Source organism: Sapajus apella, unplaced genomic scaffold (assembly GCF_009761245.1).
Source record: "Sapajus apella isolate SASKATOON/1434 unplaced genomic scaffold, GSC_monkey_1.0 scaffold21, whole genome shotgun sequence".
Lineage (NCBI taxonomy): Eukaryota > Metazoa > Chordata > Mammalia > Primates > Cebidae > Sapajus > Sapajus apella.
The window spans coordinates 29,196,640-29,340,818 of NW_022436961.1; the positions used below are offsets into that span (position 1 = coordinate 29,196,640).

The 144,179-nt window shown below is 41.0% G+C and overlaps 1 protein-coding gene and 1 non-coding gene across 5 annotated transcripts; both read right to left on the reverse strand.

Moving 5' to 3' along the window:
- Nucleotides 1–15,407: 15,407 nt before the first annotated feature.
- On the reverse strand, nt 15,408–120,701 carry ADRA1A (adrenoceptor alpha 1A). 4 transcript variants are annotated; one of them, XM_032288586.1, is made up of 4 exons: nt 120,301–120,696; nt 117,161–118,718; nt 29,494–29,879; nt 15,408–16,211 (listed from the first exon to the last, which is right to left on the reverse strand). In XM_032288586.1, exons 2-4 carry the CDS (start codon nt 118,041–118,043, stop codon nt 16,191–16,193), a joined length of 1,290 nt encoding a protein of 429 aa, XP_032144477.1. In that variant the 5' UTR covers nt 118,044–118,718; nt 120,301–120,696; the 3' UTR covers nt 15,408–16,190. The 4 variants fall into 4 exon arrangements, with proteins under 4 accessions (XP_032144477.1, XP_032144478.1, XP_032144476.1 ...); XM_032288587.1 differs by having other exon boundaries at nt 15,408–24,806; XM_032288585.1 differs by lacking the exon at nt 15,408–16,211 and having other exon boundaries at nt 27,409–29,879; nt 120,301–120,498; nt 120,570–120,694.
- On the reverse strand, nt 51,081–51,187 carry LOC116558543. The gene has a single exon (XR_004272050.1). It is a non-coding gene; the product is annotated as a U6 spliceosomal RNA (small nuclear RNA).
- Nucleotides 120,702–144,179: the final 23,478 nt, after the last annotated feature.

Below are 144,179 nucleotides of genomic sequence, written 5' to 3' on the forward strand. Positions count from 1 at the left end.
GTTGTAGAAAGCCCATGCAGTTTACTTCAGCCTGCCTCCAGTCCTGGCTAAAGGAGAGTTCATTTTTCATGATGGACAGGCCAGGTTGCAGGGAAGGAGGTGAGGTAAGAATGGAAACTAGGTCTTTGCTGTCTCTCAGCCCCAGCAGAGGCATGAGTGCCATGGCAGTGGGTGTCCTAAAGCATTCTATGGTCCTGGGTCTTTGTCAGAGACAGTCCAGGGTAAGTGTGATATTAAGAAGACTGGAATGTGGGAGATGGTTATCTCCAAAATTCTTAAGTACCTGACTGCCTTCAGAAGTACTCTACTGAACAGCACTAGCACCTGGGCAGTCACTGAGTGGACAGTACTGTCTGCCTGCCTTTCAGGGCATCTCATCACCCAGTCATTCCAGAAGCTTGCAGGGTGTAGCTCAGGTATCCACTGTGATGGACTTGGTGGCCTCCTGATCTTCTGGTCCCACAAACTTCTCTCCAGTGAAGTCTCCCCTATCTCTCACCCCTGCCTCACCTTTTGACACAGCGATCTAGCTCTTCATTCTGACCCTGAAGACCCTGGTCAAAGCAGGCATGGACAGCCAGGGTGACCTAAGAATGCTTGACTCTTGATGATATTATGGCCAGTTATGGGATCTGTTGTAGTGGAAAGAGGTGTGAATGGTGCTGTGAAGTCCACTCAGACTCCCAGACTGCTCTGTCATGGAGTGAGGGAAAGGGTGGTGGTGAAGCCAGCTCCAGGCCACATGCAGGTATGCAGTGTCCTCCCTGCACTGACTCCCTCGTTGCCTGCATTCCTCTCATGCAGGAGGACATCCTCTGGACTCTGACCCCTTTGACAGCTTGGACTTACTCTCTTTTTTCATCCTTACCTTCAGATTCGGGTTTGTTTCTATAACCTCTTTGCCTTGATGTCTGAAGCCTTCCTTGGGGGCAGTGGTGGTAGATGTCCCTTGACTGGGGATCCACACATGAATGTATCTCCTGTTCTTGAACCTGCCCTTCCACATCCTTGCCTAGCCCTGGCTCCACCCCTATCCTGGTCCCCTTGCCCAGGAGGAAAGACTCAGGGCAAAGATACAAATTCCTCTAAATTAAGTTGTGAATCTGGTGGGTCATGGTGGCTCACACCTATAATTTCAGCCCTTTGGGAGGCTGGGTAGATCACCTGAGGTCAGGAGTTCGAGACCAGCTGGGTCAACATGGTGAAACCCCATTTCTACTAAAAAAATACAAAAATTAGTTGGGCGTGGTGGTGGGCACCTATAATCCCAGCTACTTGGGAGGCTAAGGTAGGAGAATCACTTGAACCTGGGAGGCGGAGGTTGCAGTGAGCTGAGGCTGTGCCACTGCACTCCAGCCTGGATGACATAGCGAGGTTCTGTCTCAAAAAAAAAATTATGAATCTAATGCAATTTTAATCAAAATCCTGGTGATTTTTTTTTCTTGGAACATGGCAAGCTAATACTACCTTACTAAAATTGATCTAGTAGATGAAGTGGTTAAGACTAGTCAAAAGTTTTTCAAGACAAAAGCAAATATTATGGGAACTTGTACTGGAAAGTCAAAGTATCCTAGGAAGCTATGGTTTTTTGCTCATAAAATGGAGGAAAAGATGCTTCCTTGCAGGATTTTTTGAAAAGATAAGGCATAATGTGTAAAGTCCGTGGGAACTGATAAGTGGCAGTGGAGATTATTTTATTCTTGATGTAGCTTAGATAAATGTGTGGGGTTGGGGGCACAGTGAAAGCAGCACCTGCCTTCTCATGTCTCCTACTGAACCAGGAAGGGCTTCTGGATGGGAAAGAGGAAGTGTCTGGTATGGGACCCAGATGAGAAGGAAAAAATTCTAAGCACCCCCAGCTGACTGAATGGACCCCCTCTTGGCCGAGAGGACCCCAGAGAAACCTTGGAAGTTTCATTCCCAGCCATGACATGATGGGAGGTTGAACATGCCTCATTGTCCCCCAACCCTCGCTAAGGGCCATTAGGCTTTCTTCCCTAAGGGCTGAACAGAAACCAGACCTTTCAAAAGACTGCGCCACTGAGTTTAGCCAACACCTGGTGCTGCTCCTGCCTTTGGCAGTCTTGACAAAACAACCCCTGATTCTCTCCTGATGAGAGATCATAGACCACGGGGTAGTTCTGTCCAGTTTAGGGAGGAAGTGCAGTGAGGGTTTTCATGTCCTCTGCTTCACCTTTGACATCAGAGGTCCTAAAACTACTCTTGTGTCATGCTAAGGCTGCATTTTTTGAACGTGGTTCCCCAGGGAAGCATGAAGCTTACTTGCACATGAACATGCTTCTTCTCTCATAAATATTCATGCTTCCTCCTGTAGCTTATTGAATATGTATGTTTGGCTGCCTAATATAGCATGAATCTGTCTTATGGATGTTTGTGGGGTTACAGGGGTGAGCACAGTAAAACACCCTTGAAGTTCCTGTTTCTGGTTTCTGATTGTAAGCTATGATTCCCAGCTCATATGTTGCAATATTTTATGAGAATCAAAGCTCTCCTTTCTAAATTATGAACCTTGCCATTCTTCCACTGGCACAGAGCACATCAAAGGTCTAGAGCAGCAGCTAGAATTGTGCTGCTGATCAAGGACATGTGTGTTTGAGGGCCTAAATCTGTCAGGAACTCACTGATACGTATTGTATTACAGAGTGGATTCCCTAGTGGTTTGACCGTGGGCAAGTTACTTAACCTCTTTAGACCTCTGTTCTCTAATATGGAAAATGTGAATTAATAGCTACCACCTATAATATTGCTGGAAGCAGCAAATGGTTGTGTATGTAAAGCATTTAGCAATCTGCTTTGGTTTTTTGTTGAACTCTCTGGACAATACCTGGGTGCTCTATAATTTAAGTCAATTTTAACGCTACCAGGATTTAGTGTAGACCCTGCAAGGCTGCCCCCCATTTCAGATGCCAATTGCAAGTGGTGGGTCCTCCCCAGGTCACCTACAACTTCTGTCTGACTTGGCTACAAATTGGGGGTTTGTACAACACCCTCCTTAGATCGGATAATTTGCTATAATGGCTCCTAGAACTCAGGGAAACACTTGCCTTATGTTTATCTGTTTATTATAAAGGATACACCTCAGGAACAGCCGAACAGAAGGGAGGCACAGGGTGGATTTGGGCCAATGTGCATGGAGCTTGATTATCTCTCTGGTTAAGGCACAGTCCTAGCACCTGGATGTGTTCACCAGGCTGAGAGCTCATCCTGTCTTGTCGTTCAGGTGCTTTCAATAGAGCTTAGTCTCCAGCACCCTCTCCTTTTTTGGAGGTTGACTGGTGGGGCTGAATGTTTCCATCCTCTGCTACTTGGTCTTTCTGGCGACCAGCCACACCCTGAGGCTCTCTAGGGGTCCCACCTTAAGTCACCTCATTAGCATGAACTCAGGTGTGACCGAAGACACTCTTCTCACTCTAGAAATTTCAAAGGTTTGAGGGACTCTGTGCCAGGAACCAGGAACAAAGACCAAATATATTTCTTGTTATCTCAGAGTGTATTGCCTGGCACACAGGGAGTACTGCATGAGTGGCGGCAGTGGTTATTTTGGACGCAGATAGTTGGTTTTGCTGCACTTTGCAGGAAAAGGGTGACTGAACCAGGAAACTGAGGGCTCTTGTGGTCCAGATCTAAAGTAAGAGCTCCAGGTTGAATGAGGAAAGAGGTAAGAACAAGGCGGGAGATTCATAACCTGCAGATACCCAGGGAGATGGGAATGATTCTCTTAATATTTCCAAGTGCACTAGTAGTCACCCACATGGCCTTCAGTCTGTTCTGGAAGCAATCTCAGAACAATATGGGCAGGAAATTTTGGGCCTAGAATATCTGGGGCATGATCTATTAGGATGGGGTGGTGGTGGTTCTTTGGCTTTGAAATTCCTTGCCATATCCAAGGTGAGGCTCCTGAATGTCAAGGTAGCGTGCAGGGCCTTTGCTTGCCTGAGCTGAGGACTCTATTGCTTGTCTGGACAGCTTCTGACTGTAGCAAACTAGAAAAGGATACTTGTCCATCAGAGTCGTTTTTCTTCATTTTCTGTAGAGTCTTTCTCATGTGATTGCAGTCCAAAGCCATGCCTGGGGACCTTGTGCCTGAAGCATGAGGATCTTGTCTTTCTGGCTTTGTCCTCATGTTCTCTTTAGGTTTACAGCGGGAGGCACACTGTGATGATGAGAGGATAACTGTTCTAAAACTGGATGTGAATTCTTTTCAAACCTCGAAGTTCCCCACCATCTGCACAGGACTGAGCTTGGAGAGGAGAGTTCTTTTCTTCCCTTAGGAAATCCTTATCATAGAGTGGCAGGATCCCCACTGCCCTTCATGTGGGTAGCAAGCAGTGATAAAATCAGTGTCTCTTCAATCACCAGCTAATAGGGAGCAAGGGGATTAACTGGTACTCATTTTGTAAGTCATTAAAAAATATGTTACCATGATGAACTCTGGGAGGAAATTTTATGGAAGCAATATTTACTCTTTGGAGAATTTCAACTCTGAGTCTTAAAGGAGATTCCCAAGCATCAAGGCTGGAAGTAGCTGCAAAAGGAATAATAACTTTCAATATTGGTGTCCATGTTTTACTGGGGCTGGGTCTCTCATTGGCTTCCTCATCAGAATGTAAAAACATCAGATTGTCTCAGCTCTCTAATGGTGTCACAAAATTAGGGACTACTTAATGTTGCTGAGCACAGGAGACTGACAGTGCTTGCTTTGGGAACTGGAGCGTGGTATAGTGGCCAAAACCCTATGTTCAGGGATGCCCTTAGTATAGACATTCTGCCATGCTTCTAAAACTCTGTGCTTCCACGTGTGTTTATTGTGGCCCTGTTCACAATAGCAAAGACCTGGAACCAACCTAACTGCCCATCAATGATAGACTGGATAAAGAAAATGTGGCACATATACACCATGGAATACTATGCAGCCATAAAACAGGATGAGTTCATGTCCTTTGCAGGGACATAGATGAAGCTGAAAACCATTATTCTCAGCAAACTAACACAAGAACAGAAAACCAAACACCGCATGTTCTCACTCATAAGTGGGAGTTGAACAGTGAGAACACATGGACATAGGGAAGGGAACAGTACACACCTGGCCTGTTGGGGGATGGGGACCAGGGGGAGGAATAGCATTAGGAGAAATACCTAATGGATGATGATAGCATTAGGAGAAATACGTAATGGGTGATGGATGCAGCAAACCACCATGGCACATGAATATCTGGGTAACAAACCTGCATGTTCTGCAAATATACCCCAGAACTTAAAATATACATCTATATCTATATATCTCTATCTATCTATCTATCTCTGTGTGCTTTGATTTCAGAATGTTAGAACATTATCAGAAGTGGGTAGTTAATATGCTTTTGGAGAAAAACCATATTAAACATTTTACTAGAAGCTTTATTATACAAAGCAGAGAATTTGAAAAGCCATGCTATAATTTAGGACGGCATTTGAATATTTTGCATCGTAGCAAGTTTCTCTTCTTCGCAAGAAGTGAGTTTATTGAGGGGAGAGAAGAAATGTTATGCAGGTCCTGGACAGCTGGAAACTGAGCAGGTGCTTAATTGCGCTATGCCTCAGTTTCTTCATCTGTAAAACATACTCTGGACTTTAAAAGTTGGCTGTGAAGAGTCAGTTAGACAGTGTATATAAAGTGCCTATTACAAGGAGGTGTTTGAAGCCACCTAATGCATGCCCTGGTTGCTGACCCTTTGCTCAGCTCTTGGTTCCACCTTTCATAGCTTCCTGAACCTTAGGACATCTCCTGGTTTAGACCATTTGCAGGTATCCAATCTCTCCACTTTGCTTTATTGCTGGCTCTTTGTCCTGTTCTGAATTTTGCTTCCTACCCAACTTTGGGTTCCACCATTGCCCTGACCTTTCCTAGCTCCCTGTGTGCTCCTTGTTAGGGGGAGTGGGTCCTGCCCACTGCTCAACTTTTCTTCCACTCATCCCATGAAGGAGTGAGTAGCTTAGTCTGCTGGTGAATCTGGACAAAATAAACTGGTAGGCTCAGCTCTGAGACTCCTTTTATCGTTTTGGGAAGAGCTGCCTCCAGGGAGCAGCAGTTTCTTTGAGCTTTTCCAGGCTGTGTCAGCCTTGGGCAGACTCCTCCATACCCCACCTGGTATGGGTACCCTGGTTTTGCACTGCCTGTAGGGCAGCCCCTCACAAAGCTCATTTGTCCACAGATACCAGCTGTGTCCTTCAACTTGACTCTTTAACGGGACTAAAACTGAGAGTCTAGTGTCTAGTGGGGCAAATTGGTTAAGAAATTGGTCTCTGGAGTTCAAGTACCTTGGTTCAAATCCAAGCTCTGACACTCACTAGGAGTGAAAATTTTTTCTGTGAACATTTTGCAAATCCCTAAACTCCACTGAGCCTCAGTTTTCCTTCTGTATAAAAACAGGAAACAATAGAATCTACTTTATGGTTCTGTTGGGAGCATTACAATTGTTAGTGTATGTACAACATTTGGAGCAATGACCCCCCTGGTAGGCCACAGCTGAGTGTTGGCTAACTGTACATAACAGTGTATTCAGAGCTTGCCCAGGGAAGGTGGAGAAGGGCATCACTTGGGCACTTCAGAGACCCATTCCTAGGTCCTCCTCTTCTACTGGTACCTTCAAGAATGGCTTCAGAGCCAGCGCCCTCCTGACCACCCCCCAGCACCTGCCTTGGTCATGCTTCCCATGTACGTCCACTTAATCCATGTGTGTTACTTCTCTAGGCTTCAGATAGATTATTATCTCTGCTGGAGGAGAAGAGAGCAAAATGAAATTGGAGTATTTGCCTCCTCCTCTCATCAGTTACCATCATCCCATCCCCTGAGACCATGAGCTGCCTCCTACTCATTTATGTTATTAATTCGAAGAGTGCTAGGATTCCCCCTCTGCTTTTTTCCCCAGCTTTCAAAAACTTTTGCCTGCTCTGGATTTCAACCTTCAGGGAATCGTTCTTGCAGATATGAACCACTGGTTGGTAATAATCTTTGGTCATTGATTTTCCATTGTTTCTTAGTAGGCTTCTTTAAATGCTGTGCTCTTTTGAGAGCACCCCATCCTTTTACCCCTTCAATAGCCATTTACCAGCTGATCCCTGTTCTCATTTGGGAAACCTTTATTGGCCAGTGGCTATGGGCTGGGTGTCTATGGGACAGTAAGATAACTGCCCCAAAAGGATTTGTAGTCCAGTGGTGCTTAAATCGTGCTCCACAATGCTCTGTGTTCCCTCTAGAGGCCCCTCAGAAGTCACCATGGAGAGAGTGTGTGTGTGTGTGTTGGGGGTTGGTTCTGAGTGGGTGAAGTCTTACCCTACTCCCAGTATCAGTTCAGAACTGCTTTGTTTTCCTTTCTTTTGCATATTGAGCTTCTGAGTAAGATTTCATCCAAAGAAAGGATTGTACTGTTAAAAAAAAAAAAGGTGAAAAACCATTGACCTAATTTTTTCCACTAAATTTATTCGACATGGCTTTTTATAGTGGTTTGACCCTCCCAGCTTGTGTTTGGCCAACAGAATGACAGAGGTATCTGGCCAATGTCTTGGCACCAGTCACCTACAGTTCAACCAGAGAGGACCTCTGAAGCTGTTCCTTCAGCAAGTGACACTCACCTTTTGTATTGGAGAAAGATGTTTTGTGGTCAAGTTTGGTATTATTTGCAATAGTAAGTAAATAAAGAATTTGTTGGGGGGAGATACCACACATAAATTGACTCTGAAGGCAGTCTCAAAAGAGTTTCAAAAATATTTCAGGCAGTGACAACACTATTGAAATACACTTACGGCCCCTAAAAATACTAAAAGCTCTAAAATAAGCTCTCAAAGTTGTTTTGTAGGACCCATAATATCAAACTCTAACTTTCCAAAGGACAGAGGACTGGGCTTTGCTTTAACTTTGTGGCATGTTAGTTATGGCAAAAACCCAGGGAACTAAGACAATCAGGGGCTGATGGCTCAATCACTGATCTATAGAGATGTGTCTAATATAACCACCAGTCAACATCTGGCTCATTCTGTTTTTATAAAAATATTTAAGCAATTCACATGTTTGCATGATCATAGAGCATTTCTGGAAGATATTCTAGCATGTTAGCTTCTTAGAGGAAGCCTTATGTTTTTATTGTTTGTTCACTAATGTGGTCAAATGTGATGCCTGGCATGTAATACATTTTTAATAGCTATGCGTTGAATGAGTGAACTCACAAGAAAGTGGTAAGGGTGGTTACCTCTAAGTAGGACTAGAGATGGTTGAAACTATTATTTTTCAATTTATATCCACCTGTGGCATTTATATGAAGAGGGCAGGAAGACTGTCTGCTTTTCTCTTTGTATTTGCTCCTTTACTCACAGAGAGGAAGAAATTTCTGCCTTTGCTTTCACTGCTATCCTTTGTCCTTATGACTCCTCAATGGCCCACCCAAACCAAAAAAGGAATGCACAATCTGGCTGGTTGTTCTTGGACGACATGTTCTTAGTGGGGAAGATTCCACTCTTCCTCACTCATTTCCCATCTCCATTGCTTTATGACCAGGACCTTCCTTCGAGAAGAAGACCTGGTTATGACTGTACTCTCATTTTCAGCTTTTCCATTAGTGTCTGGTTCGTGGAGCTAGAGGCATGTAAGTGTTGAAATTTGTTCTTGTCTTAGTTTATTTGGGCTACTGTAACAAAATAACACGAATAAGTGGCTTATACACAGCAGAAATTTATTTCTCACAGCTCTGGAGGCTGGGAAGTTCGAAAGCAAGGCACTGGCAGATTTGGTGTCTGGTAAAGGCCCATTTTCTGGTTCAAAGGTAGACATGTCCTCACTGGAACCTTACGCAGCAGAAGGGACAAGAAAGCTATCTGGGCTGGAGTCGTCGTCCCCTCCTCCCTCCTCTCTCCTCCCTCCTCCCTCCTCCCTCCTCCCTCCTCCCTCCTGGACAGAATCTTGCTCTGTTGCCCAGGCTGGAGTGCAGTAGCATGATCTTGGCTCGCTGCAATCTTTGCTTCCTGGGTTCAAGCGATTCTCCTGACTCAGTCTTCCAAGTAGCTGGGATCACAGACATGCGCCACCATGCCCAACTAATTTTTGTATTTTTAGTAGATGTGGGGTTTTGCCATGTTGCCCAGGCTGGCCTCAAGCTTCTGAGCTCAGGTGATTCATTGGCCTTGGCCTCTGAAGGTGCTGGGATTACAGGCATGAGGGATTACAGGCTGGGATTACAGACCACACCCAGCTGGGTCTCTTCCTATAAGGACAAAAATCTTATTGATGAAGGCTTTGCCCTCATGATCTAATTACTTCCCAAAGGCCCCACCTCCAAACAGTTTTACAATGGGAATGATGTTTTAGCATATGGATTTTGGAGGGACACATAGCATTCCTCAAACCTGGACATTTTAGATGGAAGCAAGTTGGGTATAGGAAACCCTGAGTGAGACAGAGCAGCCCAGCAGAGATGCTTTAATTTTGGGAACACAAGCTCTCCTGGTGATTAATAAAAACTGTAAGTTTTCTCATTTGGCTCTTGTCCTCCTATATACAGCTTTTGCAAATGAGGGCTGCAGTGTTGTATGTGATAGCGTTCAGAAACCCAGAGCCCATCCCAACCTCATGACACTGTAGTGCTATGGTAAACTTGTTTAGTTTACCATGTGCAGATATAATTTTGAAATGAGTGTATGGATCACAACGTAATAACATGTGAGGAGTGAGTACAAATGAAGTATTTTTTCCTCCACCTGCACAACAGAATAAAATAGTTGTTTTTTACACATTCTGTTGAAGGCGATTTGTATTGATAAACAGGAGCATTAATAATAATAATTGGCTGGCAGAATGATTTGGCATTAAGAGGCCTTTTGTCTAAGAAAACTGGTTCATAGAATCATTAAATACTTTTATTAAAGTTGAAAAGTAAAGAAACAGAGTTACCCCAAAACTGTGGAGTCTGAAGCAGAGACTGAACAAATTCAGCATGGCTGAGTGTAAGGAGTAAGTGCTATGTAATACCCCAAAAAGGATTGTAATGTTGCCACACATACCTCAGAAAAGTTGCCCCACTAGGGACTCCATGTGGATGGACACTTTTGCTGTTCTGAGATGTCTGTGATTTGTGCTAATAGGCATCGGTATTGTGTTAACAATAACAGCAATTGCAACAACAGCTAAGACGCACTGGATGTTTATTATGAGCTACACAGACATTCTTTACATGTATCAGTCCAACGTGGAATGTTATCCCATATTACAGATGAGGAAATGAATACTCAGGTAGGCGTAGGTCACATACTGCTAAGGGGAAGGGGGTGGGATCAGTGGTGTGCTGAAGTTGGCTTGTACAGGTTTCTGAGAACTGACTGTGCACGTCTCTTCCCAATAGTGTGTTCAACAACACCATGTTGCTAGCTTGATTTTGGCCATTGTGGGAGACTTTACATACCCAAAATTGACAAAATGCCACAGATTGTGTGGTAATATTACTGCATGATCTGTGGCATTTTATCAATTTTATATATAATATAAAAATATACATAAAATGTATATTATATATTCTATATATATAATATATATTATATATATATATTTTATATATATATATATATATATATATATTTTTTTTTTTTCCCCTGAGAAGTCACTGACAAACATTCTAACAAATCACTAGGTAGAATTCAAACCCAGGAGATTTGACTGGACAGCATTTTGGCAAAGATGGATGCTTCCAGGCCAAAGTATTGATAATAGTATTAACAAATTTCTTACTGTGTGAACCACTTTTATTTGGCTATTTTATTACTTGCAACCAAATGTGCCGTGATTTATTTTTAGCACTTTCTCATAGAATTGTTATGAGGGTTGAATGAGATGATGCATTTGGACCAGTCAGGGCAGGGCTTTACACGGTAAAGGTTAGCACTGCCATGAAGGAACACATAGCAGAGATATGGCCCTAACATCATTGGTCATCTATTTCTAGATACTTCTCTACTTTCGCAGAAGCCAATGAGTGGCAAAGTATGTTATCTGTACTTCATCTCTCTTCCACAGTCTGCAGCCCAGGGTAAAAGATAGATGAGTTAAAAAGAGAAGTCATCAGAATAATGCAGTTGTGTTAGTCTACAAACCAGTGATGCCACTTCCAAGCTCCACGAAAACAAAGCCTGAACAATTGCAAACTTATATGTACCTTAGGATGCCTCTTTGGGAGTAAGGTCAGAGTCATAATGATGGAGCCTGAATTGTGACCAAAAAGGCATCTGTAGAACATGACACCATTTGGCAAAACCCAAATCAAATTTTAAGAGATACGGCACTATTGAAGTGGTGTCATTGGTCTGGGGTAATAAGTGAGGTTCATGGTCTCATGCCAAGGAAATTGAAGATGTGGGCACGCAGGGAGTAGGTTTTAGAGTAGAAGTTTAATAGGAGAAAGAAAGGAGAGAGCTTCTTTGTGCAGAGGAAGGGGACTGAGTGGGCTTCCCAGGTTTGGGGCCAGAGTTGGTTGGTTTTATAGATGAGCTTGAGGAGGTGGTGTCTCATTTACATAGGGCATAGTGGATTGGTTAGACCAAGTGTGCTATTTACATAGTGCCGGAGGAGGGTCGCCATCCTACCCTAATCTTTTATTATGCAAATGAGGTCTTTACCTGGCCCGCACCAAGTTACCAGCCCAAGTGGCAACAAAGAAAAGGGAAGGGAAAACCACCTGGAATGTACCTGACTTCCAGGTAGCCCTTTTTTATTGGTACAGCTGCTGGCATTTACCTATGCAAGCTTCCAGCTTGCTTATCTATGCCTGCAGCTTGATTTTTCAGGCTGCTTTTTGTTAGAAAAGAAATGATTTTGGGCTGCTTGTTATTAAAAAGAAATTCCACCAAGAGCCCTTTTACTTTTAATAATTGCCTAATTTCTTTTTCTTTCCACTCCACTCCACTCCACTCCATTCCCCTCCCCTCCCCTCCCCTCGCAGCTGTGTGGTCCCTGATCTTCTCTAACCATTGCCCTCATAACCTATTGCCGTGGCTTTGGGTTACTTTGTATGTCCTGCCCTGAACACATCGAACATTTTCATGTGTCAGACTTACAATAGCACCTTCCCCTGCTACCTGCCTCTACACCTGAAGATCCAGGTGTATTCTGGTCCTTGTCCGTATCTTGAATGCAGCCCCTGTACACCCTATGTCCTATCTACCATATTTATTATTATTTGTTGCAATATACTTTCTATTTTATTTTTTTAAAGTGAAGATTATATATATATATTTTAAATGATATTCTTTTTGTTTTTTTGAGATGGAGTCTGGCTCTGTTGCACAGACTGGAGTACAGTGGCACAATCTTGATCTCGGCTCACTGCAACCTCTGTCTCCCTCATTCAAGTGATTCTCCTGCCTCAGCCTTCCAAGTAGCTGGGACTATGGGTGCCTGCCACCATGCCTGGCTAATGTTTTGTATTTTTTTGTAGACATGAGATTTCACCATGTTAGCCAGGATGGTCTCGATCTGCTGATCTTGTGATCTGCCCACCTCGGCCTCCCAAAGTGCTGGGATTACAGATGTGAGCCATTGCAACCAGCCTAAAATGAGATTCTTGAAGAAAATAATAGTGTTATCTCTGGAAGGCAAACTTAAAGTCACCTTATATTTTGCTCTTCCTATACTTATTTTCTACATTTTCTATAATACCTGAGTGATTTCTATAACCAAAAAAAAAAAAAAACGGCTACTTACAAAAGGTTAAATGAAGACAAATCTTAAATCTTAATCTCTATTCATCCAAGAAGCAAAGGACACTTGGCAAACTATTACGATCTACCCTATTTAGTGGGCTGGAGACACCAACTTTCTTTGCCTGCATTACCCACTCCATTTCTCAAGAGACATTAACAACACACCATGATTGAAGAACTAGGATGTTATGTGTTTAAAGAAAGAGGTTTAAAATATTTTATTAGAGAACACATATCAATATTGAACAACACTTAAATAGATGGCATCCATATTTATAAGGACAATATAAATTCTTATAATTTGTACAGTCACTTTCAACAAATAAATTTATCAGTGGGCATGATCCATGAAGTATATTTTTTCAATAATTTATTCATCTGCTTAGTACTATGTACATTCATTTTCTTTGAAAAGAAACGTAAAACCAACATGATTGTTTACCACATCACATCATAAACAGATAGACCTGTAAAAATGGCGTGTAGAAAATTCAGAAACACTTAAACAGCACATTCCAAGCATATTGAGTCCATTTAAGAGAAATTAAATGCTTTGAAGCCATTGTAGTCAGCCTGGGTGTCGTGTATATGCATTGATACAAAATGTTGCCACAAATTCAAGTATAACGATTCACACACATAAATATATTATGCTGACATAGAGAATGCTCCCTTGAATAGTATAGAGTGCATACCAAACTCTGCGCACGATTCAAATTAACTTTTTTTATTTTTGTAAAATGGAAGAAAAGGTAATGACATTGCCAACTTAGTCGACCAAATACCAAACCTGGAGAAGGTGGACATGGTTCACAAATGCTGCACAATTAGAATTGCACCTTACAGGGATCGTATTGGTCACAACAGTTGCTAAAGGTTACAGAAAAACTGTAGCAGCTAAAATCAGCCAGTCAGCCCACATTTGCTTCTCTGGCAACATGTAAATGCTGTGTGTGTATTTTGAACAAACGTAACAAGGAGATGAGCAGAAATGCTGCAGCAAGCCAGGAAATGTCATTGGGTTCATGGTTAAATGGTGTCAGCTTTATTTACTAAAGTATAATTTTAATTTCACAGGCAAAATGAACCTCCAATTTTTTTGTCCTTAGCCCCAGCAAGTCAAGTCCTTCTAAACTGCTAGTTGATTGAAAAAGGACAGCTTCAAGTCTGTCCCTTTTGCTTCCATTTCCCCACCACCTTTGCTCCATTTGTAACACAAGTAGACACTCTTTCTTTCTTTTTTTATTTTTGAGATGGAGTCTTGCTCTGTTGCCAGGCTGGAGTGCAGTGGCCGGATCTCAGCTCACTGCTACCTCTGACTCCCGGGTTTAATCGATTCTCCTGCCTCACCCTCCTGAGTGGCTGTGACTACAGGTGTGCGCCACCACGCTCAGCTAATTTTTTATTTTTAGTAGAGCCAGGGTTTCACCATGTTGGCCAGGGTGGTCTCAGTCTCTTGACCTCACGATCTGCCTGCCTAGGCCTCCCAAAGCGCTGGGATTACAGGCGTGAGCCACTGCACCTGGCCCCGACACTCTTTCATAAGCTTCAATGTAGTATGAGATGTGACCCTTCGATGATGTGAAAGCCAGCCTTTGGGGATATTATAGTAATTCAGTTATTTTCTCCATGTTTTTTTTTTTTGTTGTTGTTGTCGTTAGAAAAACTTGTTTTTTAAAAACATGCTGCATAACATCTTGCTAAAAACAATTCCTCAATTAGTAGTAACACTGAATTGCCTTACATATGATTTGCTTGTTAAGACATCCAAAGCATTTGGTTATTCTTAAGAATTAGGTACCTCCATTCTGGAGCAAATATTTATTTGTGTGAAGAGAAAAATAGACCTTCTCCTTTTTTTTTTTTTTTTTTAGCCTTTTTTGTCTGTTTAGCCATCCCATTGTAATGCTGCACTAAGCCTTGAGAACAAAGAGAATCGGAGGAAAAAAAGGCTTTGTGATTTTCAGCCAAGCCAAACACAGTCACTGTCAGGAGAGCCCTGGACTCACCACTGTTTCAGTGATTCTCTCTTGGCTTAAAAAAAGAGTGAGAAGAAGAGCAGTTGTGTGGTTTGCCTGGGGGGACTTGGGGAATGGGGGTTTGTACAGCCAGGTGGCCACCATGATAAGCAAGATTGCCTTCCCTGTGCCCCGAGCTGTGGGAGGAGACAGCACCCCCAGCACATACCCGAGGTTCACCAGCCCCTGGGCCTTTGCACAGATTCCTTCCTTCCTTGCCTGGAACAACTGCTTCTGTTCCCCACCCCACTGTGTCCTCTAGGATTCACCATAGAGATCACCACTTTTGAGAATCCTAACTCTGCAGCCTGTTGGGGCCCTTCACCAAGCTCACACGGCCCTGTATCAATCTGGTAGGTTCTCGGAGGGCAAGGACTCTGTCTCTGCCCTTGTTATTCTCCACTTTCTGGACTTGGCCCTGGAGCACAGTCAGCCCTCACTGAATGTTATAGCGTGAATAAAGAAATGAGAGAGCAGAGAGGGCAATAGCGGCTCTCTTTGAATGAAGGGGATTTTGTTTTGCAGCATGAGTTACATGTCTATGAATGTTCTAGAATTTGAGGGACACTAATTTTTACAAGTGAAAAGTGCCTAACTTCTTTTTCTTTTAAAAATATTTTATTCTGAAAAATTTCAAACCTGCACGGACACGGAAGAACTGTGTGTGGCCTTGTCTGCCATTCTTACTTTGTCTATCACCATGGCTTACCCACTTTTGGCAAGAAGATGTTAAAGCAAATTGTAAACATACTTCGATATGTACCTACCAGTTAAGGACAATGCCATTATCATATCTGACAAAATTTAAAGTAACTACCTAATTATCTAACATCAAATAGGACCCAGCCTATGCTTAATCTTCTCCAGTTACTTCAAAAATGACTTTTTACACTTAGTTTCAATAAAGATCTAAACCAACAAAGCTTATACATTATACTTGATGAATATATCTCTTAAGAATATTTGAACCCACAAATTTCCCTTTTTTAAAATGCCATTTACTTATTGAAGAAACCTGGGTGTCTTACGGAATTTCCAACACCCTACATGTGGCTGATGATTCTTAATGAACTTTTAAGAATGAAATGGGGGACGGAGGTTGTACTAAACTGATTTGCAAACAATCAAGCTATTTGTCCCCAAAGGCTCTTTTCTTCTTTCTCTTATCATTTATAATCATCCCTAATCATTAATTCATAATCATAATAATCATTAAGTTGCTGCTTTTCTTGCATGAGCAACAGTAATATGTTGGATTTGTGTCTTAGTCAGATGGATGCTTGATAAAGAAGTAAATCCATGTGTCAGGCAAGGCTCCTGGCTCCTGGGTTCCTGGGGTGGATTCCAAAGACAGTGGGTAGCAGGACAAGTGGTGGGTTTCATGCTCCCCTTCCTTGGGCGGTAAGGACAACAGTTGTGGACAGGAAGCTGGCTTCATGTCATGGGTGTGTGTCCCTTTAAAACACAAGGTTGACTAACCTTTAATTAATCATGCATTTTTAATATCCTAGGCATCATGCATCAACATGATTACAATTTTATCTTTCTGTAGAGTAAGAATTCTTACACCAAACTTAATGTATCCATTTTCACGAGTTCAGGCTTTGGTAGAGTGAGTTCTTAAATTGAGAACCCCTCTAATTTCCTCCTTAGCCAGACTGATTACATTCTGCTCCCTGTGAGATGATGCTTTTGGTCTTCTTTCTCCAAACATTGACAGAACTGAACACTCTTCTTTTTAATTTGGGCCAACACCAATCCGTTTATCCTTGAAGCTGCTTCTCAAAATCCAGAAGACTGAAATAGCCATAGACTGTTTATATAAGGCAGAGTTGGGCCAAGAACCTCATCCCTGAAAGTGACTTTTTTTTTTTTTTTGAGATTCGGAGTCATGAGAGACCATTTGGCAGGGAGATGGCAGCAAGTCCCTGCCAAATTCAGCCTCCAAGCATGGCTGACTGCTCCATCAGCCTGTGTCATGGTGAGCTGAGCTTGCAGTGTGGACTTCCCTGTGAAGACACCTGCCTAGGAGGCTCCTGGAGACCACTTAAAGGGCGCCCTAGAAATGTCTAGACTCAACTAGCAGAACCTGAAATTAGCACTGAGATTGTGACCTGAAGTTTCCATGAGACAGATTTCAATTTGCAGTGAAATCAAAATGGCCTCTGTTCACGTTTGGGTATTTGCTGTTTATCTTGGTAAACATTTACTTCCAACAGTTGCCCAAGCCAAGAGGTGCTCAGCCCTATTTTCTTAGATGACTTTACATCTAAGCTTTGCTTCAAATGCTGTACTGTCTTCCAGTGATCACAACTACTTCTTTTTTCCATAACATCAGTTATATAAACACACACACACAGGCAGACACACACACATTTTCTACAATGATGGCATTTTATGTAGTGTCTTTCATAGGACAATTATGATAATTTAAAATACCTCCTATTGCAAAGCAAGTAGCCAATGTGAGGAAGATGACAAACACCAGCCTTGGATACTCTTGTTCTGGGTTGTCTACGATTCAGAGAGCTCGGTGGAAATCTTCAATGTAGTGCAGTTTGCCTGATTTTTAAAAGCTAAGACAGATTTTCCAAGTGGGGCTATTTCCAACCCAAAGAAAACAGTGTAGTGTGTGGAATTACTGGGCATTGGGATTTGGTGCCTAGCACCTTCAATGTAGGAATGACAGGACCCAAGCTGTGGTGCAGCAGGTGCTTTGGGACCCGCTTTCTAATGACAGAGAAATGAATGTCTTCAGGTGGGGATGACCAACTCCTGGAAATGAAAACCTGAAGTGAGATAAAGAGCAAAGGAAAGTGAAGGACTTGTTTTCCCTTTTCCTGCACGTGGCACTTTCAGTGCTTGAAGGTACTTTACCCGTGATCTAATTTATAGTTGCGTCTTATTTAGCTAGCATTTGAGAGGGGAAATGAGGATGGAAAAAGAGTGTTAGCATTTATTGGGGGCCTACTATGATTTCATAGCTTTGTCAGCTCATAAGCGTTTCATGTACACAATTTTATCTGCTAATCCCATTTCACAGGTGAGGAAAATGGCTCAAGAGAGGCAACGTGCCTTGTTTAGGGCTACTTAAATAGGTACAGAGATGGAGACTGCAATTAAGCCCAGGTGTGTGGCTTTCAGTCCATCATCCGTCTCTGAACTGCATTTTCCAGGTCCTTCCAGTGCCCTTCCTAGCATGGGTCTTGGGGTGGCGTTGGGAAGGTCACGTTTAGCAAGCTAAGAGGTGAGCACAGGGGCACACCAGGAGAACACACAAGAGTGCGCAACTCTTTACAGCCTTTCTCTTTTTTCAAAACTCCCTGTAGACTTGACTCTCTTTACTCTTCTCATACCCATATTGTTGTATTGATTCTCTGGGAAAATATTTCTTTTGTAATGTGACTACGAAATCTCATACCTTGCCAAAAAGCTCGGCATGTAGTAGATACTCCAAAGGTATGATTTTTTCCTCTTTAAACTTTAGCTCTGCAAAAATCATCATGGATGCATTGTAGGGAGCAAAATGATTTTGCTGTCAGCATTGTTGGGATAAGTTTCTGTGTTAATACTGGAGAGTGAATTGCTTGTGACTTGTTACACCCAGAGATAAAAATAGTTTGTTTTCCCTCACATCTGATGAAGAAAGCATGTGTTTTTGATTCGGCTTTAAATGCTGAGGCAGAATTTCTGTTGCACAAATGTCAGCTCGCACTTATTGAAGTTTAGGTATCAGGCTTGTATGTGATGTTCAGAAGAGGAAGATGGGGCCAGGCAAGCTGCTGGAAATGAAGATGAGAGCAAGGAAGGGACCTCAGTTTTTACTCAATTACGTCCTAATAAAAGCTTGACTCTTTTTTTTTTAAGTATGTAGAAAACTAGCAATAAATTGTTATTGAAGTATTTGTAATGCCTGCTTTGATCTTAAAAAATAATTCACAGGTGTTCTTTTTAATAGCTTTTTACTTGTCAGATTGAATTTCAGCATTCTTATTTGTAGATTTAAACTGCTTATTCAGCATCCCATTCATCAAGTTTCCCTCCTTCTCTGCTCTTTACGACCACTGTCACCTCTGTCATGACTCCAGGACTGGGGGAGGCACTCTGGGGCATGAAGTACTCTGCCTGATGCTCAGCTTTTGAGTAATGGGCCACAGCCCTCCCATCGCTTGAGACTTCAATTAGCCTGTCTTTTCATTATGAAAGATAAGGCTGCATTTAACAACAGGAATGAAGACAAGGGAGGGGAAGAAATGCAATTTTTAAGGATAAATCAGTAAGACATTGCTATACTTATTTGAAACTGGTTTTGGATGGCTTTTGGCTTGAATAGACTGAATACTTTTGTAGGGCTTGCCTTTTGTTGTGATTTTCCCCTGTTGTTTCCAGACTGGACCGAAGCTGGTGCCTCACGTGACTCTAGACAGCCAGGGTGTTCTGATGTGATTGATATTGTGGAACCAGAAACGCTTCCAACCTGAGAGTCCCCAGGGAGGGAAGAGGGAGATAGGAGGCCACAGTGGCATTGTCTCTTGCCCAGCAAACACAACAGCAGATGCCATGCAGTTAGAACAGTCTTGATTCTTCCAAATGAGGATAAATGCGCGTCGTTTCTCAGGAACCAGGGCAGAAAAGAATATATCACTGTGTGGCTGTCAGGGAAACACTATGAGGGCAATACAAGGGGCCTGGGTTGGGTGATGAAGTGGAAATGGCATGGGATTTTTCAAGAGGCACGAGGTGGGCAGGCCAGGATGCCCTGAGACCAGGCAGAGTGGGCAGCTGCGCAGCAGGACCATCTCATTGCGCTTATGAGGGCTTAGGCTTTTAGAGTGGAAGGTGGTCTTCATTAAGACAGCTTTTAGCAGGGCCTGGCCGTCTATGTCCTCATATTGAATCCAAACAGTGCAGCTTCCTTTCCTCTTTTGTCTTTCTTAGGCTATAAGAAGAGTAGAGGAAAAACTACCTGAGGCTGTTTGGCACCCATTTTTCAAGCCAATACTGATACAGGGCAGACAGCACTGACATACCCTTAACCCACCTATCACTGGCATGGAGACCCCAGGGTGATCATAGGGCCCTCATGTGGTCCTTAATGCCCCAGTTCTCAAGACTGGGCTCTGCTGTGCTTCTTATCCCATCTTGTTCTGTCTCACCCTCCCCTTGGAGTCTAGGATCTGTCTCAATTAAGGATGAGGCTCTGCTTTCTTGGGTAAAGATGGTCTCTGGGTGAGCATATGCCCATCTGACTTACGATGTCTGGGATTCTGCACTGCTGACCTGGGGTTCCTCACTGCTGTGCTCTGCACATCTAACTGGGATCTTACTGTCCCTAAGAATCATCAGGGTCATCAGCCTGAGCCTTTCTGGGTGGATTGTCTGATGTTTCCAGGTCCCTGGGGACTGGCTTCCCAGTGGGTGTCTGTAACTAGTGGTTGGGTCTGATTACTTGCTCTGCTGTGCACCCCTCTCTCCATGCCTGCTTTGGGGCTGGAGTACTGCCATGGGCATGCTAAGTGACAAAACATTGCTGCCATCCAGGAGTTCTCCTCTAGTTGAGAAGACAGAACTTATATAAGTACTGTGTATACAAGGTATGCTTTAAAATACTTTAAATAGTTATAGTCTTTTAAAAACAACAGAAAGATTACAATAGAGTACAGAATTAACTGCCAAATATGTTCTATAGACAATTGCTATAAGAACTTGGAGAGAAATTGGGATGATCAAAAAGGGCCGAATTTAAACTTCTGATCTGGGAAAAGAATTATGGGTACATTTTGTATGGGCAGAAATGAAAGAGTGAGGAGGGAGTCCTTACGGGCTCAAATGAGTCTCCCACAGGTTCCTATGTTGAAGTCCCAACCCCCAGGACCTCAGAATCTGACTGTATTCAGCGATAGTGCCTTTAAAGGCATGGTGTGGTTAAATGAGGTGATGAGGGTGGACCCTAATCCAATAAAACAGGTGTCTTTATAAGAAATTAGGACAGAGAAATGTACAGAGAATAAACCACATGAAGACACAGGGAGAAGGTAACTATCTACAAGTTAAAGAGAGATGCCTCAGAAGACACAACCAGCCAACGCCTTGATCTTCGACTCTCCAGTCTCCATAATGGTGTGATAATAAATTTCTGTTGTTGAAGCCACCCCATTTGTTTGTTATGATTGGCCTAGGACACTAATATGGGTGGCGGGATACAAACGCATGGAGCTGTGCTGTATCTGCAAAAGCAGGAGCATACTGGTTGGTAGAAGATCCTTTATTAAACTGGAAAAGTTCCTGGGACAAGAATATGATGAGTTGGCAGAAGGACTCCGTGAACAAGTTCCAGTAGCAGATGGGCTGCTGGGGACAGGGACAAAGAGCAGAGTATCAGAAGAGAAAGAACACCCTTTGCCTGGCTGACAGTTCTGCTCAGGGTATACATTCCGATGGGTTAAGCGTTGCTCAATGCCAACATAAAACCAGGTTTACTTTATGGGATTAATCAAAGGCCTTGAAGGCCCTCAAGCATTCTTAAGAGGGGAAGTCAACAGGGAAGGAACAAGAAGGGCAAGAGACAGAAGATGCAGAAGAAGAGAAAGAGAAGCTGACTTTGCTGGGTTCAGTAGAGACTTTTGAACCATTAGAGATTGGTAAGAGGTGCACCCCTTGTGGGGCTGATAGAAATACTGCAACCACTCACTCTGACCACCAGCTCTTTTCTAAAATGTGGCTGCACGTTGTTTATACCTTTCACTTGGAAGTAATTGTATACGAGCAGAAAGGCAGCACTGCAAGCAGAGGATAAAAGTCCGTGGGGGCCTTCAAAATGTCCTCACTCTCCTGGCACCATCTCCTGCCCTGAGCTCTCTGGATGCTGTGGGCCTGCAGCTCACAGAGTCAGGCTGACCTGGGAAGGGGATGGAGTTGCTGAGGGCAGCCCCATCTTGTCACCCAGAGCATGGATTCCGTGGGAAATGGCACCCTCTGGAGCAAGGACACCCACCCCAGCCTTTTTCATTGTTTATAAGTTTAGCAAGAAGGGGAGGGTGGAATTATGGAGAGGACAGCATCAGGAAAGGAGGTGGGAAAGATGAAAGGGCTCAGGATCAAGACCAACAGGAAGGGAAGGTAGGGGAGGCTGCCATGTAGCATCATCCCAAGGTAATAGAGGTGTGATTACTGAGTGGCCTCAGTATTTCCAGGTTCTTCCATGTCAGTTCTGCACCCACCACCATCCATGCCCCACCCGAGAGCCCTGCCGTGGAGTCTCCTCTGTCAACACTGTGGACGCTGTGCCCTTGGCTGCAGGAACGGCACTTTATTTCTGATCAGGAGAGTCTTTCTCTTCCTCATTGCCCATCAGGCCTGGAGAGAGGAAGGAACAAGAAGTCCCTCCAACAAAGTGTGTCAGCTCAGGGAAACATGAATCTGGTATCCCCAGGGGAGGGCTGAATATGCTTCCCCATAGTAATATCATTTCTATTCCAGTTAGGCAAAGAAAAAGGAAAAATAAAAGAAGAGGAGGAGGAGGAGGAAGAGGAAAAGGAGGAGAGAACAATTCTGAATCCTATCTGTCTTTTGAAAATGCCCACTGTACCAAGCATACTCTCTGAACCCCATGACTCTTCTTGGTGAGCTCCAGGCAGGCCCTCAAATGCCCTGGTGTGGGGTGCCATGTCTAGGAGGTCTTCCCAAGGAGCCAAGTGTGACCCAGAGATTCTTTGGGGGGTCCTCTGGGGCCCTCCACTTGGGCAGGTTCCAAGGGTCTGGGAGAATTTCAGGTTGGCCTTGGTCAAGGGTGTGTATTTATTGTTGCTACTCTTAGGGTCAGCCAGATTGTGCTATGGGGATTTCCCAGATGGGGCAAGGAGCTGAACAATGTTGAGGCCCCCCTGGGCTCCAGTGGACCTCCCTGCTCTACAGAGGACAGCAGTGGGGTGACAGGTGCTCACCTCTTACTCTGATGCCTGCTTGGAAGGTCAAATGATACATGGGATGGGCCCACTCTGAATATGGACTTGTCACTTTATGCAATCATTCATGCAGATTGGGAACATGAATTTAGCTAAGTGGAGATGTGTCAATGGCATATTAAAAAATATTTGTATTTTGAACACCGAATCCCGTTGTTTAGCATCATCTGTGCTATACTGTCAGCTAGTAACAACACAGATCATGATGGCAAACTACGGCCCATGAGCTCGCTCTGGTCTGCAGTCTGGTTTTTTGTTTGTTTTGCTTTGTTTGAGAGAAGAAGGGTTTAGTTTTACATTTTGGAGGGTTGTCTCCCTCCCTGCCAAAAGTCAAAACAAATAAGAATGTGTGATAGAGTCTGTATGACCCCGCAATGCCTAAAATATTTACTATCTAGTCACATATAGAAAAAGTTTGTAAACTCCTAATGTACATTAAATAGATTTTTTTTCTTTTTGGCTCATCTGGGAACATCCTACCCCTCCCCCATTTATAACAATGCCTCTTGGAAAAATGCATTTTTGACTTTGTGACAGATGAACATGGACTCCATCCAGCTTGTAGGCTGGGGACTCTCTGAGCCTCTCTGTTTTTTTATGCCAAGTGCAGGGTGGGATGCAGCAGAAGTTGTTTGCTGCTGGCAATGACTAGTGTGTATGCAATGACCCACAGGCTGACCGGAAAAAGAATTATTCCCCAAACTCCCTTTGGGACCTCTGCGTTCCTGAGGACAGTAAGGTGACAATTACTGCCTTCCTTGTCATGCTGTGGAGCAAACCAAGAGTCTCCTGCCCTGCCTAGTTCCTTGGCTCTGCTGCTGCCCTCTAGGAATAAAGAACAGAATCACAGGTGCGTGTCTTTCAGGCAATCACAGAAGTAAAGACAAATATGCCCTTGGCTCCTGGAACAGTGTGGTGCTGCCCAGCCATGGCAGAGATACGACAGGAGAGAAGCTGTCAATAGAGCTGAAATTATAGGTCAGGGACAAATGAGTGAGATGTGAAAGTCAGAGTGTCAGGAAACACAGGGGACCTGGGAAACACTGAGGTGCCATGGAAAAAGGAGTCGGAGGCTGGATTTGGGGATATTGCAAGAAATCCTTAAATCTCCCACCTCCTCTTTTCTTTATATGCTAAAGTGTAGGCAATAATCTGTTTCTTCTCTTTCTACTGCACAGGGATGACTTAAGATAAGCAAAATTACTTTGACAAATATAAAGTGCTATATAAATGGACAGAAATAGTAAACTTAAGTTGGGATTTTTTGTCTTAGCTTTCTCTCTACTGCATTTGAATGCACCTATGGAATCCAGGCTTTTGAAGAAGCCAGTGCCTTCATTTTTTTTTTTTAACTCCAAATACAGTGTACATTTGCTCTTAGATTTTCTGCCTAATTAAGCCTGTAGTTTTCATAGTTTAGCAATAATCATTTCCAGCTTATAATGTGGCTTCACTGAATATGATATGGTGAGAAAGTAAAGTAATAACTCCTGAGCCACACGGAAAGGAAAGGCAATTATTTTGTCTTTTGAAATGAAAAAGCCACAAGCTTTAGGGCAGTTCCTTGCTTATCAATTGCAGCAAGGCATGACTCAACCAACCTGCTTTGAGGCAATGTCTATGGTAAATCTTCCTGCTGCTAAACCCCTCCATCCACAAACTCCACAACCTTCTTTTAGGTGAGAGAGCCAGTAACCCATGTTGCAGCAGCAAAGTAGAAATGACATTTTCCTGCATAGAGCAGATAAGGCCATTCTCAGCCCCTCTTCCACGACATTTGGGTCTGGGCAGCATGAACAAGCTAAGGCTGATGGGAGCAGCAGCAAGGGACTGGTGTCCGCTACTGAAATCCTAACTTGCTTTTGTCAGCCTAGCCCCGCAATGGTCATCTCCACTCACTCAGCTCCCAGGGACTCTGGAGGGCCGGGAGGCCATGGCTGCCATTGCTTTCTGAAGATGGTGGGCACCACAGCAGCCTGGCTCTGCCCAGCTCCCCAGCACAGTCTGCAGACACGGAGCAGGTGCAAACAGGGTTCCAACTGGGCTCCACTGGAGCTGTACGCAGGTGGTTTCATGGTTAAAAGTCCTAGTAGTGTAAAAAAAAAATCAGAGTAACTGGTGAGCATACCTCTGATGTCTCCATATTTGCCTCCTCTGCTTTCTTTTTATCTGTTTTCTTCTTGGAGAGTTTACCTCCCATCTGCTTGGGCACCCTGTGCTGATGAGCAGCGCTCTTTCCTTAATTAAGTCAACAAGTATTCATACACAGAGGCAGCATCTTTTATGGCCAAAGGACCTGAGAAGATCAGTTCCAGAAGCGATTGAGAAAGTTTGTCAAGCTCTTATTAAGTAACCGTGATCAAAGAGTGAACAATTACCTGCCCAAGCAAATAGTTCCTAAAATGTTCTCACTCCCAGGTCTTAACCATGAAACCTACTGGGCCAGAAGGTTGGGATATCCAGTTTTCACTTGTGAAAAGAAATTAGGAACAAGCAATGTCACCCGATACATAGCCATAGCTTCCAACTGGTGCCTCATTTTTCAAAGATTGCCTAGGTCTTCAGCTTCCTGGCGGTCAGCATTCTGAACCCTTTCCCCATGGTGACATCATATAATTCACATGCTTGATATGCTCCCTGCAATTCCTGGTGAAATATCTATAATACCTTCCCCTCTGTCCAACTTAAAAAAAAAAAACGGTTGGAATACAGGTGAGTGAGAGCAAGTGATGTTGTATTTGTTTTCATTTATTTTTTTAAAAGGGATGTTCTTCCCAAAAAGTGTTTCTGTGAACTGTGGTTGGTCATCAGTAACTTCAACGCAACACCCAATATGTGTCCTATCTGCAATGGGATTGTACTGTTCTTGGCCAATGTGGCCTCTTCTGCATTCTCTTACATGCCCATCTTCCCCTAACATGCCATAGTATGTCCAAGCAAGGACTTCATCACATTCCAGGCCATTAACTCCTAAAAATGTGATGGAGTCTGGTGGTTAGAAGTGTAGACACCAAACCCTTCCATGGATGCCCTGCTCTTGGGTTTGCCTGGGCTGGAGATTTGGCTGCATGTTTGCCATGGTTAATTTGGAGGCAAATCCCAAGGAAAGAAAACATTAAAAAGTTTGGCTGTGCCTTGGCATCCTCAGCACACCCAATCCAAATGGGAAAAGTCTTACCCCCATTCTTTTGGAGAAGGGGAGCTATGGAAAATGTACAGGTTCAGAATAGGGAGATGCAGGTTTCAATCATGGTTCTCCCTTGGCCTTGGGCAAGTCCTTAACCTCTCATGATAAACAGATTTTTATCTGCATAACAGGAGTAGCAGAGTTTCCAGGGAGTTTAGAGGCAATGGGTACAAAATTTCCTGCAGATTCCTGGCACACAGTAAGACCTAACAGAAAAATCTTAAGAGAATATTTATTTATCCAAACACTACCGTCTACCATGGAATATTTATTTTTGAATATTTTGTAGAGTTTTAGATTTGCTATATGATTATAAGCAGAAGCCCTCTTGGAGGAGACATGAGAGAGGAAAAGGAAAGATAACTGATGAGTAAAATGCTTTTCTGAAGTCCATGACATAATCTGGGGAAATTTTTGAATAATGAGATTCAGGGTCTCTCTTAATGCATGCAGTTTGAGTTGCAGAATAAGCTCAAATTTCCCCTATCCCATAATGTCACATTGATTTTTGTGATGTTTAGACAATCCCAAAGCAACTACTTTTTATAACACGTTAGAGAAGACATCATTACTCTGGGTAAATTCCTCCAACCCCAAATAGAAGCAGTAAACATGTGAATATAAATATGAAAATTATTTTCTGTACGGCAACAATTTTAGATATTTTTTTGGCATGCTTAAAGGTACAGAGATTTAGGAGAAATGAGCAAAAAGTAATTCAACTCATATATTGTTTACTCATATATTGTTTTGGGAGACATTATCAATTTCTTGTAAAATTGGTATATCATGCTATGGGAAAGGAAAAATATGTTAAAAGTTTACCTCCCTGGAGAGAGGGGACTGGAGAAGAGTGTAGCAAACAATTATTTACCGATGGTTTTACACGGATACAATTGTTATGGTTTTATTCTGATGACCAAAAGATTCTCTAGTTGTTTATTTTGATTAGATGTGGCATTAGTGCCAGATTTCCTGTGTTTCTAAGCTTTCCCATATCTGAAATTTAAAAGTATCTGTAAAGATGTTTAAAGATCATTTCAAACATGGAACCATAATTTATTGAAGAAAAATGATAACCAGTCTTCCCATGGGGATGTTCTTCCTGGAAGGGGGAGTGGGGCAAGTGATTTTCTTATTCAGATCCTGGGCTAAGCTCTTCTAAACAATGAAACTGATCTTTCCTATCAAGGCAGAAGAGGAGCGAGGGTTTGCATATTCACGTTCTTCTTAGACACTTGCCTCTATAATAGGATATTCACATCTGGCAGAGCTCTTATGGGACATGCAGAGAGAACAGAAGACTCTAAAAATCTGGCCAACATCTCAGTGCCAGAATCCAAGTTCTGAACACAAGGCCGAATATGTATCTGGCCAGTAAGAAGACACTCTTCAGAAAAAGACTGAAAAAACAATCACAGCCCGGGTCTAAACACAACCTATAACAAAACCCAAATCCACATGCAAACATAGCATCTATTGCAATATGAAAAGAGACTTGTTTTTTTAGAAGGATTTAAGGAAATTATCATTTTGTTGCAAGGGAAGAAGAAAAAGATGTCAAGGCGACTACTCTTGGTGTGAAGGTTACAGCTGCTTTGATTTTCTTAGAGGAAATTACCTTAATAGAGGAAAGAGGCCAGGCAAATGGTCTTTCGTTTTAGATTACTGATTCTCGAGAATTATCCCAAAAACATAAATCCGATTTAAAATTCTTATTGTGGAAAGACGGCCATATTTTAATTTTTACATATAGTTACCATCTTCATCATTAGTAATCTATAGCTTGTGCAGCCCTAATCCAAAATTCTGAAATCCGAAAGGCTCTAAGATCCGAGATTGTTTGAGCACCAACATGATGTACAGGTGGGAAATTCCACACCTGGTCTCCTGTCTATGGGTTGTAGTCAAAAATAGTCAATTTAAAAAATATTGTATAAAATTACCCTCAGGCTATGTGTACGAGGCGGGTATGAAACATAAGTGAATTCTGTGTTTAGACTTGGGTCCTATATCTGAGATATTTGATTATGTATATGCAGATCCTTCAAAATTTGAAAAAAATCTGTAATCTGAAACACTTCTGGTTCCAGGAATTTAGGAAAGGAGACATGCAAGTTGTGTACTGAGTTATGGTTTACCAAAATCTGGTATACATAGAGCAAAATACAGCATGTTCCCCAAGTTCTTGCAGAAAAGTAGGAATAGATTAAGTTGAATTGACTACTGGATCTTTTTCCTGAACAAATGGGCTTCTATCAAAAAATGTTTGCAAACTCCTGCTTTAGACAGTTCTTTTGTGATCCATCAGTATCTGTCTAAAGCTAAGCATTAGTATTTTTCAAAGTTCGGGGAGAACGTGCTTGGATTATAAGGCTCATTCCAACATGCCACGGGCGAAGCTCATTCATTATGCAATAGTGAAGCAGATGAGAAGTAATGAGAGGCAATCTTTTGCCTTTCAAAATATTATAAGCTCTGGATTTTCATAACAGAGTTCTGGAATAGGTAAGTGATTGGCCAAGAAAGGCTTTTCTAAGCCATGTTGAAATGACTGTGCAGTAAGTGAACAGCCTCTATCTTTGCAAGAAATTAACAGCCCTCCAAGCTCTTGGTCTTTAAAGATATAACGGAGGAAGCCTATCATCATCTGATCTTGGAACAGTTTACTGGATTTTTCTCTCTAGTAGTTAAATGGAAAGAACGATGCTCTTGTCTACTGTCTTCTCTTGGAAAAAGCCATACTGCCCTGATTCATTCTTTCAACCCTCTCCTGACCCAAGGATACAGAATGCTACATTCTAAGATATCATGAGTGTCCCTCACTCTCATTGGGAAATGAGGGGCAGCATCCATTCAAAGTGTAGCCAAAGGTAAACCTCACTGTCAAGTTTCCCTCAAGCTGAGAAACTGGATGTATTAGAAAGGGTGGAGTTTCAGGACTTGCTCTAAAAATAATGTGTCTGGATCTTGGCCACCATCTTATGCTCTTCCTCTCTAGGCCCTCTCCCCATAAATGTCAAATGTGGCTGTCAGTAGGTTCAGCCTGAAAATAAAATCCCCTCACTTCCATCAAGAAATAGCTCCAAACTTAGAGTGTGTGCTCAAAATATTCATGATGAAATCATAATCCTATATTTATAGTCTTTTGGATTGTGCATGAAATTCTGTTTCCCATGGTGGTTTTTGTTGAAGCGGGCGCAGAGTGAACGAGAAAGCATTAGCTGCAGGGAAATGCTGTTCAGTATGGTTCTGAACTGGTTGGTTGTGAGACACTCTCCCTCTTCCCTGCACCCTACCCGCTGCCTGATGAGGTGCGTCTACCCCCACCCCATTCCCAGAAGGTCCCCTCTTTGATTGGTCCTGTCTTGTCCTCCAGGAAGAGCTGGCCTTCCAAGAAGGAAGTGGAGTGGGTACCTAAGATTATTCCCCTGTCCTCTGCATCTTTCCTGTCCTAGACTTCCTCCCCGTTTTCACTGAGGGAGATGGTGTGGACCTTAATGGTTGGGACTTGATGGTTCTTGTCAAGGCTGGGGGTTGAGGGCCCTACACAGCAGCAGACCTGCAAAAAGTTTTTACTTCTCACCCGGGCTGTGGTGCAGGAGGATTGGTCTTTGGACACTGTAATCCTGGCAGATCCTCGGGGCATGGAAGAGAAAAATTTCCATTCACAAACGCCATCCGTCTTGGAGATCCTGTAGAAGGTCTCTCCTGATCCCACGGGGATGCGCACCATGTCCTTGTGCTGCCCTTCCAGGGCCTGGCTGGGGGGGTGCAGGGTGTAGCCCAGGGCGTGTTTGGAAGACTGCCTTCTGCGGAGACACTGGATTCTCAAGACGTTCTGAAAGGCCTTTTTGAACTCTTGGCTGGAGCATGGGTATATGATGGGGTTGATGCAGCTGTTTAGATATCCGAGCCAAAATACTATTTTAAAAACGGTTTCAGAGGGCTTGAAATCAGGGAAGAAAGACCCTGGAAGAAAACACACAGATTCATACATATTATTTGCAAGTCAGAAGGCCACTTGGCTAGAAAAACAATCAAACAAACATCTTCATAGTGTTTTTAAAATATTTAAAATGATCCCAAACCCATTGGAGTTTCTCACATTTGACTGACTGGCTCCCAAGAATGTCAACCTTTTGCGGTGTCTTCAAAGACCATTCCTACTTGGTCCATGTGTGTTATCAATTACTGGAGCAGGCCAGGTGCATAGGGCTGCATTGGCTCTCAGTGACCAATGGCTACTGTGAAGTTTTACCAAATGAAAATGTGAAATTCAGACTGAGTCCAATATGCAAAGTGTTTTGCCTAAATTGAAAAGTAAGTTGGAATCCATGCAAATAATCTGTATTAAAATTCAGTTACCTGGACATGTCCTTTATTCTCTGATCCAGTGTTGTATAAAACATACAACTTTAGTGTTGATGAATTCCTTCCCTCCTGAATATCAGAATTACGGATTTTGATGAGAGTCTCAACTTTACACAATATTGGCCTTGCCACCGTTGGACCAGTGATTCTCAATCACTTTTCCTAGATGATGCCTTTGATGTCACCCTGAGATCCCCTTGTTAGTATCTCCTGATGACTCCCAAATGAGTGTCATTTGCTTCACATTCAGGGACCTAACCAGCTTTCTAATATGATTGCTTGTTATTATTTTTCTCTAGCCAGACTCATTACACTTTTTCTCTAGGCCATTGGTCACATTTTTTGTCCTCTCAAGTTGGGCCACTGTGTCCCTGATGCCCTTTTCCACCTTCTCTGTCTACCCAAACCCTACTTGTTGACATGCACCACAGGAACCAGGCCTCAGGACCCTTCATGTCCTGCACAGAGACTGCCATGGGGCTTTTGGCAGCAGAAGAACAAAACTGTGAAGTCTTAAAGGAGGGATTATGTTCTCCAATTACTGAATTTACAAATTTTAAAAATGTTTATTAGCCTTTTCCCAGCTGCCGCCAAGATGCTCTGCCCTTCTGAGCTGAGGTTGCATTGGCGTGAGGCCCTCAGTGCATCCAGCACTAGCACTGCTCCTGGCAGCCCAGCCTTGCTCTTGTCCACACCATGGACTGTGTCTCAGAGCTCGCCTGCACTGACTCAGCCCTCGTTCTGCATAACTCTGAGGCGATCATCATAGAAGATAAGGTTAATATTCTTACTAAAGCAGCTGGGGTAAATGATGATGGTTTTTGGCCTGGCTTGTCTTCCAAGGCCCTGGCCATTGTCAAGATCGGGAGCCTCCTCTGCAGTGGCGGTGCGGGAGAGGAGGACTTGCTCCAGCAGCTGGTGGTGCACCTGCAGGAGGTCCTGCCCCTCCATCACTGCTGCCCAGGCCAAGGAGAAGAAAGTGGAAGCAAAGATAGAAGAATCTGAAGAGTCTGATGATAACATGGGTTTTGTTTGTTTGTTTTTGGGTAATGCTATTTTAGAACATGTTCAATAAAAAGCTGAACTCTTAAAAATGCTTATTAAAGAGATTGTCACAAACCTCATTGCTATAATACTGATAAGAGTGATGGATAAAGGGTATGGGACTCCCAATCGAATGTTCTTTATTCTCAGATTCTCAGATTGCCACAGGCTTTTGCTAAAGGAGCTTTATGAATTAGGCAATCTCAAATGTCCCTCTTCACTCCTTTCAGAGAAATTGCAAAATAACATCTTGATTTTCCTTCCACCTCCTTTCTTTTCTTTCTTCACTCCCAAGCTCCTTTTCCTTCTCCATGGGCTTTTAGTCACAGCTTTGTGTACAGTTGGCAGAGTGGCTTTGGAGAAGTCCTGTGATCCCTTTGGGCGTCCAGTTTTCTTATCTGAAAAAGGAGTAGGTTGAATGGAGGATTCCTAATGGCCCTGAACAGTTTTTGGTGGTGGTGTTTCAAACCTAAGGTCTTGATTTTGTCTTCCTTTTCCTCTCTGCTCTGTGGACCTATCAGCGTCGTGACAAATTGCTGGTGCTCTTAAAATCTACTCTGGCAAACAGTGCTCTGAAATTTAGTCAAAAAGTGCATCAGTATAAACAAAGAGTAAACTTAAATACTGAAGAACCCAAAGAAGACAAAATAGTGTGGTTGCTGATGGGAGCATTTATTACCTCTGAAGCGAGTGTTTATTACCTCTGAAGCACACTCCCTGCTGAGTTCCGTGTGTCTCAAATTCACACACACACACATGCAATGGGTGTTTATTTAGGAAAAAAACATGTTAACTGAGAAAGTTTTAATTTTTAGCTCTAAAGCTTTTAGTGTTGTCCTATAATTATAATAAAGTTTACAGTCTTTCAGTGTCTGATTTAAGCCAGGCAAGGCACTGTGCTGAACACTTTCCATATGATTTAATCATCATGAGTAACAATGAAGAGTTGTGACTCATATCCATATCCCCATTTTCCAAATGAACAAATTGTGGTGTAGTAAGTTTGAATAGCTCAGCTGAGGTCACTCACATAGTTACTGGTAGGCTTGAAATTGGGCAGCATGATTTCAGGACCCATGCTCCTTTATGTAATCTCCAAATATATTGGAATAATATATCTCTTAGGAGAGAGGATGGCCTATGGGAAGTGATGAAGTATGTAGCTGGGGGAAGCCAAATAGAAGGAAATGCTTTTCTGAACCTCATCTGTGATGGAAAAAAAATGGTTAATGCCAACATGACTAATGGTTTTGTGCAAATGCAGTCAGTTCCAGGAATAAATTTGTCTTACATTATGATACCTATATATTGTCCAATATTTCCTCCTAACAGTGACAGTGATGTGATTATGGAAACCCATTTCACAAAGACCTTCCTGGGCCTGTGCTTAACGACTGCAAGAATGTCTGAGCTGAGCACACCAAAACCCAGCTTGTCTGGGAATGTCACCACTCTGTAAATCAGCGAGGGAAGGGAGGGTCTTTTCCTTATTGAAGAATTTCAATTTTTGAAAAAGAAAATAAATGCACTATGAATATGCGTGCTAGTAAATACGATTTGAGAGTCTTGGGACTTCCCACAATTCCTTTAAGGACACTCATTCTGCTTCAGAGCCCAGTTTTACACTCATAAACCTCCACATTTCCTTTCAGTCACTTCCTTTCCATCCCTTCTTTCCTTGTGTGGCCTCCCTCTTAGTTGCAGGTCTGGCTGATCCAGAGCCAAGCTCTTGGGCCCTCTCTGTCGTCTCTTGCTGTGTTCCTGTCTTCACAGGTGAATCCGGGCCTCGCCCTTTCCATACCCCACTTAACACACTCATTTCTTCAATGTGGCTCAGGTATAAGTATAGGGTGAGAAAGAGAGTTGGTTAAAACAAATTTTCACTAAGATCTGAATGTCAGTTACTCTGTAGCCCTAACTCCAGGAATATTTTATTTTTAACCTAAGCAAATCTCTAGATGTTGGATTTTCAGACAGTGAGTGGGAGATGCTTCCAGGCCAGAGACCTTCCCATAAATGACAACGTTTTATTTATCCCATTAAGTGTGTGACAGCAGCCAGATGTGTGTAAGCATAGCAGGGATTTGGATGCTCCCAAACTGACAATTCCACCAGGGGCAGGTTTCAGGATCCATTCTCATGCTTGGAGTATTCTTCCCTTGTGAAGGGGAGTGCGTGGGGGGAGCCATGTGATTTTCTTTGAGCAGTTGCTGACTAGCTGGGGTTAGGGGAGATACTCATAGCTGTGCTTCCTTCAGGAACTTTCCAAAGAGTGAGAAAAGACAGCTAAGGTGCTAGGCACATTGGCTCATGCCTGTAATCCCTGCACTTTGGGAGGCCGAGGTGGGTGGATCACTTGAGGCCAGGAGTTTGAGACTGGCCAATGCAATATGGTGAAGCTCCATCTCTACTAAAAATACAGAAATTCGCTGGGTGTGGTGGCATGTGCCTGTAGTTCCAGCTACTTGGGAGGCCGAGGCAGGAGGATTGCTTGGACCTGGGAGGTAGAGGTTGCAGTGAGCCGGGAGTGTGCCACTACAGTACAGCCTGGGTGTGGGAGTAAAACCCTGTCTCAAAAAAAAAAAAAAAAAATGACAGCAAAAGGGCTATTCCCCTCCTTATTGACATTATTCCCAGCCTCATATCTCTTCCTTCATTTTTCCTCTCCTAGGAAGGAGAGATGGGGCTGGAATCAGGCTTGGAAAGCAGCTGCCTGGTCCCAATCAGGGTTCCCTCCTCCTGTTCTCATTTTCTCTGCCCAAACCTTCCCGCCCCAGCTCCCTTTTCTCTGAACTCTGCATTAGTTCTATCTCCAGCCTCCATCCTTCTCAAATATCTTTCTTTCTGAGGACTGGCAGTGCCTTTTATGGTGGGAGGACAGCTGGAGAATGCGTGTCCCTGGCCTCCACCCATCAGGACCTAGAGTGTCAGGGCTGAACCAGCCTGGTTTATGGGTGGATCCCTTGACCCCGTCACTGGGTGGGGAAGTCCATTTGAGCAGCCATCTGTCCGATCAGCTTTGCTCTCTCCCGAAGCTTCAGAATCCAGTACAATGCTGGAGTCTTGAAGGCATTTTCCGAGTTTTTGCTGCATGAATGGCCGACCTTCAGACTGACTGACTGGCTGACTGAATGACTGTGTCTCTGTGTTCTTGCCATAGCTCTGCTTCACAGTGTGGCTTGGTTTTCTTCTCTGCTTGACAGCTTAGCCCCATACTCTCTCCCAACCCTGCCTTCCTTCAGCTGTCTCATTCCCTTTTTTTGCCCACCATTTCTTTTCGGCCATCTTTTTTTTTTTTTTTCCTGTAATGTTATTTCACTATCATTTATTCCTTGTTCTATCATCTGGCATCAGAACCTCTAGTTTTTCTCGTCCTGCTTCCTAGGAAGAGCCAGACTTCTGAATCACCCACATAATAAGATTCCTGTTTCTTTGGAAATAAAATACCAAAGCATAGCTATAATTTTCTCCTTGACAATCTCTGCCTCAAGAGGAGCCAACAGGTCCTGACTTAATCCTGGAGTACCTTGCCGTGCAGTTTACGCCATCCTTTGCATGTGAATCACCTGGTTAAATTCTTGGACTTTGGAAAGTTCTCGCACTCTATGGATTCATCCTTCACTGAGTTTCTTTCCACGATTTGGTCTGCTGCAGAATTTCTGTCCCTTTCCTGACCCTTCAGACATCCTGACCAACTTACACTGGTCAGACTGAGGTAGATAGAACAGGTGTTTATGGCCAAACACCATCAACATTCCTATTTTTGTAGATTCAGAATTCTTACTTCCACTGTAAAGGCCTCTAGATGTCAAAAAGAAATGGAAACGAAGAATTTACAATGTTGCCTCTATGTCTTCTCTGAATGCTCTATCATTTGGGAACATCTGACTTCATTTTTGATCTGGGGCTTATCTAATAGGCTTATGGGGAGCACTAGGAGTCATCTCAGTAAAGGCTTGGCCACTAGAGTCACCTTTTCTTATAAAATTACCACAAAGTTTGCCTCAGTGAGTCCAATACAAGATACAACCATTTCTTTTTCTGCCCATGTTGGTCTCCTCCATGAGTTTGCTACACTAGTGAGTCATACGATTTGCTTCAAAAGTCAGGGAGAGTAGAAACTGAGTTCTTGAATTCCCACCCAGCACTGGTCATTAGAGAGTTCCCCCTTAGTTCAAATGTTTCTCTCAGAATGAGGATGACTCGGTATGGAAGCTGAAAGTTGTGAGGCAGTCTTCTTGGTTCCAGCCTCCAGCTTTTGTGTTTCATTTTACCCCCTGGAAAACCTGACATCTTAATGACAACTTTGAGAGACACTGGCCTGTGATAAACCCTAATTAGCTGGAGTCACAGAAGGCTAGAGTGTGAGGAGTGGCAGGCACTTAGAGATCAGCGCTGTCAACCTGTCCTTCACAGGTGAAGATAGCAAGGCTGCAGACAGGAGTAGCTCCCCAGAATCACACAGCTAGACCCGAACTCGGCTCCACCTCACCCACTTCCACTCCTGATCTTTGTGTGCCATTTAGCAACCCTACAAGGGCGTAGAAAGGCACTATGTCCAGCTTTCGCTGAAGGACAACAGGTTTTGCAGAGATAAGGAGAAATAAGAAAGAGGAGACGAGTATCCTCAATAATTGCATTATTTTAAAAGTCAGAGCATGCTGTTCAGACGGGTTTGTCGGCAGTGCATCACATTCTGAGAATTGGAGTTTGAATGATCTCAATTAAAAAAAATGTGGACTCCAAAGAAGAAGCTAATGTTACTTGACCACGGGAGAAAATAACCATTAATTGTTTCTCCTTGCACAGCTAGTGGTTTCTCCGATGTGGCTGGTGCACATCCAATGAGCAGAGGAGAGACAGGCCAAGGAGCTCCAGTGCCAGTAACATTCAGGCCAGACCCGATGGCGCCTTCTTACCAGGAAGAAAACTGCCCCATCAAATTAAACCCCAGAGACAAGCTATAGAATTAGAGTTTAAGAGCAATGCGCTATCCCAGAGTCTACCGGATGCCTTTGTGCTAAACTACCTTGGCCTGAGCCCTCTTTGGGTTTATGTGTGGCTACCTGGGCAGCGGTCAGTCAGCAAGACATTTTTAAATATTTCTATTTTTTGACATGGAGTCTTGCTATGTCACCCAGGCTGGAGCGCTGTGGTGTGATCTTGGCTCACTACAACCTCTGCGCCTCCCACATTCAAGTGATTCTCCTGCCTCAGCCTCCTGAGTAGCTGGGACTACAGGTGCACACCACCACACCTGGCTATTTTTTGTATTTTTAGTAGAGATATGGGGTTTCACCATACTGGTCAGGCTGGTCTTGAACTCATGACCTTATGATCTGCCCACCCTGGCTTCCCAAAGTGCTGGGATTACAGGGGTGGGCCACCGAGCTTGGCTGAAGTTTTTAGATTATCTATCTTAGACGGTGGCCAGGGCTCTCTAAGAAGGTGACCAGATAAAGCATGGACTGTAACCTTAGGTTTTCAATCTTAGGTTCACAGACAGACTTACCATAACGGACATTAAATGTGTATGTCCAGAGATACATTTTCCTGGTAAGAGCCCTTAGCTGCTATTAGCTTTCCACAGTGGTCTCTGGTGACAGTAAAGATGGTCCATCCTGGATCCCAGGTGGAGGGAACAAGCTGTACCCTAGCTGGGGAACCTCACTTAGCCTGTATGCCCTAATGATGGAATCAAGCTTACCAACAGAACAAGGAGATGTGATTTCACTGTGCCAGTCTTTTCTTCCCATGTTTAACTGGGACTTGAAACTGTGTGGCTCTCCACTCACGTATCTGAGTAAAGTCATGGGTATGCTCACTTGAGAGTGTTGCCATTGGAGTCTTTTCTGAACTTTCTGGCAGACAGCTTGAGTGGTAGGCAAAGTGAGGAAGGCTGCACCAAGCACGAATGGAATTAGCTCTCCTCCTGCATGGAGCACAGCATGGGAGCACGGCATGGGAGGGTGCAGTGAGTAAGGGGGACAGGGCACACTGTGCTGGGTACACAGCCCCGAAGGAGACAGGCTCGGGGCATCCTGGGGGCCTGCCCAATGTGGGATGGAAGCGCTGTCCACTTTTCCAGGGATTGGGGTACGTTGGTCTATGGTTATTGTCCAAAACCATTGCTCCTTCCAATCCAGGGAAGGAAAGAGGTCAGCTGGGAGATGTCCTCTCATCCCTCAAACTTCTGCAACTGGCAGCAAAAGCACTCTCGGTAGGATCTGCCTGGCTGGCCAAGCAGAGCTCTGTGGAATCAGGAATTTCATCTTGGATGAGTCTGAGTTGCTCAGATTAAAACTTGTCAAATGGTTTGTCCCACCAGTTAACAAAGCCCAAGCAGCATTTATCCTTTCAGGAAAAAGGAGCAGGTCCACCCGAATGCATGATTTGGACCCCAATGTCCATAGGAACTCTGGAAAGAATAACAGGGGACCCCACATGCTGGACCCAAAGAGAGCATTTCTCCCTAGAAGACCTCCTTGCATCGAATAAATAATTTGATTTGGAACACTCTCAAAAGATAGCAAGGTTCCATACTCCATCCCCTTAATTTAAAAGATTACTTGTTCAGAAAAAAGCGATAAGGAAGTCATCGTATGCTTTTAAGGGCTGCTTCCTTAAAAGCAGATCTCCTTTCATGAGCCAGTGTATTTTCCAAGCCTTGCCACTTTTACTAAGGTCATTGTTTCACAAATCTGCCATTAAAAAAAAATATACATATATATATATATATATATATATATATTTTTTTTTTTATTGTCTCGGCACAAAAGCTCTCCCTGAGATCACCCAGTCTAAAGAGGAGTCATCTCCAAACTCACACCTGCTGAGTGGCTTATTTATTTCATGGTTCATATCACAGTGTGTACGTTTCCTTATTTCTTTTTTTTCTTTGATCGTCTCCTCCTCCAGAGCACAGGTGCTATGATCTCCAATGGTAGGAGACCAGGTTATCTCTCACTGCAGTGCCAGGTCAGGGCAGGAACCCAATTAACAGCTTCTGCCAGAAGAATGTGTATATACTTCCTTCCCTGACCTTTTTTGCCTCTTACATTCCAACTAGTCACTAAACCCCACAGTGGTCTTTCCTTAAAATGCCTTCCAAATTTGCCTCCTCCACCACCTCCATCCCAAGTACTCCTGAACGGTGAACTGGTTGTTTAAAGCTGGGTGAGTCATTTTTCCCTCTTGTGCCTTAGTTTCCTCATCTGTAAATGTAAAGACTTAGAACAGTAATGGACACTACCCCTTCCTGTCTGTAAGAGCAGCTGCTTCTAGGCAAATGGAAGCAGTCAAAAGGGGAAAACAGGCCCATCGCAAGCAGGAAGATGAAGGAACATGGTGGAAAGATGGCTAGAAGGGAAGGGGGCAAGCTTTGGAAGGAAGATGGGAACCTGAGGTTTTGGGGAAGGCTTTGAGAGGACACCTCAAAGGACAATAGACATTTCTATCCTAGAGGTGCACTCTGAGGCCACAGAAAGGAGGGGTGGGAGGAGAATCCAAAGGCTGCTGTCATGCCGTGCACCTGCATAGGGACTGAGGCAACTCTCTGATTGCACCAAGCAGGAATGAAATTAGCTCTTTTCCTGCATGGAACACTGCACGGTTTTGGCTGCTGGTGGCTTCAGAACTCATGAGCTCTTTAATGATACACTGGCTGCACACCTCCACCTCTGGGGCCTGGGAGGCTAAGGCTGTGGTCATCTGGTTCTCTTCAAGGAGATGGAATGGAAAGAGTAGAAACCATGAGGGGAAAATTCCCAGAAATAACTAAAGGGAAGGGAGGTGTATCAAGGGGCTCAGTATTGTAGCTAAGGAAACCTCATAATGGGGTATCTGCAAGACATGGGTTATCCCTTTTTTTGTTTTTTTTTTTTTGAGACAGAATTTCAGTCTTTCACTCAAGCCGGAGTACAGTGGCACGATCTTGGCTCACTGCAACCTCTGCATCCTGGGTTCAAGAGATTTTCCTGTCTCAGCCTCCCAAGTAGCTGGGACTACAGGCATGTGCCAACATGCTCAGCTAATTTTTATAATTTTAATAGAGATGGGGTTTCACCATGTTGGCTAGGATGGTCTTGATCTCTTGACCTTGTGATCTGCCCACCTCAGTCTCCCAAAGTGCTGTGATTGCAGGTGTGAGCCACCGTGCCCGGCCTTGTTATCTTTTTGTTGCTGATAAGATCAAGTTCAAGCTTCTCACTCTGTCATTCAGGGCCCTTCATCATTTGGTTCCACCAGCCCTACACACCCTTCTCCTCCATTCCTCATTCACTTAACACGTAATTTACTTAGCACCTGCTCAGGCCAGGCAGTGCCATAGATATGGTCAGGAACACGCAAAGGTGTTTACCTTCTACGAGTATCTCCAGCAAATGCCTGTTGACTTGAATCATGAGTTTCCAACACCAAGGCTTTCTTCCTGCCAGGTAGACTTTTCACTCTCACTTTGTTAGTCTGCTGAGGTGACTGTGACCTCAGCTTCTGTAGTTGTGGTTCTCTGCTGCAGTCTTCTGCTCTTTGCTCAGTGATCTGTCCCTCTCCCCTCTGTCTACTCAAACTTGAATCTGTCCAGTGCTCTCTGTCTTCAAGGCTGTGTTCAAAATCCCACTGATGCACGAGCCTTTCTTTGTTATAATATGACTTTCTTTCTTGCCGTTTTCCCTATGGATTTAGCACCAGTTACTTTTCTGCACAGCGGGGGAAACCCCCAGGGTCACAGACCACTACCAGTCTGTGGCCTGCTAGAAACCAGGCCGCACAGCAGGAGGTGAGTGGTGGGCTGGCGAAGCTTCATTTATATTTACATCTTACAGCCTCTCCCCATCACTCACATTACCATCTAAGCTCTGCCTCCTGTCAGATCAGCAGTGGCATCAGGCATCAGGTGCTAATAGGAGCACCAACCTTATCATGAACGGTGTATGTGGGGGATCCAGGTTGTGTGCTCCTTATGAGCACCTAATGGCTGATCATCTGTCACTGTCTCCCATCACCCCCAGATGGGACTGCCTAGTTTCAGGAAAACAAGCTCAGGGTTCTTACTGATTTTATATTATGATGAGTTATATATTTCATTATATATTACAAGGTAATAAAAATAGAAATAAAGTGCACAGTAAATGTAATGCTCTTGAATTATCCTGAAACCATCCTCCCATCTCCAGGTCCATGAAAAAATCGTGTCATGAAACGAGTCCCTGGTGCCAAAAAGATTGGGGACCACTGCTCTATAGCACTTATCGCCACTTTCTATGCTTTACTTATTTCTATTTTTTGTTCCTTTTCTTGACTATAAACTCCCTTGAAGGAAGAGTTTGTTTTCTTTTTAATTTACTGCTGTATCCTCAAAACCCATAATGGTGTACAGCATTTAGTAGGCCCTCAACAATATTGCTGAATGAATGACATAGTCAATTCTCATGGTTTTAGTCTCCGTAAAGACACACCCTTCTTTTATCCTTCATTCGTATCTCTCTAAATGATGAACATGATTCTCAATGAATGTTTATTGAGTCAGTGAATGACATTTGTTGATGGAATAAAACAACATTTTGAATACAACTCCTGCTTCAATTGCTCACAACTGGAAACGGATTCTTAAATTCAGAAACAGAGCCTGTCTTAACTTACATTCCAAGGAGATCTTTCGGATCTTCAAGACACTCACATTTACATGAAAACAAGACCATTCTCCAAACAATTTTATACAGCTAAGTTGCAGGCACTTCATAAAATGATTACCTCCAGCACTCATAAAAACTTTTTATAGGGTCCTGGAGGAAAGATTGAAGCCTGTAATTCAGATGTGATAGTTATCATTTCCTCTCATATTTGTGGGATTCAAGTCGAAGGTCAAACCCCACACATCTGAAGCAGTTACACAAACAACCAAAACTGATGTCTCAAGGAGGAAGTGTGAGACTTTCAGGACTCTGTCCCTTTATATTCAGCTTAAAGGCTAAGGCAGGTTCAGGTCCTGATCCTTGCCAGCAAGGACACAGGTGAGTTGGTTCATGCTTGAGTAGTCACAGGTGAACAGGGGAGCAGGAAAATGGGTTTTTGGTTCTGGACTGCTGCAAAGATGCTTAAATCTGAGTGCTCTGGACAGTTCCCTACTTGGAAAGGACATACCAGGTCCTCTTCCAGGCTACTGGCTCACCCAGAGGTATGGCCCTTGCATCTTCCAGCAGCATCTTCTAGCTCTGTGCAAAGAAGAAATATGATAACCCCTTGCTCTTCACTCCCAGCTCCTGCACAGCTCCCTCCCCTGCCTGGGTTAAGCTAGGGATGAAGATTAGCTGTAGGTCTTTGCTCTTTCTCCCCCGCCACTTGGGTAAACAGTCTTAGGCTCCATCTGGACTAGAACACCTGACCAGGGCCTGAACTCCATCAATCATGGGTCCTGTATTCAAATGGATATAATACATATATATATATATAGGAATTATAATAGCTCATTTAAAACATACAGGATGTCTTTTTTGAAGCTATAATATAGCTTCTAAGTATAGCTGGGCACACCAATTTTAAAATGCAGAAAGGGATTGGGGCAATTTCCTCTTTAATTTTAAAAGGCAATAGAGTATGGTACTGTTTTAATTATAGATATTTTTGAAAATAGGAATTGGCCATGCCTCCCTCCTTCATAATAAATGCCACATTTAGAAAGCTCAGCTTTGCTTGCAAGAGACATCCTTGCTCTTTTCAAACTTAATGAAACCCTCTGCATTATCAGCTGAGAACTGGCTGGTACTTTCAGGGGGAAGACCAAGGTCAGGGCAGCTCATTCATTTCATGCCTTCAGTTTCTTTCTTTTCCCTGATGACTCCCAAATCTCTAAGCCGAGACCATCTCTGCCTCCTCAGCTCCAGTCCTGCATATACAGGACGATTACCAGACACAACAATTACCAGACATTCCTCCTGGTGTTCCCAAACCATCTCATCCTTATCATCATTGAACTGAACTCACCATCTCCCACAAGACAGACTCTTGCTCCTCTGCTTCACTTTTGGCAGCCTTCCTCTCAGTTGTCCAACCAAAAACCCACTGTCATCCTCAACCCTACACTCTCCAACCTTTTCCACAACCTCCAATCACCCAGCCCTGACTCTGAAACCTTCTGCATGCCTGCATGCCTGGGTCATCTTCCCTTTTCCCTAGGGTGACCTTTATGGAATGCAACTCTAATTCAGTGATGTTTCCACCTAAAGGCCTCAAACACTCTCCAGTACTCTTAGATGAAGCTCAGTGTCCGTAGCATGGCCCATTGAGCCGTATGATCTGCCCTTGCCTTCCTCTCCTGGCCTGCCTCGCATTCCCTTTCCTATCCCCTGTTCTGGCCACCTTGACCTCTTTAAATTTTTAATTCCTTTTTGAGACAGAGTCTCACTCTCTCACCCAGACTGGAGTGCAGTGGTACAATCTCGCCTCACTGCAACCTCTGCCTCCCTGGCTCAAGCAATTCACCTGCCTCAGCCTCCCAAGTAGCTGGAATTACAGGTGCATGCTACTACCGCCTGGCTAATTTTTGTATTTTTAGTAGAGATGAGGTTTCACCATGTTGGCCAGGCTGGTCTTGAACTCCTGACCTCAAATGATCCACCCACCTCGGCCTCCCAAAGTGCTGGGATTACATACCCTGATCTCTTAATCTGTGGAACACTTCTCTGCACCAGGCCCTGCACTTCTGCTCTTCTCCTTGCATGGAGTGTCCTCTCCACCTCTGTCCCCTCCATTCACCCTTTACTTTTTTTTTTTTTATGAGACAGAGTTTCACTGTCGCCAGGCTGTGGTGCAATGGCGCAATCTTGACTTACCGCAGCCTCCGCTTCATAGTTTCAAGTGATTCTCCTGCCTCAGTCTCCCGAATAGCTGGGATTATAGGCATGCACCACTACACCTGGCTAATTTTGTATTTTTAGTAGAGATGGGGTTTCTCCATGTTGGTCAGGGTGGTCTTGAACTCCCGACCTCAGGTGATCCACCCTCCTTGGCCTCCCAAAGAGCTGGGATTACAGGCATGAGCCACCACACCCACCCTCACCATTTACATCTTAGCTTACATCCCCTTTCATCAGGGGAATGATCTTTGATCCCCTCCACCCATCCACCATACCTCAGACTCCATACTGGGTATCGGGGTGGGGTCTCTGATTAAATACTGTCAAAGCATCCTAAACTTTTTCTTCATAGCTCAAGAAATTGTTCTTATATATTATGTGAATGATAATTTGTTCAGCATGTCTCCCTATATAAATTTCATAAAGATGAGATTTGTGCCTGGTACATTGTAGGTGTTAAATAAATATTCGTTCATGAATAAAACATTTATAGAGCAGTCATGTGCCAGACATCATGCAAAATATTACGCAAACATTATCCCATTTAATTCTCACAAGAATACGATGTGACTATATTATCAAACTCATCTTACAGAATGAGGAAACTGAGGCTTAAGGAGTTTAATTTGCATCTAAGGAAAGTGGCTGAGCTCAAATTCAAATCCAGGCTTGATTCCCAAATTCATGTTTTAAATTTCTAGATGATGCTCTCTGTGAGTCTGTCACGCTTTGCTGGCTTTATAGTGAAGGTAGTGCATAGTGTCATAGCACTTGAAGTTCAAAACAAAGACCATCATCAGAATATCCAAGAAAAGTAATCACACATTCCATGTCCTATTTTTCAGAAAGCAAACACATGTGTAATTCAAACCATTAACACGAAAGTAAAATTCTTGAACGTTACTAATTAGGTTTGTTCAGAATAGACATGTTTGGACATGAAAGAAAAAACACGCATACTATATTCTATCCAAAAAGGCTTTGACAAAATGCGATTAGTAAAGTATGCCTAATAAAACAATCAGGTAATGTTGGTCAGAAAGTGTGATTTGTTATTTATAACAAAATATGAGTGAAAGCATGGGACTAAAAGGAGAATTGTCATCTGTAGTTTTTATATATGGAGAGGAGAGAAAAGTGAAGGAGAGATAACAGAACTAGTTACCATCTCGTGTGCTGCATAAAAATATCAATGCCTGACACAGACTTCTTAGTTCTTGGTTCTTGTTCCCCAGGGAGGAAATCCCAATAGCTCACTTAGCGGTTCAGGGATGAGGGCAAGTTTGTTCCCTCTTCTGTGCCTCAGTTTCCTGGCACATGTAAGTGCAGTGTCTGGCGGTAAGCATTTGCTCATTTGCTATCCCAGCGCTATGATCAGTTTCCTTCTTCTGCATGTAGCAGCTCTGCTTTTACTTTCAGGGTATCTGCTCCGTCATTAGCGCTTATCTTGACTTTCTTTTTTTTAACATTTGGGAATAATTTCCAAGGTCAGAAACTGGACATTGAGTCCATCTTCCTGCAGAGATGCCCCTGCGTCTGTGGTTCTGGCTTACACAACGGTTACCCAGACGTCACACCTGTCAGCTGCTCTGAGAATCCCTGAGTATTTCAACATAGTTTCTCTTATTCAGAGTGTTTGGGAAAAGACATATTCAGAGTGAAATGTGCTCACATTTCTTGCATAGTCTGTTGTCTAATACTACCTAATTATGGCTACAGAAAGGTAAGGTATAATTTTATTTATTGGAGATTTTTTTTTAAGACTAAGTTGAGTCTCACTAGGGAAATAATAGGTGTGTTTCTGCAAGTTGTGCAAAGTCCACTCTAGAGCTAAGGCCACATGTTTATCACATTGGATTTCGCTGGAACTTTTTCCTCATGGACACCTGGGCTTTCTATCACATCTGGCACTTTGTTTCTTCTTTTGGTCACCTATAGAAAAAAAAAGCCTCCTAGAAGTTAGTTAGACATAATTTTTGAAAAACAGCTTGATAAGTTTTTAAGTTTCATGATCTCATAACCCGTGTGGAGAGTTCTTCCGAGCACCATGAGGGTGATGATGGTGGCATTAGCAATGGTAACTATAACAGCAGATGTAACTTACTGGTATTTTCAAGTGTCCAGCAATGTGCCAGGTAGTTTCATGCAGTACCTCATCACCTCATCTCAACCCTGTAAGGTGTGCACTATTTATCCCCATACAAATGAGGAAAATGAGACTTGGAGAGCTTAATAACTTGCCAAAAAACAATCAGCCGGTAAGAGTAAAGCTGAGTTCAAACCCATGCTTGCCTGGCTCCAGATCCTGCCCTGTACCCCTTGGACTTGCTAAGAATCTGCACAACCCACTGCCTGATTTCTCTGCTACTGTGCAGTGCTGTGTGCTTATTGCTAAATTTTCACTGGCAAAATCAGATCCTGATTTAGACAACAAAAGGAAAGCAGTTTGAATCAATTATTAAGAAATTAGTTTTTTTTTTTCATGGTTAAAAAGTTTTTTTTTTTTTTTAAATTTTGCTTTAAGTTCTGGGGTACATGTGCTGAATATGCAGGTTTGTTACCTAGGTATATATGTGCCCTGGTGGCCTGCCACACCCACCAACCTGTCATCCAGGTTCCAAGCCCCACATGCATTAGGCATCTGTCCCAATGCCCCCTCCCCTTCTTCCCCAACCCCCAACAGGCCTCTGGGTGTGACAGTCCCCTAAATTGCTTTTAAAAAGGGTAACATTCATATAGATCCACAAAAGAACCCAAATGGCCAAAGCAATCCTGAGCAGAAGAACAAAGCTAAAGACACCATGCTACATGGCTTCAAAATATATTGTGAAGCTATAGTAACCAAAGCAGCATGGTACTGACATAAAAACAGACACATAGATTGATGGACTAGAGAATCCAGAAATTAATCCATGTATTTGCAGCTAATCTTTTCAACAAAGGTGCCAAGAACATACAGTGGGGAAAGAATAGTCTTTTTGATAAATGGTGCTGGGAAAATTGGATATCCATATGCAGAAGAATAAAACTAAACTCCTATCTCTCACCTTATACAAAAATTCACCAAAGTGGTTTAAAAATTTAAATGTAATACTCAAAACTATAAATATACTAGAAGAAAATATAAGGGAAATGCTTCAGGACACTGGACTGGAAAAAAATAAACAAGACCTCAAAAACACAGGCAACAAAAGCAAAAATAGAATCAACCTAAGTATCCATCAACAGATGAATGTATAACAGAAATGTGGTATATACACACAATAGGATACTGCTCAGCCTTAAAATAGAATGAAATTCTGTCATTTGTGGCAACATGGATGATCCTGGAGGACACTGTGCTAGGTAAAATAAGCCAGGAACAGAAAGACAAATACCACGTGTTCTCACTCATATGTAGAAGCTAAAAAAGTTGATCTCATAGAAGCAGAGATTAGAATAGTGGTTACTGAAGGCTGGGAAGAATCATAAGGAGGGGGACAGGGAGAGGTTGGGTAAAAGATACAAAATTACAGATAGGAGGAATAAGTTCTAGTGTTCCATAGCACTACAAGATGACTATAGTTGAAAAAGTTATGATATGTTTTTGGATAGCTAGAAGAGAAGATTTTGAATGTTCCCAACACAAAGGAATGATCTTATACATGTTTGAAGTGATGAACATCTTGTTAATCACTATAATTTGACCACTATACACTGTATATATCAAAACATCATGATGTACACCATAAATATAATATGTATGACTATTTTGTGTCAGTTAAAGAAATAAAAATAAATTGTTAGAAACATCCTAACATACGTATTTATAGTGGGTTTCTTTTCGGAATAAGTTTGATCTATATTTAGGCACCAAAACAGTTTGAAGAAAGTCATAGCCACTATGTTTAAAAATTATGTTTTTTAAGATACAAAATTAATATATACCAAATTTGTACAATCTGTGATATCCACAATCGGTATGCCCCCCCATGCACATGTAGGTGCATGAGCACACACACACACACACACACACACGCACACACACAGTACAAAAATCAACCATGATGCTACAATCTAGAAATAAGAACAAATTTTAAACAACTGTGATTTTATTTAGAGCACATGCTTTTGTGACCAGCCTTTTTTCATGTAATATGTCATGAACATTTTGCTATTTTATTTTCATTGCGGAACACATTTTTTCATGGCATCTTAGTATTTCATCGCATGAATATAACAAAATTTATTTATCTACTTCTGTAAATTTGAATATTTTGGTTATTTCCAGTTTTTCCTATTATAAAGAACTATAAAATAGATATTTGTGTAGATATATTTGGAGTATTTTCTTAAGTTACATTTCTAGAAAAAGAATTCTGGGTCATATAATATAAATTTTATAAGGTTTTTGATCCATATTGCCAAATTTGTCTCTGGAGAGGATATCCCTATTTTTACTTATTCAGCAATGAAAAGTAATGACAGTATGATGATGATGATGGCAGCAAATTATGAGTGCCCAATGGGTGCTGAATTCCTAGAGTTTCACATGCAGCAAATGATGTAATTTTCCCATCTGTTCAGTGAGGTTGGGTGCCACCAAGCCTGTTTTATACAGCCATGTTTTATCTGCATAAGCACTAAGAAAGACATGCGTGCCAAAGACTACAAGGGTCTGCCTGACCTGACCTCTGCTATTTGGCAAGAAAACATTTAACAGCCATGCTAAAACTCTTTTTGCTTCTTAAACTGCCCAGATTTTCCTAACTGAAAGCTTTTGTATTCATTCATGTTCCTTCTTCTTGAGATGCTCTTCCCTTGGGTTTACAGGTTTCTCTTTTATGTCTCAGCCCAGAGACTGTTAGGTGAGGTTGGGTGCCACAAAGATGCATTTTCTAAACATGTAATCTAAAGGATTTTTCTGTCCTTACTTCCCAATACCCCTAACACCAGCCTCCCTATCACACCAGCCTACTCTATTTCTTTAATGGCTCTTGCCCTTTTCTAAAACATTTAAAAATTCTCTGTTTCACCCATGAAATGTAATTTCCCAAAGGACAAGGAGCACTAGAATGGGGTCTGGTAAACAGTAGGAACAGAATACATGCTTGCAGGCTGATGAATAAATCCCCATATGAAACGACATCTGAAAAGCAGCCATCAGGATTGGAAGCCAGGTCTGCTTTTGAAACTTGCTTTAATCATCGCAATATACGGAAGATGTCTCCTTTCCCATCCTCAGCAGCAGTATGTATTTATTTGCTCTTTGCCAATTTGACAGGTAAAATATGATATCTCTTTATATTTTATTAGTCATTTGTATTTCTTCTTTTATTAATTACCTCTGCCCATTTTTTCCATTGGTTAGTCATCTTTTCTCATTGTTTTTATTTCTCAATATTTGTATGAGACCACTAAATACATCCTTGCCAGGTAAGATAACAGGTAGAAACGAATATATGATTAATTTGATAGATGTAGAAAGACATTAAGTAGAATTCATTACCAAACCTGGATAAAATCCTTTTAATGCATGCAGGCTGGAAGGACGCTCTCTCAGTAGCACAAAGAAGACCTGTAACTTCCATCACAATATTTCACCAAGAAATACTAAAAATATAGACATTTAGATCAGTACTTTCTCACTTGCCCTTTGACTCGGGTTCTTTATGTAGTAAATGTTTACTTTGTAAGCATCAAATAAATTAATTAATGTAGGGAGGAGTATATACATCAATGTCTGGCACATAGTAAGGTCATATACATTGGTGATTATTATTATTACCACTATCTAACATATACAATTAAAATAATGTGTTTGTAACCATTCATTAACTCTTGCTTGTATTTTTAGTACATCCATGCTTACACTTTCATAAGTAAAATTATGAACATGTTCAAATATGTGAATTATAAAAATAAATGTAAATGGATTAAAGCTCTGTATTTAAGAGCTTAAGAAAAATGTTGAATATATACTGTTTATAAAAGACACAAATGACGGTTACAAAAATAATACAGTTTGGAAATATATACTAAGTCTAGGTAAAAAAAAAAACTGAAACAGCAATATTAGTATTAAACAAAGCAGACTCCATGACACAAGGCATTTCATGGAATAGGCAGAATTATTTTAGGTTGATAAAAGTCATGCTTACCAATAGAGTTTTATTTATTAAATTTTATGTACTCAGAGATAGCAAATATGTAGGTATATGTATGTATGTTTTAAAAATGCTTAAGAATTGATATAATTTTACTTGAAGTAGATGACTAAAATACAGACAACAACATATGTATCAAGTTTTCAGTTCAAGAGTAAATCAGAACTACAATGAGAGATGACTTAGAAAATAGTGAAAACGAGAGCTTTGTGAAAGAAGCTGAAGTTATTCTCCTCTGTGAATGCTTAGATGAGTTATATTTAAACAAGAAAGACACAAATAGCTTAATTTGGGCATTAGAGTAAATAAATTGGAAAAGAACTACAAATTAAAATAAAGGAAGCAAAAATTAATGAATTAAAAACCAGAAAATCATTAGGGTTAATTAGTACATTTAAACTGGACATGCCTTTGACAAGCCTAACCAGAAAAAAGAGGAAAAGCATAATTGTTCATCAGTAATGAGAAATACATTTTCAGACACTGAAAGAAGTGAAAGCAATTTCAAGTCAAAAACCATATGCAGATAATATGAAGAATTTTGATAAATTTGCAGATATTTGTCAAATTTTATTCAAAGAGATAATATCTGAAAACTGTAATGATTATAGAAGACAAAAAATTGACAAAATTTATCCTTAGAAATTGTTGGATCCAAATAGTTTATATTCATGCTATGTAAGTATTTTCAGAGTCTTTAAGTATGTAAAAAAGCTTCCTAATTCAATTTTAAAGCTAGCATAATCCTGATCCCAAAACTGAGAAGCAGAGCCAAATCAAAAGAAAACAAATAAAAAATATGAACAACCCACTGTCACCAGAAAACAAACAATTCCACAGATTTATATCATTTGGAAATGAAGTTGAAATATAATAAAAGTTGTCATTGTATCTGCCAATCTATTAAGTAAAAACAAACCATAGCTAGGTAGGACAGGAACTGGCAAACTTTTGGGGTTTGATTATTTTATTATTTTTTATTTTTATTTTTTAATTTATTTATTTTACTTTAGGTGCATACTATATCTGGCATTTCTCCCCATGTTATCCCTCCCCTCCCTCCCCACCCCTCGCTGGCTCTCCCCTACCCCCTGCCAACTGTCCCCAGTGTGTGATGCTCCTCTCCTTGAGTCCACGTGTTCTCGTTGTTCAACACCTACCTATGAGTGAGAACATACGGTGTTTGCCTTTTTATTCTTGTGTCACTTTGCTGAGAATGATGGTATTCAGATTCATCCAAGTCCCTACAAAGGACACGAACTCATCGTTTTTTATGGCTACATAGCATTCCATGGTGTATATGTACCACATTTTCTTTGTCCAGTCTATCATTGATGGGCATTTGGGTTGGTTCCAGGTCTTCGCTATTGTACACAGGGCTGTAATGAACATACGTGTGCATGTGTCTTTTTAGTAGAATGATTTATAGTTCTTTGGGTATATACCCAGTAGAGGGAATGCTGGGTCAAATAGAATTTGTTTCTAGATCCTTGAGAAATCGCCACACTGTCTTTCACAATGGTTGAACTAATTTACACTCCCACCAACTGCATAAGAGTGTTCCTATTTCTCCACATCCTCTCCAGCATCTGTTGTCTCCAGATTTTTTAGTGATCGCCATTCTAACTGGCGTGAGATGATAACTCAGTGTGGTTTTGATGTGCATTTTTCTAATGACCAATGATGATGAGCATTTTTTCATGTTTGTTGGCCTCATATATGGCCTCTTTTGAAAAGCGTCTGTTCATATGCTTCACAAAAATATGGGACACTTTATGAATTTGTGTGTCATCCTTGTGCAGGGGCCATGCTAATCTTCTCTGTATCGTTCCAATTTTAGCATATGTGCTGCCGAAGTGAGCACGGGGTTTTATTATTAAAAACATCAGGGAATAATGGAATAATTAGCAGGAAGGGAACACTCTCATTTTAAGGATTAAAGTTGTAACCTGAGGTGGCTCTTTTTGTATCCAGCGATACATCATTAGATTCTGCATCATCTTCATGCAACTTTATCTGTATCTTCATTGTTGTCAGAATACATTAAGAGAAAAAGTGAAATTTAGGAGAAAAGAAGCCTGCTATCTCTGATCCTGGTAATAGTCTGTGTGGTTCTTCTGGCCTCAGAATTGTGGTTCATGAATTTTGCATGAATTTTGGGGTACAGGGCTAGATAGTAAATATTTTAGGCTAGCAGTGTGGTCTGTTTCTGTTGTTCAACTCTGCGAATGTAGCTTGAATGCAGCCATAGTCGTTAGGTAAATGAATGTGTGCGTCTATGTTTTACCAAAACTTTATTTGTGAACACTAAAACTTGAATTTCATGCAATTTTCCTGTGTCACAAAATAGATTATTTGTTTTATTTTAAAAAATCTTTTAAAAATGTAAAAATTATATTTAATTCATGTGGCCATACCAAAGAAAAAAGAATGCAGGTTGGATTTGACCTATGAGCTCTAGTTAGCTAACATTTAAGGGTGGATTTATCCTTCACTTTAAAGGGAATTGGAAACAAAGTGTTTCTTCTGTTCTTTGATTATTAAGAATATTATTATGAACAAGAAAGATGTCTAAAATTATAATTAATGAACAGTGTTCTAGAAGATTAAGTCAGTATAATGAGAGAAAAAAAGAAAGGAGATATAAATGATGGAAAAGCCACCTTATTAAGATTTCTATCCTGTGTACTATAATAATTTGTTACCTGGAAAACAAATGGTGTATTCTTAAAAAAATATTTTTTCTTAATTTTGAATTCTAAAAAAACCTAGAAGCAATGATTAGTGCAGTTGCAATGAATATTCAGGTCCTTCAAACTCCATCTCCTACTGAAAAAGGACCAAGACTCTTTAGAGAAATGGCTAATTCCAGGTTTGGGCAGGGAACATACAAGAACAGACTTACTGCCACAGGTCACATAGCCATAAGAGACTGCAGTATTGTGTCAAAAGAACTCGGGAACTAACTTGAATAACAACCACTGGTCAATGATGAGACAATGTGAGACTCAATAAGGATTCACAAAGGATTAAAAATTGCTACAGGGACTAATGATTTGTTTCAATTAGTAAGCTCTCAATGATGCTGGGGAAAAGAGACCTTCATTTATTATCTTTGAAGGAAACTAATAACTGCCTTATTATTTTGAAAATTGATAAGTAAAGAACTAGGTGTATATCCTGTCTTTCCTATAAAATCTACACCTCAGTTAATCAAATGGTTGATGAGTGGAAGTTGCTCCATCTAGGTGTTTTCCAACTAATAAATGAAGGTGGAATGATAGAATGTCACCATTTTGCAACCCTAATAAATAAAATAAATTAATAAATTTAGGCAATCACTCATTAGTAATATTTTGAAAGAACAATAAAACATTATGTATATCCTGATGGAAGTACGTATCATCTAAGCATTAGTTTTACAACAAACAAACAAAGTGATAAATCCTCCTAAGTGGAATAACCAACTTCTAGGAACTATAAGGAGAAAGAGAATATATTAAATGACACCATTGTGATGAAGTCAGCAAAATTCAGACTATGGAAAATTGTTTATTCAAAGAAAAATTAAATGGAAATTCCAAGAAAAAAGACAAGGGAGAACTTGTATAGGAAATAAGCTTAGACATATAAAACATACCATATGCACCTGATTTGGATCCCAATTCAAATAAAAACGTTCTAAAAGTGTCCGGAGAAAATTCAAGATATTCGATAATAAAAGTTATTGTTGGCTTTTGTTTAGACATAATAGTATTATTGTTATAATTTTCAAAAAATCAGTATTGTTTAGTGATAAATAGTTAAATATTTGCAGATGAAATGACATGCTGTCTAGAACTTGCTTCCAAAACATCTGAGTGGAGTGAGGAATCTGAATAAAATAAAACTGCCTGTGAATTAGTTTACAATTATTAAAGTTGGGCGATAGTTACATCAGCTTCATTATATAATTTCTCTACTTTTGCATACATTTGATAATATCTATAATAATTACTTAACATGTTAAAAAAGAATAAAAGTACATAACCAAAAAATAACTCACCTACAACATTTTGTTACCTGTATCTGCATTTATAAGTTTTTTTTTTTTTTTATAGCTTTCTTAAATAATTTTGCTTTTTAATTCATCCTATTTGAAAGCCAAATGCATTCAGGGCTGTGAAGGACACAAAGAGGTGGGATTTTGTTCCTGACCTGCTGGATTCATTATGAAACAAGGCTCCTAGAAATCCTACAGTAATTCATAGCCTACAATGCCTCAAAGGCATGGAGGAATGATTCGAGGACAAGTGTATCCTACACGTGGCCTCAGAACAGACACCATGGGGACATAGGAGACAGCAGAGCAGAGGATATTTTAAGTGAAGGGCAATGATTCTAAAGGGAAGGGGTCAGAGTGAACACGGATAGAGAGATGATTATTTAGATAGGGGGTACAAGATGAAGGGACACCCCTGAAATTGGGCACAAGCACGTAGATTTGATACCATGATTACCAGGCAGCCTCTGTAATGTGTGATCACAGGAAGCTCTTGCATTGGCTTGTTTTAAAGGCAGATATGTTCAGGATGTATTGGAGAGGTTTATTCCCTCACTGAGCAAATTTTTTTAGAGATGAGACTAGAATCGAGAGTGAAGTGAAGGGAGTCGTATTAGAGCATCAGTTCTCTCAATGTTCTCTTCCAAAGGAGCTGCAAAGTGAACAATCTATTTACAATCATACTAAGAAAGTATTTGCCTTTGCCATTATCATTCTGTTGTGAGAGTGGAGTGAAATGTTCCAGAGATGAAATGATGTGTGTTATTGTAACAGATTAAATGAAGAGCAGATATGAGGATCTATCTATCGTTTACAGCCCGACACCAAAGAGATTTGCAAAAATGTAAAACAACATCACCCTTTTCACCTTTTTAAATTTGGAAAATATACTTTGTTTTCACAAAAGTGTGTTATTTATGTTAATATGCAATGGGTTTATTATTATTATTTATTTTTGAAACAGGGTGTTGCTCTGTCACCCAGGCTGGAGTGCAATGGTGGGATCACAGCTCACCACAGCCTTGAACTCCTGGGCTCAAGCAATCCTCCTGCCTCAGCCTCCTGAATAGCTGGGATTACAGGCATGAGGCACCATGCCTGCCTAATTTTTTAATTTTTTTGTGAAGATATGGTCTCATTATGTTACCCAGGCTGGTGGCAAACTGCTGAGCTCGAGTGATCCTCCAGCCTTAGCTTCCCAAAGTGCTGAGATTACAGGTGTGAGCCACCACACCTGACCTTTTATTGTTAAAGAAATTAATAAATATTTTTAAATTTCTCAGTTTTAATTTTGAACATGGCAAATATCAACAGATAGAGTCTATATACACAATGTCCTACGTAATTTCAAGAGTATAGAGGGATCTTGAGACCAACAGTTCTGGGAATTACTACATTTGAGTGTTTATTGAGGCTATGGAGAAGATGGATTTGAGAGGAATTTCAAAGGAAAAGCGATCATGACATGGTGTTTACTTCAATAAATAATCATTAACCACTCACAATGTCCAAGGTCTTAAACACGAAGTAGAAAGACATAAGGTGTCTTCAAGGTGGTCAAGGTAGAGGTCTGTTTGATTTAGATACAAATTGTCATCTGCATTGAGAAGTAAGTTAGTGTTTTTTGTTTCTTTGTTTTTTTTTTTTTTTTTTGAGATGGAATCTTGCTTGTTGCCCAGGGTGGAGTTCAATGGCATCATCTCCTCTCACTGCAACTTCTGCCTCCCAGGCTCAAGCAATTCTCCTGTCTCAGCCTCTCGAGTAGCTGGGATTATAGGTGCTCACCACCACACCCGGCTACTTTTTGATTTTTTAGTAGAGACAGGGTTTAGCCATGTCGGCCAGGATGGTCTCCAACTCCTGACTTCAAGTGATCCTCCTGTCTCAGTATCCCAAAGTGTTGGGATTACAGGTGTCAGCCCCTGCATCTGGCTAGTCAGTCTTGAATAACTTCTAGTGATGTTCCAAGTGATTTATTCTTTCAGAGAATTGGATGGGCCAGGTTCTAAATCTCACTCAGAGAAGCATGGCTTTTTTAACCTACATAGAAAGAATGCTTTCTCAAAAGGACTCAATATCTTAGGCAGAATCAAATATACTTATCCCTTTGCTTATACAAGTCATAAACTCTGTCAGCTCTCACTTACCTCCTGCTTATTCTCATTTACTTTTTTTCAAAGGACATGTTTTTATTCCCAAATTATTTCCCCAGATAGGGATAATAATTCAGCATCTTGACATTTATTTAATGCATGTGCACAGGAAGTCAAGTCATTTGACTAGAGTCTAATGAAGAACAGAACTAGAATGGTATCTGCCTGTGAAAAGACACAAAGTTTAGAGAATACCTTAAAGTTTACAAAAAGAAGATTTTGGGGGGGTTATGTAGGTTACCATTATTAAATACCCAAATAAGATTATTTCTATAAGAAAGAGTTTAAAACACCACTCACCTACCACCATCCCCATGACAAAATTAAACACTCTCCTTGTGCTCCCATGAGTACTACAATTTTTCTCCTATGGTATTACCAACCCCTCTGTTATATGACAGTTTGTTAGAGTTCCTTCTTTTTTCTCTCTCTGCCCAGGGAGATGTTGCAGAGCAGGTGTTTTGCTTTATTCCCATTTGACTTCCAACAATACCTTACATGGTGCATTCTATCTAGCAAGTTTCAATAATGGATGTTGAATTTAACGAGCTAAAGAAAGTCCTAAAAGTTGCCAACATTGCTCTTGTTTATTTAATGTATGCAGTTGTTCACAAGTTCATTAGTGGGGTTCAGCTATGACACAGTAATGGGTGTGATATACTATTCTGCTGTAAAAAAAGAGATGTAATTGATTATAATATATGAAGTCCCTGTTTTTAAATATTTAGGATTTTGATCTTGTAGAGAAGAAAACACATGAGATGAGCTTGATGTTACTCTGGCTTTCTCCTTCAGGGAATTTTAAAATTTGTGGCACAGAGAAGTTGGGCCCTAACAAAACTGATCTCTGGGTGGAGAAAACAGATGTTGGCACTCAGGGATACTGAGATGAATGAAATTTGAAAGGCCAGGTGCCACAGAGGAGAGAGCTGTGTAGTGACATCCCGTGAATCTATGTGCTGGGTCTCAGTGAAACTACGGCCAAATATTTGAATCTAGGGTCAAATATACCCAGTGCAATCATAGGGTAATTGCCTGCAAGAATACTAGTAGGTAGGTTTGTTTGATTCTTTGAGGCATGGCCTTAAGCTTTGCCATTACTTTTAAGGTTAAAGCAGTGCTGCTTTAAGATATACTTTCCTGTGGTCTCAGCTGTGCCCAAATTATGGAACGAGCTCTCTGCTGTAGCTTGTTTCACCTTCAATGTGTCATGTGTGACCTTTGGAGCCTCTGTTGAGTTTGTAGCCGTCGGGGACAATAAGTGAATATTTTAGACTTTATGCCAATAAATTAAACAACCTAAATGAATTTAACAAATTCTTTGAAGTGCACAAATTTCCAAAAGTGATTTAAGAAGAAAGAACATTTGAATAAATCAGTTTATGTGGAAATGCAAATCATCTAGAATTGCCAATTCAATTTAGAAAAAAAATAAGGTCGGAGGAGTTACTTGACTTCAGGATGTATTAAAATGATTATCATCTGGTGGGCACGGTGGCTCATGCCTGTAATCCCAGCACTTTGGGAGGCCAAGGAGGGTGGATCACTAGAAGTCAGGAGTTCTAGACCAATCTGATCATCATGGTGAAACCCTGTCTCTACTAAAAATACAAAAATTAGCCAGTCAAGGTGGCACATGCCTGTAATCCCAGCTACTTGGGAGGCTGAGGCATGAGAATCACTTGAATCTAGGAGACAGAGGTTGCAGTGAGCTGAGATCATGCCACTGTACCCCAGCCTGGGTTACAGAGTGAGATTCTGTCTTAAAGAGAAAAAATGATCATCATCAAAATGATATTACATTAGTGTAAGGATAGACTAATAGATGAATAGAAGGGAATAGAAACTCCAGGAACAGGTCAACACCGAAAATGGACTTTTCAAAAAAGGTATATAATGGGGGAAAGTAGTTCAATCAAGGGAAGTCTTTTCAACAAATGATGTTAAGAGTAAATGAATTTCTATATTCAAAAAGCTCTTCCTTGAACCTAGAAGAAATGGATACATATTCCTAGATACATACAACCTACCAAGACTGAACCATGAAGAAATCCAAATCAGAATATACCAATAATAAGTAATAATATCGAAGCCATAATAAAAATGTCCTAGCAAAGAAAAGCCTGGAACCCAATCAATGGCTTTATTGTTAAATTCTATCAAATATTCAAAGAAAACCTAATACCAATTCTACTCAAACTATTTCAAAAAATAGAAGAAGAAGGAATACTTCCAAATACTCATTATATGAGGCCAGTATTACCTTGCTACCAAAACACATGAAAAATAAAAAGAGACATCAAAAATCCCCAAAACAAAACTACAGAATAATATCTTTGATGAAAATTGATGCAAAAATACTCAACAAAACACTCGTAAAGCAAATTTAACAAAATACTAAAAAGATTATTCATGACCAAGTGAGATTCATTCTAGGGCTGCAAGGATGGTTGAACATATGTAAATCAATCAGTGTGATACAGCAGATCAACAGAATGAAGGACAAAAACTGTATGATCATTTCAATTATTGCTGAAAAAGCATTTGATAAAATTCAACATCCTTTCATGATAAAAACCCTCAGAAAACTGGATCTAGAAAGAACATTTTCCAGCACAATAAAAACCATATATGACAGACCCAAAGCTAGTATTATATTGACTGGGAAGAAGTGAAAGCCTTTCCTCTAAGATCTAGAATGAGACAAAGATCTTCACTTTCACTGCTGTTATGTGACATAGTTTTGTGAATCCTAACTAGAGCAGTCAGACAAGAGAAAGAAAGTAAACGCATCCAAATTGGAAAGGAAGAAGTCAAATTATCCTTGTTTGCAGATACAATCTTATGTTTGAAATATAAGACATATCTTTGTTTGCATATAATCTTATGTTTGAAAAAACCTGAAGACTCTACCAAAAAGCTATTAGAACTGATTTAAAAAATCAGTAAAGTTGCAGGATACAAAAATCAGTAGCATTTCTATATCCAGTAGCAAATGGTTTAAAAAAGATTTAAAAAAAGTAATTCAATTTGCCATAGCTACAAATAAAATAAAATACCTAGGAATAAACTTAACCAAAGAAGTCCCAAAAATTTCTACAAAGAAAACTATAGAACATTTGTGAAAGAAACTAAAGATGACACACAAAAAATGTAGATATTCTATGCTCATTAATTGGAAGAATCAATATTGTTAAAATGTCCATACTGCATAAAGCAATATACAGATTCAGTGCAATCCTTATCAAAATACCAATGAGATTCTTCATAGAAATAAAAGAAATAATCTTAGAGTTTATATGGAGCCACAAAAGATCCAGAATAGCCAAAGATATCCAGAACAAAAAGATCAATACTGGAGGAATCACACTACCTGACTTCAAATTACACTACAGAGCTATGATAACAAAAATAACATGGTACTGGCATAAAAATAGGCACACAGACAAATAAAACTGAATAAAGAACCTAGAAATAAATTCATACATCTACAGTGAAATAATTTTTGACAAAGGCGTCATGAATATATATTGGAAAAAGAATAGTCTCTTCAGTAAATGGTGCTGGGAAACTGGATATCCACATGCAGAAGAATCAAACTAGACCCCTATCTCTTGAAATATACAGAAACAAAAATTGATTAAAGATTTAAATCTAAGACCTAAAACTATGAAACTACTAAAAGAAAACATCAGAGAAACTCTTCTGTACGTTGGACTGGCATACATTTCTGGAGTAATATCCCAAAGCACAGGCAACCAAAGCAAAAATGGACAAATGGAATCACATCCAGTTAACAAGCTTTTGTGTAGCAAAGGAGACAATCAACAAACTGAAGAGACAATCCATAGAATGGGAGAAAATATTTGCAAACTCTCCATCTAAAAAATCCCTAATAACCAAAATAAACAAGGAGCTCAAATGACTCAATAAGAAAAAAATACAATAATCTGATTAAAAATTGGTGAAAGATATGAATAGACATTTCTTAAAAGAAGACACACAAATGGCAAACAGGTATATGAAAATGTGCTCAACATTATTCATCATCAGAGAAATGCAAATCAAAACTACAATGAGTTCTCTCACCCTAGTAAAAATGGATTTTATTCAAAAGACAGTTAATAACAAATGCTGGTGAGAATGCAGATAAAAGGGAACCCTCATACCTTGTTATTAGGAGTGTGAATTACTACAGCCGCTATGGAGAACAGAATGGGGGCTCCTCAGAAAACTAAAAACAGAGCTACCATATTTTCCAGCAATCTGATGGCTAGGTATATACCTAAGAGAAACGAAATCAATATATTGAAGAGACATCTGCATTCCCATGTTTTTGGCAGCACTATTCACAATAGCCACGATATGGAAGCAACCTAAATATCCGTCAACAGCCGAATGAATAAAACAAATGTGGTACATATGCACAATGGAGTACTATTCAGCCATATGAGAAATAAGATCCTGTCATTTGCAACAACGTGGATGCAACTGGAGAACATTTTGTTAAGTGAAGTAAGCCAGGCAAGGAAAGACAAACTTTGCATATTCTCACCTATTTTGGGGAGACATGAAAACACATCCACATGCAAGCTTGTCTATGAGTGTTCAAAGAGGCTTTATGTGTAAAGCCCCAAAGTAGAAACAGTCTAAATTTCATCAATATGTGGAAGTATAAAACATTATACCTATACTGTAGAATAAAGAAGAATAGGCTATTGATACATGTAACATGCATCTCAAAATCACTATCATGAATGAAAGAAAAGAGGCCAAAAAGATTCACACTGCATGATTTTCTTCATGTAGGAATGTAGAAATTGCAAGGTAATCTATAGTGATGGTAAACGGATCAGTATTTGCCCAGGGACAGAATTCATAACTCCATGGATTCCATGGGTGTCAGAGTTGTGCTCTGACTTGTCTAACATATATTTGATGAACAAATGATCACATAAAGTGAAAAATCAACCTCCAGACTCAAAGTTTGGAGACTAATTCCAGAATAACACCGATAACCTCTGTGTGTCCCATTAGAAGAACATATGATGCTCCGAGGATGGTTGTGTCAGAGATAAGATGAGATGGTGTGTGAAAAATAATAGCAATTATAAGATCTGATAGAAATTTAATTTATTCTTGTTTGTTATTAATAGCTAGAGATAGGCCTGAAATGGGAATTTCATAGCTCATCAGTGAGGGCAATAAAGGATTTGCATCAAATAAGCTTTGGAGTTTCTCTCTCTCTCTCTCTCTCTCTTTCTCTATCTATCTCTCTCTCTCTCACACACACACACACACACACACACACACACACACATACACACGTGCACTTATGCAGCACACACACAAACATACATGATTCAGATTTCATAGACACTGTTTCTGGAGATAAAGGGTATAGCTCGGAGTTTTGTTCCTAATGTCATTGGTGATTTGCATGCTAATTCTAGGCTAGCAATCAAATCCTAAAAGATCAGTTAGTCTGTGCCCCACTGTGGCCACTGAAAATGGGACTCTCACCTCTGCCTGCTGGCTCTTCACTTGAAGTCACCTTCCTTGTTTGTCCACTCCCAATTTATGCCTGTTGCCTCCATATGGATATTAATTGTGGTTTCTTAACATTTTGAGTGATATGAGCTAGACAGTAAATTAACATTGAATTAATATTTCCTGGTTTGGATCTACAAGGTGGGAATTATTCCCACTTTAAATAAAGATAAGGCAAATTGCTTGTTTACTATGCTACCACATTGCCTTAAGGAAGGGAGACCAAGACTTCGGGTAATACAAGACCAAATACTTACTGCGGGTCCAGTCTATGCCCAGTACTTTCTAAATGCTTTCCATATATTAGCTCATTTACTTTTTCAAAAATGCTAGGAGGATATCCATACATTAGTGTTATTACAGATTAGGAGACAGTCATGAGAGGCTAAGTAACTTGCCCAAGGCCATGCAACAAGTGAGAGATGGAAATGGATTTGAACTCTGCTATCCCAGCTCCAGAGCTGGTGGGTAATAATTTCCTGTCGTGAAAAGTATTACAAGACTCTCTTTTTGTGTTGTTGCTTCTACCTGGTACAAAAACGTTAATGAGCCAAGAGTCACTGGAACTTTAGTAAGCTCATTAATTGAACATATTTATTGTTATAGCATTTCCCCCCCTCCAAAGGTTTGACATTATTAACAAAGCCAAAGGTAAGCTATGTTGGCCCTTGGTAAAGACATAGCTTGACAGAGCCTGGGAAGCTGAGGGTTGTGGCTGGTTCTCCTTTTCTAGGATACTCCCTGAGGTCACTTCTAGCAGACCAGTGTGCTTGCTCTTCCTACTTTATCCTTCCAGGCACGGGGCAGCTTTACGCAACGAGTAATGACCAAACTCCCAAATGCTCCCATTCTGTCCTGCCTCTCTTCCCCTTACTCCAAGAATGGGGAATTAGCACTGCCCTGTTTTTAACTGGGTTGCAATTCATGCAGCCTCCTAATTGCAAAATCATTCCCCTGCAGCTTTCCTTCAGACAAGGTGGAACTGGCCCCAGAAGCTGAGTGCTTACACCAAAGATATTTTTTTTTTAATTGAAAGCTGCCTTCTGTTTTGCTCTTCTGTTGTAGCGTCACAGATAACAGGGTGCAAAAAGCCCCTTTATCCTGTTAGTGGTGGCCTTAGGTAAGAAAAAAAAGAGCATGATTCAAATTTTCTGTGGCCTCTGGCTCAGTTGTAATGGAATGTAAGTGCAATGCCAGAGCTTGGTAAAAATAGAAACTCTCCAGCGTCCAGAATCCTATCCAGATGGTGTGGGAATCCAGATAGTAACTCATCACTAAGGAGGGTCACCATGAATTAGTGGAAAGATGTCATGCCTCACGCTGGGGAGTAAATGAAATGGGCTGTAGTTTAGAGTGGAACCTCTCATATCGCCAGAGAGTCCCAGGTTGCTCCTTAAATCTCTTTACTCTGGCTTAATCGAGAGTTCAGTCATTACATAAGATGGAAATAGGAAGAGCAAGCCCAGTGGCTGCTGCTAGAAGTGGCTTCATGGAACATCCTAGAAAAGGAGGACCAGCCACAACATTGAGCTTCCCAGAGTGGGTGGGGAGGAGGCCGGCATCTGTGATAATGAGAGAAGCTGCCTAGAGGGAGCTGGCCCCAAACTCTGATAAGCTGTGTCTTTACCAAGGGCCAATATAGCTTGGCTTTTGCTCTGTTAATGTCAAACTGAGGTTGGGGCGAAAGTGCTATAAAAACAAACGTGTGCAATGAATGGGCTTACTAAAATTCCAGTAACTCTTGGCTTGTCAAAACTTCAACAAAACTTGAATCAGGCTCTTTTATTTTTTCTTACCTAAGGCCACTATTGTCAGGTAGAATCAACACAAAAAGAAGCCTTGTAATGTTTTTCACAGCAAGTAATTATGACCCCTCATACGAATCAGAAATTTAACCCCTTTCCGTTAAGCATAGCCCCCTAAAAGGAATTAGCTTTGGGCCCTGGGCAAGCCACTGAAATCTGCTAGTCTCCCCTTCTTTATCAATGTCATGAAGGTGATCATATCCATTTTCACAGGGCCGCTTCTTTTGGCAAATAAATAACAAGAAGTTACAAGAATCAGGGAGGGTGACAAGCACATGGGTGGCTAAAAATTTTAACTTAAGAAATCAAAGCAATAGAATTGATTGGCACCACTAAGAGTGTAAGAGAACTGGAGGGAACCCCTTTGCTGGTCAGTTTTTATTATTTGGAGTAAATGTCACCTCTGTCATGTTGCGTTGTTAATCTCAGTGTCTGTCTCTCTTAATAGACAGTGATCCTTCAAAGTGGGGAGGACCATGGCATGTTCACGTCTGGGGCCCATTATGGCATTCCATGCATAAAGGTGCTTGGATGTTTATTGAAAAAAAGAATGAGTGAAGATTTGGAATAGTGGAAAACATTTGGAAGGGTGTTTGTTTTGGTGGGAATGTAGCCTGATGAAACCTAGGGAGTTACTTAGAATGTCCAGGAAAAGACAGCAGAGGGTGGCCTGGCTAGAAAACAGGGACTGGGGAGTACTGAGCAAGAGACACACCAAAGAGGCCAGGACCCATCTACCTTATCTCCTCACCTACATTTTCCTCCCCTCCTACCTTTGCAAGGTTCAAGCCTCACAAGATGGCTTCCTGTCTCCACCATCACCTCCTGCTCCTCTTTGGAAATGGAACCACAGTTCCCAAGCTTTCTATACTAGACACAGTGCTCTGCACTCTGCACTTACTTTTCTAAGTTCATACTTTGAATAGGTAATACATTTACGTGGCTCAAAAATTAGAACAATATAACAAGTTATACTTTGAGATGTCACACCCTTGACTATATCTAACCTATCCTCCTTCAATCCCTACACATAATTCTTTTAATTAGCTGCTTCTTATTCTAGTGTTTTATGCAAATATAAGAAAGTATGTCTGTATATTTTTGCTTATGTTTCCTACACGAAAGGTTGCATACTACGTATATTTCTACATATTGCTTTTTTCTCTTAATACACCCTGGTCCTCCTTTCCCTATCAGTGTTTAAAGATCTTCATTTTTTTTTTACAGCTTAGTAGTATTCCACTGTATATTTATTATTCAGTAATAAATATACTAAATATCATAATTTATTCAACCAGTCTTCTATTGCTGAATTTTTTTCATTATATGCACTGTGGAAATGCATAGCTAGTCATTTTGAACAGTTTTTGAACTTAGCCTTTTGCCTGATCAGGGATGCATTTTTTTCTTTGGTGATCTTAGCAATTCTTAGGACTCCATAGATCACTTCTATGCTGATGACAAAGCCCCCTTGCCATGCGCATCTCCTCTTCTGCTTCTAGCTGCCTTCCTGATCTATAACGATGTGTTATCTCACAAACATCTAAACAGCCACTCTAAACTTGACCTCATTTTCTCCTTCCACCCTCCTCTGCTTAGGAGGTTTTCCTAATGAAAAGAATATGCTGAGATGTCACATTCTCTCTCCTTGTTACTAAGATGAGAAACTTTACTTGCCTGTGATTTCTTCCCTTCCCCGAACTCTGCATCCAGAAAGTGCAACAAACACATTGCTTTCTTGCACAAAATTTTGGACATATGTCCTTTCTTTTTGTTCTTAATGTCATAAGTAACTGATTTTTCCACATCTCTCTTACATGTCATCTGCAATAATCTAGACAGCTTTGGTAGGAAAAGTCTCACAACTTTGGTAGGATCATTTTTCTGCCATTACTGGTATCCCACTGCCAATAAAGAAAGTGTACATTGCTGTTTGCAATGAGAAACTTACTATCTTTTTATTGATGGGTGAGCTTTTTAGGAGTAGACACCTGCCTCATTCACCACAATACCCTTAGCACCTGCCGTGATGTTGGGCATAAGATATGTGTTCAGCAAATAACTGTTGAATTTGTCTTCGTGATATAATTTCAATGGGCATTTCCAATCTTACCTTCCATTATTCCTCTAAATGAACTTTATTGCTAAAGTCAATTTGTACTGCTGTCCAGATATACTATTTAACTTGCATGACTTGGGTTATGCCATTCTCTCTGCCTAGAATATTCTTCCCTCTGTCTCTATGTGCTTCTCTGTTCACATACTGAAAAGCCAACACTTTTCAAGACCCAGCATCTCTGAGAAGTTCTATCTCATTACCCTGAAAACATTGAGGCCCAAAAGAAAGTAACTTCCTCAGTAGAGGAAATGGAACCGGAGGTGTCATACCCTTGACTTTATCTATCCTATCCCCCTTCAATCACTACATGTAATCCTTTTAAACAGTTTGATGTTTATTCTTTCAGTGTTTTATGCAAATATATTAAGTATATCTATATATTATTTGCTTTTGTTTCCTACACAAAAGGTTGCTTACTACATAGACTTCTACATACTGCTTTTTTTACTTAATACACCCTGATCCTCTTTTCTCTATCAATGTGTAAAGATCTTCATCCTTTTTTATAGCTGTGTAGTATTCCATTGTATGTATTTAGAATTGTTTATTCAACCAGTCTGCTGTTGCTGGATTTGTTTCATTATATAAACAGTAGAAATGAATAACTAGTAATTTTCAACAGTTTTTGAACTTAGCCTTTTACCTGATTACCTGGTTTCTCAGCTCTCATGAGCCTAGAAAAAGCAGAGACTCTAAGATCCAAAACTACCCATTTTGTTTCCCAGTGAGCCATGGTATCCTGCCTTGGAGGCTAGAATGATACTTGCCTTATAACTTTATTGGTTAATAGGGAGGATCACATGGAATGATGGCATTAGTAATCATTTATAAAAGCACAAAATCTTATAAACTGTAGTGAAGTATATATTGCATTTCTATTCAATTAAACATGTATTAAGCTACTACTTCCGCTGTATACTGAACAATGTGCTACAAAGGGAATGGTCTCTGCCCACAAAGGGCTGAGAAAGAGAGCTATGGCTTTATTGAAGCTATTGATTGAGCCCCAATAAATGCAGAAGGATGTCATCTATTCATATGAAGATAAAAGAGTTACAGTTATGGACATGGCTTACCTCTCTAAATAGCTTGCTATATAATTTTGGCAAAGTCCCTTGAACAATTTGGCCCTTAGACATCCTAGGTTGTTCATGAAACTTTCTTCTTAGATTATTACACCCTGTTCTGTCTCAGTTGCAATTTTTATCCCAGCAGGGGAACCCTGGTTCTAAGGAGATCTGCTCTTGAAAACTGGCTGCCTTCTTACTTCCTGCCCTTCAACTGAGCTCCACTTGCTCGCACGTACCATTTTTGTTAACCATGAATGCTTTAACAAACTCAGAGGTCAAATCAATAAAGCCAAGATTTTTGACCAATTGTGGTCATCACAAGTACCAAAGCAAAGTTTTACGAAAGGGTCGCCATTCAAGTTCTAGTAATTCGGGGCAAATGTCACTTTGGGTTAATTTCATGCTGCATTTCTGCATTCCCAAAGCAGTTTCTGCTGAATGTCATCATGATTATGGGTTTTTTTCCCTTGATCCATCCTAAGACTTGGTAACAGGCAACAAGCCTAAAACAGCCACTCTCTTTCACTAGGGAGAGAGATTCCGTGTGTACCCTGAAGGAAACCATCTGCTAGAATCTGCCAGCAATGTGATGATGGAGAATGAAATGGAGAATTTTTCAAGGATCTCAGTTGAAGGTAACAGTATTTATGGGAAGATCTAAAACAACTCAAATAAGAAAGCAAGCTTTAAGTAACAACATTTCATTGCTATGTCATACTAGTAAGGCAGCTCTGGCATGGTCCAACTTAAAATATGGTCAGTGATTTGGTTGTAAAAAAATTAGCTATTTCACTGGAGAGATGGCACAGAACTTTAGAGGAGACCTGGACTCACTTTTCAGGTCCCACTCTTCAACCTCAACATGCCCACTCCCATAGAATCATATATGGCCAACACATCTTTGTTTCTTAGATGGCAAGTTTTGCAGTTACTCTTAATGAGTATGCTTCCTACTCAACTGACCCTAAATAGTCTGGAAGCAAAATAAAGAGAATTGCCCTAATTTCAACTACGATTAATCAATTAGCTGAAAAATCAATCACCTAAAAAAAATTCAAGATTCACTTGGCATGACCTTTTAGTCTTTCATAATTTCCCACAATTGTGCTCCTGTGTTCAAACAGCTTTGGAAGGAAATTAATAGAAAAAGATGAAGAAACTGCTTTGAATCTGTATAAGACATGGTTTATCAAACACTTAGTTCATTAACAAACATAGATGAATGCTGGGTGCATTTCTTCAACATCATTTTGTGTGAGGCTTTAGGGGAAGAAGCAGAAATAAAGGCTGGATTCTGTCCATTTGGGTTTCACTGTCTAGCTTTCTAAAGAAAAATTGGTATTTACACCAGTCTCTCCTTGTCACTGGCGCTAAGCTCCAGTTCGCTAGAACCCACTCAAAAAACTTCTCAACTGATGGGAGCATCACCTTTGAGATTACTCTAAAGTTTCTTCTATTTTTTAGATGAACGTAACTTAAGATTTGTGAAGTTCCAAATCTTCAGATGTAGAACATTTCCAGCACCTCAGAAGGCTCCCTCATGCTCCCTCCCTGTAAAGTGAACAACTGTTCCAACCTCTAACACTACAGCTTAGTTTGATGTGCTTTTGAACTTGACATAAATTAGGTCACCTGGAATGTACTATTTGTGTCTGACTTTGTTTACTCAACATTATCTCTGCGTGACTCACCCACAGTGTCATGTGTAGGGGTGTGTGTGTGTGTGTGTGTGTGTGTGTATGTATGTGTGTGTGTGTGTGTGTGTGTGTGTGTTTATATATATATATATATATATAAATCAATTCTTTGTTCCTTTTTATTGTATAGTAGGAATATAACACAATTTATTTACCTATTCCACAGGTGATAGGCATTGATGCTATTTCCTGCTGTTGGGTTATTACAAAAAAAGCAGCCAAATACATTCCTTTTTTTTTCTTTTTCTTTTTTCTTTTTTGAAATGGAGTCTTGCTCTATCATCAGGCTGGAGTGCAGTGGCAAAATCTCGGCTCATTGCAACCTCTGTTTTCCGAGTTCAAACGATTCTTCTGCCACAGCCTCCTAAGTAGCTGGGACTACAGGCATGCCCCACCACAGCCAGCTAGTTTTTGTATTTTTAGTAGAGATGGGGTTTCACCATGTTGGCCAGGATGGTCTCCATCTCTTGACCTTGTGATCTGCCCACCTTGGCCTCCCAAAGTGCTGGGAGTACAGGTGTAAGTCACTGCACCCGAACAGCATTCTTATGAATATCTTTCGGCTGATACGCCTTTTCTAGACATCAAAATTTCTTACTTAATACATTATATGTTTTCTAGCTTGGAAGACAAAGACAGTGAGATCTAATGAAACGAGAGGCTGAGAAAACTGGACCTGATTAGAGGTAAGCTGTGCAAAGACTGTGTCTTTTCCATTGTTGACATTCTCATGCCTGCTTCTTCCTCCTCCTCTGCTCCCACTTTTCGCAGTGGCAATTCCTGCTCTCGCGTTTTTCTTCTGAGGCTTTTCTCTGACTATGTCCATATTCTGTCAACTGACAATCACTCAGAAAATTTATAATCAAATAACTGATACTTTGGTTAAAATAATAGTTACACTACTCTCCTGAATATTTCAATAACTAATAGGTTTAAATAATAATGATACTACTTTCCTAACGATATGTGCTCATTTACAGGAAACAGGGATCTATTTTTAGTGGAGAAATTTTAGAAGTGAGTACAGTTCAGGAGATGGTTTTTGAGTGGGTAATAGTGATTTTCAGTACCAGAAAATCATAAAATAAACATCTTTCTTGTAAAGCCAGTTCTTAATACATCCAAAAAAGGGAGTTGCCTTTTTAATAATATATTTAATTTTTTAGATATGCTGATGAAGACCTCTAGTTTGAGCTACAATTCTCAGAGTTGCACTATCATCTAACTGTAATTTTCCACTGTTAACTGTCGCTATGCCCTTCCTGTCAATTGCAAGCTAAGGGACAGGTAATAAAAGACTATGCTTGCATTAATAGTAAAACATACTAGGGAAAAGCTTTTCGGTTAGAGTTTCAGAAAGTCGTTCAGTTGCTGTGAAAGAGTGGAAACTCATAAATATTTGCTTCCTTCTATTATAAAACATGGCAGGCAACCTAACCTAAGTCACCAAAGGAGCAGGTAGAATTATTTTCAGTGACATCGTGGGGCTAGGCTTTTTAAAGTAAGATTAAAAAGGAGGCAAAACAACTATAAAGCATCCTTTCATTTTTTTCTTTCCTAACCCACTCATCTAACTTCCTGCCTCACTGAGCTTTCTTCTTACAAATAAGTGAATTAATTAAGACCCTACTTGCAAGAAAGCCTGGGTTATAAAAGGGATCTTAATTCACCTTGCATCCATCCATCCATTTATCTATTAATCCAGCCAATCATCCCTCAGATGCTTGGCTTGGATCCCAGGCCAGTAGGTTACACTGTGGACATCCATTCTGTGCTTGACTGTTTCCAGTGATATGGAATTCATCCAAGCCAAGCAGCCAGCTTGGCTCTGACATGGTAACAAAGTCGCCTTATTAGAACGTAATCAGTAGGTAGTTTTGATAAGTTGGCATTTTTTCTCCTTATTTTATTTCTCATTGTTAAAATTTTTTTCAAACACTAGGTAAATATGATATTAAAAACAAAAAGCAATTTCATATGTAAATGTCTTTTTAGACTAGACTCAAAAATCTGGACACAGTAAAGGATGATGTTGACAGCTGACATTTTTCTATCTGACTTGGAGCAGGTGAAAGATTTCTCTACAAGGGACATGGTCCTGCCAAGTCAATCCAGTGATCCTCAGCTCAGGCCAAGCTTTGTAAACTGGGGCCCACAGATGTAGTTTGTTTGGCTCGCACAATATTTTTAAAATAATGAGTTAGTTGCCAAGTTTTAAAATTAGACTATTTTACATAAAATTTGAGCCTGGCTGATCCTAAGAAAAGGAGGGTGCTTGTTTATTTTCATAATTTTTTTCTTAGCTTTAAAACAGTGTTTTTAATGATGACTATCTTTTGTGATGAAAGAAAAAACACTTCCTGGAAATAAATGATTACTTTTTAAGTTTGTTTCATTTATTTATGTTGCTAAAGACAAGGTCTTGCTCTGTTGCCCAGGCTGGAGTGCAGTGATGTGATCATAGATTACTCCAGCTTGAAATTCCTGGGTTTAAGCAGTCTTCCCACCTCTACCTCCTGAGTAGCTGGGACTGCAGAATAGCTGAGACTTCAGGTGTGAGCCACCACACCTGGCTAATTTTAAAAATTATTTGTAGAGATAGGGTCTTGCTATGTTGCCCAGGCTCGTCTTAAACTCCTGGCCTCAAGGAATCTTTGGCCTGCCAAAGGCCAAAGATTACAGGTATGAGCCACTGTGTCTAGCCAAGCGATTCCTTTCATTTAGCTTTAATTTTACTTCTGTTAAATAATTTAAATGTGGTACTTCTTTAAGGTAAAGAAATACGTATCATCTGTTTTATAATTTTCTTTCTCTCCATCTATTTACTCATCTATCCTTCCATTGAGAGAGACATCTAGATTTGTTTTGGCCAAATGATAACGGTGGTTAGTTCTGTATGGTGGAATTATAGATGAACTTTAACTTTCTATTTTGTGTTTTACTTTACTGAATTTTTAGTACTTGACACATTTCATTTTTATATAACAATAGGTCCTTGTCATTTAAGAAGTCCTTTAAAATTAAAATACATCTCTCTTCTTTTATCTCTTGAACTGAACCTTTAACGGACATGATTAAGTGAAGTCTAAATTAATGGTGAATGCCAGTTTTCAGGAAACAAAAAAATTTTTAAATTTGATCTTTCTTGTTAGACAACATTCTCCCGTGATACCAAATCTATATATTTCACTCATTTTAGTAATTCAGAAAACATGTGTTTTATTTATTTTGTTGGTGAATATAATTTAGATATATGGGCCAGAGTATCAAAAATTTCCACTACCAAATCCTCATGAACATACTGGGTTAAATCTTGTGGCAAAATATAATAAGATAACACTCTTAAATAGATACTTGAAATCTCATGCAAATTTCCTTTTCTGGAAATAGGGCGTTCTAGAATACCGAAAAATATTTTGCCAGAAAGCATCTAGACAGAGCGGAAAATTTGATAAGCTCTCTTTCACATGCATGGTTAGGTTTGCAAGATAGCAATCTTTTTCCAAGACAGCAAAAAATTCTCCAAAGCACGAAGCAAGAGGTAGCTGGAAATCTAAGTATTAACGTAACAGTGACTTCAAGCTGACTTATGGGATTTGTTGGTCTTGACAATTAAGTGATGTAGAGTTCATAAACCACATCAGGACAGAAGATGAGGCTTTGGGCTTACATAAGATTGGAAGGAATATAAATGGAAATCCCTCCGTGCAAGCTTGAACCCTCAAAGGGCTAGGCCGGGCTAGGCCATTTAGTGAAAGGTAGATGATTAGGAACCTGGTCAGTTCCACTGGATACTGCTTGTGGGAGAGAAAGGTCTCTGTTGAGTACTGAGCAAGAATAAAAATAAAGCATACCAAAACTTTTAGAATGCAGCCAAAGCAATACTTGAAAATGTGCAGCCTCAGATACTTCTACTAGAGAAGAACAAGGCTGAAAATTAATGAGCAAAGTAGTTGTCTCTGTTCCCCATAAAACAAAGAGTAAGGCAGTGATTAAGTGCTAATGCTTCACTGGAGAGTTTCCAGGGCAGAAGGAGTGAGAGAAAAGGGAAAATGAGACAGGACAGGAGGAGAATCGAGGGAGACAGTGAGTCCATGTGCTGCTGGTTGCCTTATCATGAGCCTTGAAAAGACGTAGCTGGTTTCCTGGCAGGTGTACCCATTTCGTCACTCTTTCAGATTTCTAGAAAGGCAAGACAGAGAAACAACATCTCACAGCAGCATCCTGAGGAGGTGGCTCTCTTAGTGTAGGCCTGAGGAGGTGGGGAGGAGCAGCCCTGCAGGAGAGGTGTAAAATCCCACCTGGATCTGTTTTCCCTATATTTCCTTTGGAACAAAAACCTTAAATTGATGTGGTAAGGACACAAACACTGTCACCTTTAAGGAATTGGAGAAAATCCACTGAAACTGGGGAAGGGCATTGGAAAAATCGTATTCAATGAAAGTGAGGGCAGAGTTGCTGGGTTCAGACCTATTGACTGGGGACAAGGCAGATCACTGGGGACTCCTCTCCTGAGACCCGAGGATACAGTGCCTGGCAAGGACAGAGACTTAACCAGAGCATCAGAGCACACCCATGTGCTGGCCCTGGAACCAGTGTAACACCCATGAAGTAACAAGTAACAGTGGTCCACGTCTGGGAGAAGGGCAAAAACAAGGAGAGAGGTGCTCATGGTGTGTGTGCGTGTGTGTGTGTGTGCATGCATGTGCACACCCGCATTGTGTGCACACACTCATGTGCACACACCTAACACACTGAGGCAGCATGCATGGCACCGAGGCCAGAGCACGTGTGGTCACACAAACACTTGAGTGGACACTAGCTCACCCACACCTCCATGTGGCACCTCAGCATCCAGCAGCTGCTCAGCAGCTTGTCCACATGCCTTCTTTTAGCACAAGGGGAAGTCCTAAAGGGGAAGATGAAGACACTATGGAAGCCCCTGACATGCCAACCTCCATCCTATAGGAGTTCAAAACCCCCTCTCTTTGCAACAGATTAATTCAAATGTATCATAGACTCAAATGTAAAACCCCAAACTGTAAAACGTCTAGAAGAAAATTTAGTATAAAAATCTTTGTGATCTGGAGTTAGTCGAGGATTCAGGGGTTAAATATTTCTTAGGTACAACTCCAAAAGCATGATCCACAAAAGAAAGAAGACAAATTGGGCTTCATCAAAATGAAAAACTGTTATTTAAGAAGTCTGTGCTGACAGAATGAAGGGCAAGCCATATACTAGGTTAAAATATTTACAAATCATATATCTGATAAATGACTTGTATTCAGAATACATAAAACCCTTAAACTAAGTAATAAGAAAACAGACATTTCAATAAAAATAGAAGTGAAATATTTGAACACATACTTCACCAAAAAGATATGCAAATGTCAAATAAGTAAATGAAAAGATGCTCAGTTTCATTAGTCTTTAGGAAAATGAAAACTAAAGCAACGAGATACACTTTACATGTATTAGAATAGCTAAAACCAAAATGAAAACAAAACACTCTGACAATTTTGTATACTGGATTGTTCACATATTGCTTAAAAGAATGCAAAATGATACAACTACTTTGGAAAACAGCTTGGTGGTTTCTTAGAAAGTTAAACATATGAGCTGGGCATGGTAACTCATGCCTGTAATCCCAGCACTTTGGGAGGCCAAGGCAGGTGGATCCTTTGAGTCCAGGAGTTCAAGAGCAGCCTGGGAAACATGCAAAACCCAGTCTCTACAAAAAATACAAAAATTAGCTGGGTATGGTGGCCGATGCCTGTAGACCCAGCTACCAGGAAGGCTGACATTGGAGGATTGATTGAGCCTGGGAGGTTGAGGCTGTAGTGAGCTGTGATTGTGTCACTGCATTCCAGCCAGGGTGACAAAGCGAGACCCTGTCTCAAGTAAACAAAAATAAGTTAAGCTTATCCTACCAGCCAGAAATTCATTTGTTGATATTTTCCCTAATTAAATGAAAACTAGTTCATCCAAAACCTGTGTATGAACGCTGACACTGGATTTAGTTTTAAGAGCCAAAATCTGGAAATAACACAGACATACATCCCTCAGCTGGGGATTGATGAATACACTATGGTATATCCACATAGTGGAATGCTACTCAGCAACAGCAAGGAACATCCCAGCAACACATGGATGAATCTCAAATGCATTACGCTGAGTAAACGAAGCCTGACTCTAAAGGCTGCAAACTGTATGACTCCATTTATGTGACATTTTTACAAAGACAGCACTATAGAGACAGAAAAGTCAGTAGTTGCCAGGGATGCCAGTGGTGGACAGATGGTTTGACTCTAGGAGACATGAGAAAACTTCTGTGGGTGATAGAACTTTCCTGTCTTTTTTATGGTCATGGCACATGACTGCAGAAATTTGTTGTGACTCACAGAACTGCACACTACAAAAGTAAATTTTACTCTATGTAAATTAAATCTCAATGTTAAAAATGGAATAATATTAAGTAAAAAAGAATTCCTTGTAATCTCATTATCCAAAGACAACATTATTAACATTTTTTGCTTTAAAATTTTCTGAAATCATTTTTTAAAAACTGCATTTGCTGTTTCTCACACAGTAACAATAGACCCAGAAAACTTTACAGATGAGTTTCACCAAACATTCAAGGAATTGATGGCTTAAATATTTCAAAGCATAATATACAGGAAAAGGGGCAAAATTTTCCTTGTTCATTTTATATGACTATAAATAAAAAGAACCAAAGTGAAGTTCTGGAGCTAAATAATACATTAAAAAAGAATCAAAGAGAAATTCCGGAGCTGGATAATACAATAATACCTCTGGAAATGAGGTAGAGAGCTTCAACAGCAGACTTGATCAAGGAAAAGAAAGAATCTCTGAACAAAAAGGCCAGGAATTTGAAGTTATCCAGAGAAGAAAAAGTAAAAATATTAAAATAAAAAGAGTGAAGAAAGCCTCCAGGATTTATGAAATGTCATCAAGTAAAACAATATATGCATAATGAAGAACAGTAATACACCAACACATTGGGTAACGTGGAAGAAACGAATAAATTCCTAGAAGCCTACAACCTACTAAGACTGAGTTACGCAGAAATAGAAAATTGAAACAGACCTATAATGAGTAAGGAGGTTGAATTAGTAATAAAAAGTCTCCCACTAAAGAAATCCCAATTCCTGATAACATCCCTAGTGAATACTACCAGACATTTAAGAAGAAAATCAGTGTCAGTGTCGATCCTTCTCAAACTCTTCCAAAAATTTTAAGAGGAAATGCTTTCAATCTCATTTTGTGTGGGTAGCATTACCCTGATGGAAAAGCACCCCCCACAAAGAAAAACCCATAACTAAAAATAGCGTTAGTATATGATCCACAAACTCCACTACTTGATACATATCCAAAGAATTTGAAGTCAGTATGTCAAAGAGATACGTGTACTCCGTGTTCATTGCAGTGTTATTCACAGTAGCCGAGGTATGGAAACAATCTAGGTGTCTATCAACAGATGAATGGATAAAGGAAATGTGATATATAAATACAATTGAATATTATTTAACCTTAAAAAAGAAAATCCTGCCATTTGGGAGAATGTGAATGAACCTGGAGGACTTTATGCTAAGTGAAATAATCCAGACACAGAAAGACAAATACCATGTGATGTCACTTATCTGTTGAATCCAAAAAAGTCAGACTCATAAATGCAGAGTAGAATGGTGATTGCCATGGTAGGGCATGGAGGAAATGCCGTTTAGTCAAAGGGTACAGAATTTCAATTATGCATGCGGAATAATTTCTGGAAACCTAACGTACAGCATGGTAACTATAGTTGATAATACATACATTGTATACTTAAAATTTGCTGAGTACATTTTTTTTTGTTCTCATCCCTTCACGGCCCCCCAAAAAGATAACTATGTGAGGTGATGCATGTGTTAACTAGCTTGTGGTGAATATTTCACAATGTATATGTGTATCAAAATATAATGTGTGCCTTAAATGTATACAGTTTTTCTGTCAATTATTACCTCAATAATGCTGGAAAAAAAGTTTAAATCTCAGCCTCAGGGATGCCTTCTTGACTAACAGCTTTGATCACCATAGGTTTACTTTGTCTCTGTCCAGCTGGATAGTACAGCCATTCTCTTCGCAGTTAGACTTTTCACCGCCTTCCCCGTGGCATAGGCCGAGCATTTTGTGATTCTTTGCAACCATCTTACAAATCCATGCATTTGTGGGCACATGTACCATATGCTCTCATGTATATGACAATATGCAAGCACTGTTAAAAAGAATTGGCTTGATGACACTGAGATTCTAAGAAGATGCAGCTTCTATAAGTGATGAGCATATATGGCTAGTCACATTTAAAAAAATAGAATTTATTTTGAGTTAATTGTAGATTCATATATAATTGTAAGAAATGATACAGGCAGATTTAGTGTAACCTTTACCAGAGGCATTAGGCCATTTTTTGTTGTTGTTGAGACAGAGTCTCGCTCTGTTGCCCAGGATGGAGTGCAGTGGCGTGATCACAGCTCACTGCAACCTCCACCTCCAGGGTTCAAGCAATTTTCCTGCCTCAGCCTCCTGTGTAGCTGGGATAACAGGCAGGTGACACCACGCCCAGCTAATTTTTGTATTTTTAGTAGAGATGGGGTTTCACCATTTAGCCAGGCTGGTCTTGAACTCCTGATCTCAGGTGATCCACCCACTTTGGCCTCCCAAAGTGCTGAGATTACAGGCGTGAGCCACTACACCTGGCCATATTAGGCCATTTTTTGTGTTGCTATGAAGAAATACCTGAGGCTGGATGAGTTATAAAGAAAGAGGTTTAATTGGCTCGTGTTGCTGCAGGCTGTACTAACATGGCACTAGCATCTGCTTCTGGTGAGGGCCTCAAGAAGCAGACAGTCATGGTGGAAGGCTAAGGGAGAGCTTGCAGTATCACATGGTGAGAGTGGGAGCAAGAGAGAGCAGGGAGTGGGGAGGCAGACTTTTAAACAAGCAGATCTCAAGTGAACTGAGAACTCACTTCACCACGGAGAGGGTGCTAAACCATTCACGAGGTAGGCAACCCCCTGATCCAATCACCTCCCACCAGTCCCCACCTCCAACACTGGGAATCTCATTTCAGCATGGGATTTGGAGGGGACAAACATTCAAACCACATTGCCAGGTTTCATCTAGTGACAACTCTTGCAAAACTACAGTAGAATATCATGACCAGGATATTGACAACAACACAGTCGAGATACAGAATAGTTTCATTCTGGCAAGGAGCTCTCAAATAGCCCTTTTATAGCCATACTCACCCCGATCTTCACTCCTGGCAACCACTAATCTGTTCTCCATTTCTATAATTTTCTCATTTCAAGAATGTTATGTAAATAGAATCATACAGTATGCAATCATTTTGGGATTGGCTTTTTCCATTTAGCATAATTTTCTGGTGCTTCATCTAGAGAATGTTGCATGTATCAATAGTTCACTCCCTTTTATTGCTAAGTAGAGCTCTATTACCGTTTGCTTAACCCTTCATTCACTAACAAATAACTGAATTGATTTCAGTTTGGGGCTATGACACATAAAACTGCTGTAAAAATTCCTGTACAAGTTTTTGTGTGACCATAAATTTTGATCTCTCTAGAATATGTGACCAGGAGAATAATTACTGTGTTGTATGCTAATTGCATGTTCAGATTTTTAAGAAATTGTGAAATTTTTTCCAAAGTATGTATCATGGTTGAGAGAGAAAATCGTGGAGTCGGACCAAGCGATATCCACCATTTTTCAGTTGTATTTGTCTTGATAAGAGAGCAAATCTCTCCAAGACTCAGATTCTTTGTCTATAAAGTTATGCCTACTTCACAGAATGTTTTGCTAAATTGAGGGTTAAAAGGGATTATACAAACAAGTTCTTAGCATGCACCTACTGAGAACTTGAAATGTGGCCAGGATCATTGAGGAAGTGAAGCTTTTTATCTACTCAATTTTAAATCATTTAAATTCAAATAGCCACATGTGGCTATTATATTAGACTGCACAGATTTACACTGTTATGAAATGAAGATTACAATGATCCTTACAGGGTTAATGCAGAATGAAAAAAAAAAAGGAAAAGAAAGCTGTGTTGAAAACATTGTAGTGTATATCCTAAGGTGCTATTTATAGACAATAACCCAAGGATGGTTTAGATACAGGCTGTAATAGTCTGTTCATGCATTGCTATAAAGGAATGCCTGAGACTGGGTAATTTGTAAATTAAATTACAGAACTTTAATTGCCTCATGATTCTGCAGGCTATGCAGGAAGCATGGTGGCTTCTGCTTCTGGGGAGATCTCAGGAAACTTACAATCACGGTGGAAGGTGAAGGGGAAGCAGGCATGTGACTGGAGCAGAAGCAAGAAAGAGGTGGGAGGAGGTGCCACACACTGTTAATAACCAGATCTCATGAGAACTCACTATCATGATGACAGCACCAAGGGGAGATGGTATTAAACTATGAGAAACCACCCCTATGATTCAGTCACCTCCCACTGGGTTCCACTTGCAGCATTAGGGGTTACAATTTGATATGAGATTTGGGCGGGGACACAGATCCAAAATACATCACAGGCCAAGAAGATTTTTCCCTCCTTTCCAACTGTGAAATCTAATTTTTTGTTATGGGTATTAACAATAGAACAAACACCAGGAAGAAATGAGCAAAAAATAGGGGAGGGCAGTATCATGAAGCAGAATGTGTGGTTAACCTTTCTCTGAAGTGTGCTCCTCTCTGTGACACATGCTCATATGGCCACATGGTATAGTGTCTGCCTTCCACACTCTGTCACGTGCTGGGGGCTGGGCATGGGTGGTGATTTCCATCTGCTTTCTCACGGAGCACAGCCTCACAGAATTCACCATCGAGATAGGTCATGAATGGGAATGCACGCCAGCATAATATCTTTGTCCCTGGTGAGCCCTATCTCTGATACCTTCTAAAACATTAGCCAGAGAAAGTGGAGGTGGTCCATTGACAGGTAATTATTGTTCTCCCACGAAACCTGTGAGTTCTGTGAAGAACAAAACCTTCCCTCCATCTTGGAAGTTGGGATGAACACATTGGCTCAGGGAGCACCAGGCTAGGGATCAGGCTGCTCAGGCTATCAACATATTTGTGTCACCACCTATCTAAGTGGCACCAGGAAGCCCACCTCTATTTTTTCTGTAAGACAAAGGGTCAGGACAAGATGACCTGGGACTCCTACCAGGACCATCATTTCTTCATTTATACTTGACACCTGCATAGTTTTGCAACTCCAAGGGCACAATCACTCTCTGATGTGTGTTATAATTATAGTTGTTGAAGTGAGGAACCAGAGGTGCCATAAGACTGTGGGTCAGTCAAAGCCCTGCAATATAATAAGATGGCGGCAGAATTAGAAATGAAATCTTCATACTCCAAGCCTTTCTTTGGGTCTTTGTTCCATACTATGTTACTCTGAGCTCATTTAGAAGAAGGTATTGCCCAGGACTGGAAAATGGGGTGCCTAATGAATAGAGCTAATGAATAGAGCTACTTCTCTCTCCTTCTCCTGCCTCTTCTTGCTCAGCCCCCACATATGCTATACTGGCCTTTGTTTGGATGTAGTAGGAGAGAGAAGAAAAGCAGAACAAAAGAGGTAGGGGCAAGTAAAGAGAAAATAGTAGAAAGATAACAGAAAGCATGTATAGTAGTTTTCCATCTGTTCAGAAAGAAAGGCGCTTAGAGCTTCAGAAAAGCCACAGTTTTACAGAATCACGAACAGTTAAAGCAAGCAAGGACGGAGAGGTGAAGTGACTCATCCTGGGTAACGGGGGTCTATTTAGTAAGTAAAAACTGATAAAGGATGACAAAGCCTAGGAACTAAGGCCAACTAGAGTCTCCGTCTCCGCCCTGTTGCATGCCTGTCGGGAAGCCACGGTCAAGGCGGCCTCCTCCAAGCTTTGTTTTTCTCATCTCTGAAAAGGAGGTCATGATACCAGCATCGTAGGTTATTGTGAGGATCAAACAAGATAATGCCTGAAATACGGCTATCCAAAATGTAAGAGCATAATAGAAGAGAAAATTGATGAGTTTGGGCTAGAACCCAGATATTCAAGCTCAATCATGTGCTCTTTGCAGTGGAACATGCTTCCCCTCCCACTTCCTCCCTTTTTTGCTCAATGTCAGTGTGCTCCCTTAAGCCCTCTGATTAGCTAAATAAAGAGTGCAGACAGGGTCTAGGTTAAAAAATGCTTTCTGAGCCAAGCGAAATCCCTAGGGAAGTGAAGTAAAAAAAAAAAAAAAAAAAAACCCCATACACACGGCCAATTACCACAGCATCATTTCATTTCCTCAGAGTGACTAATACGCAAAGACAGTCACTTAAACACTAATTGCAGGAGAACAGGTAGAAATCACATTAAATGAGCCCATCTTTATTCCTGGAAGAAAAGACAGCAAGGCTCTCCGATACATGAGTGTGTCTGCCTCTTAATCATCTGCAGGAAGAGAGGGTGGCTTCCTTCTCTGATTGAACATTGGATTTTGATGGCATCGTAGTTCTTGAACTAGCTGGCAGATCTGCAGCATGGAACTGAGTTACCAGTGGAGGAACATGTCACCTTCCTTCTGACAGTGTTTGACTGTTCAGGATTCAAGCATGGCATAAAATAATGCCTCCATGTTGCAGAGAGACGCTGCCCCCCACAGCCCCCACATCTTGCCAGGCCTTCCAGGGTCTTGGTCCCCACATCTGTGTTGGGAGAGGGGAGACAGCTCCTTCGTTAGGGCATGGGGGTAATAGAGACATCTTCACTCCCTTGCTTGTTTTCTTTCTGACTGTAGCTTCTTTTCTTTTCTTTCTGCCTTTAACCATTCTTCCCTGAAACACTCAAGTGGGATAGTTTGGTTGTTTGACAAAACATGGGGAGGGTGGGCAGGGAGGAGGATGTGGCTTGTTTGTTTTCTAATTCTGCCCTACTTCATTTCCTATAAAATGACCATGAACACTTTTCACTGGTCATCCTGAGGCCTCTCTTCCCTAAAAGCCACATTACCCCAACTTCTAGTTGTCAGCTATTCTTGTCAAAATTTCCTAATTTTGATACTTAGATCCCACTTATTCCCTAAATCCCGGGTCAAGTTTCACGTCCTCCAAAAAAGTCTTTTTAAACTATGTCAGTTCACAGAGCACCTGTCATTCTTGAAGAAAAATCAGAATTTAGCTTGTAATGATATATAAATTATACATGCATGCTAATTTATACTCTCCCTCCTGATTTAACAATCCTTAAGAGAACAGCCTCTCTTGTATCCTGCAGGTGTTCTGGTTTGATACTAAAGGTTGATTGACTATTTGATACTTCCTTAAAACAGAAAATCCACTTCCAAGTTCTGCACACTGGTGTTTGCATGAGGGTATGAACCCCGTTCCTTGAATTCCTACAATGTTCCAGGTGCCGAGCTGGGCACTGGCCATGTCAAAAGCACATTCTGTCCAGAGAGTGTTAACCTCGTCTTCCTGAGGAGATGGCCAGGTCACTTATACACTGAATTCATTCTCCTCATGGAGATCATGAACAAAGGGTGCATTCCAGCTGAGCTAGTACTTCCTGCCCCTCAGAGCTCAGCTCAAGCTGAGTTTTCTTCTGTGGCCTTCCTCAGGCCATGGAACTTTAAGTTTCTTCATTTTTTCCCTAAGACAATGAAAGGAAGAATGCTACAGTAATTAACTGAAGTCTCATGAGATGATCTCTTGTAGTTATTTCCAGTGGGTAGTTGGGTGTTTCTGGTTGGCAAGCAGTTCTCCTGCAGACCAAATTCAGGGATAAAGGCTCCGTCCATTTGTGGCTCTGCCACCCACAAAGGCCTTGGAGTGACCTGCATCCAGGGGCAATGGCAGGGTCACATTATGACTCTTATGGCTCCAATGACTCTTGCCTTCATAGGCTCCTTCTTCCATGCATAGTGTTAAAAATTATATTGTATAACTCTATTGGTAAAAAGATGACTATACTGTATATAAATATGTTTTCTTTGACCAAAAGTCTGTTTTGTTGTCTTGATTTTAAAGAAATGAAAACATTTCCATGAGGCCTTAACAGTCTTGCAGACTTGTGCTCATCTTTGTCTGTGCTTACCTCCCAGTCTGACCACTGTGGTGCTCCTCGGTTCTATGCCCTTGGCTCCAGCATGTGCCACCTTGCTTTGCGTTTGTGGTATGTTCCTGTCAGCCTCCCCAGACAGAGAGCAAGATCTTGGGTCTTTTGCTAGCTTCCTAGCACATTACATCATGCCTTGCATAGGGTGAAGGTCTCCCAGTCTGATTCCTGAATAGGACCTGTAGGAGAGCTGTTTGCCAACCAGAAGCACCCAGTTACCAACTGGAAATAGATTCAAGAGATCATCTCATAAGACTTCAGTCAATTACCATAACATTCTTAATTTCACGATTTTAGGAAAAATGGAAAAACTTAGGGTTACACAGTCTGAGGGAGGCCACAAGTTTATATGTATCGATGACACAGCCATGCATGACCGTGCCCATTCTGCATCTTGATAACCCTCAGTTTCCTCATCTGTAAAATGGGGTGCAAGAACTGAATCCCCCTCATGGTACAGTGTGAGGATGAAATTAGATGATTCATGCAATGTGCTTAAAATAGCAACTGGCACATGATAAGCACTAAATAAAGGTTAACCTTTTTATTATTATGACTTAATACAACAATGATTCATATTTGTGAAATAATTGGGTTTTTCTAAAAACTGCCACAGGATGATACCATAGCTTTCATTGTAATGTCTCACTGCAGCCAAAACTTGTTTAAGGGAAATGTTGAGATTGAATGGAAATCTTAAAGACAGACGTGGATTTAAATTCCAGCTTTGCCACTTGCTAGCTTAGTGACATGTGATACCTACTTAATTTCTCCGAGTGTCTTACTCTGTTTGGGCTGCTATAACAAGATGCCCTAAATTAGCAGGCATATAAAAAACAGAAATATATTTCTTATAGTTCTGGATGCCAGGAATTCAAATAACGAGGGGCCAGAAGATGTGGTGTCTGGTGAGGTCCGCTTTCCGGTTCATAAAAGGCTCCTTGTGTCCTCACAAGGTGGAAGGGGCAAGGCAGAACTTCCCTGGGAAAGGCACAACTGGAAAACAAGATGGTGCCTGGGGAACTTCCTCAAAAGTGGGGCAGCAATAAGCTATATGCACTCCTTAAAGCAAAGATACTTCAAAGATCCCAATTCATCCCACATTTTTAATAAATATGTCATTCTAATAGAATTTTCCTTGGCACTTAAAATTATAATATGAATTTTACCCATAGGAAAAAAATATGGTTAGGAAAAAAAAGGATGATTGAATGAATGAAAAAAGGAAAAACAGTCAGTCAGTAATATGATAAAATGCTTAATAACCTCTTAAAGAAATACAGCTACAAGTTACATAATCCTGGATTTCACGTCCGGAAACAAGAAACACTCCCTGTATTTGGAGTTTTTTATAAAGATAGGCAAAAAGGCTGCAGTGGAATTCAGAACAGCCTAGTAAAAAATTAAAACCTGGAAAAAAAGCAATTCCATAACACATCACTTATAGACAGCCCCACAGGTCCCTGCTATGTTTTTTTGCAGAAGAACATGAAAATCCTTAGCTAAGGTACAAACAAGCTAAGTAGAGGTCAAAACATTTGGAAAATTGTGACTCCACACTCCTGAATGTCAAGGGTGTATGTCTAGGGGGTGGGGATGGGTGGGGAATTAGGGTGTTTCAGGGAGATGGAATGTCTGATGATCAAAGATAGCACCCATTGTATATGAGAGCGACCACTGCCCTGAGCCTCTAATGGATTCCATTCTAAGATCTATGTCAGCACTGTCAGTGATCCAGTCTATCCATTTATCCCCTCCCGCCCAGAGCTGACTCTGCTTCTGGGATTGCTTCTGGATAGGTCCCCTGAAGAGAAAGCTGAAGGATGGGTAGACACGAAAGACCAGTATTAGAAGAGATGCTTCATGGTTTATTTCTTCTGCACCTGCCCTCAAAGCTTGAAGGCAGCTGTTGATGCCCTTATTTCAAAGAAAGGGAGAAACTTGACTGTGATATTATGATGCTCCCTAAGATCTTGCACTCTAAAAGCTGGCTTGGAGCCTTATTTTCTTCTGGCATCTCCAGAACCTCAAACGTACTCATCAAGACTCCCTTGTTCATGGTAGTGTAACACAGGACTGGACCACAGGGAAATGAACAGCCATGAAAAGATGACACTCTGAACCCAGGCAATATTCTCCTAACATAGAAAGGGGAAGAGTTAACAGAGGGTTAAACCAAAGACAGTTTGGCTGGAGAGACAGCATAGTTGAAACTTCTTATCAGTTGTGGCTGTAATAAGAGTTGGCTGAGATGAGGATTTATTTAAGGAATTAACCAAGAAATAAGCTGTTCTGCCCACAGTCATCGCAGTTGCCAAAACTCAAATTATTTGCTTACCCTGAGATGATCCTAGGGGAAAGCACGATTCAAGTTCTACCAGAGTGTCAACTACTCCCTCTGGGCCTGCGTTAACTCCCTTGGAATATTAAAATTGCTTCTATAGCCTGCCAGGACCAAGCTAGGTTGTTGCAGTAGCCTCCCAGATGAGGTTAGGGTCAGAGGGTGGGAGGGAGTCTTTCTCTCACCGTTTTTCTCTTTATCTGATATACACAAAGTTAAATGACTGAATGAAAGCCCAAGATATTGGTCTGTAGAAGTGTCTTCGTTCTCATGGATGCACTGTTTCTTCCTGGACTTTGGGGGACTGAGGTCTTTTATAGTTAAAGAAGTATACTCGGTAGATGGGTCTGGTTGGGGCTTTGCCGCACAGTCTCTGGAGCTGTAACCTAATCACACATCCTTGGCAGCAAAGGCAAGATCCCCTGCTGACTTGTCAAACTCTCACATGGATGTTAAGAAGATTAAGATAATAGCATGCTTAACATAGCTAATAGGAGAGATTTAAAACAATTGGCAGAAATGGATTGAGTTATGAAATGCTTATTATGGATAATGATTCTGTGTCACAAAAACAGCATATAGGGTCAGCCTAATTTCACACAGGAGTAAGGGGAGAGGAGATGCCAATGATGACTACGAGGCAGAGAGAGGGAACGGGGGAGGGGAGAGTGGGAGGGGGAAAGAGAGAGAAAGAAAGAGAGGAGAGAGGCGGGAGAGAGAAAGAGAGATGGTGCGGGGAGAGAGAGCCTGCAATGCTGTGCCTGGGGCTCAAGAAGGCAGGCTGATACTGAGCTCTGCTGTGACTGCCCAGTGCCAGCCCCCTCCCCACATCCCACCACTGATCACGGCCAGTTTGGAAAGGGTGTAGAGGTCACGGAAGTGCCAGGTTACACCCAATGTCCTAGACACTGGAGGAGGTGCATCTATGCCCAAATATCCTAAATAGATTTTCCTAAATTTAAGAATAGCCACTTCAATCTGTGTTCTTTCCAGCCTGGGTAGATCAGCCACATGCCTGTTGTCTTCTTGCTTTCTTTCCAGGACAAGAAGAATGTAGTTTCACTTGCAGGAAACAAAGGACTGTTTTGGGCCCTGAGGGGAACACACTGCATGTAGCTTCCTTCCCATCCTGGCACCTTCTGTGCTGTCTAGTGCTCCTTGTTGTGGTCTCTGGGGCTGTCAGCAGCCACTGCCCCTGCGCTGTGGGCTCCCTGCCCTGTGGAGTCCCTTGCTTCAGGCTGGTTCCCACTTCTCCCTAAGAGATGCCTGGGCCTGGTGGTGTGGTTTGTAGGCTGGAGTAGGGAAAGAGGCCTGCTGGTCTAGGCCCACATTTATCATCCATTTAGAGAAGGAATCACCTGAGAACCAAAGGATACTCCTCAGGCCCACCAACCTTCTCTTCCCCCTCCCAATCTCCCCTCCCTTTCACAAGAGAAGGGAAGAGATTGGGTTTGCAACGAGAAATGATAAAGTTGTGAACAGAGTCTTTGGGGTGGATTAGCCCTTGATCTGCAGGTGGGATCTCCAGGTGGGATGCTCACGGTGAGAGCAGGCAGCAGGCTGCTTTCTTGCCTTGCTGGCGAAACCGTGTCCCAGACCCCTGAGAAAGTGACCTGGCAACATCGTTAAAATTACAAGCACACATGCCCTTTAAACCAGAAATCCCCCTCTTAGGAGTCTCTCCCACAGAAGTAAAAGCATCTAGGTACAAAGGGACCCCTGTAAACAATGTGCACTCTTTGTGGAGGCAAAAGTCTGGAAACTAGATAAGTATCCTTTGATAGAGGAAAGGAGGAATCAAGAGACTACAGATTGCGTTCAGAGAAAACTTAATGAAAACACTGTCAGATATGAATCAGGTTGGGGACATGGACATGCGTTTTCTTGGGAGAAATGAAGGAAGCTGAAGTTGGTGTATGGCAAAAGACATGAATAGGGGTTTGTCACTCCCACCAAATTAAAAAAAAAAAAGAGAAAAATGATGACGCTGTAACAATTCAAGCACATTGTCTAGGGTAGGAAAGTAGAGTGAGAAGCAGGCTCTGGGAGGTAGACTCGGAGATGGAGATTTGCCTGCAGGAGGATGTGCCTTTCATGTCATGTCTGTGGGGGAGGGAGGCAAACAGAATGGGGTGGAGGGAGAAGCTGGGCTGCCATCCAGTCAGGATAAAAGCCTCAGCCCATCCCAGGGAAGCTGGCATTGCTCTGGACAGCTGTCCAGTGATTGGATGTGGGCTGCCCCCAGAAAGAAGGAGGCTCTCATCTGCAGAGGGCAGCCGCCAGGACTGAGACCCAGCTGGGAGCTGCCAGACATTGACTGTCCCAGCACCACAGGGAACGGACCCAGAGGGCACACTGCAGTGTCCATTGCACAGGTGCACGATCACGTGTATGTATATTGGTAAAGTTATAGATATACATGTGTGTGGAAATAGATAAAGGATGAGAGTAGACAGAAGAAAAGAGGGCCTCTGATTCTAAGAGTGTAAAATTTATTTCCAGTGGGAAACAGACAAGACTTCCAGCCTGGGCAGTTTCAGTGGTGATACCAGCCGGATGATTTCCCTTGACCTTGCCACATGGAAGCCAGGCACCCAGCCCCCCATCGTCTTAGCTCCTGAGAACTCTGCCTGCCTTCTATTTTTGAATGGGTTGGAAATAGAACCAAGGGATAAATTTTGTCTCCTTTTGCTTGTCAGGGATGGGTGCCTTGAATACGGGTTCAAATTGGAACCACGAATAAAATTCAAAGTAAACACCTCAGAAAGACACCCAGCTATCTCCATGGCAGAACTTTACATAGGGTGCTGGAAAATTCAGGCAACTGCACTGACCCAGCCCAAACTAAGAAGCCCAGGAATGACTCAGTCACTCTTCTTGAGAGCAATTAACATGCTATAAAAAATGCAGGAACCTGAGAAATAGACATACAATCAGTCCCTAAATCCCACCTTCTCCTAGCACCATATTGCTAAGGCAAAGCAGAGACAATTCATCCGGCTTGCCTGTTTTCACCAAGGTTGTCTTTCATACTCCAGTGAATGAGATTTTGTTTCTATCAGCAAGCATTTGAGAAACTATGGAGAGGAAGAGGAGGCTGGCATATGGCTTCAAAATAATTTATTCTGTTGAGATGAAAACAAAGCCTGTTATATTTCATTAGGATATCTTCATTTATTCAGCATTGTTCTGGAAATAATAGTTAATGCAATGAGCCAAGGAAAAGTGTATTGAGAAGGAAAAGCAGAGTTGGTAAATATTGATAATTATTTAAATGTCTGGATAAACCAAATTATTAGTGGTATATAATAAAGCGGGAAGGTAGCTGGGTAAACATTAAATATATTCAAATCTATAGCTTTCTTATATGCCAGCATTAACTATAATTAGAATGTAAAGGAAAACAAGATTCTACTCACAGTAGCAACAAAACTATAAAATACCAAGGGATACATTTAATAAGCAATGTATGCAATAAACAATAGAGAAAGCTACAAAAATGAACTGACTTGAAAGAAGTGATGCATTCTGGGAGGGAAGCCTTTAGATTGTGAATATATCCATTTTATCCATTCTAATTTATAAATTAACAGCATTCCAACCAAGAGTCTACTTAGAACGACACAAAATAGTTCCAAATTTTACCTGGAAGAATAATTATAGGTGAAAAGCTGAAATGAGATGGGTGGAAGCGGGGAGCTTTCTCTATTTGATATTAGGATTTTTTTTTTTTCCTGAGATGAAGTCTCAATCTATAGTCCAGGCTGGAGTACAGTGGCTCAGTCTCGGCTCACTGCAACCTCCACCTCCTGGGTTTAACTGATTCTCCTGCCTTAGCCTCCTGAGTAGCTGACATTACAGGCACACACCACCACACCCAGCTAATATTTGTGTTTTTAGCAGAGACGGGGTTTCACCATGTTGGTCAGGCTGGTCTCCAATTCCTGACCTCAGATGATCTGCCTGCCTCAGCCTCCCAGAGTACTGGGATTACAGGGGTGAGCCACCGTGCCCAGCCTAGGATGTGTTTTTAAGTTGCATTCCTTTAGAGATAGGATGACCAAAATACAAGTCAGGCTGTCTGCTGATTATTCAGCCATTTCTGATGCTTCCAGACATGGAAATTAGCATTCTCTCTTTCTTCAGTTGACCGTAGACTCTCATGAGTGTTATTTAGCCTTGTAGAGCACAGCAATCTCTACCTAGGTCCCACCAGCCCAGAAGAGCCATCAGCCCTTATGGTCGGATAGCTCTTCGCTTTGGACCTGTATTCCTCTGACAATACTCAGTGCATCTCTAAGGGTGAAGCATCAAAACATGTCCTCTGGCTGGGTCTACAGGACACCAGCATCTGGCGGGGAAGTGAACTATCCAGTTTCAATGCTGGACTTTCTCTACTCCCTGCAGACTTTTCGCTGGATAGGTAAAACATGCAGACTTCTATTTTAATTCTTCACTTGTTTCCTGGGATTTTTGATGCCACACGTTCCAGAGCTTCTCAAACCATCAGTGTAAAGAGCCAGTTTTTCTCAAACCTGTTGTGCACTATGACTTTTTTTAAAATGTATGAAAATAAATAGTAAAAAATGAAATTAGAAAGAAAGCCAATGTCAAGCAAATACAAGCCCCTATTTTTACCACTACATTTCGTAGAAATCAAGTTACTCTGTCATATTGCCATACATGTCCCTAAACATTTATTTTCTTTGGTGACCCGACCCTTGTCCGCTGACTGCACTAGTATATAATTCATCACATGTGGACTGGCTGCTGCTTTAGCTAGTGATTCTTCATGCCTTGTGATCTATGTAACAAGACAATCTTACATTTTTATAACACATAAATTTTGTAGTATGCAAATTTTTTCCCTCTCCAGCAATGCTATTCTGAGTTAATTGAGGCAGATTTTTACAAACCCAGTTTCTCAGGTAATGTATTAGTCTGTTCTCACACTGCTATAAGGACATACACAAGACTGGGTAATTTATAAAAGAAAGAGGCTTAATTGACTCAGTTCTGAAGAGCTGGGGAGGCCTTAAGAGACTTACAATTATGCTGGAAGGGGAAGCAAACATGTCCTTCTCAGGGTGGCAGGAGAGAGAAGAATGAGAGCCTAATGAAGGAAGAAGCCCCTTGTAAAACCATCAGATCTTGTGAGAACTTACTATCACGAGAATAGCATGGGGGAAACTGCCTCCATGATTCAATTACCTTTCACTGGTCCCTCCCACAATACCTGGGGATTACGCAAACTACAACTCAAGGTGAGATTTTGGTGGGGATATACCCAAACGATGTCAGGTAGGAAATGCAGTTCCTCATAGAGACATTTGGTGACATGGTGAAAGGGGTTACTGACAAAGCTGGAATGCACCCTGGAACGCCCTCTCTGATTCGTTATTTTGTGTTCTTTCCACTCCTTCCCCCTGTTTTTCCAATATATTTTTATTCATAGTTAAGTCATGATTCAGGGCTCCAGGGTAGGGATCACCATGTCCCCAGGTTCCTCTTTGCCTGGGAGAAGGATGGAGGATGTAGGAGGGGTGAGATGCAGCCAGTACAGATCTTTCCGGGAAATGTGTCTTTAGCCTAGTTGTCATCCTAGGCCAAGACTCAGGAGCAGGGCAGAAGAACTTGTGCACACACTAGTATCATTCACACATAGAGACATCAGCCCCTTCAGTGGTCATTGCCTTTTCACAGAAAGTCCAGGAAGTTCTGCCAGCAGTTCCTAGTCTGGTTGGGGAAGCATCCGTCAAAAGGTACAGTCTTGCAGTTCTTCATTTTGGTTCTTATGTCTTTTGCCAAGGTGCTGACTTCTAAAGATGCTCATGATGCAGCTGGTAGTTCAGTGTGACCCTCAGCAAAGACATCAATGTTGGACCTCGTTCCACTCTTTAATGAATCTGTGTCCATGGCAGTGAATGAAGCTACTGATTGCTGGCTCGGTAAGTCTAATCCCATGGCCCTGACAAGGTACTGTAAATGCTAATCCTGCAAAAGCCCCTTCTACCATTCTTTACACCTTGAAGAGAAAACCCACCAAACTGAACAATGATGATGTTCTTTCACTGCATGACTGCATTAGGAAGAAAATTTCAAATAATCCATCACTTGGCATGAATATTTCCACAAACAACAGCAAATTTCACTAAAAACTCTCATTAAACACTTTAAGAAGAGAAGTATAGCTAGTTATTTAGGCGACATAAACCAAAACCAAAGTGATACTGTTAGTCTGGCAGCTCTTTCTTAAAACTGCAGATAACACATATAAGAGCACATAAGTAGCTCTCATAGGGCAAGCTTGCAAATATAAATTACAAAGAGACGTGAGAAATTTTCAACAGAATCTCTGCCCATTGTTTGGAAGGAGATGGTCTTCTCTGTGCTCTGCAGGAGGAGCCAGCTGTGGTGTTTGGGCTGGGTATCAAGTGAAGGGGAGTGCTTAGGTCCCCTGAGGATGTGTGCCAGTGAACGCAGTTCCATAGAGCTGAAAGAAGGGCAAACAACCAGCCCAGGAAGGCAGCATGGTACAGGGGAAGGCCCTTGGTTCTAGAACCCAAGGGTCCTGGTTTGAATCTCAGCCTTGCCACTTCCTAACTGGGTGATGGGCCCTCAACTCACCGAGCCTAATAGAACTGTGATTACTAAACAAAGATAGATATACACTGGCTAGTATATAATTGCTGAGAGAGATTTGTCCTTGTCAATAGAAAAAAAAAAGCATATAGACTTTGCCTTCCTCTATCAGGCCTGTGCTTGGACCTCTTCAGGCTTTTAAAAAAAGAGTTTTAAATTTATTTTTGCCTGACATTGACTATGTGGAATAAAAATATCTTCAGGTGAGGTGCAGAATCTACATGAAGAAACACAGATAAGAAGAGAAGTAGTCACATTAAAGTAGCATTAAGAGTCCTATTAAAGTCTACAGTAGCCGGGCCGGGCCCGATGGCTCATACCTGTAATCCCAGCACTTTGGGAGGCTGAGGAGGGCAGATCACTTGAGGTCAGGAGTATGAGACCAGCCTGCCCACCATGGTGAAGCCCATCTCTACTAAAAACACAAAAATTAGCCAGGTGTTTTTGCACATGCTTGTAATCCTAGCTACTTGGGAAATTGAGGCATGAGAATCACCTGAGCCAGGGAGGTGGAGGTTGCAGTGAGCTGAGATAGCACAACTGCACTCCAGTCTGGGCGACAGAGAGACTTTGGCTCAAGAAAAAAAAAAAAAAGAATTCTACAGTAGCCATTGGTCTAGACAGCCAGAGGCCCGACCAGCGTCTACAGTGGGGATATGTTATAGCATAGGAAAAGAAGATTTGCTTTATGAGACGATTTTGCAAGGGCTGTTTTGACACCCACCTGAGTGTGCTGACATGTTTGGAGAAGGCTCACTGAATAGAAGCTCAGTACGTCTCATGTGTGCTCAGAATGTTCCCACATTTACTGGCTTTGATTCCCATCTCAATATATTACTTTAGTTTCTACCAAAGTAACGTAGAGGACAGAGAACTGAAATTGTGTTTCAGTGGCTGTATGCAGTGCAGTGTACAACCAGGACAATTCAGATGTTTTTCTGGCTTGAGTTGCTCCAGTTGGCTGTCTATACCAATCACAAGACTCGTATTTCTCGGGGCTGTGCAAAGTTAAGCCAAGTAGTTGAGTACAAACCAGGACAGGCATTTAATGCTACAGATGTTCCACACCATGTTTTCTTTTATTCAGGCACCAGAAAGCTGCATGGTTAGTTTCTTTAGTTTATAAGACCACATTTAAGTACTTTGGACAATTGATGTATTTTTCCCTTTTACATTCAGAGGTTTAACAACCCAAGGCACAGGTCCAGGCTTTGTATGAATCTATATCTGAAGAAGCCAAGTTGGAGCAGCTTACAGATCCAAGTCACTGATACCATCTTCTGAGGCTTAGTGATGGGTAGAAAATCCAGACCCTTCACTGCGCTGCTCATATAAAATAGGGCACAGTGACTGGGATCTCTGTGCTCTCCAACAGTGTAGGACTGGACTTTGAGTCTCTTCAATTTAATTCAACAAATATTTATTCAGGACTTCCTACTGTGCTTAGGCCTTGAGGATTCGAAGCTGATTAAGACTGATTCAGGTTAGGCCTATGGAATACAATTTAGAGCTTAAAAGATGATCACTTAAGCCACTTCCATCATTCAGCTGATGAGGAACTGAGGCCTGGAGAGAAGGAAGCTTCCCAAGGGCACAGAGCAAGGGAGAGCCAGGGTCATCTGAACATTTGAAATGCTAAAAATGTAGATGCCATTACTATCAAAGAAAGAAGTGGTAGAAGAGAAACGTACTGTGTCGAAGTCCCTATTCTATAGCTTCCGGCTTAGCTGTCGATCCATTCCTCACCCGGACACAGAGGAAAGGCTTCCCTCCTCAATGTCTGTATAGGGCCACCCCCTCAGGTAAACCACCTGTGTTTCTTCTCATGTGTCCCCTCAGCTCTGGAACCAGAGTTAAGGCCACCTGACCCTCACTGTGTGTACCAGCTCTATTCTGGGAAGGTCAGACATTAAACCCGGTATAACGAAGACCAGATCTTTACAGTCGAGATTTTTGTCATTTCAATAGATATCAAGACAGACTTGCATGCAAATTTGTGTATTTAACAATGGACTATGCATGCTAATTATATTAAAAGGATATGATATAAGGATGGACGATGCATGCTAATAATATTAGAAGGCAATGAGGGTGCTAGTTAAGTGGTGCTTCACTTCTTTATGAAGAATGTTTTGACATCCTGAACTTCATATTGGAAAACCAGCCTCCCCTAACTGTATCTGTACAATGATTTTGGTCATTTATTGGGCTTGATTACATGGTAGTCTCCACCTTGAAATCAGGGTCTGTTCCTGTCTGGCGCCCAGTAGACTCTCAATGTTTCTTGAATAAAGTAAATAAAAGATATTTTGAGATCTTAGTCCACTCTGAGATGGCTTTCCAGAAGAGAAAAGCTGGGATTTATTTTAAGAAATGGAAGTCTTTTGGCGGAAGGAGGCATATTTCTTCCTTAGTGCCCTCACGAAACCTAGAAAATAGGAATAGGACTTGGGGTGGGGTGGTGGGAAGGGTGTGGGGGAAGAAAGGCAGAAACTGTTTGTATGATTCCCCCATGGCTAGAGAGATGCTCTCAGAGGCAGGCTATCTCTGCCAAGGTCAAGGAGCTAACAGGGATGGAAACCTTGATCCTCGGCGCAGCCTCACACCACATGTTCTCTGTAGGAGACACCTTTGTATGCAGCTTTGCACTGACCTTGGGAAATAACTTCCATCTGGAATCCTGGGTGAATAACAGGAAGGCAATCTGCAATTTCTCAAGTTTTCACTTGGCTGGGGTTGTCGAATCTACCTTCTGACCCTTATGAAACACTATTGCCCAAGAACGTTCAAATACATGCGACATTTGTAAATTAAAAGCCTGCTGCTTTAATTCCTTTCCAGTGGACGCAGTTAGACATATAGAGAAGTCACAGTTGGATGCAGCTGGAGGTTTGACCCTGAGAGGATGGGAGACTGGAAATCCCTGGGCATTTGGTCAGCACCGTAACAGAGTGCTAGGGTTTGGGAAGGTAGTGGTTGGGTAGGAGAGGGTGTTGCATGCAATACTTTTCTCTCTGGTATTTGTCCCGGGAGATCCATATTGACACCTGAACTTTGTGACACAGCCGAGCCCTGCTCCACTGGCTTCTACACAAACAAAATGATGCAAACCAGCTGGGGTCAAAGCGGTTACCATGGAAACCCTAGACTTTGGTTTGCAAAGTAGAAGTAAAAGACATTTACGATGACCACAGCAATGGTTTGTACCAATGCACTTCTTAGGAAATTTCTTTTTTATCCTGAACTTTAGCATTCTTTTTTTTTTTTTCTTGCCCTGTGGAATTTGGCAAAAGAAAATTTTAGAGATTGGAAATATTACCTTCCCATTAAATAGCTAAAACAGGAAGTCTTGATTTATTCAAACTGTATTTGCAAAAGACAAATTTAACTCTAAATGGAGAAACTGCTTAAAGGTCAAGTTCTGTCTTGGCTACTTTGAAAGAGTTGCTAAGCATTTTTGTCCCCTATGGAGGCTGGGTTGACACCAGGAGGTGTTATTTGTGTGATTTCCCCTCAACCATTTTTCCACCTCTCAGTAACGAGGGAAGAATAATGGTTATAGAGAGCAAACACAGCCTTATGTGGGCATGATCAGAGTTGCAGCAAGCCAGTCACGATAGCAGGAATAGGCTGGTTGCATGAGTGCACTAGGTGAAGAACAGGGGATGTTAAGGGCACCAGAGAGAACAGGTTCCAGCTTCTACTGTCATTTACTTGCTGCATATCTTGGGCCAGTTACTTAACCACCCTCTGCCACAGTTTCCTCAGGTTGGAAATGAGAATCAAAATACCCATTGCCCCCAAATGTTCACATGGATTCAATGAAACAGAGCACATAACGGGCAAACTGAAATCCAAATGGAAAGCAATCACAAGAAAGAATCCAGTGGAACAGAAGTGGGGAGTAGCAGGCAGTTCAGGCTGACACATTGGTTTCAAGCAATTGTTCCAGTCTCAGAAAATGACAGCTCCCGTTACACTCCACTGTCTGAGCCCCCAAAGGCTACCCTGCTCTAGCATCTCATTTCTTACTCCATTCCTACTGTGAAGGCATCTGGCTTTCCCAAACACCCTCTTCATCCGAATCCACTCAACCACTGCCTACAGATTCCCCCTTCTTCTGTACTCATCTTTCTTTTCTTGGGGGAAAAAAAACCCACCAAAATCTGACCCTTGGTGGAGCCCTTGATGGTGACAGTACAGTCTTTCATCCTGTTGCTTTGTCCTCTCAGCTCCTGGCTCTGTTCCCCATCTCCACTTTCATTTCCACATCCTCCATGACAAGCCTCCCGTCCCTAACATTGTGCTGAAACTGTTCCTAGATCCACAACTCCTACCCCAGCACAAGAGAAAGCTGGTGACATTCCTATGCAATGACATCTCTTCCCGACTCTGCATCAGCTTTGATAGGTCACAAATGACCTCAGATTACTAAACATTATTTTTTTTTCTCATTTTCTTTCTCCTTGACTTCTCTGCTGTATTTGACATTGGCATCACCTTCTCTTCACTAAAATTCTCTCTTCTTTTTGTTGCCAGGATTTTATGCTATGCTGAGTCTCCCACTTTTCCAAAACGTCGTACAATTTCTGCTTGTTCTTCTTCATGCCAACATATTCTAAAGTTCAGCTCTCCTGAGGAGGTGACCCATTTCCTTAGCTTTGCTCTTTTCTATTCCCATGACTCTCATCTCAAGAGCTCTCCCTCACCAAATGCCAACATTTCTACTGGTCTCTAGGTCAACCCTGTCCAATAGAACATTCTGAGAAGATGGAAATGTTCTAGATCTGTGCTGTCCAGTGCAGTGGCCATTAGCTCTATGAAGTTATGGAGCACTCGAAATGCAGTTAGCCTGACTGCAAAACTGAATTTTTAATTTTATCTAATTTCAATTTCGATTTAATTTATAATATGTGGCTAGAGGCTACCATATTGAACAGCATAGTTACAGATAGTTTCACTTAAACACCATAATTTCAGGCAATTTATGGTCAGTACTAAAGGCTTTCTGGAACCAACTTCTCTCCCAGCATCTCTCTCTACAGACAACTACTCCCTACTTCATGCAAAGCTCAAGTCTCCTTCATTAATTTCACTCTGATTCCTCAGATGCAGTCTCTCATTCCCATTGACCTGCTTTGAAATATCCCTGTTCTCTCCCCAACCTTCTATATCTTACTGCCACACCCCTGGGCAGGTCCTCATTCAAACCTAAACAGCCAGCCTGAATCTCTCACGTCGGCACACCTTGCCATCATTGCAGACCTGATCTTATTCTAACACTGCTCTACAATGTTGGTTCCCTGCCTCAGATCCCCAGTGGCTCCCACTTCCTCTTATTTTATGGCCAAAATATTTGTCTGATTTTCAAAAAGACACCCAGAATAATATTGTCTCACCAAGTCTTCTGGTCAATGTTTTTTCCACGACTCACTCACACTCACGCACACACACACAGACTCTCTCTCTCTCTCTCTCTCCCCACACACACACACACATACACATACACACTCTCACTTGAGGATTATCTCACGGTCTCATGAATGTGCTGTGTTCACTCCTGTCTTGGAACTTCTATTGGCTTTTCAAATCCTACCTTTGAGGACCCAGTTGAAGACTCCTTTCCTCTATGGAAATTTCTGCAATGAAGACCTGCCTGGCATATCTCCCCTCTGGATTTCTAGAGCATTTATAATGAACATTATCTTGTCCTGATGATTATCGTTTCACGTGTGTTATCCTTTTCCCCAAACTAGACTTGAAGAAAGTAGTTTCTCTTCTTCCTGACCTCTGGAAGACTTAGCTCAGAACTGAGCACCCAGCAGATGGTTAGTGCTTTGTGAATGTGTCTTGATTAATCAGCAAGTGCAGGATAAGAACTGGACGTGACAAAATCTGAGAATTCAGTGAACATTAGACTCGCCTTGTTAATAATTTACTACCTTTGTCCCCCAGTTTCCTGCTCATCCCTCTGTTTCTCCTGGCCCTTTCCAGCTTCAATTCCTCTCATTTGTCTGCTTCTTCCCTTTGTCCAGTCAACCACATGAGATAGTCAGGGTCGGGGTAGAAAGTGTAGGACTGTCTATTTTCTCTTGAAACTGATGGCCCTGGCAAATGCCTTGTTTGCCATATAATCAACATGACTCTATGGGGCAGTTAAAACTATATAGACTAACTTTTTTTGTCAGATAAAATGGGGATAAAAATATCTGTTCATTATCATATAGAGGAACTATGGAATTAAATGAAACTACACTTGAATAATGGGCTAAGAATATAGGATTGGATGTACCAGACTCACAATGCACCTGCCTCATGGCTAAGCTGGGCATTTTTATTTTAAAGAATGATCCACAAGGACAATGTTTAAAACAAAGGAACTGATTCAAGTGCAACATTTCACATTGTGTAAATATCTGAAGGAATTCACAAATGGAACACAATGGCTGCAGAGACAGAGTGGTAAAGTGCCTAATATATAGGCGAACACGTGTTGTGCCTAAATGTTAGGTGAATAAAGCAAGTTGGGATTATTTGTTTCCCTTTGTGTTTTTCTAATCAAAGATTTTAAACTCATGAGAGTTTTGAGCATCATGAGATAACCAATGCTGTGATACAAGTCCACCATTCCTTTTTCAAAACCTTTGGTATTAGATGTGTTTTGAAAAATCAGGATTTTTCAGATTTTATAAAGGTCATATGGATCATATGTTGTATATTGTATACTACTGCTAGTAGGATTTGGATCAGCACCCTACAATCAAACACATAAATATTTCTGTAATACAACGTGTAAAATATAAAATCTATAAATGGACTCACCTGAGTTCAGATTGGGTTCACTGCCAAATGAGTTCTGATAAGGTCAGACTTTGGCCCCAAATTATTAATGTAGAACTTTCCATTTTCAGAGCTTTTGAACTTAGGAATACAAAGACATTGTATACCTGTACTATTCTACATCATTTTATTTAAAAAGAGGTAGTCTTTTTGAAAGTTTCTATTAAATTTTTAGAAATGTAAAAAATGGTGGGTAGCAATTCAAGAACTAACTACAAAGCTACAGTGATCAAAACAGTGTGGTGCTGTCATAAAGACAGAAGACATATAAAATGTGGAATACAATTCCATTTGATGGAATAGAATTAAAAGTCCAGAAATGAACTAATGTATCTATGGTCAGTTGGATTTTGATGAGGGTGCCAAGACTACTCAGCGGGAGAAAGAATAGTTTATTCAATAGATGATGCTTGAACAACTGGATCTCCACATGCAAAATAATGAAATTGGAAGCTTACCTTTCACCATTTTATATTAACTCAAATATACATATTTTTTGGATCAGTACCCTACAATCAATCACATAATTAATTTAATGTAAAAATTAACTCAAAATGGATCAAAGACCTTAGTGTAAGAGGTAAAACTATAACTCTTAGGAGAAAACAAAGGGATACATTTTTGCAGCTTTGTCAGGGGTGTCCAATCTTTCGGCTTCCCTGGGCCATACTGGAAGAAGAAGAGTTGTCTTGGGACACTTATAAAATACACTAACAATAGCAGATGAGCTAAAAAAAAAACTGAAAAAGAATAATGTTTTAAGAAAGTTTATGAATTTGTGTTGTGCTGCATTCAAAGGTTTCCTGGCCATGGGCTGGACAATCTTGAATTACACAATGATTTCTTAGATATGACACCAAGAACACAGGCAACACAAGAAAAAGTAGATAAAGCGGTTGTCATAAAAATTAAAGACAGCTGTGCACCAAAGGATACTATCAAGAATGTGAAAGGGCAACCCATGAATGAAAATATTTGCAAATCAAATATCTGATCAGGGTCTGGCATCCAGAATATATAAATAATTCTTGGAACTCAACAACAAAAAGACAAATAACCCAATTAAAAAATGGGCAAAGGACCTGAATAGATGTAACTCCAAAGAATGGCCAAACATGAACATGAAAAGACACTCAGCATTATTAGTCATTAGGGAAATGCAAAGCAACATCACTAGAGATAATACTTCACACCCGCTAGAATGAACATTATTTTAAAAAATGACAAGTAATGGTAAGGATGTAGAGAAACTGGAACCCTCACACATTGCCAGTGGGTATATAAATAGAGAAGTTGCTATGAAAAACAATTTGGCAGTTCCTTAATTAGCTAAATGTAGAAGTTCCCTATGACCCAGCAATTCAGCTCCTAGGGGTATACCTGAAAGAACTGAAAACAGGTACTGAAACAAAACTTGTATATGAATGTTCATAGCAATGCTATTCACAGTAATCACAGGCAGAAACAACTTAAATGTCCACCAACAGATGAATGGATAAATAAAACATGGTATATCCATACAAATAAATAGTATTCAGTCATATAAAAGGAATGAAGTACTGAAACATGCCACAACATGGATGAAACTTGATAACGTTATGCAAAATGAAGAAGGACACACAAAGTGTCACATATATGATCCCATTCATATGCAGTATCAGGAATCAGCACATCCATACAGACTGATGACTGCCAGAGACTTGGGGGGTGGGGAATGCAGAGCGACTGCTAATGGGACCCAGATTTCATTCTGGGGTCATGAAGTGCTTTGGAATTAGATAGTGGTGATGGTTGGATAGCATTGTCAGTGTATTAAATGCTACTGAATTTTACAATTTAAAATGATTAAAATTGTGAATTTCACATTATGTGAATTTAATCACAATGCAACAAATAGCGAGTAGATAACCATTGCCTCTTTGGGGACTTCAAGGCATCTGGAGACCTAAGGATTTGTTTGGCTTGTTTGTTTTGTTTTGTTTTGAATCACTAGCTAAGATGTTGGCAGCACAGTAAATAAAATATGAACAATAATAGTAACTGATGTCTGCTTTAAATGTGCTGTTTCTAATGTATTTTGGTAAATTTCAGGAATTCCTGTAGCATAAACCAGAGTTTGTTGACCTTGGAACTGTTGCCATTTTGGGCTGGTTAATTCTGTGTTGTGGTGGCTGTCCTGTGGTTGCAGAACATTCGGCAGCATCCCTGCTCTAACCTACACAATGCCAGCAGCATCGCCCACTCCAGTTGTGACACTGTGACAAAAAGAGATCTTGGGCTGGGCGCGGTGGCTCATACCTGTAATCCTAGCACTTTGGGAGGCAGAGGCAGGCGGATAACTTGAGGTCAGGAGGTGGAGACCAGCCCGGCCAACATGGAGAAATCCTGTTTCTACTAAAAATACAAAAATTAGCTGGGCATGGTGGCAGGCGCCTGTAAACCCCACTACTTGGGAGGCTGAGGCAGGAGAATTGCTTGAACTCAGGAGGCGGAGGTTGCAGTGAGCTGAAATTGCACGATTGTACTCTAGCCTGGGCAGCAGAAAGCGACAACATCTCAAAACACACAAACAGCCAGGTGCGGTGGCTTACGCCTGTAATTCCAACACTTTGGGAGGCAGAGGTGGGCGGATCATGAGGTCAGGAGTTTGAGTCCAGCCTGACTGGCTGGGTTAGGTGAAACCTTGTCTCTATGAGAATACAAAAATTAGCCTGGTGTGGTGGTGTGTGCCTGTAATCCCAGCTATTCAGGAGGCTGAGGCAGGAGAATTGCTAGAACGCGGGAGGTGGAGGTTGCAGTGGGCCGAGATTGTACAACTGCACTCCAGCCTGGGTAACAGAGTGAGGCTCTGTCTCAAAAACAAACAAATACACACACAGACACACACACACACACACAGCCCAAAAAAACAAAACCTCCAAAAAACCACACAAACAAAAACAAAAATATCTCCAGAACTTTCCAAGTGCCTCCTGGAAGTCAAAATCACCCCCAGTTGAGAACTATTGATGTGACCTCTTTAGGAATAGTTTATTATTCTGGGATTTTATTCTGTCCAAAAATGTCTTTTTAAAAACCCATTTCTGAGATTGGTCTTTAGTAATTTCCAGATGACAGCAAACTCATGAAACGAAAAAACATGAAAATTCCAGGTAAACATCGAAAACCTTTTTCATTAAGAGGAACTAAACTATGTGGTCCACTTGTAGACAGCAGGTTTCTCACTGGCAACGAATGCCCCAGCAAGAAGCTAAATGTGGACAGCACATAAAAAAAGTGAGTGTGCAATGTTCCCTTTTTAAACCCTTTTTGGGCAAAGACGACTGCTCTGCCAGCATTCCAGAATAATGACAGCTCATGTGCCCTTTGTCAACCTTGCCTCCTTCTCCTTTGAAAATACAAACCGCACTTCTTCCCGAACTTCTTCTGATACCATTTAATGAGTCTGGGATCAGACACTGTTAGCACAGAGAGCAACCTGTGCTCCAGATCCCCCTCAGCAGCCGCTGCCAGCAGGAAGGGAGGGCTGAGTGTTCAGGACGCAGGGTTCCCTGGCTGCTTCACCCGCACCGTGTTGCCTTTATCCATTTTATGTCTTGAGTTTCTGAGTGGGATTTCTTTTGCACAAAGAGTTCTGAAGCTGAGAAGTTTGAATGCCACTGGCTCAACCCAAGCGCCTCTCCTACAGATGAGGACAGCAGAGTGCAGAGGGAAGGGAAGAACCAGGTGTGATCCCAGGGCTTTTAACTGTAGCTAGAATCCTTTCCTCTGTTCCAGGGAAGGCAGTCAGTTAGCCACTGCAAGATGCCACTTAATCCCTTGTGTGCCTCAGTTTCCTCATCTCTACATGAGCAAAGCAACCTCTATCTTCCTGGCTACTTCTGGGATTTAAATTAGACATGGTGGCATGCAACTACCACTAATATGGATGGAAAGTTTGTGTCCTCCCCAAATCCACATGTTGAAACTCTAACTCTCAGTGTGATGCATTAGGAGGTGGTGGGCTTTGGGAGCTGATTAGGTTTAGATGATGTCATGAGGGTAAACCCCCATGATGAGATTCGTGCCCTTATGCAAAGAGGAAGGGACCAGAGAGCTCTCTGTTTCTCTTCATCAGGTGAGGATGCAGGGAGGTGTCCGTCTGTGACCTAGGAGAACCCTCACCAAGAGCCTGACCATGCTGGCACCCTGATCTCAGACTTCTAGCCCCGAGAGCTCTGAGAAATCGATGTCAGCTGTCTAAGCTGCCCAGTCTATACCTGTCCAGGCATTCTATTATGACAGCCTGAACTGACAAGTCTACCGCCTAACATCACACACATCCCCAGGTGTGTGAATAGTTTCACTTCTTTTTTTCCTAGGAAAAGACTCATTAAACTCTTCACAGGTTATACCCAATCCTCTTGTGATCACGGCCACAAGAGAAAGCTCAGCTTACTGAACTGTGTAGGGATTCTGCTACTGTCTGAAGACCCATAGGTGTCTTCCTCTAACCGTTGAGAGTCAAAAACTACAGGAGGATGGGTCTGCTTTGTCTTGAACCACAAACTTCTGAGGACTGAAAGAGAGAATTGCACTGCAGGTGACTCTCATTTCTGCTTCACACTTTAATATCCTTGTGAAAAGGAGCCTGACTACAGGCAGTGACTTCTAGACAGAGCTGAACTCTCAGATCCTCTTTCTAAATTCTCAATCCATCTAAAAGAATATACTTACTGGTGAAATTTTACCTCCCTGCTAAAAACCTTAGGGAAAGCCAATGTTCATAAACCAGAATCTCTGAGGAGTTTCTGGAAACTACAGTTTGGTTAGAACCAGCTTGAATAAAGAACTGATGAGTTCACATCAACAAAAGACGGGAAAGATGGGATGGCTCCAGTTCCTTCTCAGGAATAGCCCCGAGGGCTTGGAAAAATAGAAACTGGTGACATACACAGGATCAGAGCAGCTTGTCAAAGGCAAATCTCAGTGCTCACATCTAGGCAGGATGGGAAGGACCCTCGGCTTTCCCAGGCAAGGTCTGCAGACGGGGGAGGTTCTCTAGGACAGGTGCCCAGGTGATCAGTCATGTCACCTGGAGGAGAGGGCACTATACCCCCTGCACCAAGCAGACAAGAGAAAGGGCCTTTGCTGTGCAAAATTAAAACGCACTACTTCCATCTCCTGTTGGATAAACAGATCTGTACTCTCGCAGATTCAAACCGCAACAGGCAATCTATTTCCTTCTCCTCTTAATCTGGATCTGAAAGATTTGAACAGGAACCCACCCAGTTTCAAACAAAGCCCATTTCAAATTTTAACACCAGGTCACCCTCTATGAGGTTGAACAAAAAAAGAAAAAGTACTGTTCCCATGAAAAGCTTCAGCTATTCAATAGAGGAGATTGATCGGAGCAATGAGAGCAAGTATTCACCTTTAAAATGGTGATGCAGAAGAAGATCTCTAAGTTGTATTCAAACAAGACTTAAGCAGCTGTTGGCTCATAAAACAAGGGTAGGTGGCAATGAAGATGGACAGTGTGCCCACCAAGTGGAGTAGGATGGCGGGAATATGGAGATTGTGTATTGCAAAAACCGAATAAGTAAAGTGGAATAGGAACTTGAGAAATTCAAATGGAAATTAAGAAAATAGTAAAAAGTGACTAATGAGAGAGAAATGCAAAAGAAAAAGAGGGCAGGTATAGGAATTGAAATTCCAAGAGGAAGAGCAGAGCAGAGGACATGATCATCAAAGGAGGCTGCCTTTGCCTTCAGAGCAAAGGGTGCACTGGGTCTCAGGCAACAGCAATGAAAAGTTACCCCAAACAGAAGTCCCCAGGAGATATATTTTTTCAATTTAATAGAGAAAAAATTTTATCAGCATCTTGGTTGAAAAATAAATACATAAAGAGAATACTTGACAAAAACAATAATCAAGGGGACCTCACATCATTTTTGAAGCATTAAATGCCAAGAAATGAAAAAGGAAAAAGAGTATTTTGAAATGCAAAAAAACATAAAACAAAGCCCACTTGTATTCTATGTCACATAAATTCTTGTCTTTCATGTGTTAAGGCTCAGGCCTGTAAGGGCTGAGAAAATACGTTTTGTTAATATCTTTTTTGTTGTTGTTATCAGGGACAGAGTCTTGCTCTTTTGCCCGGGCTGTAGTGCAGTGTGGAAATCTTGGCTTACTGTAACCTTCGCCTCCTGGGTTTAAGTGATTCTTGTGCCTCAGCCTTCCGAATAGCTAGAATTACAGGTGTGTGTCGCCATGCCTGACTAATTTTTGTATTTTTAATAGATACTGGGTTTTGCTGTGTTGGCTAGGCTGGTCTCAAACTCCTGGCCTCAAGTGATCTGCCTACCTCGACCTCCCAAATTGCTGGGATTACAGGTGTGAGTCACTGCACATGGACTTTGCTTATATCTTTATTGGTGAATGAAATGTTTGGTGCTTTAGTCTTCTCTAATATAATAATTAATATTTTAAACTTTGTGGGCCATACAGTCTCTGTAGCATCTACCCAAGACCGCTACTGTCACATGGAAGCACCACAGATAATATGTCCATTGCAGGGCATGGCCAACCCAGCTGGTAGAATTTGACTCACAAAAGCAGGCCATGGTTTGCTCAAGTCTGCTCCATCTGGGAGAGTAAGAAAAATCTAGAGCACAGGAGTGAGTAAATGATAATATATAACAGGAGGACAATCAGTAAACTATAGAAAGATATAAAAGACAGGAGAGGCAATGCAAAATTTAATGAAAATAATGTAGATTTAAAATGCACTATTTTATTAACTAAAAGGTAGAGGTTTTAAGGAGAAGAGAAAATTAGAGTGTGCTAAACTTCTTAGCTTCCGTGGGCAAAGGTAGGTGGTGGAGTAACAGTAAACAAGAACTGAAGGTTTAAACTTGTTTTTGAAAAGCTCAAAAGTAATGTCTAGTAAAATAGAAAGCAGGAGACAAGCTTTCCAAACTACCACAGAATTAAAAAGCAAAGAAAAAAATGACCCATTTTATGAAAGACTGAAAATAGTGAAAACGAAGGAAGCATAGCATCAGAAAGCATATAAGATGACAAAAATCACACCAAATAATCTGTTGCGATAAATGAAAAATAGTTAAATCCTTATTAATGACAAATACCCAGATTGGAGACATGGATTATGAGAAACCCATTTGATGTGAAATACACAAGCTGATATTTAAAAAGATGAGCTAATGTGAACAAAAATAGATTAGAGGTTGAAATATTAATTTTTTTCAAATGTGCATATCCAGGAAAAATAATTAAATAGAACAAAAAGTCTATCTTTAAATAAAGATATTATTGACTTGATCTTTTATGCAGGAAGGAACAGCATAAACATATATAAAGCAAAACTTGTTAAAAATGTAAGAAATAATTGGAAGAAACCCGGTAGCAAAGGGAAACTTTATCATGCCTCTCTCAATATTTGACAAATAAAGTAGATAATAGATAAAGGTGAGATAGTTAAAGATGAATGGATAAAGAAAATCTGGAAGACAACAATATTAATATTTAGTTAATATACACATTAAAAATTAAATCTATTAAGTGTGTGTGTATATTAAGTCATTAAGAAAATCTCAATAGGCTCCATAAACTAAAAATTACTGAGTTCACACTCTGACCACAGTGCAGTTAATTAGAAATTAAATTTGGGAATGTAAGAGAGAAAATTGCCAATTATTTTCAAATGAACAAACAACACAACAAATCCTTTCCTATCTACGCAGGAGAAGGACAGTAAATAGTAAAAGCAGAAAGACAGTGATTGGATGAGAGCGCTGCCTACCCACACATACGGGAAGAAACTAAACTTTGCTTAGAAGCGAATGTACAGCTTGGATTGTTTTTAATTTTAGACAGGAAAGAATTAAAATACACGAACTAAACATTCTGGTTAAGATAATATTGAAGAGCAAAATATAACCAGAAAATAAAAGGGAGAAATCTCTAGAGATTACATTAATGTACTGGAAAAGAGATTAAAATGACTAATAAATTCAGGACTGGGATTCTTTGAAAAAAACAAAATATACAGGCTTTCAGAAAGTTTGAGTGAAGACAAAAAGAAGAAAGATAGCAAAGAAATAAAATGTTACAGAATTTCATGTAGAAGTCTATGCGAAAAACTTGAACCTCAATGAGAAGGCAAACGGAAAATAAGAAAATAAAGATTATCAAATCTGACAATCAGAATAGACCACTATCCATGGAAGAAATAGAAACCAGTCTCAAAGAATTGCATCCATAAAAGGAGCTGGGCCTGAATGTTTTATGGGCAAGTTTTTCAAACCTTCAAGGAACACATAATTCTTATGCTATTTAAACTGTTACAGATCGTAGAAAAAAAAATAAAAAGTGTCACAATTTGCTTTGTGAAATTAACATAAACCTGCTACCAAAATGCAAGAAAGGCAGTGGATTAAAATAAAACAATAGACTAATTTCACACAGAAATACAGATGCAAATGAAAAGTGAAATATTTCCTGTGATACAGCAACATGAAGAAGGGTAATGTCACTTGACAGAGTAGAATTTAATCCAAGAATACATGGATAGGTTAATAATATGAAATAAAATTTTATCAAATCAATGTCAATGAAAACAGATATGGATGGATATCAGTAAAGCAAATGTGTAATTTAACAAAATTAATAATTCATTTTTGATTGAATTGTATTAAAAATGCAAACAAAATACATTTTAAATCTAGATCTGTATAGTTCTATAAACTATAGAAATAAATTTTTTGATATGATGAAGTATATCAATCTAAAATCAATGAACAGTGTCATATCTGCCAAAATATCAAAGCAGCCTTTCCCAACTTCATTGTTATAATCAATTTTCCATGAGGTATTAGCAGATGTGATTAAAAGTAAAGTGTAAACAACAGTTCAAAAGTAGTTTGGGAAGTAAATGAAGTGACAAAGTGAGTCCAGAGTTTTCCTGGCAGTATGAATGTACAAGAATAGACAAAATAATTTTGAAAAAGAATATCTGTCCAGGCCTTAAACTAGAAGAATATTAAAATGTATTATGCAACCACAGTCATTAAAATAATGTGACAGCAATACTAGAGCAGAGAGACAAATAAATGGAAAAAAAGTGAGTGTGTTCCAAAATAGATGTGAAATTCTTTTTAATATAACAAATGTAGTTTTCCAAATAAGAGAGGAAATGATAGATTATTTGGTCTTTTGAAACTATCTGGTTAACTGTTTCAAAATACATACAGTGAGGTATAATCTAGTAAAATATGAACCCGAATTCCAGGTAGATTACAAACGATGCTCCAAAAGAATGAGGAGGAAATAGACTCACATTGTGAAGGTCTCTCTGAGCATCCCTGAGAAGGCACATTCCATGAAAAAGCAAAGGAAAATATTTGACTACATAAAAATTTTAAATGTCCTAATATTTGTAAAAAACCATAAAACAACAGAATGCAAATAGCCAAGTGGAAAAGATAGTTTTAAGTATGTATAAGGATTATACTGTTTAAAAATACTCCTCATCTTTTTTGCTTTCTCAGTAAACCTCTCTCTTTCTGCCATCCACTTGCCTTTGCCATTCCATAGAAGGTGGAAAAAAGGGGGAGTGACCCCTCTAGCCAGAAAAAGGAAGAGGAAAGACTTCCCTGTCTTCCCTGAGGGACTGTGAGAAATGTAGGGAAGAAGGTAGAAAGAGACAGTGGGCATTTGTTCTGAGCTCTTTCTCTCTCAACAAGAATGGTAGGGATGCTTAAAGATTGGCTGGGCACAGGGGTCCACTTCCGTAGTTCCAACTACTCAGGAGGCTGAGAAGAGAGGATCAGTTGATCCCAGGGGTTCTAGGCTGCAGTGAGCCATGATTGTGCCACTGCAGTCCAGCCTAGGTGACAGAGCAAGATCCTGCCTGTAACAAAAAAATGCTTCAAGTTAAAGACGGAGGCAGAGGTTCTTACTCCCCTTCTCCATTCTTGGATTCTCGGTTCTTTACATGAGAGCCGCCACACCTGTGAATGTGGCAGCCAGCGTGGTGAGTCAGAGAGCGTGGTGTGGAAGGAACCCACTGGGCTCTCTGTACCCTGAGACTGGGATGGAAACATTGTTGAGAATTTGGTGCAGGAGGTTGTCAAAGTTGTTCACAGGGCTGTAGGGACAAAGTAACTCCCTGGCTAAAAGCAACAGACCCTGTGTCACTGGCACCAGGAACCAATGGAGTCACAGTCAAACCCTCTCTGACTACTATGAGGTTTGTAAGCCCCTAGGCCTGGTCAACATGTTAGAGGGCAGATCTGAAAGGCCCTGTGCTGTGGTCTGAATGTCTGTACCCTGCCGAAATTCCTTTTTTGGAATCCTAGCCCCCAATATGATGATATAAGGAAATGGGGCCTTTGGGAGGTGAGGCAGAAAAAGGCCCCAGGGAGCTGCCTCACTCGTGCCACCAAGTGAGCACACAGCCAGAAGGTGCTCTCCATGAAGCAGAAGGTAGGCCCTCTTCAGACATTAAATCTATTGGTACCTTGATCTCAGACTTCCAGCCTCCAGGACTGTGAAAAACAAATTCTGTTGTTTATAAACCCCCCAGTTGATGGCATTTTGTTATAGCAGCCTGAGTAGACTAAGGCACCAAGCCATCCAAAAGAGACTGAATATGCAAAGATGATGCATAAGTTACTGGATTTGAATAGCTTACTAGATTTAACTAAAAGTGTGTGTGCATGCATGTTTGTGTGTGTGCATGTGTTTGTGCATGTGTGTGCAGGGGGCGTGTGTGTGTGTGTGTGTGTGTGTGTGTGTGTGTGTGTGAATGCATGCATATGTGTATTTCCATGGAAGTTTGTAGAAAAGATCACATCAAATTTTGGAAAATAAGCTACATTTTCTTGGCCCATCTGAATACAGTGTGAGAAGACCGACAACCCAGGATTTATGATAAACAGGAAATTATTTATCTTCAATGTATTAAATGAGCTTACCAATTAAAAAAAAGAGAAAAACTGCTGTATAAAAAGTGGCATAAAAGCACAGATAGGCAGTTTCATAAGAGGAGAAATATAAGTGACTGATAAAAATATAAAATGTTCAAAATGAGAACACATGGATGCAGGGAGGGGAACCTCACACACTGGGGCCTCTTGGGGGTTGGGGGGCAAGGAGAATGAGAGCATTAGGACAAATACCTAATGCATGTGGGGCTTAAAACCCAGATGACGGGTTGACGGGTGCAGCAAACCACCATGGCACATGTATACCTATGTAACAAACCTGCACATTCTGCACATGTATCCAAGAACTTAAAGGAAAAAAAGAAAGAAAAATAAAAAAAAAAAGAAATGTTCAAATAGCGAAGAAATGCAAAGCGGAAAAAATGAAAAGCCAACTAGACAAGCATCAAACTGGCAAACCAAATAGCAGGGCTAAAATATAGTAAACTTGTTAGACAAAGAAAATGCCTTAGAAAAATGTTTTCATATCCACCATGAAACCATGAGGTGACAGAACACAGGAATGACTTTGTTACTAAGTGACTAAGGTTTATTACTCCATCCAAGTAATAACTCACCTGTCTATAGTGTGACTTGAAAGAGTCAGCTATTGTTCAAAGCATTGTTAGGGCTCATTGTTGACGCCTTCTGAGCCTGCAGCACATTCTTTTGAAAATGATGGTAAATCTTCATTGACAGATAATGTCTTGTGGAAAGAGCCAAAATTAATTTAAAGCCAAGTGCGGTTATGCTATTTCTGATCACGAGAAAGGTTTTCTCATAAATCTAAGCTCTGAAGGCAGTGACAAAAGAGGCATTCCAGAACGATGTGGCAGCTCACGGAAATAAGTTTTTTAAATGGCACAGTAGAAGGATTGCACTTGGCAGAATTCAGCTCCCCTGTCCTGCATAAAGGTCTCCCAACTGGCCTATCCACAATCTTCTTTTCACTAAGGCTTTGATACTTTGAAATGTTGTATAAACTCAATCATGTCATTCCTGCTTGTCTTTGGATAAAAACACAAACTTGTATAAATGGCTATAAAGCCTTGTTTAGTCTGGTTCTTTTCTTTCCAACTTCACTGGACACCAGTTATCTCTTGGCCTATTGTTTCTGGCCACAGCAGCCTTCTAGAAAGCCATTATGAGCATTAAGCCAGCCTTACTAGAGTCTTTGCACATTCTCTTCTCTACCTCCCCATTTTTGCCACAAACACCTACTCATTCAATAGATCTGGGTTCAATAGTCAAGCCCTCCTTCCCGGCAAGACCTTTCTACCCTCCCAGTCCAGGACCACCATTAGCCACAGGACATATTTTCAAGGCATCATTTATGTTCCCTTCATTGTTCTGTACAGTTTTTGATAACTTTTTGTGGCTGTCTGATTAATGTCTGTCTCCTTCTGGAGATTAGAAGCCTGCGGGGAGGCAGGAACCCCAACTGGTTTTACTTGGTGCATTGCATGAAGCCTGGCACGTGGGAAGTTCTCAGTATAAATGATGGATGGGAGAGAAAAGTAATTTGGCACACTTGGGAGGTCAGTGATCTGTAAGAGGACTACAATGATCCGCCCTCCCTGCGTGCACCTGCTGCTCTCCCACCAAGAGATGAGTCCGTCTGGCTTTCCCTTGAACCTAGGCTGGTCCCCTGACTTGCTGTGGCTGCAGAATGAAACAGCAGTGGTGCTGGACCAGATGTTAGCTTAGCTCTTCAGAGGCCTCACAGCTTTCTTGGGGGAGAACTGCCATGCCATAAGAAAGGTGGTTTAGGCCATGGAGGGAAGAGAGGCCACCAAGACTCATGGCCAGCTTCAACTGCCAGGCAAGCTGGGCGCTGACTTCCTTCTGCCCACAGAATTGTGAGACATAGATGGCTGTTGCTTTAAGCCACTACCTTTTGGGATGGTTTGTGGTACAGTAAGAGTATCTGAAACACTGGCTTCTTATCTTAAAATAAATTCTAGCCAGGTGTGGTTGCTCATGCCTATAATCCCAATGCTGTGGGAGGCTAAAAGACAAGGATTGCTTGAGCCTAGGAGCTCAAGACCGGCCTGGACAACATAGCAAGACCCCATCTCTATAAAAATAAAATATAAAAAGTTATCCAGGCATGGTGGTGCATGCCTGTAGTTCCAGTTACTTAGGAGGCTGAGGTGGGAGGATCACTTGAGTTCAAGGCTGCAGTGAGCTATGATTACCACTGCCCTCCAGTCTGGGTGAAAGAATAAGATCCTGTCACTAAAAATATAAATAAATAAATCCTAATGGCATTAGTTTCTCTTCACAGCACTATCTCTAAGAGGTAAACCTTTTGCATGAGAACCAGGGGCCTGCTCCCTTTATACCTGCAGTGAAGCAAGCCTCAACCCCTGGTTATCTTAGGCACCCACAGAGGATTTGCAGTTATCATAGTCATTATATGTACTTGTCCTTTTTCCTTGTCATTTTTCATATAGCATCATTCAAAACTTTCCTAGGTATCTAATTGTTCAGATGTTCTGCTCCATTAGGGCAGGGATTTATGTGTCTTTATCTCCAGTGATTCTATGGCTTCCTGGTATACTGTAGATGCTCAGTGAAATTCTGCTGAATGAATGAATGAATGAATGAATCATTCTCTGCCTTGCTACCTCCACTTGAGAAATCCCCTGCCAGCTCTGCCCTTCCCAAACATCCAATCTTAAAACACATTCTCTTGCCCCATCAATGTGCTGCCTTCTGTTCATTTATAAACATAATTCTCAAATATTCTGTGTGTATGTAAGCCACATCTCAGCCCAATACTGCCTCCTTTGATTCAGTGGCAATAGCAATCAATGGCTTAGGTCCTATAATAATGCTGGATTTTGTGTTTAACTCAGATAACATATTCAGAATTCAGACATATAACTATGTTTTCCGTGAATGTTGCCTGCTCCATCTTCTTCTTTCCAGTACTTCCCATTTCTCAGAATGCCAAGGACATCCACCCCTCATGACAACATCTGTGTGTTGACATACATCAGTAATGGTCTGTGAATCATTTGAATTCTGGTAAGATGAAAGTTCATTGCCATTTACTCTGTGGTGGGCACTATGCTGGGCAGCTGACCTATATGACACCCCCCGTTATAGAAAAGAGAAGCCTAGGTTTAAATCTCAGGCCAGCAGTTTCTCCAGTCAGCAGCACACTGCCTCTGGAACTAGTGGGCTCTAGACATGGGATGAAATCAGCAAAGATGATTCCCAGACTTGAGGTGCTCGAGCTTCCCGGGAAACAGAGTCCTCATCCTTCCTTCTTTTTTGTATGTCAAAGGCTAACATCTTCATAGTCTTTCTACTCATCTCCATGACCAAAATTTGCTTTTTGAAAGGATTTGCTCCAAAGTATAAATGACTGCTAGCCACCTCACATTAGAAATGACTGCCGACAACCTTTCATGGGACCTCCCTCCCTTGAAGGGGTTCTGAATTTCAACCAAACATTTAGGACGCAAAAAGGGAACAAGACTAGCAAGATTTAGACTTGGAAACAGGCAAGTCAGATTCCTCCCAACACTCAGGCTATTCAATGCAGCAAGCAACCCGGACTCAGTGGGGGTAAGCTTGGGGAAAAGGGAATATGAGACTTCTCACAATATACAGGAAGGACCTTCACAATCAAATAGCCTACCCACCTGAGTTTCCTGGGTCAGTCCCTATTAAACATGGGTGTTTCACTTCTCAGCTGTGCTTAGCACACTCATCCCTGCTTTGGTTTTAGTTTTTAATCCCTTTTCTCTCCTGCAGCCTAGTGCAGACTGACATCCTCTTCTTTCTAAAACAGCACATCATATTTAAGAATGTATGTCCCTTGTGTATAATAATATGATAGTATATTTATTCTTCTGTTCACATTTTGCATGAAACTCATACTTAAGACAGTTAATAAAGAAAAAGCTTAAAACATCTAGTTGGTGACGCAGCTAAAATAGTGCCATCTTCTTTAAGTCTCTGCTCTGTTAATGGCCATGCTTGTAGAAACTTCTCAGTGACCATCAGACAGTTCACTGCTATACTCCTTAGCACTGTAATAATGTCACTCTGAGCGCCATCCTGAGCACCATGTAATATCACTCTGAGCACCAATCTCACAGACTTGAATTAATTGTTGACAAATTGTCTCCTTAACTAGACTGTGAGGACCTGAGGGCACTGTACTTTACTCATCTTTTTTTATTTTGTGTAGCTCAGAGCCTGGTGCTTATCACACAGGCGGTACGTTCTTGGAAGAAATCATCTCTTACTCAATTTGTGTCAGGAGGAAATTGGGGAGCACAGATTGACAGGTTTAGGAATCCTTTGCATACCTGAGCAGCTACTCAGACCCTGTGAACTGTGTGTTCCCTACTTCCCTCCTGTCATATCACTTTTTTTTTTTTTTTTGCTCACTGCAACCCCTCTCTCCTGGATTCAAGTGATTCTCCAGCCTCAGCCTACCAAGTAGCTGGGATTACAGGCATGGACCACCATGCCCAGCTAATTTTTGTGTTTTTGGTAGAGATGAGGTTTCACCATGTTGGCCAGGCTGGTGTCAAACTCCTGACCTCAAGTGATCCACCTGTTCTGTCTCCCAAAGTGCTGGGATTACAGGCATGAGCCACCATGTCTGGCATCTTACTAGGATTTAAAGGAAGCAAACTGATTCTGAGGGCTCCTACTTCTCTCCACCACAACATCTTCTCCTCCACACTTCTGACTCCCTGGGAGAGCAGATCCAAGAGTGGGCTATGATTAGACAGAGTGTCTACCTCCCCTAGATGACTCCAGGACCCATGCTATTGTTTCTCATCTCCCTACATAGCTCAGTCACCACCCAGACTCCAAAATCCCAGGCAACCCATCGTCACCCTGGCTCCTTCTACCAACTGGCTGTGGATGCTCCCCAGCATGACTGAGTCTGTGTCTCTTCACAAACACATTCTCGGAGACTCATAGTCAGTCCTCAGCAATGCCTCCAGCATCCCTCAGCTACTTAGCTGTTAGACAAAAACACACAACCCTCCTGACTGCTCTACTTTAATGTTATGACCATAAATCGCAAATAGGCCTCAGGACTTCCGAGTGCCTCTACTGAACTTCCATACTATGTTTACTCTAAAAGATGAATCTTTCACACCTTCTCTGCTGCACAAACTGCCATCATTTCCCATTCACGCCTCACTCTTAGCTGATGATCTCCCTTCATATTTCGCTGAGGACATAAACATATCCTGAAGAGATCACTCTCTCCCTCCCTCCATCTCTAAGTGCCTCAGGGCTCACGTACTTTGCTTTCACTGTCACTTCCCAGTGCTTCCCTTGGGCACTGACTCCCGTCTCCTCTCTTGCCTATCCCATCAGTGCCTCTCTATGTCACCATGCCCGTCAGAATGCAAATATCATGTCATATCCCCACTTCCCACCATTGACAGCTCTCTCTACACCCCTCCAGCTACAGCACACTTCCTAGCTCCACTGTCTAGCAAAACCTTTCACAAAAGTTGTCTATTTTCCCTGTTCCCACTTTTTTCATCCTTTGTTCTTTCTAGAAAGTTACACAGTCGGGCTTTTGGTTCCATCATGCCCCTGGAGCTGTGAGCCTCACAAAACTTCCTCCTATCGCTAAGGACCTGCTTACTGCCAAATCCAATGTTGCCTTCCAGTCCTCTTCTAATCTGACCTCTCAGCTGTGTGTGCTACAGTTGATTACTCCTGCCTTGGAGGACATTGCACTCTCTTGATTTTTCTTCTCCCTGGCTACTGCTTTGCAATCTTGTTTGCTGGTTGTTCCTCCTCTTTTTCCTGATCCCCAAGTATCAGAATTCCCCAGATGCTCTGTTCTTATCTTTCTTTCCTCTCTTTATCTTCTTTCTTGTCAATATCTCCATCCCTGTAGCTTTAAAGATGTTGATATATCCCAAGTTTATACCTGTAGCCAGCCTCCTCTCTAAGCTCCAAATCTATGTACAGTATCTAACTCCCTACTTAGCATGGCTACTTCTGTGTCTATTAAATGCTTCTCAACACAGTGTATACAAAATAAAGACTCCTACTTCTCACTCCCTGCAGCCCCTGGTAACCCTGTAACTTAGTAAAATGCGTTACTATTTACTCAGCTGTTCAGGCCCTAAACCTCCCTTTTTCTCACACCATTGTCCAAACTCATCAACTCTACCTTTAAAATAAGTGCTGAATCTGATCACTTCTTACCACCTCTACCTGTCCCACCTGAGTCCAAGATGTCACTACCTCTATCTCCTCAATGCCTTTTAACTAGTCTCTGCTTCTGCTCTTGTCCCCAGTCAGCTCATTTCTCCCCCCCCCACAACCAGAATGATCCTTTAAAAATACAAATGTGACCAGCCACTCACCTGCTAAACACCCCTGAATGACTTCCCATCACAATTAGAATAATATGCAAATTTTACTTTAGCCTAAAATACCCCACATGACTTTGGTGTTGTCTACCTCCCCAATCTCTTCTTGAACTTGACTGCCCCCTCCCTGTCTGTAGTTGAGCCATACTGACCTCTGTGATCTTCACTGAACAGGTCAGGCTTTTTCCCATCTGTGTACTCACTGTTCCCTCTGCCCAGGAAGCTCTTCTTCCTAGATCTTGCAAGCTTTGCGCTTCAGTACAGTCAGGACTCTGCTCAAACATCACCTCTTTAGACAGAATTTTCCTCACCAACCACTAAGGCAGGCTCTCATTGTCTTTGTCATTTTCTAACTTCTCATCCTGTCCAGTTTTTGATAGTACTTGCTGATCCTTGATTTTTCAGGATACATTCATTGGCTTATGGCTATCCTTTCCAAATGCAAACTTCTCATTGGCAAGAACGTTTCTGCCCTGTTCATCCAAAGTGCATGGAATGAAAGGTCCACAAATACTTGTTGAGCAAGCAGATGTGTGAATAAATGTGCAAAGGGGCTCAGGTAAAGAGTGTAATTTTTATAATTTCAAAGTTGTGATGTATTTCCAGGAGCAGAGTTAGTGATTCTGACAGGCAGGCACAGTGGAACGCCAGGTGTTGGATTAGGAGGGCCTCTTTGGCAGCTCAGGACAGACATTTCTGCAGTGATACAAATGACCTGTATCTCTGCTGTCTAAAACAGTAGTCACTGGCCACATGTGGCTATTGAGCACTTTAGGAGGTGGTCAGTGGGGCTGAGGAATTGAGGAACTGAGTATTAATTTTATTTAATTTTGACACACACTTAAATAGCTATCCAGGGCTGGTGGTCATGGTATCAGAACCTGAAGAATCCCTTCCCACGACCTGTGATTGCAGGATAATTCTGCATACCTCACTGAGTTGTTGAGAAGACTAATGAAATAAAAAACTTAGGAAAATGTCTGGAACATAAACAGTACAAAGAAATAGTTGCTATTATTCCACAGAGTTGCAAAATAAAGTACTTTAAGTACATGTCATTTAAACTAGGCCGTAAAGCACTTGAGATGGACTTTTATTAATGCTTCCCATGATGTTTTGTTTTTTCAGAGTTTGTGGATAATCAATGTTTGGGTCTATATTTGAGCTTACAAACTAAAAATAGCACACAACCATTTTGGGATCTCATTGAAGGAGATACTATTCTAAGTGGATCAGCTTGCTGATACTTATAACGAGCTAATTAATTTTGACAACAGCTAATTTAGCATCTGCAAAAATTGGATTTGTAACATTATGTGTACTGTATTATTTTCAAACAGTGTCATCTGCAACTTCCTGGATGATTTTGGATAAGAGAAATGTTTGTTTTAATACTTACTATTAAAATTAAAAAATAAGTACTTATTGGAAACAAGATTAATTATTAAGGCTTAAATTGGTTTGGACATAAAATCATTTTTCCTTACTGGCTCACCATAATCCTTTCCATGCTGAATCCAGAAAATAAAATTAGCACAGATATAGAATATAAACATACCATTAAACAAACCCTTATGAATAACCTAATGCAATAATAAAATCACGCATTTGTCCCAAATAAGCATGGCACTTATTTTCAGGCCAAGAGAATTTGCATTCTGTAGCAGAGAGAAAATGGTATTCCACCCTCAGCCTAAGCACTTGCTGGAGACTCTGAGAATAGAGAGAGCAGATACATTTAAATTAAACACGTGCTTATAGGCATAAAAGGCATAAAGAAAAGTTGACATTCTTATTAAAGAGACCAATTAATCTGCATCAGTTGGAAGGCACTTTACAGTTGAAAAAGTGCTCAAGGACCTAATATAAATAAGAGTGGACTAGAAAGAGAATGAAAACTCACATTTCAACAGGGGAAACTTGTCTAATTGCCCTAGAGCTGTGCTGTTTGAAATGCTAATCCTTCCACTCTCCCACTGGGAGTTTGGGGTACCAGAAGGGGAGGAGGGTGAAGGCCCCCAAATGCTAAAGTGAGGGGTGGTCAAGACTTACCAATGGGCATCACTAAGAAAAAAGGCAGCCAGCAGAGGACGAAGCAGCCCACCACGATGCCCAGCGTTTTGGCCGCTTTCTTCTCCCGGGAGAACTTGAGGAGCCTCACCGAGAAGTGCGTCTTGGTCTTGGCGCTGGCCACCCCGCTGCCTCCTGCTGGGGCGTTTTTCCGATGGATGCGGAGCGTCACTTGCTCCGAGTCCGACTTGTCGGTCTTGAGGCCGGACTTGAGGCCCCGGCTCTCCCTCTTGGCCACCACGTAGACGCGGCAGTACATGACCAGGATGATGGTCAGCGGCAGGTAGAAGGAGCCCAGCGCTGAGAAGAGCACGTAGCCCGGCTCCTCGTTGATCTGGCAGATGGTCTCGTCCTCCGGGGCTGGCTGCCTCCAGCCGAACAGGGGCCCGATGGAGATGACCAGGGAGAGTGCCCAGACGCAGAGCAGAGCCATGAGACCCCTCCTCTGGGTGACGATGGTGGGGTAGCGCAGCGGGTAGCTCACGCCGATGTAGCGGTCAATGGAGATGATGCAGAGCCCCATGATGGACGCGGTACAGCACAGCACGTCCACTGCCGCCCAGATATTGCAGAAGACCCTGCCGAAGGCCCAATAGCCTAGGACCTCGAAGATGGCAGAGAAGGGCAGCACCGTGGAGGTGAGCAGGAGGTCGGCCACCGCCAGGTTGACGATGTAGTAGTGAGTGACTGAGTGCAGGTGTCGGTGACAGGCCACGGAGAGGATCACTAGGATGTTCCCCAGCACCCCAAAAAGAATGAGGCCCCCCAAGATCACCCCGAGCAGAATGGCCTTGGAAATGTTCACCGGTGCCGGCGGTTGGGTGCAGTTGGAGCTGTCGGAAGCATTTCCGGAGAGAAACACCATGGTCCCAGCCGGGGCCGGGAGAGGTCCGGCTCTCCAGGGCCAACCCCCGGGCTGGCGCGGTGGAGGGAGAGCGGGAGCGGGGAATCAAAAGGTCTCCGCTGAAGGGAGCCTTGCCAGCTGGGTTTCGCTGGGGGTGAGAGTGCACGCGCGGTTGGGAAACAACCCTGGCCAGCCCTGGGAACCCTCAGAAGGCCACGCGAAGGGGCAGGGCATGAAAGGCGACATGGCCAGGGGCGCGCGGGACGGCCGGGAACTCTCTCCACCTGCTGGGCTGGCCTGACCCGGGACCCCGACTCCCTCCCTACCCGAGGCTGGGTGAGAAGATACAGGAGAGAGACTCCGTGCAACATGCAATCCAAGAATTACGAGAGTGAGAGTCTGCTTCTCCACACTGTCTGACTCGTCCTGGTTGGGGGAAGATTCAGCATTTTGCACATAATTCGGAATTCAAAACTCCAGCGCCAGTCTCCCCAGCAAACAGATCAGCCGTCGACGCTCAAAGGCAGGAACCGATGGCATCTGGGCGCTGCTCCCGGCCCGCAGTTATCTACATTTTGAGCTGCCCCACTGAGGGCTCTTGCTCGCTGCAGCTTCTAGGCGTGCGGGGCAGGGGACGTGGATGTGAAATATATGCCGAGACCCAGGCTGCTGTGGGCATCGTTTGACCGCATCCACCTGAAAGAGTGCAAAGAGAAAGGCGGGCTGTGAGCTAGGCGCCCCAGGGAGAGAGACCGTGCTCAGGTCAACGGGCTGCGAGACGCCAGCCGGGCTCAGGGCTGGCTCTGCGGTCCACAGGCCACTTAGCCCCGCTGCAGAGGAGGCGACTGCGGAGCGCATCTCGCGCCCACACCACTGGGAACCTGCCTCGCGTGCTCTACCGCGTCACCTCTGCTGGAGTTCAGGATCCGAAGCGACAAACAAAAACAAATCCTCCAAACCCCAGGCTCCAGCGCTCAAAGGCTGGATTGCGTGCGTGGGTACCGCGAAATTAAAATCCCCTAAGCCACCGAGGGGCGATTGCCGTTGCGAGTGTGTTGCACCGATTTAGCCAGGGAATTCCGAGGATGTGCTCGGTGTCCATTAGAACAGGTTGCCTGGCAGTCACCTGGAGGGGTCGGCCTGGGAGAGGGAGCTGCTGCGACCCAGGGACCGCAGGGCCAGGACCATGCGCACACTCACGCTCACGCCCACGCCGGTGGAATTCTCACTCGGGTGTGCAGGGCGCGCCGGTGTGTCCACCAGCCAAGCAGTCCTGAGAGCCAGGTCCCGAGCAAAGCCGGGAGAGACCAGAGCGCTGAACGCGACCCAGGTCTGTCCACGATGCCTTTGCAATCCTCACCGTTGGCCACCCGAAGGGCTCCAGCTGCCAGCCGCAGCAGGACTGCTGGGGGATGTGGGGAGAGGACGTTCCTCCGCAGAGGGAGCTTTGCAAGGGACAGTCACTGCGGATTTTGCAGGCTTAAACATTAAGCCGGCATACCAGCAGGTGGGGGCCGCCTTGGATTTTCTGGTCTGGGGGCCACCATCTACACAAGAAACCTGGGTTTCCACAACTGCTAACCGACCGCAGGAACTCGGAGGGCGTGAGAAAGAGCCCACCTTGCCTTCTGGGATTGGGCCCTGAGGCGGGACTAGGGCAAAAAGACTCTTGTTAAAATCGCAAGTTCTCCGGGCCCGGTGGCTCACACCTGTAATCCCACCACTTTGGGAGGCCAAGGCGGCGGATCACGAGGTCAGGAGTTCGAGACTAGCCTGGCCAACATGGTGAAACCCCCGTCTCTAGTAAAAATACAAAAATTAGCCGGTGTGGTGGCACGCGCCTGTAATCCCAGCTACTTGGGAGGCTGAGGCAGGAGAATCGCTTGAACCCGGGAAAGCGGAGGTTGCAGTGAGCCGAGGTCGTGCCACTGCACTCCTGCTTGGTTGACAGAGTGAGACTCTGTCTCAAATAAATAAATAAATAATAAATCAAAAATGCAAGTTCAAGATCTCACAGGTGGTATTAAAAACGTGCCATTGCAGAAACCCTTTTCCTCCTACCTCGGGTGATCAACACAGGGTTAAAAGGACACTTGTTAAGTAGAAGGCAACTTCGCAGAATGTGTAAGGGATTCGGAGGTGGCGTGGGGGGCCGGTATAAAATCTAGTGGGAAAAGCGGGAGGCGCTGGGAAAAGTGGGGGTTCCGTCTCTCCAGACGGCTGGGGAGGTCTGCCCTCACCCACTCGGCCCTGCGGGACGCCGGCCCCGCGCACTCACCTTGAAGCGCCGCTGCTGATTCAACCGCTCGCTCGCTGGGGAGGCGGACCCAGCTTGGGTCCCGGGAACTGCCTGCCTCTTCTCTGGAGGCGGAGAGGGGACCGTCTCTCGGAGGAACCAAATCCTCGTCCTTTTGCACCCGCTGACTCACCCCTCCACCACCAATGTCCGTAAGCCCCTGGCCCTCTGTCACTTTACCTGCATTTAAAAAAAAAGAGTCAAAATAGGGAAAGAAAAAAAATACAGATAAGCGATAACTCTACAATCACCCTTTTAATATTCAGCTCCCCGACACCAGAAAAGAATGGCAAGGAACTTTGCAGCTCTCGCTGACGTAACACAGGCAGTAGCCCAGCTAGTACCGTAATCTGCTGCTGCTACCGTATTACTCTAAGGCAACAGGCATAAGTGCTTGTACAGCTGTAATGTTTTCCCTCTGCCTAGAGGGGGTTGGGTTCTAACGTTTCTTTAAAAAGGTGTGTGTGTGTGTGTGTGTGTGTGTGTGTGTGTGTGTGTGTGTGTGAGCGCGCGCGCGCGCGCGAATGTGTAGAGTCATTTGTAGTAAATAACTTCTTTAAGTGGTCTGATTTTAAAAATAAAGAAAAATCGACACCCTTGCTAGATATTGCTGTGTGTATGATGTGTTCAAAGGAAATGTGCTACAAAGTAACTTTGAACAGCTTGATTTGATTAACATTTGGCCTAGGCTTTGTTAAAAATCAAGAAGCATATTAAGAATATTGTTATTCCAAATATGCAAGTAAATTATAAGGTATTTTAAATAGCAAGTAAAATCAGATAAATTTGATAAATCCGATTGTAATGAAATTATATTTTCAGGAAGATAAAGTGAACATATCTAAGCCTTATTTAATATGATCCACTTCTAATTTCTTTAGACAAATGAATTTTAAGAGAATTATGGCCGCAGAGTTTAGTATTTTTTAAATGCCACACATTCTTTTCCAATTTTCTTGAAAAAATGATATCCTTTCAGGAGTGCTACTTCTCTTTAATTCATTAATAGCTGGAATATGAAAAGCTGGCACCACCATTCTTATTACCTTTTCCTTGCAAATTCCATACTTTGTTTACCTTATGATTGAATAAAGTCATATGTGTTTCAGGATATTGGAGCATATAAAAATTTTTCCCACTCTGATTCCCACCGCCTAAGTCGTCATCTTTCATTTTTATTGATTCAGACAAAATTGAATGTTCTTATTTACTGGGTCCTCTTAAACTTAGGAACAAAGAGATAACTTTAAGCAGTGGTGTGCACTTAAATCCCCTCCTCCTGTGAACAAAGTTATATTAAAATGATTAACTTTTCTAAGTACGATAATGTTTGGGAGACTCTTTTATAGCAATAAATCTCAAAATACTTCAGAGGAATGCCCATGAGAGGGTCAGGGAGTCCTATGTTATTGAAGACCTAATATTTATGTTTCTTTCTCTATTGTATACAAAATCCTCCACCTCTCCCTCACACCTATAGGGTCAGAACTCACAACTAACACATTTGATTTGAATTTATTATTATTATTATTTTTTGAGGTGGAGTCTTGCTCTGTTGCCCGGGCTGTTGTGCAGTGGTGTGATCTCAGCTCACTGCAACCTCTGCCTCCCAGGTTCAAGCAATTCTCTTGCCTCAGCCTCCCAAAGTGCTGGGATTACAGGTGTGAACCGCCACGCCCAGCTGAATTTAATATTTTTTAAAGCTGAATTTTGTGCCATAGGAGGAGCAGCCTGGTTGAGCAGACAGCTCCCCCTCTCATTACTAAGTCACCTGATCTCTTTGAGATTCAGTCCCCTTAGAAGGAAGCTTGACCTGCACTTCTAGTACTTGATCATCAAATATGTATATAATGTCTGTGCTTCAGAAATCCCATCCATCAGAGGGATATACACTATTTAGTTTCATATTCATTAACCTGATGCAATGAATGCAAATTCCTCATTAAGATGTGTTCCATGGTAGATAAGGGAAGTAGTGTTATCAGCAAGAAAAGCAACTAAAAATTGCTCAGCTCTGCAAGGCCAAAATTACAAAGGTCTTTGTAACTCCCAGTCCCCACTTTCCAACAGTTAGGAATACACATAATCCAACCCTGCACCCACCTCCAACAATTAACTAGTTAGTGCCAAGATAGGGAAGAGCAGCTCTTCATGCTGCTAGCAGGTAGTCTTTCAAAGCTGCTTCTCAGCCTGTGACCATCAATCTTTGCAAAACGAACTCTCAGAACCAATTTGTCAGTCATCTACCATTAATTCACAAACAGGAAACTATCCATCTGTTGGTTACTCTTTAAGAAATGGTTGACATGGACATCCCAGAAGGTGTCTGGTTTGGACGCATGGCTAGGTGAAGTGAAGAGGAGTATGCTCTGGGGTCATAAAGATGCTATTCTCATCCTCCTGTGAGACCATGGCAAAACCTTGGTTTCCTAATTTTTAAAGGGAGATAATGAACCCCCACAATGTTGTTATTAGGGCTGAAAGAAATTATCTTTCTCTAAAACAGCTCATAATGCTCACTAACTCTATTATTAATCTTATTAACTCCCTTTCTGATTGTTTTATGTGTTACTTCATAGGGAAATATATTTCTAACCTAGGTCATCCATGAACACTGGTCAATTTAGCTGGAGGATGTGCTCAGTGTCTTGAGGGTTGCACTTGAACCAAATGGTATCATCAGAATGATCCAACGTAGTTGAGTTGGGAGAGCTGGCCCTAATCACTGGCTACTTCTTTTCTTCCCACTTTCCCCCTTGTCCTGTGTCTCGAAGGGCCATGCAAAAGTATGTGAACACTCAGCCCATATATCCAGAAAGCTGTCTCCTTGGCCTCGGGACTTGGGGTGCACATACTTGTGATGTTGTCTGCCCAGAGAGGATGGTCCTGAAAGTGATTGTGTGGCCATCTGGGGCAAGGGATCTGAGTCCCAGAGCATGGTCTAGAAGGGAGGGCACAGGCTCCAGGTGGGCATATCGCATTAGTCTTATGGCCAAAAGGAGTCAAATCTGGGCTTCTAAAGCCTGAAACCCTAGCCAGGGACGTTTCTTGTCTTGATCTGAGGGTGATACTCTGAAGACTTCAGGTGTGATGGAAACTGAAGGATCCACTGAAGGAGTGGTTGTGGAAAGACTCATAAAATGATATTGCTTGATTTAGGATTTGTGGAATCAACAGGATTGAGATTTATAGAGAAAAGTGAGGACGGTGAACCATTAGCAGCTGCATTTTAGAGTGATTGTGTGTGTGTGCACACACGTGTGTCAGGAACGCTAGAGGAATGAGTCTGATTGGAGAGGGGCGAAGCAATGAACATACACCTATGTGTTGACTGGCAGGACTTTCTTTTTCTTTTTTTTTTTTTTTGAGACGAAGTTTCGCTCTTGTTTCCCAGGCTGGAATGCAATGGCATGATCTCAAGTCACCACAACCTCTGCCTCCCAGGTTAAAGTGATTATTCTGCTCAGCCTCCCAAGTAGCTGGAATTACAGGCGTGCGCCACCATGCCTGGCTAATTTTTTGTTTTTTTTAGTAGAGACGAGATTTCTCCATGTTGATAAGGCTGGTCTCGAACTCCCAACCTCAGGTGATCTGCCCAGATTGTCAGGACTTTCTTAGTGACCAGTGAGGAAGTCAGCAAGTGTGGTAGGCTTAGGGGTTTAAAAAATAAATAATCTGTCTATCGTTCTCTTAGAAAACAATACACAATGAAATTAGGAGCAGTGTTCTGGAATTTATGATTACAAATGACAGAGTAGAAGACTTAATGATAGTATCTACCCAAAAGACCTGGATTTTCAACTAATTCTCCTAAGGCTTAAGTCGTTAAAGAGGGAATAAAATGAAAAATATTTCTCAGAAAGATATTGATGCAGTATCGAGTCACAGTCCTCCAAAGAAGGATTGTGTTCTAATCCTTTATTGAACTGAGAACACTGCACGGCACACAGACACTGCTGAGGGATCTCTTTGATGAGATAATAGTTCTGTCTTGGTCATCATTTGCCCAAATTCTCATCGCCCCGAGAAAATAACATAATCCAAGTTTTGCGAGTCATGCCACTCTCCATCCCTACATTGTGGGAATATCATGGTAGGAATATGGGGTCAAGTCAGCCTATAGCTGATCAGCAAATGATTCCTTAAAAAAAAAAAAAAAAGACTTTGCTCTTGCATAGCAAATCTGAGCTGACACATATCAATCGAATTCTCGCAATATGTTTGTCAATATTATGTGGAAATGGAAGTAAAAGAAAGTCAATATGTGTACCAAGTGCAGACACATTTTTACTTCATCTTTGTTTGCTGATGGGCTGTTACAGGCACATTAAAATGCTTATCGACTTGTATTTAATTATAAAATTTGTGCTCATAACAGCACATTCGGAAAAGTCAGAAATGTATGAAAATAAAAGTTATCTGTAATCCTGCCACTGGAAAAATAGCCATTGTTAAATATTTGTCATATTTTTCCATATTTTGCTAATGTGTATAAATTATACACATGGAAAAAAATATATATACACACATACCAGGAAATATTTTATGTATATGTATTTATTACCTATACCTATATTTCATATATTATACATTGTATACATTATATAAAATAGGGTGATTATACTTTACCTAGAGTTATATATCTTACTTTTCCACTTAAATTATTTCATGAACTCATTCTATTGTTACATTTATACCAAAACATGATTTATAAGAGCTCCACAGTGATTCTCTTCTATGTATATGCCATTGTCTGAATGTTTGCGTTCTCCCTAAAATTCATATGTTCGAACCTAACTTCCGAGGTGATGGTATTAGGAGGTTGGGTTTTTGTGAGGTGATTAGGTCATGAGGGTTCTAGCCTCAGGGGTGGAATTAGTGCCTTTATACAAGAGGGAGCCTCTTTGCCCTTCTGTCCTGTGAGAACATGTAGAAGGCAACATCTAGGAGGAATTGGCCCTTGCCTAGCACCAAATCTTCTGGCATTTTGATCTTGGACTTCTCAGCCTTCAGAGCAATACATTTCTTTTGTTAATAAATTATCCAGTCTAAGGTATTTTGTTATAGCAGCCAGAACAGACTAAGATACTATGTTATGATAAATTAAATATTTAAATTTTCAGGCTTTAAAAGAATTTCTTATCTATAACTTGAACTGTGGTAAATATTCTTATCTATTTATTATTTTAAGTTCTGGGATACACGTGCAGAATGTGCAGGTTTGTTACATAGGTATACATGTGCCATGGTGGTTTGCTGCACCCGTCAACCCGTCATCCAGGTTTTAGGCCCTGCATGCATTGGGTGTTTGTCCTAATACTCTCCCTCCCCTGCACCCCACCCCGACAGACCCCATTGTGTATTGTTGACCTCCTTGTGTCCATGCATTCTCATTGTTCAACTCCCACTTATGAGAAAGAACATGCACTGTTTGGTTTTCTGTTCCTATGTTAGGTGGCTGAGCATGATGACTTCCAGTTTCATTCATGTCCCTGCAAAGGACATGAACTCATTCCTTTTTATGGCTGCATAGTATTACATAGTGTGTATGTGCTACATTGATAAATACTCTTATATATAACATCGTACTCTAAATTTTCCTTAAGATTAATTTTTTTATGATTAATTTCTATTCAAAATTAGAATAACAACAATTATGAACATTTAAGAGGTTGTAATAGATATCGCCCTCTAGAAAGGTCTTATAAATGTAAATGTAAAATGTAAACTCCCAAGAAGAGTACATAACAGAACCTGTTTCGTTTTTTAACTTACTTATTTTTTTGTCTCTTGCCAACTTGGACTATTTATAATAAATTAGACAAATACATAAATATATGTAAATAAACCTTAGTCAACTTGATAAGTAAAAAAATCCCATTTTAAAAAATTTGTATTAAAAATTTTTTTTTATTGCATTTTAGGTTTTGGGGTACATGTGAAGAACATGCAAGATTGTTGCATAGGTACACATGTGGCATGTGATTTGCTGCCTTCCTCCCCTTCACCTATATCTGGCATTTCTCCCCATGATATTTCTCCCCAACTCCCCACTCCCCTGTTGTCCTTCCCCTAGTTACCCCCCACAGACCCCAGTGTGTAGTGCTCTCCTCCCTGTGTCCATGTGTTCTCATTGTTCAACACCCACCTGTGAGTGAGAACATGCGGTGTTTTATTTTCTGCTCTTGTGTCAGTTTGCTAAGAATGATGGTTTCCAGGTTCATCCATGTCCCTACAAAGGACATGAACTCATTGTTTTTGATGGCTGCATAATATTCCATGGTGTATATGTGCCACATTTTCGCTGTCCAGTCTATCATCGATGGGCATTTGGGTTGGTTCCAGGTCTTTGCTATTGTAAACTGCTGCAGCGAACATTCATGTGCATGTGTCCTTATAGTAGAACGATTTGTAATCCTTTGGATATATACCCAGTAATGGGATTTCTGGGTCAAATGGAATTTCTATTTCTAGGTCCTGAGGAATCGCCACACTGTCTTCCACAATGGTTGAACTAATTTACACTCCCACCAACAGTGTACAAGTGTTCCTATTTCTCCACATCCTCTCCAGCATCTGTTGTCTCCAGATTTTTTAATGATCGCCATTCTAACTGGCGTGAGATGGTATCTCAATGTAGTTTTGTTTTTGCATTTCTCTAATGACCAGTGATGATGAACATTTTTTCATATGTTTGTTGGCCTCATGTATGTCTTCTTTTGTAAAGTATCTGTTCATATCCTTTGCCCACATTTGAATGGGCTTGTTTGTTTTTTTCTTGTAGATCTGTTTTAGCTCTTTGTAAATTCTGGATATAAGCCCTTTGTCAGATGGGTAAACTGCAAAAATTTTTTCCCATTCTGTTGGTTGCTGATTCACTCTAATGACTGTTTCTTTTGCCATGCAGAAGCTGTGGAGTTTGATTAGGTCCCATTTGTCTATTTTGGCTTTTGTTGCCAATGCTTTTGTTGTTTTGGTCGTGAGGTCCTTGCCTATGCCTATGTCCTGAATGGTTTTGCATAGGTTTTCTTCTAGGGTTTTTATGGTGTTAGGTCTTATATTTAAGTTTGTAATCCATCTGGAGTTAATTTTAGTGTAAGGTGTCAGGAAGGGGTCCAGTTTCTGCTTTCTGCGCATGGCTAGCCAGTTTTCCCAACACCATTTATTAAACAGGGAATCCTTTCCCCATTGCTTGTTTTTGTCAGGTTTGAAAAATTTGTATTCTTTAATTATGATTTTAGTTTTATACATTTATTTGGCATTCATGTTTCTATTAGCCAGGTGATTTGGTTTGGCTCTGTGTCGCCACCCAAATTTCATCTTGAATTCTAATCCCCAGGTATCAAGGGAGAGACCTGGTGGGAAGAGATTGGATCATGGGGACAGGTTCCCCCATGCTGTTCTTGTGATAGTGAGGCAGTTCTCATGAGATCTGATGGCTTTAAAAATGACACTTTCTCCTGCACTCCCTCTCTCTCCTGCTGCTTTGTAAAGAAGGTGCCTTGCTTTCCCTTCACCTTTCACCCTGATTGTAAGTTTTCTGAGGCCTCTCCAGCCATGCAGAACTGTGAATCAAATAAACTTCTTTTGTTTATAAATTACCCAGTCTCAGTGTGAAAACACATTAATACACCAGGATTTGGTCAGAAACTGTAGTTGTTTCCTGTAGGAAGGATTTAATACAGGGAATCAGGAGCTTATAATATTTCTAGGTTAAATTGGGAAACAGACTAGAGAAAGCTACTGTTAGCTTCCAGGAATTCTAAAGTGCAGGTGTTTCGGGAAACCATGCTGGTGATTTCAGATGCCTGAAGCACTAGTGATGTGCAGGTCACCCAGGAGCTCCTGGGAAAACCTTACCTCCACTGTTGGCTGAAGTCTTCATCCTTGCACAGCACTGTTACCGGGTGAGAAATGCCTTCTGCTTCTCTTCCACTTTCCAAAATCTCACAAAATTCCTCTCATTGGTGAATTGTGACTCAGAATCCTGATGGCACAGATTATTCTAGCCTTTGAAATGCAGGGAAGAGCATAGAAAGGAAAAAAATGAGCCTGAGTGGATAGTAGACAATTTTTTATAATGTCCATTACCCATTTTGATATTGATATTTTCCTCTTTTATCTTATAGAGTTGTAAAAACGCCTTATATATTATGGTGGCCTTGAAAACATGCCATTTGATCTGCTGCAAGGAGCAAAATTGACTTAGTTTGTCTGAGATTTTGCTCTTCTGGATCCATTCCTGTGTTCACGCCACACTTTCTATAGGCTGTTCTTAACCAATGGCAAAGCAGGGCAAAGGTTCTAATGCAGGCTCATTAGTGTAATATATGGGATTTCTTGAATTGGTGAATTTGCCTCAGGTCAGCTAAAACTTTCTTACAACTGTGCAGTAGTCTGACACTTTTCTTTCCCTTCTTTTTCAGAGGATGTCAGCTTGGATCATAGTCTGGAGGCATTCCTTATCTTTTTGAGTCAATTAAACCTCATTCCTTTACAAATTACCCCATCTCAGGTATGTCTTTACCAGCAGCATGAGAATTAGTCTGTTCTCATGCTGCTAATAAAGACATACCTGAGACTGGGTAATTTATAAAGGAAAGAGGTTTAATTGACTCACAGTTGCACATGGCTGGGGATGCCTCATAATCATGGCTGAAAGCAAATGAGAAGCAAGGTCAACATCTTACATGGTGGTAGGAAAGAGAGCTTGTGCAGGGGAATTCCCCTTTATAAAACCATCAGATCTCATGAGACTCATTCACCACAATGAGAACAGAATGGGAAAGGCCCTCCCCTGTGATTCAAGTACCTCCCACCGGGTCCTTCCCATGACGTGAGGGAATTATGGGAGCTACATTTCAAGATGAGATTTGGGTGGGGGCACAGTCCAACCAGATCACTTTCTCAGCTCCCTTCCTCCTTGTCTTTACAAGCACTTCCCAGTGAATCTCTTGTATGATGAAATCTTACTTTGGTGTATGCTTCTTGGAGGGCCAAAGGTAATACATACATTAAACATATTAGCATTTCGTGATATTTGTTGCCATTTCTTCTTATAGACATTTAAAAGAAAAATGTCATGAATTTATATGAAAAGAGAATGTCTCCATATAAGTTCTTCCATAATCAGTATATAAAGTATCATATTATTTATACCTGGGTAACCTGTTAGCTTCAAACATTTTGTGCAGATCTGATAGAATTTGACTTGTCAGTGATTTTTCTCTATGATCAGGATGGTTGGCCTCTTGAAAGAACTTATGGGGACTACCTTACTTCTCTCAGAGAATTTTCCTAAAATTAACCTCCATGAAGAAGATAAGAATTTGTACCAGCTTTAAAGTTCTCTCCTTCTGAAATGAAAAGATTACGTACTGATAAGGAGCAGCCCTTCAGTTTTCTGGCTGAAGATCAACAGATAATAACACTATTATTTTAAAAGCTTAAAATCAGAGTGTTTTGTCTCTTTTATTGATGGATAAGCTTGAGTTCTGGATCAATATTCAGAGTTTCTCCAGTCTTGTTAATTTAACAGCCAGTTTATTTACTTTCTGAACAAAGATGTGGGACGTGTATTGATAAAATGGTTTTGTTCCTCTCTTCCAGCATCAGAAAAAGCAAAACAGAATAATTTTTACTGTTCTTTTTTTCTTACTTACTGAAACCACCTTTATCACCTTTTCTACGCCCTTGTAGCAGTCAAATGAATCCGTTTATGAGGAATTAAGCCTATAAGAAAAGATACACATCAGAAGTCAGGCCAGTCTGATTTTATCAGAAGTACAAATTGTACCTCGGAATCCTTGGAAAGAATGGTTGAGTAATCAGCTGAGAAAATCTCGGGGGAAAAAAAGCCTTGAAAGCTGAGGATCTTGATAATCTATTTGATATTTTTGATAAAAAATGAGTTTATAAATATAAAGAGAAAAAATTAATGATATAAACACGAGTTCAAACTAACATAGGGGGATTTATCTCCATTAGCTAGATTTCTAATAAATTCCTGTTATTGATCTCTAGTTTTATACTACTGTGATTAGAAAAGATACTTCATGTCATTTTAATCCTTCTACATTTGTTCAGATTTGTTTTGTGAACATATGCCTATTTTGAAGACTATTTTGTGTGTACTTGAGAGAATGTATATTCTACTGCTATTCTCTATGTGTGGGACATTCTACATGTGTCTGTTAGATCCATTTAATCTAAAGTATAGTTTTAGCCCAATGTTTCATTATTTACTTCCTGTCTGAAAGATCTGTCCTTTGTTGAAAGTGGGGTATTGAAGTCACCTACCATTATTGTATTACAATGTGTTTTTCCCTTCAGGTGCTTTAGTATTTGCTGTATATATTCAGTGGCCCCAGTGTCACTTACGTATCGATTTACAATTATCATATTCTCTTAAGTTGATCCCTTTATCATTATATCATGTCTTTCTTTGTCCATTTTTAAAAATTTTAACTTAAACTTTATTTTGTCTGAAGTAAAGTATAAGTGTCAGATTACCCTTGTTCTCTTTTGGCTCCCATCTGCATAGAAGAATATCTTTTCCATTTCTTCACCTTCAGTCTGTGTGTATCCTTCAAAGTGAAGTGAATCTCATACACAACATGTATTTGGGTCTTTAAAAAAATCCAGTTAGCCACTCTATGCATTTTTATTGGAGAACTTAATCTATTTACATTCAAAGTAATTATTGGTAAGTAAGGACTTAGCCATGGTCATTTTGTAAATCATTTTTTGTTTTGTATTTAATCGATATTTTGTTTCTTTCTTCCTCTTTTGCTGTCTTTGTGTTTTGATGGTTTTCTGTAGTGGGATGTTTTGAATCCTTTCTATTTATATTTTGTGCATTTTCTATAGATTTTTATTTTGTGGTTACTATGAGACTTACTTAAAACATTTTATACTTAAAACAGGCTATTTAGAGCTAACAACAATTTAACTTTGGTTGCATGCAACAATTCTGCACTTTGACTTTCTCCTCCCCACATTTTATGTTTTCGATGCCAAAATCAATATCGCTTTGTAATTTGTTCTCTTTACAGCTTATTTCAGCTAGAGTTGTTTTTAATAGTTTTGCCTTTTAATCCTTGTACTATAGATAAAATTCCTTTAAAAACTACTATTACAATCCCAGAATATTCTGAATATGACTCTGTATTACTTATACCACTGAGTTTTATGTTGTTTATTATCAGTCTTTTGTTTTAGCTTAAAAAATGCCCTTTGGTGATACCTGTAAGACAGGGCTAGTGGTGATGACCTCCCTTAGCTTTGTCCAGGAAAGCTGTTATTTTTTTCTTAATTCTGAAGGACAAATTTTTCAGGTAAAATCATTCTTGGTTGTCAGGTTTTGGTTTTTGTTTCTGTTTTTTGTTTGTTTGTTTGTTTTTAACTTCAGCTCTCTGCATATATCATCTCTCTCTCTCATGGGATGCAGGATTTCTGTGGTGCAATCTACTGATAGCCATTTTAGGACTCCTTTGTATTTAATATATTTCTTATCTCTTGCCATTCTCAGAATTTTTTCTTTGTCTTTGATTTTTGATAATTTGGTTGTTATATGTCTTAGTGAACTCCTCTTTGGGTTAAATTTTACTGAAGCCTTTGTGCTTGCTAAACTTGGGTTTTTGCATTTTTCTCATATTTGGGAAGTTTTCAGCCATTATTTCATTAGTTATGCTTACTGGTACTTTATCTGTCTCTTATCCTTTTGAATTCCTGTTATAAAAATGTTAGTCCTGATGAGAACACGTGGACACAGGGAGGAAATTATCACACACTGGGGACCATTGCGGGATGTGGGAAAGGGGAGGGAGAGTATTAGGACAAATATCTAATGCATGTGGGGCTTAAAACCTAGATGATGGGCTGATAAGTACAGCAAACCACTATGGCACATATATACCTATGTAACAAACTTACACATTCAGCATATAAATCAAGTAAAAAATAATAAACACATAAAAGAAAACTTCAAAAAAATGTTAGTTCTCTTAATGGTGTACCATAACTCCTGCAGGCTTTCTTCATGATTTATAATGGCTTCTCTGACTGGATAATTTCAAACACTCATCTTCAAGCTCACTGAATATTCTGCTATTATAAATTTTGAGACGGAGTTTCACTCTTGTTGCCCAGGCTGGAGTGCAATGGTACCATCTTGGCTTACCACAACCTTCAGCTCCTGAGTTCAAGGGATTCTCCTGCCTCAGCCTCCCAAGTAGCTGGGATTACGGGCATGCACCAGCACATCTGGCTAATTTTTTTTTTTTAAAGTAGAGTTGGGGTTTCTCCATGTTGGTCACGCTGGTCTTGAACTCTTGACCTCAGATGATCTGCCTGTGTCAGCCTCCCAAAGTGTGGGGATTACAGGCATGTGCCACCATGCCCGGTCTTTTTTTTTTTTTTTTTTTAAATGAGACAGTGTCTCACTTTGTCACCCAGGATGGAGTGCAGTGGTGTGCTCTTGGCTCACTGCAGCCTCGAGCTTCTGGGCTAAAGCAATCCTCCCAACTCAGCCTCCCAAGTAGCTGGGACTACAGGCATGTGGCACCACACCTAGCTAATTTTTTGTATTTTTTTTTTCTTTTTGTAGAGATGGGGTTTTGCCATGTTTCCCAGGCTGGTCTTTAACTCCTGAGCTCAAGCCTTGGCCTCTCAAAGTGCTAGAAGTACAGGTTTGAGGCACCACACCTGGCCTGATTCTTTTCTTTTTTCTTGATTGAATCAGTTATTGAAGCTTGTTATTGTGTTTTCCATTGAATTTTTTAGTTCATTTTATTCATTTCTAGAATTACTACTTTTTAAAATTTTGTTTCTATTTCTTTCTCAAACTTTAAATTTGTTTTCATAGATTTCCCAAATTTTATTTAAGTTCCTATTAGTATATTCTTGTGATTCTTTGAACTTTAAGGGAATTTTTCTAAATGTTTTGTTAGCCATTTCTTAGATCTTCATTTATTTAGTATTCATTGTTAGGGTTTTATTAGTTTCCTTTGGTGGTGTCATGATTCTCTGATATTTTTGTAATTCTTGGGTCCTTGCATTGGGGTCTATGCATTTAAGGAGACAGCCACATGTTCTGGACTCTACAGGTGTTATTGGCAGGGATAGATTTTCATTTCTCAGTCCAGCTCTGATCCCAGATGGGCCAGCTTATACCAACCCTGAGCAGACAGAGATTCCTGTCAGTTTCTTTAGGTGGGTGGGTTACTGTCTTTGCTCTGAGGTCTGGAGGGACTACTGGCTGGGTTCCACCATTTGGCAAGACTATTGACTGGGCTCTGCAAACAGGCCTAGCTGCTGGCTAGGCACTGCAATAACCACCCACTGGGCAGATTTGCAGTGTGTATTCCCTGGCCAGGTGGAACCACTGTTTGCATTTTGCAGTTGGGTAAGGCTGCAGGCTGGGCTTTCAGGTCAGGTGGAGTTACAGCTCAGAATAAATGGGTCCAGAGACTTTGCTCCATAGAAATGTATTTCCTTGCTCCATAAAACTGTATTTCCTTGCTCCATAAAACTGCCTTTCTTTGTTCCATACAACTGTCTTTCTTTGCTCCACAGAGATGTCTGATTGAGACTTGTCTTTCTGCCTGGGTGGGGCTTTGGAGTGAATTCTGAGGCTGGGCTTACTTTTTTGGATTCCCAAGTTGAGCAAGACCAGCCTCTGTTCTCTGCTGAAATGTGCTGTGGCAGGTGTTTTTCTGCCTGAGTGGAGCCTTGGTTTAGGCTCTGGGGCTGGGTCACACATTCCAAGGCCAAGGCTTGAGCTCAAGAGTTCAAGACCAGCCTGTTTGAACTCCCACGTCTGGCAGGTTAAGCCTTTGTTCTCTGCAGAAATGTACTGTGGCAGGCATCTCCCTGCCTGGGTGGGGCCTTGGGATAGGATTTGAGGTTGGGGTTGGAGACTGGCTGTATAGAAATCCAAGTCAGGGTGAACTTCTCACAGTGCTTCTGGGAGCAACCAGCTTAGCTTTGCAGGTGAGCTATATGATTGGCTGCTATCTCTGATCTGTCACCACCACTGTTAGGAACACAGCACTACCATCAAGATCTGTACACTGGTCACTGTGGAGTTCACCTCCTTTTTTCATTTCTACCTGACCCCCGGTGGTCTAGCACTGCCATTATCCCCATTGTTTCATGTCTGGCAAGATAGAGGTGGGCTTCCTGGGAAGTACCTCAGAATGTTAGGGAAACTGGATGTTTGCTTCCAGTTTTCTTTTCCCACTATGGAAATTGTGAGCTCAGGGGAATCCTCTCTATGTGGTGCTATGCTGACTTGGGGGAGGGAGAGGGAATGATGTCATCGAAATGAGATTGTCCTTTCTAATGCAGGTTTTATTTGGTTCTATGGTCCATTTGTGTGTCTCAGTCTCATTCCCGGGTTTTGGGGTTTTCACAAAGGTGTTCTTGTCTGTGGATAGTTGCTAGTTGGACTTTCAGGGAGAATAAAGCCTGTGACCTCCTATTAAGCTATTTTGCCCACTCTATTATGTCAATTTTTATTTTGTTTTCAGATAGTAGTTGATTACATGCAGTTATGAGACATAAATACAGAGAGATCCTATGTACCCTTTATCAGCTTCCCACTTGTAATATCTTACAAAACCATAGTATACTATTAAAACCAGTGTATCGATATTGACATGCTCAAGATATACAACAGTTCTATCACCACAAGGAGGCTTTTATGCTCACCTCCTTTTCTTTCCACACCCTCACCTCTCCCATACCCCTACAACAACTACTGTTTTCTCTTTCTTTGAATATTTTTTTATTTCAAAATGTTACATAAAAAGGAAACACATAGTCTGTAACCTTTTTGGGATTGCCTTTTTAAAAAATTTTTTTATTTTTTTGAGACAGAGTCTCACTCCGTCACCAGGCGCCAGGCTGGAGTGCAGTGGCGTGACCTCGGCTCACTGCAACCTCCACCTTCCTGGCTCAAGCAATTCTCCTGCCTCAGCCTCCCGAGTAGCTGGGACCACAGGCACGTGCCACCATGCCCAGCTAATTTTTTTGTATTTTTAGTAGAGACGGGGTTTCACCATGTTGGCCAGGCTGGTCTCGATCTCTTGGCCTCGTGATCTGCCCATCTCGGCCTCCCAAAGTCCTGGGATTACAGGCGTGAGCCACCGCGCCTGGCCGGGATTGCCTTTTAAAAGTCAGTTTAATATCCCAGATATTTATTTAAGGTGTTCCATGTGACAGTAATTCATTCCTTTTTATTAATAATATTCCATGATATGTATGCTCCACAATTAGTTTAACCATTCACCTTTTGAAGGACAATTATGTCGTTTTGAGTTTTGGGTTGTTATGAGTAAAGGTACTATAAACATTTGTATATAGGCATTTATGTGAACATAAGTTTTCAGGTTTGTTGCATAAATGTCCAAATGTGTCATTGCTGGGTTGTATGTTGTGCACATGTTTATTTTTATAAGAAATTGCTAAACTATTTTACAGTACTGTTTTACATGACTATCAGCTATATAGCTTCTCCACATTTTTACTACCATTTGATTTTGTGACACTTTTATGAAAAAAAAATCTAGTCATTTTGAGGAGGTATGTAATGATATCTCATTGTAGCTTTAATTTGCATTTCCTTAATGGTTAGTGATTCTGAACATCTTTTTATGAGGTTATTTGCCATCTGAATGTCATCGTCAGTGTAATGTCTGTTCATGTCTTTTGACTATTTTCTATTTGAAATTTTTTTTCTGTTAGGTTGAGTATTTCTTAGTATATATTCTAGATACTAGTTCTTTGTTGGATATATGGTTTGCAAATAATTTCTCCAAGTTTTTATTTTGTCTTTTCATCCTCCTAGCAAGAGCAAGTGTTGTTAAGTATCAATGAGATCAGTTCATCAATTTTTTCTTTTACGGATCATGCTTTTGGTGTCAAGTCTAAGAATTCTGTCTAGCCTTAGATCCTATGTTTTCCTATTTTCTCGAAAGTGCCATAGTTTTAATGATTAACTTTTAAACGTTGTTTTTCGTTTTTATTAGTATTGGTTTTGCCTCTAATATTTTTTTAAATTCTGATTTTAAATTTAATTGCATTGGGATCATAATGTGTTACTTTGCCTTCTCTTCCATTAACTTCTGCTGCTTTTAAATTGCTTTTGTCTTTTTAAAAAACATTCTTTTTAGTCTTATGTGAATATATTTTTTGGGCACTTAGACTTCAGCCATTGAATGTTTTATAATTCATTTTAAACTTTCTTTGCAAATCAAATGCAGCTACAGCAATAAAATAACTGAATTCTACTTAATACTCTGCAATGTTTGATTTGATATCTAGTGTTTTCATAGTCATTCAGTTCTAGATATTTCACACATTTCCAATATGGTTTTCTTTTTTATCTATGAATTAATTAGCAGTGTGATTTCCTTAGTATCAAGCTTTATTATTTTAACATTGATATGTAATTTAATTGCATGGAGGTCTGGGAAAACCATCTGTGTGGTATTTACTCTATAAAATTCTTGAGACTCACTTTGTAATCTAGCACATGGCCAATTTTTGAACTGTTTTCTATGTGCTTGGAAAACATGGGTAGTCTCTATTTGTTGAATGTAGGGATACCTTTACCACTGTTAGATAAAACACATTAATTTAGTTATGAGGATTTTATTTATTCTCACAAATTTTAGGTCTGCTCAATCCACTAGTCTCTGATAGAAGTGGCCTGATGTATTCCACTCTGATTACAGATTTAATATTTTCTTCTTATAATTCTTTTTAATGTATGTTTTATTCTTGTAAGAATAGCAAGCTTTAATAGTTCTTTCACAGATGTTTCATAAATTGCATAAAATTTTCTTTATGTACATTTGAAAACATCCTTATTTCATGTTTTCTCTTGAAAGATAGTTTCATTGGTGATAAAATTCTAATATATTTCTCTTTACCATTTAGATGATTAATCATTATTGCTGATGATAATTTTGCTGTTGATGTAGTCATCATTTTTTGTAATAACCTTTTATCTCTAGTAACTCTTAGAGTCTTATTTTTACCTTTTATGTTCTAAAATTTCACAAAATGTGAATTTGTTTCTATTCCATTAGATACTACTTGTGTCATTTCAAAATGAAGATTCATGTAATTCTTTAATTCCTGAAAATTCTCATTATCTTTTGTTTAAACTTCTTAAATTGAAGCAAAATACACAGTGCACCAACTGTAAATGTACAATTTAATAGATTATCACAGCTGCCAAAGTATGAACCAGAACATTGCCACAAGCCCTAGAAGCCCCCTTCATAGCTAATCATCCTTTTCCCCATAGGTAAACACTATCTTGATGTCTAATTTTATACTTATGCCTATTTTTGTGCTTTATGCAAATCATACAGCATATATTCAATCATGTTTAGCTTCTTTAATTCAAGATGATATTTATGAGACTTAATCATGCTGTTTTCTATGGATCATGCTGCTTCTTATAAATCATATAGAGCATTTATTGACACTTTATTCATTTATTTCTGTGTGTGAATATATGAATATTTATGTATCCCTTATACTCTTAGTGGGCATTTAGATTATGTCCAGTGTTTAACTATTGTGGATAAAGTTGCTATGAACATGCTGTTAAAATATTTTAATGTGTAAGTACCTGAATTTTTATTTCTATGTCTCTTTCTAGAAAATGAAATTGCTGGATCATAGGGCAAGTATAAATTTGTACGTTCTTCTTTAGCAAATGTTGACATATACTTTTTCAAAGCAGTGGTACCAATTACATTTCTATTAATAGTACAAGATTCTCTGTTATGAGTCTTCTTAGTTTCAGCCATTTTGGTGTGTAGGAATAGCTCATTGTAGCCTTAGTTTGCATTTTCCTTATTACTAATGAGGTTGAGCAACTTTTCATATGTTTATTGGATATTTGACTATCTTTTATTGCGATTTTTCTTGTTAGTCCTTTTTCTGAAATTTCTACTGTGAAATTTCTATTGTGGTCTCACTACTCATTCAGCAGATCTGCTCTCCCCTCTAATACACTCATGTATAAATCATAAACACAGTTCAAAACTCATCCAAATGTCACCTTTTCTGTTATACTTTACCTAATATACCCAGCCAAAATACATCTATTTATCTAGCAAACTTTCTAAAAGGTTTATATAAGTGTTGGTAATTATCACTTTGTACTTAAGTTCATAGTTATTTGTATTTGCTTGGTCTCCTGCAATATAGATGAGGTGCCAGGGGACAGGCACTGTTGGTATTACGTATGATTTCTAGCATAGCATTAGGATGTTGCAAAAGTAGTTGTGTCACCACTAAAAGTAATGGCAGCACCTGCAATTACTTTTGCACTAACTTAGCATTTGGCTAAGGTGACTATATGTCCCATTTTCTCAGAATAGCCCAGGCTGATTCTACATCCTGCTGGTCCTGATGGCTCATCTAGTTAACACTTCTTTCTGTTCTCAACATTACTCTGGTTTATTATATTAGAATCTAAAAAGAAAAAAAAAAAAGAGTTGACAGCAATGATAACTTAGCAATTAAATCAATGTTTAATGAGGGAAAAGAGATGCTTCTAAGTGACTTAAAAATTGTGGTGCCATTGGTATAATAAAGTCAGGTGGAGGAGATTTGTGAGTCGGCTACTAGATGTGATACATGTGGCTTGAATAGAGTTTGAGGTCACTGGTGAGAAATGGGGCAGAACACAGAGTTATGCACAGAGTTTTAGATAGGAAGGGGTAATGGAAGCCCTGGGAGTGATGCTGTGAGCTGGCTTTCATATTCCTTACATAGGGATTTAGCAGGGAGCAAGACAAAGTCTCTGCTCTCATAGAGCTTATAAGAATTGGAATAGGCACATTACATAACTACTTGTGAGTGATTTTATCATCTGAGAGATGAAAGCTGAGGAGAGAGTTTGAGAACACTTAAAAATATTGGGAAGTGCTTATGTTTTCACGGGAGCATAAGGATGAGGGCCCAGAGAATAAGAGAGCTGGTAGAGTTAAATGGTAAGCATTTCAAGATTTTTAAAAGAAAGGTGTGGTCTGATATTGAATGCTGAAGATTAAAATAGACTGGAGAATTGGAGATAGTGTTTTATATTTTTGTATGCTTTTCATATTTTAATGTTTGTACAAACATAAACAAAATTTGTAATACAATTTTTGAAATAGGTATGCTTGATTATCATATTGACCACAATTAGTTGAAGTTCTTATTTAACTTTTTAGGGAGGTATATCTTAAGAATCTATGGCCATACTGCCATGAGCATACCTGCTTTCACCTGAGAAATACCTTAAAAGTCTCATGGAAACAATAAAAATTCATTTTGTGTCTTGACAGTTGCCCAAGTTTGGCAACAATTAATAGCTGTTCAATTCCTAAATGTATTAAGCAAGAAAGCATTGTGGCCACAAACAGCCAACAGCATTTAGTTAAATGTGCATTCCTCCTTACCAAAGTATATTATATTAATTTTTAGTAAAATCTCAATTTCTCTTTTTTCAAAGAAATGAGCCACCACTCATTTTAATTTTAAGAGGACAAAATCTTTGGCATTTGAAAATTGACCTCTACAAAGATGTTTTATGAAAATATATTTTTTTCCTTTGTGGTTTTGAGCCTTTGCGGAAAGTTAGGAAACCACAATTTTTCCTTAAAAGCAGTTTCCCACACAAACAAAATAATAGATTCTGGAAAAAGTTAGAAGCTTTCTAATAATTTATAATCCAAACCAATATTTCTTTGGGATTTTCCCACACTCCATCTGTCACTGGAAATGTATATATACAAACTAAACCATAATGTCATCAGAGTAATTATGTTTTCGAGAATTCGGTAACATTAACAATAACAACAGCTAATATTTAAATGGAACTTATAGTTTGCAAAGAACTTTCACGTACATTATTATCTCATTGGATTATTTGAGAAACCCTGTAAGATGTTTATCTATGACCCATGTTTTCAAGATGAAGTAACTGAAGATTAGAGAAGTCCAATGAGCAGGCCCAAGTCACACAGTGACTTGGAGAGGAAAACTGGGTTTTCTGAACCTACATCATTAACTCTTCAATAAGAAAACCTTCTATAAAATGAACTTATTATTGTGTTGGAAGTACCACCAAGGTAAAGCATATTGCTAACATTTAGCAGGTCAATTTGACGTTTCTCATGGGTTGCTAGCTGGACCTTGTGGGCCAAATCCAGTTTTGCAGCCTAAATTTTTGTAGTAGAGTCCTCCAGTGCAGAGTACTTTTGTAATACTTATAATGTTCATAAAAAACAAACAAAGGCAAGAAAACAAAGAATATGCAGTTTACATGTATGTGACACTCAAAGTCTGAAATGCTTACAGTCTGGTCCTCTACAGGTATGTTTTACTGAATGCTGTTTATAGCAGTGTAGGCAATGCGCATAGCAGGAGGCTTTGCTGGCAAATGCCCCCTCAGTCTGGAGGCTTTAGGGGGAGAGTTGTCTAGGCTGTTTTCAGTGCACCCTTGAAAGTGGTATACCTAGCAGAAAGAAACACCTCACAGAAAGTCTCTATGAATTGACCTATGTAGTTTCTGAAGCTAGGGAACTGAACCTGAGCAGAAAAGGGTAATTGGTTTGAATCGCGGCTTCCACCGGGCAGCTTCTGACTACAGAACCAGGTTTGCTGTGCATTTAATATTGTACACTTGATACTGGGCACCCTTCAGCGTTGTGTGTAGGAGAACAATTATGGAGGTGCTCTGTATTTCAAGATTCTCCAAGAATTTTCTGGAATGTTTGGTGTAGAGCCCTATATCAAAGTAGCTTAAGGAGTATTTTTCAATAGTGAGCACAAAACCAGGCAGGTTTTCCCCATTCTCATTTTCGAATTCACTGCAGTTGGGTGAGAAGGGGTAAAGGAGATTAGGGAGTTGAATAGGTTTCCTTCCACTTGACATGTGGCTTTAGTCTCTTATATTTATCATTTAAAAGATTTAAAATAGGATGATGATTGCTAAAGATGGCATCTTAACAGTCTTTTATTAAATACCTACTCTGTAAAAACATTGTGTCGAGTGCTAGGACCATGAAGATGAATGAGACACTCTACCTGTCCTCTAGGATTTCAGGGACTGACGAGAGAGGTGAACATGTAATTAATTGCATGAATACATTATAGTAGGTATTAAAGAGAAAATATAGTAAGTATTAAAGAAATACTTCTTCTCTTCCAGTTAAGAAGTTTTACAAATTAACGGCAAGTGGCACCAACACCAAAAACCATGTAAGCCTCCAATTAGGTGTTGAACTAGGAATCCCACCACTGACTAGTGGCAATTCAGACAGGTACAACCAGAAGTTACTGTTTGCTGTGTCTGCCTGAGAAAGTTACAAGGAACCCAGTGACAGTCCAGCTTCAGCAATCAAAGCAGCTATGGGAAAGTGAGTGTAATAATTGTTGCAGGGAAGTCCCTGGGGCACTGGCACATGGACAGGCATTGCCACATGACAGCTATTTGAAGTGGCTCTGTCCTCAGTGTTTTGGATCACATGCAAATGTGACCTTCATCCGCTGCCATCACGAACTGCCTCTGCTTTTTCACATGCCAGTGTTCCCTACCCACTTTAAGATGCCACAGCTTCTCCTTTACCATGGAGTAAAATAAACTTCCACACCAAAACAAGTCTCCCCTGGCAAGATATTTCCCTCTATACTCCAAGATTCCAAAAGGAGAGTTTGCTGCTTTGGCCTCCAGTCCCTGGGTATTGCTGCCTGGAGCCCACAGAATTACTCTCTCACGCTCTGGAGTTACTTTGAGTATTAGGACAGTTTGAGTTGTCCCAGGCTTCCAGATGAATTATGAGAAATTGGCAGTGGGAGAAGTGGTATCAAAACCAGAGAAAGAAAGACGTGTTGATGCCAGGCCAAATTCAAATGAAAATAGTCATTCTCCTTTTAGGCCCATGAAAACTTAGGTTCATGCAAAGCATTCAGGGGAAGCCTTCTTTGACTGTGTCACCCAACAAACATTTACTGGGTGCTTATCCTGCGTCACTGCAGCATATACCCACTAAGAATACCCTCCCCTGCAAGAAAGACTACCTGGAGCTAAATCAGCTAGAAAAGTAAGAGGCCTGTGTTTCAAAGGCAAAAGCAAAACTGATCTAAGACACTTCAGGATTTTCGTGTTTGTAGGAAGAAATGTAAGTAGGTTCTAGTTCCAGCTTGTGAGAGAGTTTGTCCCATGCTGTGCCGCAAACAGCATGTACTGCGGGGAGATGCAGTGATGGCTGCTGACAGATGGACTATGACTTTGGGTGTGGGGGCATCTGGAAGGGAGTGTTCTTCAAAGTGGGAGAAATTCAGCGGTATCAAGTAAAGATACCTCGTTTACTTTTAGGTCGTATCCTACTCCAGTCAATTCAGTCCAACTCATTTTTATGGCAGTTGTTAATGGAAGGCTGGGCTTACATTACATTTGGGTGAATCTGGAGAAGGGAAGAACTGACCACCAAAAACCACTGAGGAAAGCAGGCTATATTCTGCATTTCTTTGGACTTCTCTTTGTGGAGTTAGATTGGAACCATGGATGTCCTAGGCTTTCATCCTCCTTGCTTCTGAGACATGCCACAGTTACCCAAAATGAGAGGGATCTGAAGGCTAATCTAAAGAAGGCAAGCTCCCCCATTGCCACCTTGTGTGAATTTGAGAAACTCATTCCATAATGCTTCATCTTCGCAGGCATAGGTGACACCATATTTCTTTACTTTTTAGATAAACACTTGCACAAGCCCTCACCTGCCAGTCTTTATTCTCTAGTCCAAATCTGCCCAAATCCAAGCTTTAGAAGTGGACGTTGATGTCCATTCAATTTCCTCACACTGTACCCACCCAATGGTGAGTAGTCGATGAAAGCACAGACTCTGTGACCAGAGTCCCTGGGATTGAGTGCTGACCTCACTATTTATGACCTATCTGATCTTGGACAAGTTACTTAATTTCCCTGTGCCTCATTTTTCTCAGTGATGAGGTGCAGATAATAAGAACAGGTCTTCATGATGATTAAATTAGTTCAGTTTATATCCATGTCTTAGCCCCAGCATCTATAACCAAATACTATAGACTGGATGGCTTAAACAACATACATTTGTTTCTTATAGTTCTGGAGGCTGGGAAGTCCAGCATCAGGGTATGAGCAGGTTCATTCTTGTTAAGGACCTTCTTTCTGGCTTGTAGATATCTTCCTCCTTATGTTTTCACATAGCAGAGAGAAAGAGAGCACTCCTGTCTGATTAGTGTCTGATAAAGACACTAATCCCACCAAGGAGCTCTCACCTCAGCTACATCTGATTATCTCCCAAGGGCCCCATCTTTTAAAGCATCAGGTTGGAGGTTAGAATTTCAATATCAGTTCTTATTTAGGTTTATCCTTATATCTATCCCTTTTGTCATTTTTCTTTTCTTTCTATATCTCCAACATTTATTTGAGATTATTTGTGCTTAAAGAACATCCTTTAGTTTTCTTTTAGCATGGGTTTGCTGGGAGCAAATACTCTCATTTTTGTGTATCTGAAAATGTTTTTTGTTGATCTTCATCCTCAAAGGATAGTTTCAGCTGAGTATCGAGTTTTATGTTGGCAGTTATTTTGTTTGAGTATTTTGAAGGTCATTTTCTGCTGTGTTTTAATTTCTCATATTGCTGCTGAGAGGTAGGCTTTAGTCTGTCACTCCTTTGAACATAATCTGTCCTTTTACCTGTGTCTGCTTTTAAGATTTTTCTTTATCTTTGGTTTTCTGCAGTTATGCATTATGTATTACAATATACCTAATGCGAATTTCTTTTTTGTTTATCCTACTTGGACTTCTTAAAT

Excerpts from the sequence above, each read along its gene's own strand:
- ADRA1A (XM_032288585.1), bottom strand. The coding sequence starts at position 118,043 with ATGGTGTTTCTCTCCGGAAATGCTTCCGACAGCTCCAACTGCACCCAA. Across the intron at positions 29,880-117,160 it reads TTTCTTAGTGATGCCCATTG|GGTCTTTCTTCCCTGATTTC; the intron begins GTAAGTCTTGAC and ends GTTTTCTTCCAG.